General features: G+C 59.8%; 1 protein-coding gene across 1 annotated transcript; it reads left to right on the forward strand.

Moving 5' to 3' along the window:
- The first annotated feature begins 618 nt into the window (after positions 1-618).
- Positions 619-97,602, forward strand: ADGRB1 (adhesion G protein-coupled receptor B1). Its single transcript, XM_033202934.1, is given in 32 exon segments — positions 619-781; positions 14,388-15,390; positions 25,205-25,366; positions 26,658-26,768; positions 27,176-27,340; positions 27,511-27,670; positions 28,285-28,463; positions 30,266-30,430; positions 30,646-30,747; positions 32,210-32,316; positions 32,473-32,667; positions 33,487-33,555; positions 34,165-34,273; positions 38,072-38,215; positions 38,741-38,816; positions 39,000-39,102; positions 40,888-40,931; positions 60,746-60,887; positions 69,668-69,771; positions 73,330-73,432; positions 74,468-74,618; positions 75,155-75,224; positions 77,082-77,148; positions 79,401-79,486; positions 85,891-86,062; positions 89,590-89,685; positions 91,994-92,033; positions 94,517-95,047; positions 95,050-95,222; positions 96,027-96,062; positions 96,215-96,322; positions 96,815-97,602. Coding segments are annotated over 31 exon segments (4,752 nt in total). The 5' UTR covers positions 619-781; positions 14,388-14,606; the 3' UTR covers positions 97,013-97,602.
- The last annotated feature ends 41,966 nt before the right edge of the window (positions 97,603-139,568 follow it).

The following is a 139,568-nucleotide window of genomic DNA, read 5'->3' on the forward strand; positions in this document are numbered from 1 at the left end:
GTGTGTGCATTTTATCCGCCCCCCCTTATCTCGCTCCCCTCCCCCCACGCCCCCGCCCCCCGCTCGCGCTCCCCCTCTAATGTGTGATCTGGAAGCTCTATAAAGCCTGATGTAATCCGTAATGCAGTCTCTGGCTCCCGATTCGGGATCCAGTTTCAGAGAGGAGAGATTGGGGAGCGCCGGCAGCCGGGTGGGGGGAAGCAGCTCTCGCCTCTCTCCTCCTCCTTCTCCTCGTCCTCGGCCTCCTCCTCCTCCTCCCCGCGCCGCCCCGCCCCCGGCTCGGCTCGGCTCGCCCCCCCCCCCCTCCCCAGGAAGGGAAAAAAGGCGAGAAGAGCCGGGCAGGCGAGAGGAGCCGAGCGGCGGCGGCGGCCGGAGGGAGCGGCGGGCGCAGGCGGCGGCGGCGGGCGCGGCGTTGGCGGCGGCCCCGGCGGAGCGAGCGCGGAGCCGGCGAGCCGGGAGCACAGGCGGCCGCGCCGCGTCCTGGCCCGGCCCGGGCCCGCGCGCCCAGCATCGTCCGCAGCGCGGGCATCCGGACCCTCCGGGCGCCCGGGGGGCTCCAGCAGGCGCGGGGGAAGGGGAGGGGGCCTGCGTGCGCCGGCGGGTGCGCTCCAGGGGGCGTCTCGGTGAGGCCCGGAGCGGGCCGGGGGCGGCGGCGGCTGGAGGAGCCCCCCCCACCTCCGGTCGGGCGCCCGGCTCGGCCGCCGGCGACGCGAGGCACTCGCGGGGATTTGCAACTCGCCGGATCGAGTCCTTGCCGGCGGGGCCGCTGCTGCTGGGGAAGGTAAGGAAGGCTCCGGCGGGGGCTGGGGGCGCGGCGGGTGGGGGCGCAGCGAGGGTGGGAGGGGGCCGGGGAAGGTGCGGGCGCCCAGACTTCCTAACTTCGCCGTTTGGGGCTTCGCAGCTCCGAGGTTTTGCGCTCAGAGCTCGGGAGTTTGGACCCCCACCCCCTACCCCCTCAGCCCCTTGCCTCCTCCAGCGGTGGCGATGGAATGTGGCAGCTCCCCGCGAGCCCGCATTGGGCAGGCTGAGGAGGGGGCGACCCTGGACCCAGGAGAGGCTCCTCGGCTCTGCTCGCCTCCTCCCCATCCACACACCACAGCCTGGCACCCCTCCTCATCACATGCACAGGGCAGGCCGGGGAGGGCGTTCCCGCGGTACCCCCAGCACACACAGACGCTGGCGGGGGCCTAAGGGTGCCCCCACGGCCCCCAACAGCCACACACAGACGCAGCAGGCTCCGGAGAGCCCCTGAGCGTGTCCCCCTCCTGCTAATCACGTCCAGAGCCCCTACAGACATTGTAGGGGCCCGAGACGTCCTCCCCCCACGCACAGAGCCTGGGGCAGGCAGGAGAAAACCCCAGACTCCTTCTCGAAGCCCTTGCCGGTAGAAGCCTCCCCTGTAACCTGGCATTGGCGGTGGAGACTCCCTGGAGGTTCTCTCCCCCACTTCGGGTGGAGGGCTATTTTTGCGCCCCCCACCCCCACGCGAACGCCCTCGCTCTTCCCTCCTTGTCTACCTTTGCACTGGGTCGGACAGGCCGCGCAGATAAGCCACTCTCAACTTTGGGCCGGCCCTGTGCCCTCTCCGCTCCAAGCGCCGAGCACTCCCGGGTCCGCGTTCCCGGTGAGCAGAGGCCGCCGGCCCTCCGCCGTCGCCGCGCTAGCTAGGAGCCGCGCAGAGCTGCCTCGAGGAACGAGCACGGCCCCCGCCCCCTCCTGGGGAGGTTGGGGGCTCTGGACCCGGCCAGGAGCCCTCTCCCCAGGTTCCCGCGACCCCCTGGGCAAGGTAGAGAGCGCTTCCGGCCTCGGGAGGGGGCGGCGGAGCTGAGAATCACCGCGAAGCGAGGTGACCGGGAGGGCTTGACGGAGGCTGCGGCTCCGAGCCCGGGTCCCTCCTCCTGGCCGCGGCGGCTCCTGCTTGGCCACTCCCCGGCAGCCTGAAGAGAACGCCTAACCTGGCACCCCAGCCCCAGGCCGCTGGGCACCTTACCCCTTTCCACTTTTATTTTGGGCTTCTAAGTTTCTTGGAGCGCAGGCGCCCAGGCTGGGACCCGAAGAGCCCTAAGCCAGCCCTCCTTCAGCATCCGTTCCCGCCGCGACCTCCCCATTCTTCCTCCGGGTCTGGGGCGCAGATTCCTGGGCTGCAACTCCGGAGTAGTTGAAAGGCAGGAAGGCGTGTGGGCGGGTAGGGGGCCTGCACTCCTGCCCCAGAGAAGCTGCTTGGCGTTTGTGTTGGGGAGGGGGCTGGAAGGTCAGTTCTCCCGCTCCACCCTGGGAACCCAAACAGACCTTTAGTGCTCTCCCCCACAGACACAAACACACGCCCCTTGGAGCGAGAGCCGCCGCGGGGGAACAGCAAAGGCCGCGCGGGCGGAGGCGGGGAAAGGGGAGCTGGGTCCCTTTTCGTATCTGGGAGGGAGGTGGTATACGGTGTGTGGGGTCTGGGGAGGCGACTATCACGTCTCCTAGAACCCTCATGTCTTCCAGTCCTCTGCGACCCCGGCTGCCCAGGAGGCAACGAGGGAGGTCGAGCCGCTCCCTCCCGTGGGCGGCAGCGAAACTCTGCGCCCGCACGCCGGGGTGCCGCCGGGTCCGGCTTTGAGTACCCAGCAAGGTCAAGCAGGCGAAGGAGGGGGCGGGGGTTCCTGGGCGCGCCCGCGTCCGCGCACAGTCGGGGCCTTGGAAGGGGGTGTGGGCAGCCGGCCCAGCCAGTCCCGCGCGCCCGTCGCCCGCGCCGGGTCCCCGGAGGCGGACGTTGCGCGCGTTCGGGGATCCCGGAGCGCCCGGCGCCCCACGCCCTCCCTCTCGGCTCGCTAGCTGCTCTTTGGCGCTGCTTTCAGACTTGTTGCGCCTCGATCTGGGGGGCAGAAAGCTGGCCCGGGAGCCCCGGCGGCTGAGGACCGAGCCGCGAAGTCCAGGGATGCGCCAGAGAGGCGCGCAGCTCCGCCGGCGGGCGCTGCGCTAGGGGCTCGAGCCAGGAGTTTGCCGCCTCTGATCCCAGGGAAGGGCGCTTGTTCCTGCCGGGGTCCCGCGCGGGGGCGGAGAGGGGGCGATCCGTCGCCTCGGCCTCAGGCAGCACTCCTCCTGATCCTGGGCTAGGGAGGGGGCGCAGCCAAGTTATGGAGCCCTCCGAGGCCCTTCCCTTGCCCGCAGGCTCCGGCCCCTCTCGGACCTCGGTGACCGCGTCCATGAAATGGGGGCGCGGGCTCTGCTCTCGGATCCCTTCTAGCCCCCGACCCTCCGCGCTCGTCCCGAGATCCAACGTGCCAGGTCCGCAGCGTGCTGGGTCTGCGGCGTCCGGGCGGCCCGGGTCCCAAGACCATCTGCGCTTGCGGACACAGCCGCGGGGCCGAGCATGAAGGGCCCCGGGCAGGGCTAAGCAAGCGCCCGAGGTCCAGGCAGCCTCCCGCGGCGCCCTCTGCCCCTGACCAGCCCGACCCCGCCTCCGTGAGTGGGTCGTGGGGCGCGGAGCCCGTCCTCCGGGGACGCCGCGAGGCTCCGGGCCCAGGCGGCCAGCACGGGGCCGCAGTGGCGGAGGGCGGAGGGCCGGCGCGCTGCCGCTGACTGCCGGGAGAGGGCGCCCGCACTGCGCCCGCGCGGCCCTGCCCGCCCTTCCGTCTCCTCCGCGCCCGGCCCGCGGCTCTGGCCCCATCTTGGGCAGCCTCGGCCGCCCCCGCCCTCCCGCCAGCCCGCGCGCCATCCGCTCCCGCCGCTGGGTCCCATGACGCGCCTCGCGTCTCGGCCCGAGCCCCCCTCTCCGGCCCGGCCCGGTCCCCGTGTGCGGTGCGCTGGCGTGAGCGCGCATTTGCGTGCTTGTGTCCATGTGTGCCGCGCATGCATGTGCGTGCCCGTCCGGGAGGCAGGGGGCACATGTGTGCAGGCATGCAGACTTGCACATGTGTGTGCGTGGCGGGGGCGGGTCTCACGCCAGTGTGGCCCCGGATGGCAGGATTTAGTCAAACCCCGTTTTACCGTCGGCTCTGGCTCTGGGCTGCCCCCCGGTCTGCTGTGTGTACACGGGATGGACTCTGGGAGGAAAGCCCCAACACCCGACCCTCAGCAAAGACCCGGAACCGGCAGGGTGTTGTCAACCCCTCCTGGCCCGCAAGCCCACGCCCTCCCTTTGTCCTCTGGAAGCCTCCGGCCTCCCTGGCTGCAGCTGCGCCATCGGCAGAGCTGTGACTTCTGGGTAAACACGCACAGGCCCGGGATCCCCCTGTAGACAGCCCGCGTGCACACAGAGGAAGTGGCACTCACTAGACGCGTGGGTGCCCACGTGTACACCCTCGCACTGGGAGCAGGGTAGGGGGCAAGGGGGAGGGCGTGGTCCTGTGCAATGCCCCCCCAAGCGCTGAGGCTGCGGGAATATGCAGGAAAGAGCCCCTGAGCAGCTCTGCCAAGGAGGCTCTGGGGAGTGCAAGAAAGCAGCCTACAGAGACCTAGAAGTGAGGCTCAGCCAGGAGGCATCCCACGGAAGGGCAGGTGGGTGGGTGATGAAGGGGTCAGAGGTCCGGGCAGAAGGAAGATCCGGCTGTGCAAAGGCCCTGGGGCAGGGCATAGGGTGGGTGTGAGAAATAGACCAGAGCTGGAGAGGAAGGTGGGAGGCAGGACAGGGGGCTGCAGAGGGGTCAGGGCCAGACCTGAGCCCTGAAGGTCTTGGCCCATGTCCTGGGAGCTGCTGTCAGGAGCCACAGGAGGGTCTTGAACAGGGTAGGTGGCTTGGCCTGATGGGGATGCCGAAGAGATGGGGTGCCCCATGGGCCTCAGGTCATAGGGCCCGTCCGGAGGCTGAGTGCACAGCCTATTGAGTGCCGCTGCCACACCCATAGCTGCACTGCACAAAATGCACGCCACATTCATCACAGTGGGCCGCAGCCAGCCCCAGCACCACCCAGCAGACCCAACACCAACACACACTCCGGTGTGAGGCGCAGGCAGACACCCAGAGCAGGCATACGTGTCCCCACAAAGGCAAGAAACACGGAACGTCAGGGTGCCACCACCCCAAAAACCTGCGCCCTGTTGTGAGCTCACGAGAACACGCATCAGCACGAGCACACGGGTGCACACGGCACCCCCGCCCCGCGATGTATGCCTGTCTGTACACCCAGAGGGGAAGAAGGGGAGGTTCAGACCTACAGACCACACCATCCAGAGGACACAGCCTGGATGTTGATGTCCGGGGATGGGGCAGGGAGGCCCCCGCAGGCAGGGACTGGGAGTGGGACCCAGGGGGTGCTGGCCGTGCGTTCTGCTCTGTGACCTTCATCAGGCCCCGGTGCCTCCTTTCCTCATCTGTGCTCTGCTCCTCGGGGTTATGGTGAGGATCTCCCTTCCCCCACAGACAAAGCACAGCCGCTGAGGAGGGACTCCGGACGTCTCCACTCCTGCCCCACCCTCCCTCTCTCTTCTTTTTTCATACTAACTCGTTTCTGTTAATTGAGGAAGCAACAAAAAATAGGATCAGTACCAAAGGACTAGCCTCCTTCCTCTGCAGAGCCCTGGTCCCCTCGCCTCCTGCCACCCCTGTCACAGGCTCTGTTGTCCGGGGCTACCCTGCCTGGATGGACCTGTGGGAACCTCTGCCCCTCCTCCCTCCTTCCCTGCATGGGTTTCACAAACGCAAACATGTACACACCCACTCTCTGTCCTTTGTCCTGCTCCTCGACAGCCGTAGCACCCTCATTTTTGACAGCAGCACCCTCACTGCTCCCCTACCATCTCACCCCACCCCATCACCCCCACGACCATTGCCCCCAGGCCACCTCAGCCACACCCTGCTGCCAGCACCTCCTGCTTGTGGCGTTCTGTTCTCTAGGGTATCCCTCTCTGGGGCTTGGTCAGGGGAAGGGCACAGCAGAAGTCCTCTCTGCAGCTTCACTGTCGGGCCCCCAGCCACTTGCCTTCCTGGGAGAGAAGCATGCGGCAGGCTGTTCCCCTGCAGCCCACCAAGCAACTGAGCTGTTCTGGCCCAGCGCAGCTGAGGTCAGGAGGACCCAGGGATTACTGGGAGCTCAGAGACTGGGGTGGACCTTGAGATGAGACAGTCCCTATGTCCTGGTGCCTGTCCCCCACTCCTCACTCAGCTGTGGGCCAGTTTTGGGGGTGCTGACTCTTGACTGAGATGTGTGGTTGAGGGGTCCCTGAAATAAGAAACACAGAGGAGCGGCCAGGAGGCTGAGAAGATGGCACTGGCTGGGCATTGGCCTGGGTGTGAGGCGGGGAAGGAGCCTTGCAAAGCCCACACCCCACCCCCGACCACCATGCATCCCAGCAGATCCTCCCAGGCCCTGGGGGCACACGGTCAGTGGAATCGCACTCCTGTCTGCTGGCAGGCCGACTTTGGGCCAGCACCTCTCTGAGGCTAAGTTGGCATCTCTGTGACAGGAATGTGGGTGGCCCTACCTGCCTGTCCTGGAGAGTGCCAGAGAGTCCAGGACACCATCACCCTGTGAAGTGCCAGGGAGAGGTAGGGCTGTCCAGACAAGTCTTGGAGAGGCCCCAGTTCCAGCTCCTCTGGGGTAATGGCCACCCCAGAGGAATGCATTTAAATAGGATTTCAGAGCTCCAGGGGAAAGGAACGGGATTCTGGGAGGAGAAGGGCCCCTGCACTCTGCACCCGCTCCCTGTTCCCCAGTTCCAGAGAGCCCGTCCCTGTGCCGGGCCCGGATCTCACGGGCAGCTGCTCCAGAAACACTTCCTCTCCACCACAGCGCACCCAGACGCGCACACAGAACCGCCCTGCCCCGCGCACACCTGCAAGACGTGTGCAGACCCACATGCTGGCAACGCACTGTGTGCACACACTTGCTCACACACCTGCACACATGCACGTGCACAGCCCTTGAACAGTGCACACACTTGTAACTCACAAAAGGAGCGTGCACTCACCCTGCACGTGCACACGCTTCGTCACCCCCCGGTAGCACACACACATGTGCACACTCAGGTGTGTAGCTCAGCTGGAACACGCACATTGTTCCCCACACTCGCTCACACACACCGCTCACACCTGCACAGCTTTCACTTGGACTCAGCACCCCATGCACACACGCACACAGTGCACACAGCCACACATGCATCCTCCAGCCCCGCCTTGTGCCAAGGCTGCTCACCTGCTGGACACACCTACTCTCTCCCTCGGTCTCGATCCTCCCAGATGCTGGACGCTGGCTGCAGCTGTTCCTCCCCATCGCCACATAACTGCCTGCCCGCCGTGGTGGGGTGGAGGCCTGGGTTGGGGCCTGCTCCCAGGGTACAGCCTCCTCTTAGGGGTCCTCAAGTCAGGAGACCAGCCACTGTGGAGTCCAGGCTGAATGCAGCCTCTTCCTCAGGCCCCCATACTGCTGCTAGGGGCTCACCGCCTGGCCGGGCAGCCCTGCCCTAAAGGGCAATTCCTAGGCAAGGTAACCCTCCTCACTCTGGCCTCGGACCGGCTGCGGAGTGTGCCTGGGACCTCAGTGCAGCAGGGCGGGGACAGAGGCCCAGGAGCTTCAGCACAGGGAGCATCTTTAGGGCCTGCAGGTGGCGTGGGGTGATGAGCCCTAGACTAGGGGAGGTGCAGTGAGGACCGGAGCCTGAGGGCCATTGGAAAGCTGGTGTCTGACGCCGGGCCAAGGTGGTCTGGGACAGTTGGGTGGGATGAGGGGTAACATAGCTCCTATTTTCCCTGGAGTCACTGGGGGCCGGTTGGTCCCTCTGGGCCTGTATCCATGTCTGGGGAATTGCAGGCTGCGATCACCTTGCCCTCTGCGGGTGGGGGGTCGGATGAAGGTCTGTGTGCCAGGGCAGAGCATGGGGCCAGCCAGAGCAGAGCTTGGCACAGCACAGGGCCCCTTCTGCCTCAGCTCCAGCAGTGGTCTCTGTAGGAAGGGCCTTTCTCTCCCCGCCAGCAGCTCTGGCCAGATTCTTTGGGCACCCCTGTGCCCAGGCAGCTGGGTGGGGCTGGACCTGGCAGGCCCTGTGAACATGGTGGACTACCACGCCCTTGGGGGACCACCCCCAGGGGGTCCGACCCTGCTGGCAGCCCTGCCCACCCCGGCCTGCCTCTGCTGTGGGTGGCACGTGACCTGGGCTCCCTATGGGCGGGCTTAGCTACCCTGCAGGTTGGCCAGTGGGGGTGTAGTTGGCACAAGCTGGGGTAGGGCAGGTGGCATCTGGGGGTCACCCTGTGTGGGGGAGGCTATCTTGGCACCCCCTCCTTGGCTTGGCTAGTCCCTGACTCTCTGGCCCACTTCTCATGGCTCTGAACCCCTGAGACACAAATAAGTTGTCCTGGGCCCACGTCAGGGGCCTTGCCAGGACCTCACAGGCGGGGGACGGTGCTGCCTCTGCTTCCGGTGACCAGGCCGCTTGAATGGGGGCCGTAGGCACCCTGAACGAGGAAGGCCAGCCGTCTGCCTCCCAGCCCCCTGGGCAGTCGGTGCCGAGGGTGCCCACCCCGCCCCTCCCCCCGTGCAGCCTTTTCTCGGGACACACAGGCGGGCACTGTTCAGAGGGCCGGCAGGACAACAGAGTGCCTTTTGTGGCTGGTGTCTGGGGATGCCATTGGTGGCCTGGGGTGGGCGGGGAGGGGATGCAGGAGGCCTGGGCCCAGGGTCGGGTCTGTCCGGTGTGGACTGGACCCAGAGGGGGCATGGGGTGCTGAGCCTCACGGAGGAGCCCCAGTGCCCCTGAGAGAAGGGCCTTGGACAGCATCCACCGCCCCGGGTGGGATGGTAGAGAAACCGAGGTGCAGGGCGTGATTGGAACCCAGGCCTGGTGGCAGGGTGGGGTGTGTGTGTGTGCAGTTTGCACAGGCACAGGATGGCGGTGGGAGGTGGCTGCAGTGCCTCTCATCTGAGGGTGTCCGTGATGGGGGTCACTGCCTCTCCCACCTCATGCAGAAGCTATGAGATTGAAGGAGGGGTTCGTGTATAATCTCAGGCCCGTTGCTGGCCTGCGGTCAGTGCGTAGTGAATGCTGGTGCCCTCTTCCCCTCACCGTGGATCCCAACTCTGCTCCCTGGCCCCGCGTGGCTGGCTCCTGCTGTCCCACCTCTCTGGGTCCCCTGTCTGCCAGCCCAGGCCCTCTCCCTGTCACCTCTGCCCAGAGACCAGCAGCACTCCCCTCCCTGCCCTTAGGCCACCTCGCAGAAGCTGGCCAGCCTCCTCTGCAGCAGAAGAGATGGGGGCTAGACACCAGAAAGAGCTTCCTGACAACAAGGGCAGTTTGACCCTGGAGAAGGTGACGAGAAAGGCAGGAACCTGTGAGGGCTTTGCTGGTAATTGGTCACTGTCCTTGGGAAGCCAAGGGGCAGTAGGTAGCGGGAACTGCCGTTACCCAGGCCAAGATATGGAAACCAATGACCAGACAAGTGGCCTGTGATGGGGACGAAGACAGTTGCTCACTTCTCTGCAAGACAGTTGATGACGGTTTTGCCACTAAATTGTAACACTTAAAGACAGAAATGGCCAGCCCCACACTGGTCCCCCACACTGGTCCCCCAGCAATGGGGGCAGCCCATGAGCCTCTCCCACCCTGTCACCTGTGGCCCGGATGCCCGGAGCTTGCTGTCTTCATGGTGGAGGCCTGGCTTGGGGTGGACTCAGGGGTCAGCCAGGCCTCAACCTTCAGCGTCCCTGACTGCTGCGTAGAGCAGGCCTTTGGAGGATGAGGCTGGAAAGGCCTGCTGGGGAAATCAAAGCACCTGCTGGAGAAGTACAGAGCTTGGATTTTGAGGGGCCAGGGCCAACCCCTGGGGCCCCGGGGCATCCTCCCAACTGAGGGGACCTGGGAGCTCAGGTGTGGCTGAGGGGAGGAGGGTGAGCCAGCCCAGGGGAGCCGAGGCTGGAGGTGCGGCTGTGCAGATACCACAGCAGCTGCCCCAGGGTGGAGCCATTGCTGGCCTCAGACTTGGACCCCTTTCTCCAAGGCCGTGACTGTGGTTCTCGCTAAACATAGCCTGTGGGGCACGCCCTCCTCTCCCAGCCCCATCTCTGGCCCCGCATCCCAGCAAGTACAGCCCTAAGCCCAGGCTGTCCCACTGCCACGTGGCTTTGTATAAATGTGCCACATGTGTGTGTTCATGCTCACATATGCACACTCACAGGCACACAAGCACACGTGCACACACATATGCACTTGGGCACACACAGGCACACGTGTGCACACATGCACATGCACTCGTGCACACACACATTGACACACACACATCTGCTTCTCCCCGTCCACATCTCAGTAGGGGCCACCAGCCCCTCCTCCACTTGCACACTGGAAGTCTCCTGTGACCCTGTCCGCATTAACCTTCCTCCTGGCCCGGACACTACACAGGCCCACTCCTACCCCCCGCAGGCAGAGGGACCCACTCATCCTCAGGGCCCCACTCAGGTGCTGACCCCTCTGGGATGCCACCCTGGGTGCCAGGAAGGACCAGTAGCCTACCCTGCATGCCCCACCCCGTCTCAGCTAGACTGTCAGCCAACACTGCGGCCATGTGACCTGGGCTGCAGTGCCTGGCTCGGGCCTGGCATGGGGGGACAGGAGCCTCAGGAGGTGGTCCCTGGTTACCCCAGCCTTGGCCAGCTCTCTGCCTGCCTGGGCCTGTCTTGGAGTGGTCCCATTGGAGGGTTGCGGGCAGGTGGGGTGCAGGAGACCTCGGCTGGCTCAGGGATGGGTGGGTCTGCTGGAGGCAGGGCAGAGGGTGAATGTGGCAGGTTGGAGGGGGCCCGTGCCCACTGGCAGGCTCAGGGGCTATCAGCCAAGACAACGGCCTGAGCTCCTGCCCAGCGTTGCCCAGTGGCCCAACCAGAAAAGGCAGGGTTGGGCCGGTTCTGTGGGTCTCAAATTCATGTCAGCTGGGCCGGCCTTCTGGCCAATAGGGCTTCTCCCAAGGCCTGCGCGGGGAGCAGCTCAGTCAGAGATATCTTAGCGGACACTGGGGAGCTGGGAAGTAACCTGAGCCCTCCTTCCCCACACCCCCCCACCGACTTGCTGATGGCACTTGTGGTCCCGCCTGTGGAACCCCAGGGCTTCAAGGTTTAAGAATCCCAGGGATGGGCCCTCCCTGAGATAGTCCCCTGAGGTCCCAGGTCCCTGCCGGGGCACTGGGCGTTGCCCTGCCAGACCTTAGCCCCTCCTCCCTACAGGTACCTCCTACCTCCTCCCTCTCCAGGCCAGAAGCGGGCCATGCACAGCTTCCATGCCTGGCTGGTGCTGGGACCTCCTCCTTCCCCCTCCTGACCACTCTCCTTCCCCATGGCCACTCCTGGCCCTCACACCCCTCCCTCAGGTCATCACCCCCAGGGTGACCCCAGCACTGCGAGGATGGGCCTTCTAAGGGGCGGTTCTGATGGGAGCACCAGCTGCTTCTCATCCCCTTTGCCACCTCTTGCCTACAGGGTGAGACTCACACCCCCAAGAGGGCTCAAGGGGTGGAGTGAGCTGGTGACAATGAGGGGTGACCAGTGATGCTAAGGCCCTAGGGTGTGCCAGGAGGCCTCCACTCGGCTCGGCTCTCAAGGGCCCGGGGAAAGTGCCAGGGGTACGCCCTCGTCCACCTGCTCTGGGGCCATGCGGGGCCATGCTGTGCAGAGAGCATGGGTGGTGACCCGCAGGCCCAAGCTGAATTCCAGGCTCAGGTGTCCAGTACCAGCTGTGAGCCTCCACCAAGGCACGGCCCCTCTGTGCCCATCTGTAAACTGGATCTGTAACGGGGTGCCTCAGCCACAGAGTGCCTGGCACACATCCTGTCTCCCTGTGAACCTGGGATGGACTCTTCTGTGTTTTCTCACCTAGCTGGAGCCTGTCCTGGGACACCCCTCCCTAGCCTGCACAGTCCACATGGCGTTGCGGACACCAGCCGCATTGTGGCCACCTGGGCTTATGAGGCTATGCCCCCCTTCCAGGCTGCCAGGTTGTACCAGTTTCCAGATGGGATGACCGAGGCACTAAAGACTCCATGCCCGGCCAAAGGCCCACAGTGGCTGGTCCTTGTGCACCCCAGCTCCTGTGCCCACTCCTGGCACGGCAGGTCCCAGGAACCTGCCCCAGCCTAGGAAGGCTGTGGGGTGGAGCTGCCAGGGCCTGGGATGAGGAGGGGAGAGGTGGGCCCTGGCATCTTGAGCTGTGCGGGTCCCTCTGGGGGAAGGTGGTGCATCTGGGGGTGACACCAAGTCAGGGTCAGGGCTAACAGGATTGCCTGGGGCCTCCTTGGCACTTGGAGGGGCATGTGGGGCAGTGAGGCTGGCTGGCCTGTGGAGGGGTCAAGGTCATGCTGGGTCAGCACCAGTTGGGACTGGTGCTCTGCCAGGCTCTGCAAATACTCACCCAGGACTGGGCTTACCCTGGGACTGTAGCGCGAGGTGAGGCTGGGTGGGACTCACACAGGCAGGTGGGACCTGCCCACAGCCACTGTCTCTCCATGGGATGGTGGGGGGCGCCCAGGACAGCCCAGCTTTTCCATGCCTTGTCCAAGCCCACCCAGCCAAGCATGTCTGGGGGCAGGACTGGAGGAAGGCTTCCAGGAGGCAGAGGACATGGCAGCACCTTCCCAGGTCTGCCACCAAGGAGCCAGGATGGGAAGATTGTATTGGAAGTTTACCCCTTTAAAAGAAACTTTTCTCTTGGGAGCCCAGAATGTTTGCCAGGAACAAGACCATGGAGGGCAGGTTGGGCCATGTCTGTCCCCGGATCCAGAAGCCCCAGTCAGCTTCCTTCCCCTGCTGGGAGCACTTCCTGCACCCCCCTGGCTAAAATTCCCCCACCCAGCTCTTAACCTCTTGCTGAGAGCAGTGGGGCACCCATCCCACTTTACAGATGAGGAAACTGAGGCTCTGTGGTGAGAGACTTGTCCGGGGCCACTCTGCAGTCCCAGGCACAGCCTGAGTCCAGCCTTCGGCCTCCTGGCTCCCATGGGCTCAGAGCCTCTGCTCAGGCCGGGACCAGGCTTCGAGGCTGCCTGGGCCCAGCTCCCTACTCTGCCTACAAGGCTATGCAGGAAGGACGCCAGGAGGGGACTGCAGAGCCGTGACTGACCTTGTGTTGCCGGCCAGCTGGGCCTGGGCAACAGGAAGCGGCAAGTCCCGTGGGCGGGCAACCAGCATTTGCGTGGTCAGCAGAGCGGAGGCATCCCCACCAGGAGGCCGGGTGGCCTGGGGGAGGGAGACTGGCTGCAGCTCCCCTCCCTCCCGCACTGGCTCGGCTGCTGGGTGGGATGGACGGCCTGGCCAGAGGCCTTGGAGGTGATGAGGAGACTGAGGTCTGTAGGCAGAAGGAGCTTGCCAAGCTCCACAGCAAGGTGGATGCCCACTGGGCCCAGGGCAGCCCCCGATCCAGGGCCTTCACTGTGCCTCTGCTCACCTGTGCCAGTGTGAGTGGGCAGTCACTCAACCTGGGCCCTCTCCTGGAGCTGGGAGGTGTCTCCTGGTGGCACAAATTTGGGGTCAGCCTGGGGCTCATGTACAGGTTCTCCCACCCACTCACTGTGACAGGGGTAAATGATGCATTCTCTCTGTGTCTCAGTTTTCCCATCATGAATGATGGGAAGTAATGCTAGCCTTGCAGAGGAGGGGTGGAGGTGAGGTGGCTCCTGGTGGCTCCATCCCCCTCTCCATCCCGTCCCAGGCCCTGTGCCTGCAGCTTTAGGGCGTGAGGGGGCACGTGGGAGGGCCGAAAGAGAGCTTCCTGGCAGGAGCACCAGCTGGGTACAGGATGCTGGAGGCTGCAGAGGGCAGTCCTGGGGGCACCAAATCTGAACCCCTCTCACCCCAAAGATCCAGTCAACTGTTGTTGAGGCTCTGCACCCCCTTCCTGCTCCCCAAGCCTTAGAAGGGGCTCGGGGGCCAGACCGGAGGCTGGGGAATGGCCCGAGTAACCTTTCTCCTGTGCTCCGGGCCCACTTCCCTTCCCCCGGGTTTGCAGAATCTTCCCGGGAAGGAGGAAGGTTAGAGAGGAGGGACCAAGGTCAGCAGGAGAGAGAGAGCCTGAGAGAGCTGCACCCTTCACTCACAGAGGGGCAGCCACGCAGAGTGAGGGGAGCGGGCAGGCAGGCAGGCCAGGGCCCCCGGGAGCCACGCCAGGCTGCCTGAGCAAAAGCGTACCGCCAAAAGCCCCAGGTGGAGTGCCAGCCCTCCCTGCTCAGGCTTGGGTAGAGGCGGAGGTACTTTGGTCCCCAAGCTGGGCCGCTGCCCCTGCAGGTGGTCATGCTGGTGGGTGGCAGACAGACAGGTGGACGGAGCAGGTGCCTGGGAAGGTGCCAGGGCCTGTGTCTGCGGCCCAAAGTCCTCCTGCCCTCGTTGGGAGCCGGCTGAGCTGCCTCCTCTGAGACAGCTCCCGCCCCCCCCCCCCCCCCACCCAGAGCCCACGACTCCCCAGGGGCTCACTCTGACCCTCTGCTCTTTCTCTTCCAGATGCTGCTGGTGGCCACAGGCTGGCACCAGGGCCCTGGACTTTAGAAGCCGTTGCTGCCCTCTCTGTCACCTGAAGCGGGGCCCTCTCCCATCCCACCCTTGCCCCGCCTCCCTGCCCCCGCCGGGCCGGCCCTGCCCGCCGCCGGACCCTGGCATGTCAAGGCCTGGCCCGTGCCTGCCTGCCCAGCCCGCGGAACCCCGGCGGCCCCGCGAGCTAGGATGAGGGGCCAGGCCGCCGCCCCGGGCCCCGTCTGGATCCTCGCCCCGCTGCTGCTGCTGCTGCTGCTGCTGGGGCGCCGCGCGCGGGCTGCCGCCGGAGCAGACACGGGGTCCGGGCACGAGCCGTGCGCCACGCTGGTGCAGGGAAAGTTCTTCGGCTACTTCTCAGCGGCCGCTGTGTTCCCGGCCAACGCCTCGCGCTGTTCCTGGACGCTGCGCAACCCGGATCCGCGGCGCTACACTCTCTACATGAAGGTGGCCAAGGCGCCCGTGCCCTGCAGCGGCCCCGGCCGCGTCCGCACCTACCAGTTCGACTCTTTCCTCGAGTCCACGCGCACCTACCTGGGCGTGGAGAGCTTCGACGAGGTGCTGCGGCTCTGCGATCCCTCCGCACCCCTGGCCTTCCTGCAGGCCAGCAAGCAGTTTCTGCAGATGCGGCGCCAGCAGCCGCCCCAGGACGACGAACTCGGGCCCCGGGTTGGGCCGCCGGGCCCCAGCGACGACTTCTCCGTGGAGTACCTAGTGGTGGGGAACCGCAACCCCAGCCGTGCCGCCTGTCAGATGCTGTGCCGCTGGCTGGACGCGTGTCTGGCCGGTAGCCGCAGCTCGCACCCCTGCGGGATCATGCAGACCCCCTGTGCCTGCCTGGGCGGCGAGGCGGGCGGTCCTGCCGCTGGCCCCCTGGCCCCCCGCGGGGATGTCTGCTTGAGAGATGCGGTGGCTGGTGGCCCTGAAAACTGCCTCACCAGCCTGACCCAGGACCGGGGCGGGCACGGCGCCACAGGTGAGGGACTGGCGGGGAAACCTTCGGACAGGGGAGGTGGGCAGATAGGGGGAGGTGAGCAGACAGGGGAGGCGGGTGGATGGAGGAAGTGGGCGGACAGGCGGAGGTGAGTGGGCAGGGGAGGTGGGTGAGGGTCTTCTTCCGCAGGGCTGCCCTGGTTAGCACCACTGTCTGGGGAGTAGGCACCCTGGCACCCTCCCAGGCGCCTGCTCCATCCACCTGTGCACAGAGTAAGAGTGAAGGTCACTGCAAGTGTGCAGGGCCAGCCCAGGCACTCGGTGGGTGCTTGTTGAGCGTTGAAGCCACCCTTTCTCTCCCGCAGGACAACTTTAATGAGTCAGAGGCTGCAGGGACTGGGGGCTGGGGGCTGCAGGAGCCTGTGGGGCTGGATGATGCTCCTGGGGACTCGGGCTGCGTGGAAAGATGGGCAGGTGGGCTCTGTGGAGATGTGGTCAGGAGATGAGGTTTTGGGTTGAGTATGGTCTGGGTGGATGAACCACATCTGCCATGCGCTCTAGGTGCTGGGGCTGGGGCTGCAGCAGTGAAAACCCTCGAGATCCCTGTTCTCAGGAAGCTGCGTAAGGGAGGAAGGAAAGCCCTAAGCAAGAAGACGCGAGCAGCCAGGCGTCGGGCAGCGATGAGAACCTTGCACAAGAACCAGGCAGGGCCAGCCCCTCACGGCAGGGTTGCCATTGTACCTGGAGGTCAGGGAGGCTATGAGGACCAGGAACCTTGTTCAAAGCTCTGGGAGAGGTGGGAGAACCTCATGCCAGAAGAGAGAACGGCAAGTGCAGAGGCCTGGGTGGCTTTGTGCCCAGAGAGCACAGAGGGGCAGGGGCCAGTCCTGTGGGGCTGCCAGCCTCTGGGACACTGACTTTTCCTGCTAATGAGACAGGAACCTGCACAGGAGCAGGGTCCTCGGGGTAGAACCTTGTGGGGGCTCAGTGGGCCTCAGTGCAGGGGATGGGTCCTGTACACACCTAAGGCATGGAGACCCCTTGCTGACGGGTGACGTGCAAGAAAGGAAAGGAAGCCCAGGGTTTTGGTCGGAGCATCTGGGAGGACTGGGGGATTGGAGGGGTTTGAGTTTGCAATGCCAGGCAGGGGCCGACTGCGTACATCGGGTGTTTGGGGGTGAGGCCAGGCTGTGTACTCCAGGCTGGAGGGCCATCTTGGGGCCGTGGGACTCTTAGGGGTATCCAGGGGCCTTGACTTCTCTGGGGCCAGTGAGGCCTGTGGACTCCTCCTCAGAATTTTGTGTTTAAAGGCACAAAACAGGCTACACAGGACTACAAAGGAAGCCAGTTATGCTGGAGCATGGTTCTACCCAAGACGCGGGGCCATGGATCCCAGATGAGAAGCCTCTGTGAGGCTGTGAGTGGGGCTAGAGAGGGGCCAGGGGAAGGAGGGACAGGAATGAGGCCCGAGGAGGAGGGAGGCAGTGCCCCTGGGCAGTGGGGGGCCAGGAAGCCAAGTGGTCATCCTGTGTCAGGACAGGTGGGCACATCAGCTGTGTCAGGTGCTGCCAGCGGCTGGGTGGGAGGGGCTGAGGACCAAGCCCCCACTGGGCAGACTGGAGCCCACTATAGCCTTGGCGAGGGCAGCTTCCATGGTGTGGCAGGGATGAGCACCTGAGGGGGACTGGGGAGAGAACAAAGCAGAGTATGGAGGGCTCTTTCAGGGAGCAGAGATGGGGCGGTAGATGGTTTGGGAGGTGGGAGGCTGTAGGAAGACTGGGCCCAGCGGTCACAGGCACACCTGCCACTCCTGGTCACTTAACCCCTCGGAGCCTTGGTTCCTTCCTTGGCAGAATACCAACTCCTTTGCAGGGTGTTTCCCTCTGATTGGTGGGTCTCAGGGGCCCGGCCCAAGATTTCACCCCCTACTGGGGAGCTGGTTGTTAGCAGCTTTAGGGGGCAGCAGCTCTGCCATTCCTGAGAGTGCTCGGAGCAGCATGGAGCTTGTTGGAAAGCTCTGGCGGGACAGACGCATGTGATGCATGGAGAGGCTGGGGCACCGTGTGACGTGGGTGTCAGAGGGAGCGCCGAGCTTCACCCCTCACTGGCCACCGACTGAGTGCAGGGACCCTGGGGTGTAAGGCGGTCGGGCCTCCCGTGGCAGATCCCACGTTATCTTGGGAACCCAAGGGCCTTAGCAGGGCTTTGGGCAGAAGAGCCAGATGGTTGGGCTGTGAGTGCAGAACAGACGCCAGCCCCAAGGGGAAGCCTGAGACAGGCTGGCAGCCGGTGCAGGCATTCAGGAGGGGACTGCCACTGGCCTGGTCAGGACGTAGCAGCAGCAGCGGGAGGGAAGAGGAGGTCCTTGGGGGTGCAGCTGATGATCGACTTACTGATGAAAGGATGTGGACATGGGCATGGAGCTCCTCCCAGGTGTCCCACCAGAAAGGAGGATGTCGGCTGAGTTGAGGAAGTGGGGCTGGGGGTGGCAGGGAGAAGAAGATCTGGAGGTCAGAGTGGGACTTGAGTGTGAGCTGCCTGTGAGGCAGCCAGCTGGCAGTGTCATGTGAACAGGCAGCTCTGACACCTGGAGCACCAGGGCAGGGCGAGGGAGGGGCAATGGATGCTTGAAAATAGCTTCTGAGCCACATATGCAAAGCCCCAGGGCCTGGGTTCAAATCCCAGCCTGACCCGGCTTGCTGTGTGTCCCTGGGCCAATTCCATCAGCTATCTCATCCCCTCAGGCCCCTCATCTTTAAAACAGAAAGAGTGAAAATATCTTGTTTCCTAGATTGCCCTGAGGAATGAGAACAGGGGTGAAGTGTTTCTGAGCAGAAGCGATGTTGACAATGAAATATCAATATCCTCCCGTATTCTTAGGCAGGGAGACTCTAGAGGGCTCAGGGAGCAGAGATAGACTAGAGGCAGGGATATTCGAGCAGCTCGGGGTGTGCACGGAGATTCTGAGAAAGGGAATGTTTGGAAGTGGTGCTCAGAAGGAGGTGGGAGGATGTGTGTTCACACATGTATTCATGCAAGTATGCTGTGCGTGCATGTGTGTTCACGCATGTATGTGTGCAAGTGTGGCATGTGCCCATGTTTGTATGCATGGTATACATGTGTGTGCATATGTGCTCATGCATCTATGTAGTGTGTGTGCACCCATGTAAGTGTGGGTGCAAGTGTGTGTGTGCATGTGTGCATACCATACACACGTGCTTGTGTGCGCCACATGCAGGCATGGTGTGAATGTGTGTATCGAGGCTGGGCTCTGTGCAGCAATTTTGACAGAACACAGGTAAAGGCTGTGGGGCAGGGGCCATTGGCCTTATGGAAAGATGGCTGGAGGGTACATTGACTCGGCTGCTGGCAACATGAAGCAGGGAGCTTGTCATCTTGTGCAGGAGGGAGTGGCATGTGGTCACCCGGGCCCAGAGACTGTTCAGACCCTAGTGCCCATGCCCTGTGCCCAGAAGGCCCTGATGCTTCCAGGACCACAGGAGCAAAAGTGATCTCAGTAGTAGTAGTCATTTATTGAGTGTTTACTTTGTGCCGGAGGCACCGGCATTTGAACAGCCCTTGAGATAAGCTCTGGTGGAGGCACCCTCTGCCTCAGGGCCTTCGCATGGCTGTTCCCTCTGCCAGGAACAGTCTTTCCCAGAGACCCGCGGGGCTCCTGCCTTCCAGTCCTCAGGCAGATGTGACCTTTCAGTGCAGGCCACCCTGACCGTCCTGTTTAAAATGGCAGCAGCTCTGGCCCCAGTCTGCGGCCCTTTATCCTGCCTCTGTCTCTGCATGCATGTGTCACCTCTCAACACACCGCATTATTTCCCTTAGTTGTTGTGTCCACTTCTGATTGTCCAGGCCAGGATGTAAGCAACACAAAGCTGGCCTTGCCGGTTTCCTGACGTGCCCCCCAGAGTGTAGAACAGTACGTGGGAGCAGCAGGCACTCAGTCAGTCCATGCTGGAGAAAACCAGACACAGACATGTTAAGGCAGCGGCCAGGGCCACACAGCTTGTAAGTGGTAGGCTGATGGCAGAGCTACTTGATGCTGCCACCGGGTGGTGACATTAGGGCTTCTGCAGTGAGCTCTGCTCAGAGCTGTGCGTGTGTGTGAATGTGTGTGCGTGTGTGCATGTGTGTGAATGTGTGTGTGTGCATGTGAGTGACTGTGTGAGTGCGTGTGCGTGCATGTGTGCATGTATGTGAATGTGAGTGCGTGCATGTACGTGTGAATGTGTGAATGTGTGTGCGTGCGCATATGTATGAGTGTGAATGTGTGAGTGATGTGTGAATGTATGTACGTGCGTATGTGTCCGTGTGTGCGCGTGCGTGTGTGTGGGGGGGGGATGGGGTGTCATGAGGACCAGAGAGGCAGGTGACCTTTCAGCAGACGCATAGCTGAGCGGAGGCAGGGTCGACCCCAGATCCTGCCAGCTGAGACCTGTGCCCAGAGAGCTTTGTGCCCTGGCTGTGGGCCCGGGGACACTGGGACGGGCTTGTCCATCCGTCGCTGTCCCTAGCAGGCAACACACAGCCAAGTGCAGGAGCAAGCAGGCAGCCCAGGCCAGCCCGTGGCCCATTTTCAGCCCTGCCCCTGACACGGCCTGTCCAAATGCCACATGGCCACGTCGTGCGTCAGACTCTGCAAACACTCCTCAGGCCAAGCAACTGTTCCGCTCCACCTTGCACTGCCCCACGCCCCACCGCCCCCTGGGCTGCCAGGCCCCTCCTGCCGGCTCTCTCTGGCCCTCATCTCGCCACTGCCTCCCCTTGCATTTTTCCGCCTTGGGTGAGATGGGGCCGTTTCTCTCAAGGGCTGTTTTAAATATTCATGTTTTAATTAAAGAATTTTATTACAGAAGCGACATGGAAGATAATGAAAAAGCAGCATCCTGGGGCCTGGGAGAAAGTGTGTGTGTCCCTGTGTGTCCCTGTGTGTGTCCCTGTGTGTGTGTGTGTCCCTCTGTGGTGTGTGTCCCTGCGTCCCTATGTGTGGTCTGTGTCCTCGTGTGCGTCCTCCGTGTACCCACAGGGAGTGGGTATGGGAGGCTGGGCTGGAACTGGGTGTGGAGTGTGAACCCACACTTCTGTTGGGCTCCTGGATCCCACAGGGGAGTGGGAGGCTGTGCTGCTGGCCAAGGGGCTGTGACCGGCCACGGAGCTAGGGTGACCTCCCCGTCCCTGCCTTGCCTCCAGGGTGAGTCAGGCTCAGCCCAGGCCCACCTGTCCAGTGACACCTCGCTCACTCCTGAGGCTGTTGGAGACAGAGTCAGGCTCAGCCTCAACCCCGGGAGCCCGGGAAGTCCTGGGAAGAGGCATCTGGAGGCCTCTCTGGGGTGTGCAGGGGCAGAGGGAGCGGCAAAGGCTGGACTGGAATTTGGAGGGGAGTCAGGACTGGAGTGGAGTTTGGGACTCCAGGTAGTCTCACGGTGACAGGGAGCACTGAGGGACTTGGGAAGGTGCCAAGGCCTCCACTGTCAGGGGTTTCTGGCTTGGACAGGGGAGCCACTCTTTTTGCACAAGGGCCAATTTAGAAAACTCTAGAAAACAAGAAGGCTTCAGTCCCCATCACAGACAACACCCATTTCAGATGGGGATGGCAGGATGGGGCCCCCTGGGAATGATATGCATGGGCCCTCCATGCCCTCAGCCCTTCACCTCCTCCGCTCAGAGCCAGAATGCACCCCACGCCCGCCCGGCTACAAGAGAGGCTGAGTCAGGGCCCTGTGTTTGGGTTCCACTTCCCAGAAAGATGGGGAGAAAGGATGTGCAGCTGGCAGCAGACAGCCGGGGTCGGGTCCCGGGAGGTGCGCAGAGCCTTGTCCAAGGTCTCCGGGATGGGCCCTGAGCTTTCAGGCTTGTAAACAGGGCACCATTCTCAGGCCAGGGAGCACCTGCCTGATCAAGAAAAGGAAGCAACAAGACTCGGCCAGCTCAGGGAGCCTCAGTTTCCCTCCTGAGAGTTGGAGACGGGACACTACCTGCTTGCAGGGCCTATGTGAGGGTTTCAGGAGATGGAGCCTTGACAGGTTTAGGGGAACCCCGCTGCCCTACAAGGCTCATCGCTCTTCTTGTCTCACCTGGGAAGTGGCCTGCGGGATGGTGGGCTCGGCTTCTCAGCCCCATCCCGAGATCCACTGGTGTCCACCTCTGTGGCGGGAGGAAGGAGGGCCAGCCACTTGGGCCCCGCCTGTAGGAGCTGCTGGCAGCAGGTGGGCTAAGTCAGGCCACAGGGAGCCCCATCGGCCCTCTGGGGCCCTCTTTTCCACGTCCGTGCAGAGAGCCCTGGTCCAGGTCTCAGAGGAGGAGTCTGGGTGCCCCAGGACAGACCCTAACTCAGAGCCTGGGCTGGGGGTGGGGTCATCCCTGGGACACACTGTGGTGCCTGGGACCTGGTGGCAGAGCAGGGCGGGAATGGCAGAACTGACCCTCCAGCCCCGGTGCTGCCCGACCTGCTGGACTCGGGAGACCTCTGCTGGCTACAGACAGAAGTGCACCGCTCCCCTCCAGAGGACAGCCCGGAAGCTGGGGAGGCCCAGCTGGAGGGAGGGACGCCCCCTGCGCCCCCCTGCACCCCCATCCCAGCCAACTCGGGGTGCGGGCTGTGGGGAGCTCACAGCCTCCAGTCTAGGGCGCCAGGGTGGGAAGGACACCAGGAGGCCTCTCACCAAGCACCCTCTCCCCTGGGTGGCCAGGCTGCCTAGGGCCGTTAATTGGCTCTATTCATTCCCTTAATGAGATGGAAATGAGGCTTCCAGACAGAGCTGGCATTGAGTGGGGGAAGAAAGACGGCTTCTTTCCGGGCCTGGAGGGGCAGCCCACCCCCCAGCCTGCTTGCTGCTCCTCTGCTGCCCCTCACTGCCCACCCAGCTTAGACACACTGTGGCCACCCAGCAAAGGGTGGCTTGAACACCTCTGTGCCCTGCACTACAGACCCCAGGGGCTCCATCCTGGCTTTGATGTATTCACTGGACAAACACTTATTGAGTGTTAGCTATGTGAGGGGACACACATAAAAAACAAAACAAGAATAAAAATAGCAGCTACCGTTTTCTCAGTGTTCATTAGTAGCAGGAGTGTGACCAAGATGAAGGATCAGTCTGTGACTGGGATCAGGGCTCAGTATGTGACAGGATCAGGAATTCTTTGTCCAGGACCAGAGGTCAGTCTGTGATGAGGATCAAGGCTCAATATGTGACCAGGGACAGGAATCAGTGTGACTAGAATCCAGACTCAGTATGCGTCCAGGGTCAGCTTGTGACCTGGATCAGGGCTCAGCACGGGTCCAAAGTCAGGGCTCAGTATGTGACCAGGGTCAGGGCTTGGTTTGTGGGGGCAGGGTGATCCATCCTCTGGGCCAGTGTCCCCCCTGCACAGCCTCCCCTGATGTGCCCCCGCCCCTTCTCCCCCTACCACATCCTTACCACCTGGGTCACCAAGGTAACCAGCCCTGAAATGAGTGGGTGTTTTGGCAGCTGAGGCCTAACCTGGGTCTATCCTGAAAGGCTGCGCGCTGCAGCAGTTGCCATGGGAACCGAGTGGCATCCTCCGATGAGCCTGGCTTGGACACCCTCTCTCTCCCACCCACTGCCAGTTTCCACGTCACTCAGGCTTCCGCGTGGGGGTTGGGCTGGGATGGTGAGGGGGGTGCTGCAGTACGTGCCACCCTGACCCATTGCCAGGCCCGCTTCTCAGGACCCTGTCTGTGCCTTTGCCTCATAATCGGGGGATGGGATGCCTTCAGCAGGGGAGACCACTGAGGCCTGGAGCGCCTGGGCCCCGGTCAGTCCTGGCAGGAGGCCTTAGTCTGGGGGATGGGGAGGCATTTGGAATCTGACCACCAGTTCAAGTCCAGGTTCCTCTCCTTGTCCTGAGTTAGGGCATGTGACAGGGCAGCCATGAAGGGCCTGTCACCTGTTCCTGTGCTGTGGGCACGTGCCATCCTGTCCTGCCCTTGTGCCCTGGAGGCTGTGCTGGGTCCCCTACCTCCCCTGGCATGGCATGGGCCAAGCACGCTGTGGAGGAGGCAGCCAGGTGCTCTCCTCTCTGGGACCTATGGGAGTGTGGCTCTGTGAGGGAAGGGAGAGGGTTCTGCAGCAGGCGTGGGGGCCTGGAAGACTCCCCCCACCCGATGGTCCCCAGCAGGGAGAATGAGGCACCCACTCCTCACACAGCTGTGGCGGGTCAAGTCCCTCTCTTGCATCTCATCCCCATGCCCCTGGCACCCCCTGCTGGCCATTCCTGGCATAGGTGTGGGGAAGTGGGGCGGGGTGGGGGGCGCTCTGGTTGGACACTGAGTTTGCTGAAAATCAAAGTGGGGCCCCAGGAGTCAACTCTGACCCAAATGACAATGCCCACACACCATCCTCTCCACATGCTTTTTTGCTGTTTGCCTTCCCACTGCTCAGTCCTGGGAGATCAGCCACTACCCTCATGTTGTAAATGATGGGAGTGAGGCCAGTGGGTGGTGGAGCCACTGGGGGAACCTGGCGGCTGGAGCTCCCCTGGGGTCTCCTGCAGTCCACACTCCCACTGAGAGAGGCAGGGCCCCTTCCCTGAGGCTCCGAGAGGCCCTGGGGCCCTTCTGGTGGGTCAGGGTGGCCTGCGCTTGGCCTGATTGCTGCCCCTGGGGCCTCCCCTGCTGTACCTGGGATCAAGAGGCCAGATCCCCAGCGCTCCCCAGCGGCAGCATGGGGCAGTGGCCCCAACTTCATGGTGGGTCCCCTCGTGGTGGCTGCCAGCTGTCTCCTCGCCACCTTGGCCAGGAGCAGGCACTTGGCAAGGGCTGAATGCCCTTTCCAAGTCGCCCTGACCCTACTGCATTGGGTGTGCATTAGCCCAGAGTGCTGGGCAGGAGGCCCAAGCAGGGTGTCTGGACGTGGCAGCCCCTTCCCGGCCCCCTGGTGCCGCTGCCCCTCTCTGGCCCACAGATGGCAGTGGCCCTCTCCTGCTTTGTGCTCCTCCATGGCCACCCAGTGCTCCAGGACCATGGGCACTCCAAGTGGCCCAAAGTGTTCTTGGCAGCACGAGGACCCCCGGGGAGCAGAGACTCCTGGGGCATGAGGTCTGGTTTGCTGGGGGAACACAGGTCCATAAAGGCCGTGGGGACTGTTGGGGCCAGGATGGAGGAAGACCCACCAGAGAAGCTGAACAGAGTGGCTGGGGTCAGGGCAGGGGCGTGGTGGGGAGGGGCCTGCAGGCATTTGTCCCAGGCTCCCTCATGTGGCCAGCTGGCCAGGTCCAGGGCAGGCTCAGTCAGGCTGTGCCCTGGGTTCAAGGCCCTGGTTGGATACCAGGTGTGAGGCGTTGGTCACCACTGGTATCCCTGCGTGGGGTGAGGAAGTGACTCCAGGTCACAGCTGGAGTGTGAAATGTGGAGCCCTGGTGATGAGGATGGTGACCCTTAGCTGAGCCCATGAGGAAACTGAGGCTGTGATGAGCAGGGCCTGGCCAGAAACTGGATGGAGCCTGGGGGCTTCCAGGCGTGCCAGGAAGGAGAGCTTTGGCGGCCAGGCCCCTCTACCCTCTGCTCACCATCAGGACGCTGAGTTGTGAGGCAGCCCTCGAGTGGGTGAAGGTCGTCATCCTTTCATCATCCTGGCAGCAAACCTGTCCAGCGGCGGCTGGCACACGGGGACCCTTCCGGCTCAGGCATGACCTGAGCTCTCCAGAGTGGACCCGGGAGCTGGGTAGACACCGGACCCCCAGGTCCTCCCAGGCCAGGCCTTCCCCGGCACTGCGGCCCCTCCCGACCCGGGCCGGCCTGGCGGGCTTAGCACCCCCATGACTTACCCCGTCCAGGCCACGAGCCCCTGCCCTACCCTGATCCCCGCCCTCTGGTCTCCCCCCAGGCGGCTGGAAGCTGTGGTCCCTGTGGGGCGAATGCACGCGGGACTGCGGGGGAGGCCTCCAGACGCGGACGCGCACCTGCCTCCCCGCGCCGGGAGTGGAGGGCGGCGGCTGCGAGGGGGTGCTGGAGGAGGGTCGCCAGTGCAACCGCGAGGCCTGCGGCCGTGAGTGCGGGCGGGGCGGGGCGGAACCAGAGCCCTGGAGAGGCGGGGCTTCTGAAGGAGGGGGCGGGGCCCTGGAGAGGAGGGGCCCGTGGGGGCGGGGCGGGGCCTCGAGCTCAAGGGGCTGGTGGGGGCAGGGAGGGGTAGGGCCCAGAGCAACAGGGCCGGTGGAGGGAGGGGCTTAGGGCGGGACCAGGTAGGGGCGGGGCCGGGGCCTGGCAGACGCTGGGCGGGGCCTGCAGGAAGAGTGAATAGGGTGAGTCTGGGCTCTGAGAAGCAGGACCTCAACTCGGGGCTGGCCCATGGGAGTGGGGCCTAGCCGGGGGAGCAGAGGTGAGGGCCCCGAAGAGTGTGGTGCTTGGGGCTGGGTGGGACTAGATGGGGCTTTCTTTTTTTTGTTTTTTGGTGTTTTTTTTTGAGAGGGAGTCTTGCTGTGTCACCCAGGCCGGAGTGCAGTGGTACCATCTCTCGGCTCACTGCGAACTCCGCCTCCCGGGTTCACGCCATTCTCCTGCCTCAGCCTCCCAAGTAGCTGGGACTACAGGCGCCGCCACCACGCTCGGCTAATTTTTTGTATTTTTAGTAGATGGTATCCATCTCCTGACCTCATGATCCGCCCGTCTTGTACTCCCAAAGTGCTGGGATTACAGGCATGAGCCACCGCGCCTGGCCTAGATGGGGCTTTCTTCCCGTTTGTGGATTGGGGGTTTTGGAGGGTGTGCGGAAGGCTGGCTGTGGGAGCTCTGGCCAAGCCAGCCCTCCTGCCCCAGCCGAATGCCGCCTCCAGAATGTATTGCTCTAATAAGGCTCTCTAATGACCCCATGCATTTTTTAGCTGCTTCCATGAAGTTAAATCACGTTGTAATGAGACTGTCTTTGGGCTGTTTTTTGTTTGATGAACTTTCCTGGGGAGAGGAGCTCCTCTCAGGAGCCTGGGGAGGGCCCTGGGGCGTCAGCTGGGCTGCGGGACGGAGGCAGGGGCACTGTTGGGGTGCCAGGCAGGGGAGAGCAGCCACCATTTAGTGCAGGCTGCCATCCTGCAGGTGAACGCTGGCCTGTGGGCAATGAAGGCAGTGAGGGAGTGGGCGCAGGGTACGGGAGACGGGACCCACAGGCAGGGTCCCCTGTTGACCAGATGAGGGCTGGTGCCAGGCTGGGTGCTCTGGTCCCTGGCTTCCCAGCTGCCTAGTGGAGCCAGGTGGCCCAGTGCTGGCGGGCTCAGAGCACTGTGGCCACAGAGACAGAGGACGGGGGCAAAGCACTGCTCCCGTGCTGACCTGAGCCCGTCCTGCAGCCGCTGGGCGCACCAGCTCCCGGAGCCAGTCCCTGCGGTCCACAGATGCCCGGCGGCGTGAGGAGCTGGGGGACGAGCTGCAGCAGTTTGGGTTCCCAGCCCCCCAGACCGGTGAGCTGGCGGGAGGGGGTGGGCAGGACTAGGGCTTTGGGAAAATACTGTAAGTTAACAATCGCCACTAGTTATGGGTAGTAACTTGAATAACTAGACTAACCCATCAGGTGCTGGGCTCTTGTCTCCTGACTGACTGGCATTAGGGGAACTGGTGTGAGGCGAGGAGACCTGTCCCTGGCCAGACCCTAGAGGCCCAGGGATGGCACAGGCCGGCTCTCAGGGCTTCCAGCCTTGTAGAGGAAATGACCAGTTCTTGAGATCAGCCTGGTTCGAAGGCCCGGGGGTGCGGCCCCAGCCCTGCTGCCTGCTCCCCAGCAGGGCGGCCCTCCTCCTGCGGGATCCGGCCCCGGTCTGACTGCAGCCCCATGGGCGGCAGGCCTGTGACGCTGTAGTGGGGCCTGCAGGTGACCCAGCAGCCGAGGAGTGGTCCCCGTGGAGCGTGTGCTCCAGCACCTGCGGCGAGGGCTGGCAGACCCGCACGCGCTTCTGCGTGTCCTCCTCCTACAGCACACAGTGCAGCGGACCCCTGCGGGAGCAGCGTCTGTGCAACAACTCCGCCGTGTGCCCAGGTGGGTGGGACCTTGGGCTTGGGCAGCGGGCGGCTGGGGCAGTGGGCAACTGGGGCAGTGGGGGGCTGGGGCAGCAGGAGGCCAGGGCAGCAGGGGGCTGGGGCAGTGGGCGGCCAGGGCTTCAGGGGCCGTGGCAACAGAGGGCAGCAGCACCTTCCGTCCCTCTGCAGTGCATGGTGCCTGGGACGAGTGGTCACCCTGGAGCCTCTGCTCCAGCACCTGTGGCCGTGGCTTTCGGGATCGCACGCGCACCTGCAGGCCCCCCCAGTTTGGAGGCAACCCCTGTGAGGGCCCTGAGAAGCAAACCAAGTTTTGCAACATCGCCCTGTGCCCTGGTAGGTGAGAGGGAGGGCGTGGGGGCAGGGAGGAAGGGAAGAAAGGAGAGGTCACAGTAGGCCACTGGCCAGGCCTGGGAACCTAGCTTTGCCCACTCCAGACCCACCTCAGGGTGCCTCAGAGGTTAGAACCTCAGACTGGGTTCAGGAAGCAGGCTGAGGTGTGACCTTGGGGCATTTCCCACCCATGTCCCAGGCTGGGTGTGGGGTGGTGGCCCCCAGGGTGTTCACACCCATGTCCCAGGCTGGGTGAGGGCTGCTGGCCCCCAGGGTGTTCTCACCCATGTCACAGTCTGGGTGTGGGCTGCTGGCCCCCAAGGTGTTTACACCCATGTCACAGGCTGGGTATGGGGTGGTGGCCCCCAGGGTTTACCCTCTCGTGTCCCAGCCTGGATGTTCTCACCCATGTCACAGGCTGGATGTGGGGTGGTGGCCTCCAGGGTGTTCTCACCAATGTCACAGGCTGGGTGTGGGTAGTGGCCCCCAGGGTGTTCTCACCTATGTCCTAGGCTGAGTGTGAAGCAGTAGCCCCCAGGGTACTAACACCCACATCCCAAGCCAGGCATTGGGGTGCCGGGTGTTCACGCCCACTTCGTGTCCCCTTCCTCCCCCGGGCCGGGCAGTGGATGGAAACTGGAACGAGTGGTCGAGCTGGAGCGCCTGCTCCGCCAGCTGCTCCCAGGGCCGACAGCAGCGCACGCGTGAATGCAACGGGCCTTCCTATGGGGGCGCCGAGTGCCAGGGCCACTGGGTTGAGACCCGAGACTGCTTCCTGCAGCAGTGCCCAGGTCAGGGGTGTGCCGGGCTGGGGTTGGGGGCACCTAACAAGCAGGAACCTCTAGGGAGAGTACAAGCCCCACGGCGGGCGGGGGTAACCATGGGCCCTGGCATGTGACTGAGGAGGGAGCGGGGTGCACAGTGGGGTCTGCGGTGGTCGTGGGGGAAACGGGGTGTGGAGTGGCTGCAGGGTGAGTGAAGTGCACTGTGGGGTGGGGGGGCCATGAGGAGAGTGGGGCATGGGGTGGCCATGGGGAGAGGAGTGGGGTGCACAGTGAGACTTGGGGTGTCTGTGGGGGAAGTAGAGTGTGGCCGTGGGGTAGTGGGGTACACAGTGGGATTTGGGGTATCTATGGGGAGGTGGAGTGTGGAGTGACTGTGGGGTAGCGAGGTTTACAGTGAGACTTGGGGTGTCTGTGGGGGAAGTGGAGTATGGGGTGACTGTGGGGTAGTGAGGTACACAGTAGGATTTGGGGTGGCCATGGGGAAGTGGAGTGTGGAGTGACCATGGAGTAGCAGGGTGCACAGTGGGACTTGGGGTGTCTGTGAGGGAAGTGGAGTGTGGGGTGGCCGTGAGGTAGCAGGGTGCACAGTGGGACTTGGGGTGTCTGTGGGGGAAGTGGAGTGTGGGGTGGCTGTGAGGTAGCGGGGTGCACAGTGGGACTTGGGGTGTCTGTGGGGGAAGTGGACTGTGGAGTGACCATGGAGTAGCAGGGTGCACAGTGGGACTTGGGGTGTCTGTGGGGGAAGTGGAGTGTGGGATGGCCGTGAGGTAGCGGGGTGCACAGTGGGACTTGGGGTGTCTGTGGGGGAAGTGGAGTGTGGGGTGACCGTGAGGTAGCGGGGTGCACAGTGGGACTTGGGGTGTCTGTGGGGGGAGTGGAGTGTGGGGTGGCTGTGAGGTAGCGGGGTGCACAGTGGGACTCGGGGTGTCTGTGGGGGGAGTGGAGTGTGGGGTGGCTGTGAGGTTAGCGGGGTGCACAGTGGGACTTGGGGTGTCTGTGGGGGAAGTGGAGTGTGGGGTGACCGTGAGGTAGCGGGGTGCACAGTGGGACTTGAGGTATCTGTGGGGGAAGTGGAGTGTGGGGAGGCCGTGAGGTAGCGGGGTGCACAGTGGGACTTGGGGTGTCCATGACGAAGAGGAGTGTGGGGAGGCCGTGGGGTAGCGGGGTGGACAGTGGGACTTGGGGTATCCATGACGACGAGGAGTGTGGGGAGGCCGTGGGGTAGCGGGGTGCACAGTGGGACTTGAGGTATCTGTGGGGGAAGTGGAGTGTGGGGTGACCGTGGGGTAGCAGGGTGCACAGTGGGACTTGGGGTGTCTGTGGGGGAAGTGGAATGTGGGGTGACCGTGAGGTAGCGGGGTGCACAGTGGGACTTGAGGTATCTGTGGGGGAAGTGGAGTGTGGGGAGGCCGTGAGGTAGCGGGGTGCACAGTGGGACTTGGGGTGTCCATGACGAAGAGGAGTGTGGGGAGGCCGTGGGGTAGTGGGGTGCACAGTGGGACTTGGGGTGTCCATGACGAAGAGGAGTGTGGGGAGGCCGTGGGGTAGCGGGGTGCACAGTGAGGCGTGGAGGGTGGTGGGGTTGGCTGCATGTGGGAGTTTGCTTTATTTTGTATCAGGCTGATGACTGGTTTCTCCTCTCCTGGTCTGAATTTCCCTTCTCCTGACCTCCTGCCCCACATCCCTGGGTCCCTGTGCTTCACTGCCGCACGGCTCTGTGTGCGTCCCTGTCTGTGTCCTTGTGTCACTGTGGCTCCTGGACCCCGCCCTCCTTGTCACCTGTGCCCTGTGTCTGGCTGTGCCTGCAGTGGACGGCAAGTGGCAGGCCTGGGCGTCATGGGGCAGTTGCAGCGTCACGTGTGGGGCTGGCAGCCAGCGACGGGAGCGTGTCTGCTCCGGGCCCTTCTTCGGGGGAGCCGTCTGCCAGGGCCCCCAGGATGAGTACCGGCAGTGCGGCACCCAGCGGTGTCCTGGTGAGGCCCCTCCCACCTGGGCTGGGCTGTGGGGAGGGCTGGTGGCAATCCGGCAGGCTCGGGCTCAGCTGTCACCCACGTGGTGTGTTGGGGGCTCCCGTCCTGTCCTCATAGTGATGCCCGCTCCAGGCGCCTTGCAAAGGTCTGGGCCTTCCAGAGCCAGCTGCCGGTTCTCAGTACCCCTTCCTGAACCCTTGTCCTGGGCTCCTTGGCAGAGCCCCATGAGATCTGTGATGAGGACAACTTTGGTGCTGTGATCTGGAAGGAGACCCCAGCGGGAGAGGTGGCTGCCGTCAGGTGTCCTCGCAACGCCACAGGTGAGCGCTGGAGAGCACGTGGTGTATGGAGGCTCCTGTCCTGCCCTCATGGTGACGCCCACGCTGAGGTGCTGTCAGCACTGGGACACGGCCCAGGCACGGAGCCCAGACAGCCTGCGTGCGCTGGTGCGGGGTGGTGGAGCCGCGAGCCCAGGGCACCGTGTGAGAACTCTGTGGCAGTCGCTATTCCGAGCACTCGCTAGGGGCTGGCACCCATGCTCTGCCCTAATACAAGACATCCGTGGAGTCTCAGCAACCCAAGAAGCCGCCACCATTTACAGCTGGGAAACTGAGGCACAGGGAATGAATGCACTTGCCCTGGGCTTGCAGGGACAGGAAGGGAAGGTCTCTGTTGAATGCCAGCCTCGAGGAGAAAGCGGGGCTCCGTGGGGAAGGGCTCGCTGCACTGGGGGCGGGCCTCCTTCGCCCCTCCTTTTTGACGGAATGCAAGTGCTTTATGTCCCTGACAGGCAGCAGGCAGGGAGGATGGGAGCCCAGGTTCAAACTCTGGTTCTGCCCTTGTTTGCTGTGTGACATTCAGAAACTGACTTAACCTCCCTGAGCCTCAGTGTTCTCCTCTGTAGGATGAGAGCAGCCCGGGTTCCTCTGCTCGGAGCTGCTGTGGGGAGGTGTGGGGGACGGCGGCGGGGGCCCTGTATTGCCAGCTGCAGCTGCTGCTCCTCCCTCGCTCTTCTGATTACAGAACAGAGCATGTTCTTGGTAGCAGATTGCAAATGCTGAGAAGCAAAATGAAGCATGTGAAGGCCGCACGGTGGTGTGCCTCCCCTGGCCTTTGGTCCACGTGCATGGCTGGGTCTCCCGGTGCCCCTCATTTTTGGCCCCATCTAAACCAGGTTCTGCATCCAGTCCCGCGGCTCTTGTCAGGTGTTGAACTTGTCTTGTGACAGTTCTCTGTGGCTGCTGCCACCCTATAAACACTCAGCTGTCACTGTTTCTCTGATGATGTCCTGGAAGTGAGCTCTGTATCACAGGGTGTGCCATGTTTAAGGCTGTTTTCCCCTTAATGCCCAGCAGCACCCCAAGGTTGCCCCCCCGTGTCTCCGGGCCAGGCTGAGGCCCCTGTAGCCCTGTGGATGCAGCCAGGCAGGGGCCCAGGGTGCTGGCTCCCTCCAGGGCTCTGGGTTAGTTAGAAGGGGCTCTGAATGAGCTCATGGCTGGACTCTGAAGCCCCTGCTCGGCCGAGAGCTCCGCCTCCATGCAGTGGGGTTCCTGAAGGCTTAGCTCTTGCTGGGTCCTGAGTCCCTGGGGCTGGTAGCAGCTCGAAATGTGTTGAAGGGAATGAGGTCCCTGTGTGGACTCAGCTCTCCGTGTGAGGCCATGGGCAAGTCCCTGTTTCTGGGGCCCACAGGGTCCCATCCAGAGGGTCTGCTGCCAGGGGCCGAGGGTGGGATTCCTGGGCCAGGCAATGGGTGTCCGCCTGAGAAGGAGGAGGTCTCCCCAGGACTCATCCTGAGACGGTGTGAGCTGGACGAGGAAGGCATCGCCTACTGGGAGCCCCCCACCTACATCCGCTGTGTTTCCATTGACTACAGAAACATCCAGATGATGGTGAGGGCCAGTTCCCGGGGGTACCCAACCCCTCCCCAACCACCCCGGCCACACATGTTGGGACCCTGCAGAGGGTCCTAGGCGTGGGAGGTCCTGGGTGGCTGCCTGGACGTGTCCCACAGAGGTGAAGGCACCTGCCCTCTCCGTCTTCCACAGACCCGGGAGCACCTGGCCAAGGCTCAGCGAGGGCTGCCAGGGGAGGGGGTCTCAGAGGTCATCCAGACACTGGTGGAGATCTCTCAGGACGGGACCAGCTACAGCGGGGACCTGCTGTCCACCATTGATGTCCTGAGGAACATGACAGAGATTTTCCGAAGGGCGTACTACAGCCCCACCCCTGGGGACGTACAGGTGGGCTCCCTGAGGGGGATTTTGGAAGAGGGTGTCAGGAAGGTGTCTGGGGAGCCTTCCTGGACCTTAGAGATGGATCCTCAACCCTGACCACAGCCCAGGCCCTAACCCATGTCATAGATCGAACTCTGACCTTTGTCACTCATCTAATCTTGGTTACACATTGAGCCCTGACCCTGGTCATACACTGAACCCTGATCATAGGCTGAGCCCTGACCCTGGTCACATGCTGAGCTCTGGTCATAAGCTGAGCCCTGATCCTGGTCACATGCTGAGCCCTGGTCACATGCTGAGCCCTGACCCTGGTCACACACCATGTCCTGACTCTGGTCATACTCTGAGTTCTGAACCTTGTCACAAAACTGAGCTCCGATCCTGGTCATACACTGAGTCCTGATCCTGGTCACACTGAGCCCTGATCCTGGTCACACACTGAGCCCAGACACTGGTCACATGCTGAACCCTGACCCTGGTCACATGCTGAGCCCTGATCCTGGTCACACTGAGCCCTGACACTGGTCACACACTGATCCCTGACCCTGGTCACACTGAGCCCTGATCCTGGTCACACACTGAGCCTGGACACTGGTCACATGCTGAACCCTGACCCTGGTCACATGCTGAGTCCTGACCCTGGTCACACACTGAGCCTCAATCCTGGTTATACACTGAACCCTGGCCCTGGTCACAGTGAGCTCCAACCCTGGTCACATGCTGAGCCCTGATCCTGGTGACATATTGAACCTTGACCCTGGTCACAGTGAACAGTGATTTTGTGCCCTGTTCTCTGTCACTGGCCCTTCTTCCTCTTCTTTCCAGAACTTTGTCCAGATCCTTAGCAACCTGCTGGCAGAGGAGAATCGGGACAAGTGGGAGGAGGCCCAACTGGTAGGGCCTGGGGCCCCCACAGTCAGCAGCCTCAGGAGGGGTGCAGGCACAGCTGGTGCCTCCCTGGTCTCCAGCTGGCCTGGGGTGGGGTCCCACTGGGTGCTCTGGGTTGGGATCCCAGGATGGCCTCTTGTTGGTGCTGGTGGCACTGAGGAAGCTCAGCGTTCCCAGCCTGTTTCCTCATTTGTCTGAGGACAGTCATTTATTTCATGGGGCTCAGTGAGGAGGTTCGGGAGAACACTGAGCACATGGGAACGCCGAGGCGGCTGGGACATAGAGCCCTCCTCACGTGGGGGCGGTGGCAGTGCTCACTCCCCCAAGCTGACCTCCAGCAGCCGCCACTCCTGGCCCTGGGTGGCACCCGGCATGGGGGCTGGGGGTATCCAGAGACTCTCCCCTAGCCTGGGCTTCCCATGGGTGGGGCACAGCAGCCCCTCTGGGCATCTGCGTTCTCATCCCTAAAGTGGAGTACTCAGAGGTCACCAGCCCCACTTCCTCAAAATGTTAGGAAATGGCCAATAAGAAAAGGAGGGACAGGGAAGGGAAGGAGGCAGGGGCTGAGGTATGGCAGGGTCTCCTCCCTGGGCTGCTCACCCCCCTGCCCCCCAGGCGGGCCCCAACGCCAAGGAGCTGTTCCGGCTGGTGGAGGACTTTGTGGACGTCATCGGCTTCCGTATGAAGGACCTGAGGGATGCCTACCAGGTGACAGACAACCTGGGTAAGCCTGCCCGCCTGTTGCCACCCCCATGCCTTGCTCTGCAGCCCTGGGCCTCAGCGTCCTCATCTGTATGAAGAGGCCGTGACCAGGCAGCCTCTGACCAGGCAGCCTCTGTGGCTCTCCCAGCGGATTTCTCAGATGGGTCCTGTTTTCAGTCTCCTGAGGGTTGATGATGTGACCTGGGAGGGATCAGACACAGCCCAGGAGCTGCAGACCTGGGAGCTCCATTCCCCAGCCAGCACCTCGCATGTACCCACCAGGAGCTGGGGCTCATTCTGCCTGTCACCCTGGGTGTCCTCCCTGTGGAGCTTTAGAGGCAGGGTCTGTGCAGCCCACACCTTCCTGCTTGTCAGTCCCAGCAGTGCCTTGCCAGAGGGGCTGGGACTCCACCCAGCTCCGTGGTTTCCTCGTTTCTAAAATGCGATGATAACAGTGCCCACCTCACGGGGAGGTAGAGACTGATGAGGCAAGTGAGTGCCTGAACCCCAGGGTAAAAGGTGACTGTCACTACAAACACTCACAGCAATTCTGTTTAATGACTGTCATAGTGCCCTCAAATACCTCTCAAAAGCCACATTTCCCAAACTTTCCCTGCCTTGGTCAGAGAGTCTCTCGAAGCAAAGGACCTAGGAGTGGATGCTGGCCCCAGCTATGATCCACAGAGCCCCAAGGAGGGACAGTGTCACCTCCCCTGTGGGGATGCTTAACCTCTAGTGATATGACCAGGATCAGCTGCACTTTGTCAGCACACACAACCTGGAGCATTGCCCAGTGCCTACACTGGTGCCCAGGACATAACTGGTGGTCAGCTCCCAGGGTGCTCGGCACGGCCCATGGTCCCTGGAATGGCCAGCACACACTTCGAACCCTGAGCGCTGTGATTACCCCATGTGCTTCATAACCGTGTCTCAGTCTGTTTCCTGTTGCTGTCACTGAAGGGGTAATCTATAAAGATGAGAGGTTCTGGAGGCCGGAAAGTCCAAGATCACAGCTCCAGCTGTGAGTGAGTGCCCTCCTGCTGCAGCACGGCATGGCAGAGGCAGCCCATGAGAGACAGAGCAAGAATGCCCGCTGAGGTCTCCCTTCTCATAATGCCACTAAAGCCATCATGGGAGCCACCCTCATGACCTCCCAAAGGCCCCACCCCCAAGTACCATTAGCAGATGAAATTGGGGATTCAGGCCAGGCGCGGTGGCTCAAGCCTGTAATCCCAGCACTTTGGGAGGTCGAGAAGGGCGGATCACGAGGTCAGGAGATCGAGACCATCCTGGCTAACATGGTGAAACCCCGTCTGTACTAAAAAATATAAAAAACTAGCCAGGCGAGGTGGCGGGCACCTGTAGTCCCAGCTACTCGCGAGGCTGAGGCAGGAGAATGGCGTGAACCCGGGAGGCGGAGCTTGCAGTGAGCTGAGATCCGGCCACTGCACTCCAGCCTGGGCGACAGAGCAAGACTCCGTCTCAAAGAAAAAAAAAAAAAGAAATTGGGGATTCAGTTTCCAACATGTAAGCGTTTACAGGACACATTCAAGCTGCAGCACACCACAGACGCCCTGTGCATCCCATACGCTCCACTCACCCGTGCTCAGCCTCACTCACTCCCAGGACCTTGCTTCTCTGCCCAGGCCCCCACCCCTACATCCCTCCCTCACTCAGCTGCCAAGAACTGGACGCCAGCAAGAGCGGCTTCCCATGGCGTCTCTTTATGCATACCAGGTGAAAGGAATAATCCCTCCCGACCGTCAGAGCTGTAGGCCACAGTGACACAGAAGCTGCATGTAGACAGACTACGAAGGCTTGAACTCTGATCCTTGCAGCCAGCCTTAAACCCAGAGACGTGCCATGACCGGGTTGATGACCCAGTGGTTTCACCACTAGAAATGTTCATTTCAATATTCATCTCGTCAGAAGGTGCTTGGCACTCCTGAGGTGTCCCATCCCCAGGCCTAAAACAGTCCGAGGATGTTTAAATTAAGCAACTCTAACTTCCATGCGACCAGGCCTGTACTGCAGGCAGCACTCAGACGTGTCTGGTGGAATCCATAGCTTCATGCCTATTGTACTTGAACAAGTCCCACTAAAACATGTCCAAGACGGATCGACATTCTTATTATAACGTCTTTGGGAGGCTAACTAGCGTTAACCTTTTAAATTAAAGACTGAGGTTAGGCACAGTGGCTCATGCCTGTAATCCCAGCTATTTAGGAGGCCAAGGCAAGAGGATCGCTTGAGCTCAGGAGTTTGAGACCAGCCTGGGCAGCACAGTGAAACCCTGTCTCTACAAATTTTTTTGAGAAATCAGCCAGGCATGGTGGTGTACCTGTAGTCCCTGCTACTAGGGAGGCTGAGGTGGGAGGATGGCTTGAACCCAGGAGGTCGAGGCTGCAATGAGTTGTGATCACACTACTGCACTTCAGCCTGAGCAATAGGCTGTCTCATTAAGAAACAAACAAAGACAAAGTTCTGATTTTTCCATAGTGAAATGCTTCAACTAGAAACATCAGCATGACTGACTGCTACTATTTCAGTAATTCTGCCACTTTTCATCCTGTTCCAATGAAAGATTTCAAAGCTTGCCCCTTACCCGGGCACACCTGCCACAGCCCACCGTGGTGCCCACGCCAGCCCTCCACCACCCCTCGATGACCCTGTGTCCAGCCTCCCACCCCTTCACCTGCTCCAGGGCGCTGCTCCAGCATCCATCTGCCCCCATTCCCCACTACAGCTTCCCAGCAGCTCCTCGTGCAGGTCACTTGTCCTTTGCATGTTTCCTCTTGTCCTCAACCCCGGTTCTCTGCTGGTCCCTCCTGCTCCTCCTCTCACTGGGTGCCCACCCATTCCGAATTCCCTCTGCCCTCCACTCAGGCTGCCAGTGACATCCATGGTGCAAAACCCTGTTCTTGGGCCTCCATGCCCCCAACTGCATTTGGCGCCACTGATGCTCATGCCCTCTCCTTCTCTCCCTGCCCCATCTTGGGCTGCATTCTTGAGGCTCCACTGGGGCCTGCTAGGGCTGAGGCCACAGCCCCAGGGCCAGGTTCCCCTAGAGCGGTGGGTCCCTGTCAGCACCTGCTTCCACCCCAGCGGCACTTCCCCAAACTCTCTTCCCGTTCAGTTGCCCCAAACCTGGTGCCTCGTCCCCATGCCCCTCCACCTTGAGCTCAGGGCCTTTCTGCATCCCCAACGCCTTCCTTTGCAGAATGGGAGGGAACACTGGATCCCCTCTTTCACCACGGCCCATGCTGCCCTTTGCTGCCTGAGCCCTGAGGCAGGGAAGCCCTCATCCCCCTTCTACAGAGGGAGGGGAGGCAGGATCAGCTCACAGAGCTGGAGGGAAACTGGGCTCCCCTGTCCCAGGAGGGAGTGGGGGTCGCTGAGGGGATGCCTGGTCCCTGCGGATCCCTCCATGGCCACAGGACAGACCCCAGAATCTGCCTTTGACCACCTTCTGGGCCATGGAGGGTGGGAGGGGCAGGCCCCCTGCCCCTCACCAAGGCTCCAACTCAGCAGGACCAGACCTGGCCCAGCCTCTGCCTGGTGCTCCTTGCTGTCCCTGCTCCTGGACCTCACCGAGGGAGTGTGGAGCCTGCACAGGGCCCAGGGTACAGGAAGTTGGGGTCTGTACCCTGGGGGCTGGGGCTGGGGCAGATGGCCCCCACACCCCTGCCTCTGAGCCATGGGCTCCCCGCGGCATCACCCTGCACTGCCAGTCCTGCGCCTCAACTCCTGCAGCTGAGGCCCCACTGCATCTGTGACTTTCCCTTCTCTCTATCTCTTGCCCCTCTGACCCTGCTCCCAGTCCTCAGCATCCATAAGCTCCCAGCCAGTGGAGCCACTGACATCAGCTTCCCCATGAAGGGCTGGCGGGCCACGGGTGACTGGGCCAAGGTGCCGGAGGACAGGGTCACTGTGTCCAAGAGTGTCTTCTCCACGGGCCTGGCAGGTGAGGGGCTCAGGGAGCGGGGGGACCTTCATGGGGAATGTGGGCCCCAGAGTCAGGTGGTCACCACCCCTCTGGAGTCTAGCTGCTGCCTCAGAGTTGGGCAGTTCTCAAGGGGCTCCCCGTTTCCAGGAAGCCCTCCTTGCCCTCTCTGGGGCCAGGGCTTGTGGATCAACCCTGAGGCCCAGGCAGAGGGGTCAAGATGAACCACCTCACTTCAGGGAGGGACAGGGAGTCACATGTCAAGGACCCTGTTACTGGGAAGAGAGCCACGTCCTGCCTGCCCACAGCTCTCAGGATGCCCCAGGGAATGGCCCGGTCTCCCTCTTCCCACTTGGCTGTTGCCCCAGCTCCCCGGCTGCAGCACTGTGTCCGTGGGTGGGTGGGCCTCACCATCCACCAGGGCCCCGGACATGACCTTGAAGATGGGCGGCAGAGGCCAGCAACAGTGGGGTCCAGGTCAGGCTGCCAAGTCCTGCCCTGGCTGTGGGGACTGGGGGCTGGGGTTCACAGTGCACTTTCTTCCAGAGGCCGACGAAGCGTCTGTGTTTGTGGTGGGCACCGTGCTCTACCGGAACCTGGGCAGCTTCCTGGCCCTGCAGAGGTGGGCAGCGCAGGGCAGGTGGGGTGGGCAGGACCCTAGCCACAGGAGGTAAAGGGGGAGGCCAGGGGGCCTGGAGGTGTGGATGATGGGCTGGGGGTGGAGGGTGGCGAGGGGTGCAGGGGCCCTCGGGGGGAGCCTGGGCTGGGAGGGCTCCCCCAACACCTGTGCCTCTGTCTCTTGCAGGAACACGACCGTCCTGAATTCCAAGGTGATCTCCGTGACTGTGAAGCCCCCGCCTCGCTCCCTGCACACACCCTTGGAGATTGAGTTTGCCCACATGTATAATGTGAGTGCCACCCGCGCGCACACTCTGACGCCTGCGGAAACGCACGTGCGTGAATTCTGTCCCACTCCTCCACATGTGTAATGTGAGTGCCACCCGCGCGCACACTCTGACGCCTGCGGAAACGCACGTGCGTGAATTCTGTCCCACTCCTCCACATGTGTAATGTGAGTGCCACCCGCGCGCACACTCTGACGCCTGCGGAAACGCACGTGCGTGAATTCTGTCCCACTCCTCCACATGTGTAATGTGAGTGCCACCCGCGCGCACACTCTGACGCCTGCGGAAACGCACGTGCGTGAATTCTGTCCCACTCCTCCACATGTGTAATGTGAGTGCCACCCGCGCGCACACTCTGACGCCTGCGGAAACGCACGTGCGTGAATTCTGTCCCACTCCTCCACATGTGTAATGTGAGTGCCACCCGCGCGCACACTCTGACGCCTGCGGAAACGCACGTGCGTGAATTCTGTCCCACTCCTCCACATGTATAATGTGAGTGCCGTCTGCGCGCACACTCTGATGCCTGCAGAAACGCACATGCATGAATTCTGTCCCACTCCTCAGCCAGTAAGCCTTTGAGGCCTCTCACAACAGCTCTAACCTGCGAGAGCTGCTTTTATCCCTGGATTATAGGTGGGGAAACAGGCTCAGAGAGGTGCGGTGACTTGCCCAGGGTCACACAGCAGGTGAGGTGCTGAAACTCCATCTGTGCCTGACTCCCCACCTGGGCTCCAACCGCTCTGCCCTCCAGCCACCATCGGCCTGGTTGTTCCCCTTCTGAGAAGTGGAGCCTGTCCCATGACTCCTGGCCCCCAGTTGCCCGGCCACGGAGAAGCTGGGGGTGTAAGTACACCTCTGCTGGCACCGCCAGGGCTGACGCCAGGTCTCGCCTACAGGGGCCCTGGGATTTCAGCACAGGAGCATCCTCCCAGCACTCCCCAGCGGGAAGCCCAGGCCTCCAAGCCACAGCTGCTATGTGACCCCAGCCAGGTCCCAACCCTGCTCCTTGGAGCTCTACAGAGCTCTTCATCGGGCCTCAGAAGAGTAGGGGCCGAGATGCCTTTCTGATGGGCTGAGAACCAGGGCCCCCAGGGAACACGTTGCCTGGGTTACCGTACCAGGACTGAGCAGTGCCAGGCCTCCAGCCCAGGCCAGGGCTGTAGGAAGCCACAGGAGAACCCAGCCCTGTCCTTTCTAGCTGTGTGAGCTTGGGAGAGTTGTTCAACCTCTCTGTGCCATGGTTCCCTCCCTTATCAAGTGGGAACAATAGGGCTGGGTGAGGACTGAGTCTCACAGCTGCTCAGAGCAGGCCGCACCCTAGATCCAGCCTCAGGAACGCTGGCCCTCCCTGCTGTCACAGCCCCATTTTGGCAGTGCTAGTGTGTGGCAGGCCTGGCAAGGCTATGTCCCAGGAACGCTAGCAGGACGTCAGAGCAGTGCAGGGCGCTTACAGAGGCCACTGTGTGCCCTGTGACTCCTGCTCACTAGGCCCCGGAAAAAGGGTCTTCCCATCACCCTACTTCATACCAGAGACGGATTTCAGCCATTGCTGCCCAGCCCGGCCACTGGACCTGGGCTCTGGGAGACTTGTGCCAAGCCCAGGTGACCTTGGGCCACTGCTGTCTCCACCTTGGACTCAGTTCTCTCCTCACAAAACGCAGTCTCTTAAGGACCCACACAGGCAGCATGCCTGGCAGCACAACTGTAGGTGGTTCCCATGGTGACCCGAGGGTGGGGGCTGGTCCTGGCGGCCAGGGGCCCTGACTCCTCTCTCCTCTCTCCCAGGGCACCACCAACCAGACCTGTATCCTGTGGGATGAGACGGATGTGTAAGTTCACTTGGATTTCATGGCCTTGAGGGTATGGGGTGGGGTTCGTGGGAGGTTGACCCAGTAGGGGAGGGGTACAGGTTTTAGGTCTCGGCCGCTGGCCCCCCAGCTGTCTGTGTACCCGCATGGGCCTCCCTGTCACCGCCTGTCACTCACTGTCTGGCTCTGGAGCCCACCAGGCTGCCTCCCACCCCCTCCCAGGGACGTCCACAGTTCAGGGAGGAGCGGACATGGAGGGCCAACCCCAGGCCAGGTGATGGGCAGGTGTCCTGGCCTGCCCCCCAGCCCCACTGCCAGCCCCATGGCCAGAGCAGGTGGAATCCTGCCATTCAGGTCTGCATGTGGGTGCCAGGCGCTGAGGGGCTGCAGACCAGGGCATCAGGAAGTGGAACTGGAACTTCAGGCTCATCAGATGGGGGCGTGAGCCCCTGGGGTCTTCAGTGGCCATGTGTCCTGTGCAGTTGCACGCCAAGCACTTGTTGGGCGCCGGCTGGCCCAGGCACTGCGGCACAGCTGGAGCAAGTTCCATGCCCTATATGGGGTTCCGCGAGGAGCAGTCAGGCTGTGGGGTGCCATCTCGAGGCCCTGGTGGGTGTGCCAGAGGGGGGCCATCCTCCCAGACAGCAAGGCGAGGGCAGTGAAGAGAACCTCGCCCAGTCAGAGGAAGAGTCTGTGTAAAGGCCCGAAGTGCCAGCGCCCAGGGCTGAGCTAGGCCAGGACATGGGGAGATGGATAGAGCGATGGCGGCCAGGTCCCAACTTGCGGCTCCAGCCTGAGGGGTCTGTAGTGTGTGGTCAGGGACCTGGGTGTGTGCGCCCTGCCACCCGCCTCCTGGGGTATTCCTCTGGCTCCCTCAGCCCCAATCCCTCCTGGCTGCTCTGACATCACCAGCCTCAAGCCTCCCTGCACCCCTTTCCCAGGCTGAGTGTGTGGTCCGCGTGGCCGCCTGGGCGCCAGTGGCACATGTGATGGTCCCTTGCGTGGTGTGTAGTGCAGTGACAAGTATGTGTCCTGAGAGGCAAGGGAAGGCTTCGTGAGTGGCAAGCGCTGGAGGACAAGGCTGCCTGGCAGGGAGAGGGAGGCAGGTGGCTCAGGAGGAGACAGCTGGAGCAAGGGCAGGGAGGCTGAGGGCATGAGGAGCAGGGATCCGGCCAGGAGGAGCATGCAGAGGCAGGCAGGGGCTCAGGGGAGGCCGCAGCAGGGTGAGGACAGTTAGTGGGGGCCGGGTGTCATGATTCTCCACCTACCCACCAACCATCCACCCTCTCCTCCGTCCACCTGTTCTTTAATCTATACCCACTGCCACCACCCTCCACCCACCAACTATCCACTCACTCCTCCGTCTATCTGTTCTTTAATCTATACCCACTGCCACCACCCTCTACCCACCACCCATCCACCCATCCACCCGTTCCTCCATCTGCCTGTTCTTTAATCCATCCGCCCATCACCCATTGCCCACCACCCTTCCTCCGGCAGTCACTGCCCTCTGACAGGCACTATTCTGGCAGGTCCCAGCCCTCAGTCTCCTCTCGCCAGTGAGGAGGGATGGGGAACAGGGACAGACGGAGCAATGTGGTCATGCCCGGCTGTGCACGGGCCAGGAAGGGAAGCTAGCAGGGGCTGGATGCAGGTGGGGAGTGGCCTTTGCAAGCAGGGTCATGCACGCCTCCGAGGGGAGGGGAGGTTTCAACAGAGGCCTGGCAAGCATGGCACTGCACGTGAATGGGGATGAGCGTCGCAGGGGAAGGAGCAGCCAGGGCAAAGGCCTCAAGGTGGGATTGGCAGGTCACGCCCGGCTCCTGCCTTCTCTGCACCCCACACGGTTGACTCTGCTGTCTTTCCTGCCCTGGGTCTGGGGTTGGCAGCCGGGCTGGGGAGAGCTGGGTGCCTTGCAGCCCTGGGGAGCCAGCTCTCTAGCTCTTGTAAGGGTGGAAAAATAAAATGCAAGAAAAAAGCTCCCCTGCTTGCATTATCCGGGCCAACCCCAGGGCTTTGCATTTTCAAGGGGTGGCAGTGCGGGGGCTGCAGGTGGGTCTCTCATCCCTGCAGCCACTTCCACCAGTACAGGCCCCTTCCCACCGTGCAGAAACCCTCCCTCCGGGCTGTTCGCTGGCTGCTGCAGCTCTCGGGGGGCAGCACCCTGGTTCACTCACTCAACCAGCCCCTGCTGGTGGCCTTCAGCAGCCTTCCCTCTCTACCAACATAAATGCCAGCGTGACCAGTGTCCTTGCGAGGACACCTCCACCCGCACTTCTGATTGCTCCCTGGCGATCAGTCCCCAGGCAGTCTTACCAGATGGAGGTTGTGGGCCCCTGGGAGGCCTGCATAGTAAATTGCTTTTTAGAAAGGAAAGCATCCCCTTTGTCCTCCAGGGCAGCAGGCTGTGAGGGGCCTGTCCAGTGAGCCGGGACAAGGACCCGGCCCAAGGACCCAGACTGTGGCAGAAGAGGACGTGCTATGTGGCCTTGGGCAGAGCCTGCACCCTGGAAGCCTTGGCTTCCTGACCCTGTGGCCAGAGTCTGCCTGCTTTTAGGCAGGGGCGGGGACAGCAGGACTGCGGTCCAAGCCTCAGGGTGTTTGGCATCCGCGTGGCCTCAGTCGACCCTAAAAGTCACAGGTGTGGGGAAGGCCCAGGACCCGCCAGTCATACCAGGCGCTCCCCCGACCCCATCACTGGCTGGATGCGCTGAGTGCTAAGGTCTTGGTGCCTGGGTCCAGGGCTTCAGGACAGGAGGACAGGAGGCAGGTGCCAGTGTGGCCCAAGCAGTGCCTGGCAGCATTGTGCCCAAGTTGCCTCTTGGGTCCTTGACCCTGCCCGGGAGCCACGCCATGCTGCACACCTGCTGTCTGTGAGGAGTGGAGGCCCTGAGACTCCTGCAGTCCTGCTGAAAGCACTGGAACTGGGCAGCCTGGAGCCCTAGAGGGCGGGCCAAGGCTGGCGAGGAGGGACTGGGGCTGATCTCCGTCCCCTTCCTTCTGCCCCTCGCCTCCCCTCTGCTCTGAGTTGGATGGCACCTCCCTTGACTGCTGCAGGGGCCACTCTTCACCCTGTGAACTATCTCGGGGGAGCTGAGTTTCCCAATTGACCTGAAGTGGAGACCATGGGCAGGGGCCCAGGAGGACTGGGTCCAAGCTGGTGTGGGCCTGTGTTGGTTGTGCACTTGGATGGGAAAGAGTCTCATGCATCTGGGGAGGGGTTCCGTGTGTGGGGAGTGCAGTGGTTTGTAGCGGCAGGGGAGTGAGACCCATCAGTCACCATCAGCTGAGAAGTAGTGAACTCTTAGAGCCATAATGATTATTCATAACTGAACTAGTCACAGATAGAGCCCAGATCCCAAACTCAGACTGAGTTTTTACCCTGTTCACACACTGAGTTATGATCCTGGTCGCAGGCTGAGCCCTAATTCTAGTCACATACTAAGCACTGATCCTGATCATAGGTGGAGCCCTGATCCTAGTCTCATACTAAGCCCTGATCCTGGTCACAGACTGAGCCCTGGTCCAGTTCATATACTGAGCCCAGATCTTAGCCACACATAGTCCTGACCTTGGTCATACACTGGGCCCTGATCCTGGTCACAGGCTGAGTCCTGCTCTGGTGTCTTAGCTGGAATGACTTGTGTGTGTCACGTGCTTGTAGGGCCACCTCCTCTTCCAGCCACATACAGCAGCTGACCATGTGACCCGCGCAGCCTAGAAAGACTTACAGGCTTCCACTGCAGTGCAGATGACCTGCCTGCCTTACCCCAGTTGTGCAGACACACTTGCACCCATGGGTTCAACACTCAAGCCCATGATGTCTGCTCATGCTCTAAACCCTGAGCCCTAAGAGTACCTGGTGTCCCTGCACCCCAGCATCCAGATATGTAACCAAACCCCACCCTCCCAGGCCCTAACATCCTGGATCATCTGGTCCCAAACACTGGCCTGGCAGCCTGGCTCAAGTGCTCCTGTTCCCTCACACTCCTGCACCAGCCTGGCTTGTGGTGGTGAGGGCCTGGGGACTTGGGGTGCTACGGAGGAAAATGGGGAGCAGAGCAGGTGGGGGCTTGCAGAGTTCCCAAATGTTCCAAGCCATAGACATTGCCTCCACTGTAGCCCATCCCTGTATAGTTCCTTGACCACATGTGTCTCTACTGGAGTGGGATGGGGGGGACCGTGACAATTATGTCATAGTCATGTCTGTATCCCTAGAATTGAGCGCTGACCCAGTGAGAATCAACGGTGGTTTATGAGCAAGGCAGTGATTACGTGGCTGAGTGCAGAAATGGATGTGCGAGGGGGTTCTTGGTAGGCAGTGTGGACAAGCGGGGGTGTGGATAATCTGTGGGAGCCGGCTGTTTGCCAGAGAGATGCACCCAGGGTGCAGCTGTGGGTTGCTGGGGGATGGGGAGGCAGCGGAAGAACAGTCGCATGGCTGGGTGAGTGACCAGTGATGGATGGCATGTGAAAGGGTGGGTGGGCGGACTGTGGATGACAGCATGCATGGAAGACTAGAGATAGGGGTGGATGGATGGGACTGAGAGAAGGAAAGAAGATGGAAGGTGGCTGGAGGGATAGAGAATCAGTTTCCTAGGGCTGCCCTAACAAACTGCCAAAATTACCACAAACTGGGTGGTTTAAAACAGATATCTATTATCTCCCAGTTCTGATGGCCAGAATTTTGAAATCAAAGTGTTAGTAGGGCCATGCTCCTTCCAAAGGCTCTAGGAAAGATTCCTTCCTTGCCTCTTCCAGCTTCTGGTGGCTCGAGGAAATCCTTGGTATTCCTTGGCTTGAGGTGGTGTCACTCCAGTCTCTGCTGCTATCTTTTCCTGGCCTTCTGCCTTGTGTATCTCTGTACTTTCTTCTTCTTGTAAGGACCCCAGTCATGGATCTATGCCCCCCAAACCCAGTGTGGTATCAGTCAAGATCCCTAACTCGATTACATCTACAAAAGCCATGTTTTCAAATAAAATCATATTTGTAGGTTCTGGGGGTTAAACTTGGACATATATTGGGGAGAAGCGGGTGATGGATGGATGGATGGATCAGTAGATGGATGGGTAGAATAATGCCTGAGTGAGTGGGTGGGTGGTTGGATGGATGTGTAAATGGTAGATGGGTGGATGAATGAATAGGTGAATGGGTGGATGGGTGGGTGTGTGAATGACTGGATGTGTGGATGGAGGTATGGATGGATGGACAGATGGTGGATAGGTAGATGGGTGAATAGGTGTGTGAGTGGGTGGGTGGATGGACACATGAATGACTGGATGTGTGGGTGGAGGTATAGATGGATGGATGGATGAGTGGCTGGCTGGATGTATAGATGGTAGATGGGTGGATGGGTGAATAGATGGGTGGGTGGATAGGTGTGTGGGTGACTGGATTTGTGGATGGAGGTATGGATGGGTGGGTGGCTGGCTGGATGTGTAGATGGGTAGATGGGTGAATAGGTGTGTGGATAGGTGTGTGGGTGACTGGATGTGTGGATGGAGGTATGGATGGATGGGTGGCTGGCTGGATACACGAGTGGATGAGTGAATGATGGGTGGAGAAAAGGATGGGCTGGTGGGTGACAGGAAGTTGATGGAGGCCAGTAGCACACACTGGGAGTTAGGTTCTGTGGTTCTGAAAGGACAGCTCCCTGGGTGTTTCACACGTGAGAGTTGGCAAATATCTTTCAGTCTTTTAAAACTCCTCTGAAAAATGTAAATAACCCAGAGTTTTACAGAGTGTAAAAGTCAGAGTTAGCAAGATCCTGAGAGATCATGCACTCTGTCTTTACTCAAAACACGGTTCAGTGGAGTCCCAGCGCAGGGATGTTAGTGGAAGCCGGGCCACCAGCGTGAAGCCCTTGTCATGCTACCCTAGCGTTTATGGGTTGTTCTGCTGGCAGCCAGCCCATCCTCATGGCTCTAGGAAGGGCAGCGTTCTGTGTGCTCCCAGGTCCGTATTGACCGTAATGACCCTGAGAAGTCCTGTAGGAAACTCCTGTCCAACTAGGTTGGGAGTTTCCCTACTTTGCAGGCTGTCAGCACCCTTGTTCTGCCGGACATGGTCCCCTCCTGGCAGGCGTGTGTGGAAGGAGGACGTGTGAGAGGGACATTTGCTGAGCTCCTTTCCTGAAGCTCAGCCCCAGGCCAGGCACCATAAGAGCTGCCTCACTCAGTGCACACAGGCTTTCTCGGCTCACACATCTTTACTAACCGATTTGACAGTTGAGGAGACTGAGGCCCAGAGTGCTCACTGACAGATCCAGGGCCACCTCATGGGTTGTTCCCATCTGGTCTGTGCGGGCCTCCAGCCCTGCCTCGTGTGGGGCCCCCGCCAGGTTTGGCTGTCCTGGCTCGGCACCCAGACCCTGGTTCCTCCCTGGGACCCCTGCCCAAGGGAGCATCCTGGTCCCTTTAAGAGCCTCTCCCTCGCCCACCCCTTTCCTGGTTTCCTTGGAGAGGGCAGTGAGGGGGCAGGCCAAGGGGGGGGAAGCGGAAGGAAGACTTGGCAGGGTCCCCGGGTCGCTGTCAGCAGCCGGTTCCCAGCTCAGTCTCTCCCACGCCGGCCGGTTCCTGATGGGGGCAGAGGAGGCTGGGGGAGGGGTGCAGGGGGAGGGGACGCGCCCAACACAGAGGCCTCTTTGGTGGCCTGGGAAGAGCCTCGGTATCTGCACCGTGATCGAGGAGGGAGGAGGAGGATGAGCTTCTCCCAGCTTGGGTGGGGCCTGGGGAACGGAGAAGGGGTGGAGTGCTGCTCTCAAAGATGAGCCCACCCTGGCCTAGCTTCTGCCCCTGCAGCAGCTTGGGCCTGGCACCAGCTCCTTCCTGGGTACCCCTTTCTCTGAATGTCCTCTTGCTTGGTCCTTGGGTAGGGGCAGCAGGGGCTGGCAGAGGCCTGTGTGGGCCTGTTCTTTCTGGGTGCAGGGTCCTCTCCCATTCAGGGGCTCCTGGCAGCTTTCAGAGCTGGAGGGAGTGGACCAGGTCCTAAGATCACGGTTGCAGGCAAGTCCCTGTGGCCTGAACTTGGAGTGGGCCAGCCTCCTCCCAGTCCAGGACGGACCCTTGGGCACGCCCAAGGTCTCTGCAGCTGGGAATGGACCCAGCTCTTCTGCCCAGCCCGGGGCCTCTCAGCTGCCCTTCCCCAGGCCCTCTTATTCCCCCACAGGGCCTGCTCAGGAACTCTGGGACCCCATCTGTCCCTCCCCAGTGCCCTCTTCTCCACCTGCTCCAGGTCGCTCCGCCCACTGCCCTGTCCCCCCAACCCCTGTCTCTTTCTTCCTGGCAGTGGCCCAGATCACAGCGAATCCTTGGATCTGTGTTTGTGTTCTGTCTGCCCTACCCCAGCAGAGCAGGGGCCCCGGAGGGCAGGGTTTCTGCCGTGGCTCCAGGCACACAGCAGCCCTCAGGAGTGTTTGTTCAGGGAGTCCGAGTGTGCCCCATCTTAACAGGGTCACTCCCTCGCTGAGGCTGGGGGCTTCCACATTCATTGGCTCATGCGCTCATTCCCTGAACACATCTGACCATGGCAGCAAGGGCTCACTGTCAAGGTGCCACACCGTGTACCTAACAGGACATCCTCCAGAGATGCCTGGCCCTGGAAAGTCCACCTGCTCCCCACTCCATGAGAGGTGGGGAGGGGGCCCTCTGAGGAGCGAGGTTCAGAGCCCAGGCTGCCCAAGACACAGCTGTGAGTTGTTCCGGGTGCCTGCTTGGGCCCTGTGTCCTGAGGGCTGGGGGCATGCAAGTCTTACAGGTGGGGTTGGCAGCCAGGGCAGCCCCTCCCTCAAGCACAGAATTCGTGGATCTGACCACACTGGCTCTGCACACCCAGGCCTCAGTTTCCTCAACTGTGCGATGGGACAGGAGGTGAGGGACCACTACAGTGAGAGTCTCTGCCCTCCTCCCCATCCAGGGAGCTTCCTGGGCAACTGGAGACCACCAGCCACCAGCAAAGGCCCAGGGTTGCAGCACCTCCCCTGTCTACCACTCCCCGGACACCTCCCCCTGCCCACACTACCCCTCCTGCCTCCATTCTTTTTCTTCTAGAGAAAGTCTGCCAGATGCATGGCCTGTGGCAGCCCCCATGAGACGTGGCTGGGAGGGGCTTCTGCAGCGGAGGAGGGGACTGGTGGGCATAACAGACCCTCTAGGCTACCTGCCAGACCCCTGTGCCACTGCCTCCCCGGGGCCCCAGCCTCCCTCTCCCTCTCTTGGGAGCTTGACTGTGGCTCCCAGGCCTGCCCCAGCCACAGGCCGCTAGACCTTTGCTCACCCCGTTCCTGCTGGGCGGTGTTATCCATCCCCCACCCGCCCCAGCTGTGCCAAGTGGGGGAGCCTGTGGGCTGGGAATGCCCACTCCAGGCAGGCCCCTCACTGGCACACACACGCACAGGGTAGCTTGGCAGTTGGGAGGGGCAGGGATCCAGCCCCGGCCCTTTTCCTCACTGGCGGGGTGGCCGTGGGTGACTTTCTCCAGCCCTGGCCCTCTTCCTCACTGGCAGGGTGGCCATGGGTGACTTCCCCTCCTCTAGTCTTGGCTTCCATGTCTGTAAAGCCAGGCTGCTGTGATGGTTAAGGAACAGGAACGGGGCCACTCAGCAGGTGGGCACCGTCCTACCCTCCAAGTCCAGGACGGCTTCTGAGAGGACAGCAGGCAGCCGCTCAACAGAGCGCCACCCTTGGGGCTGGAGACTTGGGGTGCGGCCACCCGTGTGCTGGGATTTGGGGCCAGTTCTGGGAGTGGGCTTCCTAGAGGAAGGGAGCATGCACCGGCTATGAAGAGGGAGCTGGAGTCCACTCCAGACCCCAGGTGCCTCAAAGGCCCAGAGGCCAAGAGCCACGGTGGGAGGGCTGCCTGCAAGGTGTCTGCAAGACGTGGGGTTGGAAGCATCTGGGGTGGGTGGGTCTGCTCAGGCCCTGGGCCTCCAGGGGCCCCTTGCCTGCATCCCCATGCCACCTTTTAGAAGCAGACAGGGTGAGCTCTCTGCCCCTGAAGGTGAGCAGAGGTGGAATAGCTGGGGGTGGCGGGGGCATGCAAGGAGAGGGCTGCCACTTCCTGGGTGCCTGCTCTGTACCAGGCCTTCTGCCGGGAGCTTGGAAGAGCCAGACAGTCCCAGACCTGGACCAGAAGCCGGTGCTTAGAATGGGGTCACAGTAAGCTTATGGGTTTGGGCCCAGATGGAGCAACTCCTCAATGTCCACCTGGCTCCTTTGCACCCAGATGGCCCCCGGCAGCCATCTCAGCCGGCCCTAGGCCTGGTGCCCTGCCTGTGGGGCTGGCTCCTGGGCCATGTCTGAGCTTCCTTCAGCACCAACAGGCCTGCGACTGGGCCCCACCGGGCTTCTCATGTTCCTCACAATGCAAGACGCCAGTCCCATGGCTCCCGTCTGGCGCTGCCTGGGATCGGGGCAGGCAGGCTGGACATTTGTGTTCCACCTCCACCCTGTGCTGCTCCTCCACTGCGCCCCCGTGCCCTCCTCCACCGTGGGAGCTCCTCTCAGCCATGCCTCGTTGGGGCAAGGGCAGGTGGAGGGGCTGCAGGAGTCCGAGCCATGGGGATGGGCCTGGAAGGCTGTGAGCTTCTTCCGCCCAGCACCTGTGTCCCTCTACCCAGGAGCACAATGGCTCATTTAGGGCAGCAGAAAAGGCTTCATCAAAGCCCCATCTTACCAGGCCCCTCAGTGTTACCCTGAGGTCAGAGAGGGAGGGTGGTGACTGACTGTTCTGAAGGATGTGGGAAGGCAGGATATGAGGTAGACAAAAGGAAGGACTTCCACGTGAGCAGGGAGGGCAGAGTGGTTGTGAGTGTCCATTCTCTGACCTTGTCTTGGTGCAGAGGTGCCTGGAAGCAAGGAGATGGTGGAACAATCTGGAGGTTACCAGAGAGGACTGCACCTTTGGGAGTGGGGTCAGCCTGGAGATTCCTGGAGGGCGGGGGTGTCGGGTGTAACAGGCAGTAGTGATGGCGTGGATGCCCTGTTGCTGGTGATGGTGGTGGCCGTCCCTCCTGCCAGCCTGGTTCTGCTTGCACTGTGCCTTGGACATGGTGAGCACGGTATAAATGCTTGTTGTCATTACCAGGCTAGTGTCAGTCCCAGGAACAGTGATGGAGCTGGTTCTGATGAGACACTGGCAGTGCTGGAGACGAGAGTGATAATGTGCTGGAGCTGGTTCTGATGAGACACTGGCAGTGTTGGAGACAAGAATGATAATGTGCTCATAGTGGAGGTGATGTTGGTGACCATGGGTGACTGGTGGTCATGGTGATGACTGCAAAGGGACGGTAATGGTGACGGTTGTGGTGACAGTGATGGTAATGACTGTGCTGTTAATGGCGGCGGTGGTGATGGTAGTGATGATGGAGGTGATGGTAGTAATGCAGTCATCACTTGTGGTTTTGATGATGACAGTGGTGGTGGTGGTGATGGTGGTAGTGGTGATGGCTGTGTGGTTTTGATGATGGAGGTGGGGTGGTGGTGGTGATGATGGGATGGTGGTAGTGATGCTTGTGTGATTTTGATGATGACAGTGGTGGTGGTGATGGTGATGGTGGTCGTGGTGGTGGTGATGATGAGGTGGTGGTAGTAATGGTTGCTTGGTTTTGATGATGACTGGTGGTGGTGGTGGTGATGGGGTGGTGGTAATGATTGTGTGGTTTTGATGAAGGCAGTGGTGCTGGTGATGGTGGGATGGTGGCAGTGATGGCTGTGTGGTTTTGATGGTGGAGGTGGGCTGGGGGTGGTGATTCTGGGTGGTGGTGGTGATGATGGAGTGGTAGTAATGGTTGTGTGATTTTGATGACAGTGGTGGTAGTGATGGTGACAGTGGTGGTAGTGATGGTGGTGGTGGTGGTAGTGATGGTGGTGGTGGTGATGGTGGTGGTAGTGATGGTGGTGGTGGTGGTAGTGATGGTGGTGGTGGTGATGGTGGTGGTAGTGATGGTGTTGGTGGTGGTAGTGATGGTGGTGGTGGTGATGGTGGTGGTGGTGGTGGTGATGGTGGTGGTGGTGATGGTGGTGGTGGTGGTGGTGGTGGTGGTGGTAGTGATGGTGGTGGTGGTGGTGGGTGGTGGTGGTGGTGGTGGTGGTGGTGGTGGTGATGGTGGTGATGGTGGTGGTGGTGGTGGTGATGATGGGGTGGTGGTAATGATTGTGTGGTTTTGATGATGACAGTGGTAATGGTGATGGTGGCATAGTGATGGTGGTGGGATGGGGTGGTGGTAGTAATGGTTGTGTGATTTTGATGACAGTGGTGGTAGTGATGGTGATGGTGGTGGTAGTGATGGTGATGGTGGTGGTAGTGATGGTGATGGTGGTGGTGGTGGTGATGATGGGGTGGTGGTAATGATTGTGTGGTTTTGATGATGACAGTGGTGATGATGATGGTGGGGTGGTATCAGTGATGGTTGTGTGGTTTTGAGAATGGAGGCAGAGGTGGTGGTGGTGATGACAGGGTGGTGGTACTGATGATTGTGTGGTTTTGATGATGGGGTGGTGGTTGTAGTGAAGATGGGGTGGTGGTGGTGATGCTGGGGCTGGTGGTTGTGAGGATGGCATTGTTGGTAGTGTGTGGTTTTGGTGCTGATGATGGGGTTGGTAGTGGTGGTGGTTGTGATGTGGTGGAAGAAAGAGTGGTATTTATGATGTTGATGGTGTCATCGATGGTGGTGAAGGTGTGGTAGCAATGGTTGTGTTATTGATGATGATGGAGTGGGTGGTGGTAGTGACAGTATTGTTGATGGCATGATGCTGATGATCGTGTCTTGAGGTAATGACTGTGGTCTGATGACGGCTGATGGTATTGTTGGTAGTGGGGGTGGGACCTGGTGGTAATGATGGTGTTGATAACACATGGGGGATGGTGGTGGCGATGGTGACAACATGGGGGGGTGGTGGCAATGGTGACAGTGGTGGTCCTGGTTTTATTGTTGATGGTGTTTTGTGATTGGCCTCAGCAGTAGCTATGAGGGTGGAGGCTGTGGTGACAAGTGGTGGTGGTGGTAGGCCCAGCTCTTAGGTGAATTTGCAGCCCAAGCCCCCAAAGGGAAGTGAGACCCGCCCATGACACAGTTAAGGAGCCAAAGCCCAGCAGCCATGCAGATAGCAGGCCAGGTGGGTGAGGAAATGGGCAGGAGAGCCAAGGGAACACTTCCGAGGTCATGGCGGTCTGGGAGGAGATGAGGCTGGGTTGACTCTAATGGGGGAAGGTTTGGGATCTGCTAGAGCCAGGGCAGATCTCATAGGGGTGCCCAGTGCCCAGTACAGGGCCTTGCACAGGCCAGGCCAGGGAGGCACTTGCTGAGTGAGGGACTGTGCTGGCCCTTTAACCTTCCCACTGGGTACCAATGGCTGGAGCGTAAAAGGGTGTGAGGTCTGGGCAGTGGCCTCCCGCCAGCAGGGGTAGGTGACAGGCCAGGCAGAGCAGGGCTGCAGGTGCAGCAAGTGTGGGTCTGCATGAGGGGAGAGGGCTCGGGGCAGGCTTCTGAGTGCCAGCCTCCTGCTGGGGAGGGGCAGCAGGCTGAGCAGCCCTGCAGGACCCCAGCCCTCCTGTGCCAGGTCACTTCTCTGCCATACTGGGCAGCCAGCACCCTGCCCTCTTCAGGAGCCCCATTCTGCCTGGCAGACAGCCTGGGGCCTCTGTGCCTCTGCCCAGGTGGGTAAGTAGGTCAGGAGAAGAGCTGCTGGACCCTGGGGAGGGCTGGGTTTCCAGCCCAGGGGTAGCCCGTGGCCAGGAGCCCTGACTCAGTGTGGCGGCGCCGGGTGGGAGCCAGGAGATTGGCGTCTTGCATTGTGAGGAACACGAGAAGCCCTGGAGGCCCCTGGTTGTGGACCTGTCGGTGCTGAGGGAGGCTCAGACATGGGCAGCTCTGGGAGAAGCCCAGGAGCCAGCCCCATAGGCAGGGCGCCTGGCCTGAGCAGGCTCCAGCGTCATCTGGCAAGCTGGACTCAGTAACACCCAGGTCAGGCAGGTGTTCAAATGCCAGAGTCGATGGGTCACAGCGACCAGTATCCCCTCAGGACCCCAGGCAATTGCCCCTAGGCCCTGAGCTGGGAGGGGCTAGAGCTGACCCGGGCCTGCCCTGGAGATCCTCACAGACCGGCAGCCAGACAGGGGCTGGGCAATGGGTAGTGAGTCAAGGAGGCTTCTTACGGGAGGCAGTGGCTCAGGGAGCCTGGAGGGAGAGGCTGAATCACAGAGGACCCGGGGCCTGTGGCCAGGGGACCAGCCAGGACCAAGGCCTGGAGGCAGCAGAGGGCATGTGCTTGCTGGGCTAATTGCTGGGCTGGCCTGTGCAGGCAAGGCCACCGGGTCAAGGGAGGGCCCACTGGGATGGTCACGGGGGGCTGTGGCTACTGGGTGAGGTAGAACACAGGAGGGGAGCCCAGCACAGCAGTAGGGAAGGGTCTGGCTGAGGGTCAGGAGCAACGCCCAGGAGCTCATGGAAGGGAAGGGGGGAAGTCTGGTTATCCAGGTAGACTTCCTGGAGGAGGACACAATGCCAGTCTTGATCTATGGCCGAGAAGTCAATGGGCAGAGGTGGGAGGCAGGCACTCCTGACCGATGAAGCATGACTAAGGGGCTTGTACCCAGGTGTAACCAAGCCACGTGTTGGTTTAAGGGGCACTGAGGAGGCCAGCCCATTAAGGCTCCTGAGGCCAGGCCTAGAAGCCGAAGACCCTGCCTGCAGAGACACCATTTCCACTCCCTGCCTAGCGCCTGAACTCCCCCACTGCAGTGTGCTGTGCCCACTCCTGGCTTCTTTCTGTTGTGTGGGAGGACACGCTGTGAGTCATTCACACTCGAGTGTGAATTAGTCCATCAAATCCAAGGGGACCCCGACAGCGCACAGTCCCATAATAGCACCTGCTTCGTGGGCCGGCAGGAGGCATCGTGAATGCAGTGAAGGCTCTGGCTTGGTGGGTGGGTGGGTAGGTGGGCTCACTGTCCCCTGGTGTCCCGTGAGTGAGTAGGCCCTGTGCGGGCACTGTGCCTCTGCCATCCAATGGACAGGTGTGGGGTGAGGATCTGGGCACACTTCACAGGAAAGGCAGCTGAGCTCCGAGGGTGAGAACAGACCTGGCTGCTGGACCCCCTGCCGGGCTAGACCAGCATCATCTAGGCACTTGCCGGGGGTGCAGGGCAGGGGCCCCAAGAGCGCAGGAGCCACGGTGGGCTCTCCCAAGGTCTCCTACCTGTCCCGGGCTCGGGGGAGGTGCCCGTGGGGGCGGCCCGAGCAGGGCTGGGCCCAGGCCCTTCCCCACTCGCTAGCTGGGGAGGCCTTCTCTGAGCTACCCTCCCCTAGGACATGGGGACAAGGTTGTGGCCCTGCACTCGGGCTGAGGACGACGAAAGGTGGGGATCCACACTGGATTGGGGGCTGCCTGGGAGCTGCAGCCATTACTGGGTTTGGAGGGGTCTGCTGGGACCCGAGGTTACTGACGGGACTGTGGTGGAGGGGAGAGTGGGGAGGTTGGGTGAGGGAGGTTGGGGCCAGTCCCTGTGAGCCCCGCAAGCACTGTGGCCTTTGCTCTGGGTAAAGAGGGAGCCGCTGGAGGGCTCTAAGCTGAGGGCCATGTGGCCTGACATATTTCAAATGACTGGCACCCTGGGAAGCCAGGCGAAGAAGGGCAAGGGGCAGCAGCCACAGTAGCCAGAGGCACGGGTGGTGGCCGTGGAGGGTGGGCACTGTGGGGCTCTGCATGCATTTTCAGACAAAGGCTGGTGGGATTTGCTGGTGGGCAGCTGCAGGGAGATGGGTGAGGTGAAGGGGAACCCAAGGCTCCAGGGGAGCGATGGTGGGCTGGCCATGCCTTCCCCATTCATTCACGCACAGGCCTCCTGGCTGTGCGCCCTGCCTTAGTGTGCAGCTGTGTGCACCTGTGGGACTGTCATGTACCAGAATGTGCCCCTGGGGCCACATGTGCGAGCACAGTGCTGATGAGCACCTGGGCGACCCCGAGGTGGAGTAAACGGAACCGGAACTTGTCCCTTGGGTTTCTTGGCATGGAGGTCCTTGGCGACCTTGGCAGGAGCCAAGTGGGAGGAGTCCTGATGGTGGCGGTCACTGGTGGTCTGCAGAGGGGTGGGCAGTGGCTGGACCTGTCGTGGGGCCCTATCTAGGGGGAAAGGCACAGCCCTGCTCTGGGATTCCCGTTTGAGGGTCCCAGGTCCCTCTAGGTCCCCACTCCTCTTGCGCAGGAAGGGGGCCTGCTATAGTCAGGCCCCTGCTCAGCTGGTCCTGGGTGGTGTCACTGCCCCAGCTCCTGCTCTCACCCTGGACCCGCGGAGGTGGGGAGCAGGTGTAACTGACCCAGATTCCTCAGGCCTGGGCTCAGGAGGGGACCTCGCTCTGTGACCCAGATATTCCAAGTTTCTGTAGCTTAGACGAGAGATGGCAAATGGTCTCCCACGTGCGGGAGCAGTGGCTGTGTGTGAGAAGGGAATGACTTGCCTGTTTGCAGAGATGGGAACAGGTGCCCCATGCAGCAGGAAGGATTTCAGTCAGACTTTCAGGGGAACTTCCAGATGTTGTAAGTCAGGATCTTGTACAAGAGGATATATCCTAGAGATTTTGTTGAAAGAGGGAGGTCTGAGGCTTTGCCACCTTTCCAAAGTCGACATGTATCTAAGATGCACACAAGGGTCTCAGGTCAGGGCCCACCCTTCCATCTGTCCTGCTAAAGGCCAGTCCTTGGCTGAGGTCTAGTGCAGCAAGGGAGGCTTGGGTAACTCCCAGGAAACCTGCATTGGCTGAGTTTATTTCCCGGCTTCGGATGGGTCTCAGGTTGCCTCTGAGAGTCCCTTGCAGACCTGCGGTTCAGTCAAGGTTGAGATGTTGTAGGCCCTGGGTGGGAGGGGGCATGCAGCCAGACACACAAAAACTGGATTCCAGGCCCACTGCTGCCTTGCTGTGTGACCTTGAACAATCGCTGCCTCTCTGAGCCTTGGTTTCTTTATCTACAAAGCTGACCTAAGGGTTCCTGCAGAAATCAAATGATAAACTGCCAGAAAGCCCTTAGCACCGAGTGGAAGCCATTATCGTGGAGGTGCAGGGAAGGGCGAGAAGAAGGTCCCTGTCCCTGGGCTGCGTGTTGGGAAGCTGTTCCCCTGACACACATTGCCAAGGCCTGTGGAGCCAGGAGGACGGAGGAGGTAGAGAGGCTGAGAGGGGGGCACCTGCATTGCAGGCCTGCAGGGTCCCAGTGAACCCCCCACCCCAGGATCCAGGCCCTTACAGAATGGCCAGGAGCTGCCTGCTTCCAGAGCTGCCAGCCTGACCAGTCGGCTCCCTGGGCCAGGGGCAAGTGCCTTCTTGGCCCCTCCATGGCCTGACCCTCAGCAGAGTAGGCAGCAGCCCATCTCTCTCCCTGGCCCAGAGGCTGATAAGCAAATCAGCACCCACGGCAGGAGCCCTGGGGGCCGGGCGCTGGCTCCCAGGCTGGTCTTCTCCCAGGCAGTGGCGGGTAGCTGTCAGCCTGGCGCCCTGCAGACTGGCCAGTGCAGCTGGGAACCAGCCAGGCTGCTGGCCCCAGCCAGCCCGGCTCCCTGCACCCTCGAAGTGCTCCCAGCAACCCTCAGGCAGGTGGGCAGCTGGGTTCCGGGGCCCACTGCTCAGAGCAGAGGGCTGAGGTTGTGCTGTGCCTGGCCTGGGTTGTGCTGTGCCTGGCCCGTGAGAAGCAGAGCTGTGACTGGAACCCAGTATCAGCTGCACAGAGAAAAGCGGTCTGCAGGACTCTTCCTGGGGTGCCCTCTGGCCTGTACTGTGCTGGCCGTCTTGGTGTCTGGTCAAAGGCCGGCAGGGATAGACCATAACCACACACCCTTCCCTGGGCACAGGGATGGGCCCTCTCGGTGGGAGATGGAGGCTCAGGGAGGCAGTGATTATCCAACATCACACAGCAAGGCAACAGTGGGTCTGGATTCGTTTTTATGTGTCTGGCTACATGCCCCCTCCCACTCAGGGCCTACATCTGAATCTTGACTTGAACTGCAGGTCTGCAAGGGACCGTCAGGTACAACCTGAGACCCATCCCAAGCCAGGAAATAAACTCAGTCAATGCAGGCTTCCTGGGAGTTACCCAAGCCTCCCTTGCTGCACAGCCACCAGCCAGAGCTCAGTGGCTCTGTGTCCAGCGTGGGTCTCAGGCCCCTGCCCCACCTGCTCGTCTGCAGCGTGGCGACAGTGGCTTCTGCCCTGGAGGGTGTGGGGGATGGACACAGGTAGTGAGTGAGATGTTCCTTGTGCACCTGAATGAGACCTTGGAAAACCCTCTGGTCAGGATGTAGGATCTGGGGTGTCACTTGGAGCACCAGGACTTTCCAGGGACCCCACACTCCCTTTCCTGTTCCCTCCATAGCCCCAAAGCCTACCTGGGGCCTGGATTCTATTCTGTGGTTATCAGGATATGCACTCTGCTCAAGGAGAGGGTGAAGGGGTCTGTGCCCCAGGTCTGTGATTTTTGGGCCATCCTGTGTTAGGGATGCAGAGCAGCCTGGGTCCCTGGCCACCATTGCTGTGGCTGGTAAGTGTGGTGGGTGGCTGCCCTTTGGAGCCTGTGAAGGTCACATGGGCTGAGGCCCCCCAGCGCAGACAGAAGCATCCTCTGAGCCTCTGCACTCTGGAAGGTGCTGCAGGGCCCTTCCAGGCTCCCACGTGCCTCTGTGGCTTCCTTTTACAGAGGGTCCTGGAGATGGGTGAGCCTCGTGCTTCTAAACCCTGGCCCGGTGAAACAAGAACCTGGCCTCACACTGCACTTGAGAGGGGAGGGGTCTTCCTGGGGCCACACAGCCCAGAGCCAGCCCTGCAGAGCCTGAGGCCGGCTCCCAGGCCTCTTCTCAGCTTTGCCTTGTCTGTGATCTCTGCCACAGTTTTCCTTCTCTGTAAAACAGGAGCAGGTCCTTCCCCCAGAAGGCGGAGAAGATGCAAGAAATAAAAGCACATGCTGAGAGCATTCTCAGGGGTCTCCCCGGCCGGCCAGCTCACAGCATTTCCCTTCTCCCCTGGGCCTGAATCTCAGGAAGTGCTGCTGCTGAAGGAGATTGAGCCACAGCCCCAATTCAATAGAGGCTGCTCTGGGCTATGGGACAGGGGCACTGGTTACCGCCCCCATGCATGCTCTGAGCCCGGCCCTGTGCCGCTCAGCGCTGTCCAGAGTGGACTGGGTGCTTCCCTCTGGACACCCCCACCCCCATTTTAAAGAGGAGGAGACTGAAGCAAGAGGTGATATAGGTAACTCCCCAAGGTCACGTAGCTAGGACACAGCCGAGGCACAGTTCAAAGCCAAGTGTCTGATCAGAGGCGGCTCGCCCAGGCTTTTCGTGTGTGCGGGGTCAGGGCTGCGTGTGTGGGCGGCTCTGCAGGCTCCTCGGGATAGCAGGCTGGAGAGAGCGCCAGTCCACAGGGCACGGGGGCAGGTCCCTTCTGGCTCCTAGCCTCAGTCCCCCGTTGGTACAGTGGGGGCGGGATGGAAAAGGTGAGCTGAAGACTCTGCAAGGCACCTTGCCGCACTCATTCCTGGGCGGGGAATGGGGTAAAACGGCAGCATGAAGGCTCTAGGGCAGACCATAGGAAGACCCTCGACTTGGGCTTTTCTCCTGAAGTCCGGGGGCAGGGGCTGGGTCCCAGCTACTTAGGGAGGGGTGAGGCCTTTTCAGCCGTGGGTTTGGAAGGAGACCAGCAGCTGGGGCTCCTGCAGCTGCAGAGCTGCACCCACAAGCTGTTGGGGCTCATCTCTTCAGGAGGCCTGGAATCCCTCCTCCACCAGGCAGGCAGGACCCTGGGTGGGGCTGGGGACTCAGCCTCAGAGAGGGCCCCCTGGGCACTTTCTGCAAGCCAAGACCCAGCAGGTAGGAAGGCAGGCCCGGCCCCAGGGCCAGGTCTGTGAAGGAGAGACAGGGTGGCTTCCGGACAGGAGGGCTGCCTTGAAGGCGGGGGGCGGGGGGGGAATTCGGCTCCAAAGCAGGAGGAGGAGGAAGAGGAGGCGGAGGAGGAAGAGGAGGAGGTGGAGGAGGAAGAAGAGGAGGAGGAGGTTGGGGGTGGAGAGGAGGAGGAGGGGTTTGCAGACCAGGTCAGTCCCTGGTGCACCAAGTAACAAGTCCTGTGCTTAAATGCGTGCTTAGATGAAAACCGGGGCAGTCGCGGCCCGTAGACAGCGGGCGGCTGGGTCAGACCGCAGAGGGAAGTTTCCAGCGGCAAACCTCCCCGCGGGGAAGACTGTGTCTGTCCCAGGAGATGAGCCGCAGGCACCAGGGGTGATGAGGCCCGGGGGAGGTGGCTGTGGGGGATGGAGCGGTCCCAAGGTCGTCAGCTCCAGTCGGCTCCCTGGGCCGCGGGGCCGGAGAGCTCCGGAGCTGCCCCTCGCCGTGCTCCGAACCCGCCCCGCGCCCCCAGGCCACACCCGGCTTGCACCCTCCCCGCTCCACGTGCGCCCACGCGCCCCTCCGGGCCTGCCCCTCCCTCCCGCGCGGGCCCTGGAGGAGCTGGGGGCGGCGGGGGCGCGGGGCGGGCGGCTGCCGGGCCCCGGGCCAGCTCTCGCCCCCAGCCCCGCCCCGCCCCCGCTCGCTTGGCTCCCCCGCCCGGCGCTCCCTCGGGCTGCGCTCCGCGGCTCTCGGCGGCGGCGGCGGCGGCGGCGGGCGCAGAGCGCGGCATGGGCGCCCGGGCCGCGGGGCCTGGCGGCGGCGGCGGGCGGGCGCGCGGCTGCGGGCGCAGGTGCGGGGCGGCGGACCCGGGCCGGGGCCGGGGCGCGGAGCCGCCGCTCGGGGGCCCGGGCGCCCGCGTCCCCGCCGCCGCTGACGCTCCGCCTGTCTTCCTCCCGTGTCCCGCCCGCCCCCAGACCCTCCTCCTCCGCCCCCCCGCAGCTCGGGCCCTGGTCGTGGCGCGGCTGCCGCACGGTGCCCCTCGACGCCCTCCGGACGCGCTGCCTCTGTGACCGGCTCTCCACCTTCGCCATCTTAGCCCAGCTCAGCGCCGACGCGGTGAGACCCCGGCCGGGCCGGCGGGAGGGGCGCCGGGCAGGGGCGCGGGAAGGGGCGCGGGCGGGGGCTGCCGGCGGGCCTGCGGGTGGGTAGGGCCCGCACCCGTCCTGTCCCGGAGGGGTCGCTGTGCCCCGCAGCCGCCGTGGCCTGGCCCGGGCGGCGGGGTCCATGCGCCTCTGGAGAGGGTGGGTGGGCGCCGAACGGGTGACAGTGTGGAGTTGGGGACGGGTCTGGGAGGAGCCGGACCCCTGGAAAGTGACTGATGGGTGGGTCCCATCTCTCCTGGCCTGGAGGCCCGGGATCTCCGAGGGAGCCTAGGCCTGGGGAGAGGCTGGGTTCTGAGCCGGGGGGGCTGGGAGGCGTCGCCTGTGGAGGGGCTACCCCTTCCCTTGGTCCTCCCTGCCTGCCAGGGAGAGGGAGGAGGAGGAGCTGCCGCCTTGGCAGAGCCCTTCGACCCACCCCAAGTAGAGCCTGGTCCTTGGAGGTGGCCGTGGCCCCAGGCAGGGGCCCTGGCCCGGATCCACCGCCCCCCAGGCCTCAGCACCTCGGGGCCTCCTTTTTGTTCCTGTGATTCTTGTGGGTGTTGCCGGTTTCTATGGAGACGGCATCTGGGGCCAGCCGCTGGCAGGGGCCCTGGGTGCTGGGCGCAGCTCGCTGGGTCAGGTGGGCTCTCTTACTTCAGGCCCACCAAGTTGCACCCCCTGGCCTGAGGTGGGCCGCAGCCCTTTGCTGGGGCGCAGGCCCAGGCCAGGCCCATGACAGCTCACAGAGCAGGAAAGGGCCTTGGGCATATGCTCACCAGGTACCTCCGCCCAGACCTCGTGTGGAAGCTTCGGGCAGTAGGGGTGGAGGATGCACTTGGAGGGAGCCTGTCCTTCCTGGGTGTTGGAGGTGGCATTGCTGACCCTTGGGGAACCCTGGGTTCGATGTAGAAGGTAGCGCCCAGCCTCTTGGAGGACACTTCGGCCTCTCAGCTGTGTTCTCTGGAAAGTGGAGGGCAGGTAATGTTGGCAGCTGGGGTCTCCCACAGTGCCAGAGCCAGACGGGACCCTCGAGGCCATTGCCAGTAAAATCCTCCGTTGACAGGCAGGGAAACTGAGGCCCAGAGAGAGGGCCTTGCTCAAGGTCTTGGGTAAGTCTGGGCTGGACAGGGGTCTGTGTCCCTGACCCTAGTGCACCCCTGCTCGGGCCGTCCCCTCAAGCGAGACTGTTGATGCTGCTGGTTCTGCAGACAGAGCCCCGCAGGCAGCAGTCCGAAGGGCCATCCCAGAGGCGCCCTGGAAGAGGTGGTCTTCTGTGTAGAAGGCCATAGACATTATGGCTTTCACTGGGTGGCCTGTTTGGGCCCCTGCGAGGCTGGACCAGGCAAGACACGGCCCAGCCTCTGGTCTCCGGGTGTTGCTCTTCCTGTGGGTGTACGAGGAGGACCTGGGCAGGAGAGACGCTGGTGTGCTGTGTGCCCCATCTGCCCCTTCTCCCAGCCCAGTGTCAGGCCTGCAGCAGGTCAGTGTTGGAGTCTGGAAACACAGGCTTGTCTCTGACACATTGTGACCCTGGGCTGGCTCTGCCTTAAGTCCCTCTGAGCCTCAGTTTCCTCACCTGTAGAAGGGAGGGGACCTGGACTGCCCAGGACTGGCTGTGAGGAGGGACACAGATGACTCGGAGAGAGTCCTAGGAATGGGGCAGTCCCCAGGCGGTGGCCTCCCAGTCGGTCACCAGGCTGAGCTCCTGAGTGGGCCTGGCTTTTAGGGAACTTGTTCAGAGAGGGGCGGGTACATGGGCTGAAGGGGGTGCTCCTGAGATTTCAGCAGTGGGGGGCTCGATGCCGAGGGGCCTTTCCAGAAGGAGCCCCACTATGTACCCCAGTGTATGAGGAGGAGGAAGTGGCCTCTCTGTGGGATGGCAGCGGGGGGTGGGGGTGGAGGCAGCCAGATGCACAGTCCTGGGCCTTGTTTAGCAGGGGATTTGCGGCTGCTGTCGGGGGAAGCTTCTAGTGTTAGCCCAGCCCTCCCACGCTGGTGTTCACAGGGCAGGGTGCCAGCAGGCATGTTGGGTGCCCTGTCCCCCATCCCAGACAGGACACTTGAGGCCAGGGCACAGGGGCTGATAGTGTCCACAGAGCCACGGGACGGAGGGCAGGCTGCCTGGACCCTGGGAGCCTCAGTGTCCTCATCTGTGAGGTGGGAGGGTGGTTGGCTCTGCCACAAGGGGCAGACTATGTGTGGCTCAGTTTGGGCTCTGGGCACCAGCAAGGGTGTGAGCTGACAGCCGGAGTGCCAGGAAGAAGCCAGGGTGGCTGCAACCTCCAGCAGGTACTCCCTGGCACCAGAGCCCCTTGGAGTCTTCCTCTCCTTTCCATACCACAGCTCTGGCAAGGGCTGGCCCCTTCCATGCTGGGCAGGGAGAGGCCGAGAGTGAAGGGGAGACTGCTCTCTGGGTGCAGCCTGCCCCTGGCGTGTTCCTTTGTCCACCGTGCTCACCCCTCTGAGGGCTGTGGGCTGGGGTGGATATGGGGTGGGTCGATATGGGAAGCAGGTGTGTGCACACAGAGGTCTGCAGCCGCCCAGGGAGAAAGGAAGAAGGCTGTGGGTGGGCTCTGGGTGCATGGCCACAGCCTCCTCCCCTCCTGAGTGTAGTGGGGGAGAAGTGCACCGGGCTGAGGCTTGGAGTGGGATCCTGAGGGATGTGCAGGAGTTTGCCAGCCGAGCATTGTAGGGTGAGTAGCAGCCATTGCAGGATGAGTAAGGCATGAAGCTGCGGGGAAGTGGGTACAGGCGTGGGATCAGCAGGCAGGAGAGGCAGAGAGACCGGTGGCCAGCAAGGCCTGCGGGGCTGGGGGAAGCGTGAGCATCCTCCAGGAGCCAGGTACAGAATGGACTGATGGGAGGCTGGGAAGTAAGAGAACAGTGAGGCTTGGCTACCCAGGGGTCCCAGCAGGAGTGAGGAATGTGAGCCCAGCTGGCAGCTGGGGAGGTGGCCAGAAGTGAGCCTGGCTGGGCAGGGAGAGAGAGGGGTGCTGCCCAGCTTGGCCTTGCTGGAGTTGGATGGACACATTGGGCATGGGGACTCTGGTCTGAGTGGGCAGAGGCTGTGGCATCGGGGGTTCAGAGTGGCCTGCAGGGGCTGCTGACCAGGACAGGGGCCTGAGATGGTGGTAGAGGCGAGTACGTGGGCACCCTGGGAGCCAGGGTGGGTTGAGATCCGGCCAGGGTGGTAGATCAAGGGTAGATGAAACCCAGGAGTCCTCCTCTAGAGCTGGCCTGGAGCCAGGGTGTCAGTGCAGATGCGGGCTTTGCCGCTGCAGGCCTGCGACGGCCGGAAGGTTGAGTAACCGCTCTGAGTCACACCTGTGAGGCGGATGATGCCACCTGTCTCAGAGTGGTGGGGACTGAACTAGGTGATATATTTATGGCACTTGACATAGTCTGGCATGTAGTAAACAGTCTGAAAAGGACAATTGTTGTTGGTATTACTTCTGTGATGTGCTTCAGACGGTATTGGAAGGTTGTGACCAGGGCCACAGTTCATATGCAACCAGGTTCGGGCTCAGTGTATGACCAGGGTCAGGGTTCAGGGTGTGATCATGGTCAGGGTTCAGCACGTGACCAGAATCAGGGCTCAGTGTGTGCCCAAGATCAAGACTCACAGCCTGACTGGGATCAAGGCTCAGGGTGTGACTGGGCTCAGGGCTCAGGATGTGACCAGGATGAAGGCTTAGAGTATGACTGAGATCAGGGCTCAGAATATACTTGGGTCAGGGTTTAGTGTGAGGCTGGATTCAGGGCCCAGGGTGTGATGAGAATTGGGGCTCGGGGTATGATCTGGGCCGGGGTCAGTGTATGATGGGGTTCAGGGTTTAGTCTATGACTAGAGATGGGAATTAGTTTTGTGGGCATTTGGGAGCCATAGATGGTGTTGGGGCAGTGGCAGGACGAAGGTGGTACTGTGGGTAGAAATGAGTCCTTAGGGGGCATAGGGTGGATATAGGGTTCAGGAGAAGATTGGGAGTGGGAGTTCGTGTGGTGGAAACTGGCAGACACTCCATCACCCCAGGAAAATCCACTGGTAAGAGGGGCCGGCTAGTTCAGACCTAGTGTGCAGGGAGGGCCTCTGTGAACTGGTGACTTCTCTGCTGAGAGGAGAGCCAGGCGCCTGAAGTTCAGGGAAGGCTTGCAGGACAGGGGACCTGGCATGTGCGACGGCCTGGGCTGACCTGTGCCTGGCTTGGGCCAGTCTCCGGCAGGGGCCCAGCCTGGCTCTGCATCCCCTTGGCGTGAGTTGAGGCCGGTCTTGGTCTACCCCTCCTAGCAAGGCCTCGGACCCGCCCATCCCTTCTCCATCGCCTGGAACCTGCTGAGCAAGGGCCGTCAGGAGTGACTGATGAGCCAGGCAGGGAGGAGAGGAATCAGGTGGACCAGTGGGAGAGCTGGCGGGCTTGCGGCTGCCAGGCCTAACGAGGGCAGGCGGAAGCAGATGGCCACAGAGGCCTGGGCCCGAGCCAGCCTCAGAGCAGGCGCAAGACACTTCCTCAGCCGCCTGTGACCTTCGTGGCTGGCTGGCCTCAGGCCAGCCCAGTGTCTTGGAAACATTTTCTGGGGTCACCCTGTCTCCCCCCTGCCCCTATCCAGCTGGTCTCCTAGCCCTGGGCCTCTGCTCTGCACTGGTAAAGTTACTGGTGACTGATGGGCCAGGCTGGGAGGGATCAGGCGGGCCGCAGGGAGAGCTGGCAGGTGAGTTTTGATGGGAGAATTACTGGGTGATCGGGTGATGGGACTTTAATCCCAGAGGGCCACCGGTTTGAGGCCTGAGCTCCAGGCTGTGGCATGCAGGAGTGGTGCTGAGCAGAGTTCCCTGCCGGGCACGGCATCACCGTCCCTATCTTGCCCTCCCAGAGCGTAGTTTAGACAACCAAGGTGAGCAGTGCTACCTGGGGTGGTTCAAGGGGCCTGTCTGGAAGCAGTGGCTTTTGAAAGCCTAGTGGGTTGGAAGTACTTCTGCACACCAAGAGAAGGCGACTCTCATTCCGGGGAGGCACAGCTGGAGCTGTGGCACCTGGCATGCTTGGGCAGCACAGCTTGGTCCTGGAGGCAAGTGCCAGGTGTGGGAGGTATCAGTCATGTGTCTGTGCAGGCCCCAGGTGCGTGCATGTGTACGGGCCCCAGGTGTGTGTGTGCGGGCCCCAGGTGTGTGTGTGCGGGCCCCAGGTGTGTGTGTGCAGGCCCCAGGTGCGTGCATGTGTGCGGGCCCCAGGTGTGTGTGTGCGGGCCCCAGGTGTGTGTGTGCAGGCCCCAGGTGCGTGCATGTGTACGGGCCCCAGGTGTGTGTGTGCGGGCCCCAGGTGTGTGTGTGCAGGCCCCAGGTGCGTGCATGTGTACGGGCCCCAGGTGTGTGTGTGCGGGCCCCAGGTGCGTGCATGTGTACGGGCCCCAGGTGTGTGTGTGCGGGCCCCAGGTGCGTGCATGTGTACGGGCCCCAGGTGTGTGTGTGCGGGCCCCAGGTGCGTGTATGTGTACGGGCCCCAGGTGTGTGTGTGCGGGCCCCAGGTGCGTGCATGTGTACGGGCCCCAGGTGCGTGTGTGCGGGCCCCAGGTGCGTGTGTGCGGGCCCCAGGTGTGTGTGTGCGGGCCCCAGTGTGTGTGTGCAGGCCCCAGGTGCGTGCATGTGTACGGGCCCCAGGTGTGTGTGTGCGGGCCCCAGGTGCGTGCATGTGTACGGGCCCCAGGTGTGTGTGTGCGGGCCCCAGGTGCGTGCATGTGTACGGGCCCCAGGTGTGTGTGTGCGGGCCCCAGGTGCGTGTATGTGTACGGGCCCCAGGTGTGTGTGTGCGGGCCCCAGGTGCGTGCATGTGTACGGGCCCCAGGTGCGTGTGTGCGGGCCCCAGGTGCGTGTGTGCGGGCCCCAGGTGTGTGTGTGCGGGCCCCAGGTGCATGTGTCTGTGCACATCAGGGGTGTGGCCTGTACCATCCCAAGGACAAGAGCCTCAAGTGAGTGAACTTAGGCCTCATTTTGGCCTGGAGTGGCGTCCGGAGGAGCTAGGGCTGGGAGGAGCAAGGGGGTGTGGGGGATAGGGAGTCCTCGAAGGGCAAGGCCCTCACCAGACAGGAGCTTTGAATGGCACTCCCCAGGGCTCCACCATCACACTGTGATTCAGGTAAGGCTGCTGCAGCCCTCGGCCTCGCAGACCAGCAGGTGGCTGGCTTCATGGAGGCAGAAGTGCAGACTGCTGGGAGCTGGGGCAGGCATGCCCAGGAGGGCAGGAGGACGGGGTTGGCCCAGGGAGGTGGCAGCAAGGCAGCCCGCAGAGAACAAGGCTGGGGCAGGTGGGACCCTGAGGTTACCCAGCCAGGGCAGAGGCGAGCTAGGCTGAGCCAGGAGTCCTGGCAAAGATGCTGAGCCCCCGATCCCTGGGGCCCTGCTCTGAGTCTGGAAACCAAGGTTTGTGTTTGAGCTGGACCCTCTGCAGTGCCACCTGGTGATCTTGGACAAGTTCCCCCGTTTTTCAGGATTCTGCCTTCCCCATCTTCCTTCATCTGGCTGGTGATGTCGACTGAGCATCTCTGCTGGGCGGGGCCCTCGGGGGCTCGGGGACATGGAGGACACTCGGCTGTGGGGATAGTAGCCACATCTAGCTTTGGACTGGATCAGGGGGATGCCAGCAGGGCCTGGGAGGCAGGGAAGGCTGCCTGGAGGAGGCAACGCAGAGAAGGGCAGTACAGGCTGCAGGAACAGTATGTTCATGATGGAGAGCACAGAGCGGTATGGGGACTGAGGGGAAAGGGGGAGCCCAGGCTGGGGTGAGTGGGGTCGCTGAGTGGGGTCGCAGGGCAGCTGGGCTGCCTCGGGGGATATTGAGCACCTTGAGGGGCAAGAAGGTCTGCGCAGGGCTTTAGGAGACAGTGCAACATGCCAGGGTCAGCAGACTTGGGGCGGGGGCCAGGAAGGCATCAGCTTTAGGGTGAGGGATGCCCCAATCGGCCCCTTCTCCCCAGGCCTTGCCTTCCTGCCCAGTTGACCACCTCTGCCTCCTTCCGAGGGCCTGGAGATGGACTGCACCCCCTTTCTCCTGAATTCTCCAGTCGTCTGGAAGCTCTGTGTGCAGGGAGCCTTTGTTCATGCCCCCAAGGCGTACACCCACCTGCCGTGTGCCAGCAAGCCCCAGGCATGGCGGGTCAGCCTGGCTTATGATCCGGGTCATGGGTTGAGCAGTTGCTCAGGGTGAATTCATCCACACAGAAGCGATGCCAGCCTGAGTCCCCTCCCCACCTGTGCGTGCCCTTCAGCCACCTGACTTCCCCGTCTGTCCTCAGGCCTGGCGTGCTGGGGCTGTGCAGGGCCATGGGGTCGGGAATGGCGGGATCTGTCACCAGCCCAGGCCCTTTTTATTTTTTTTTTTGAGACAGAGTCTCGCTCTGTCGCCCGGGCTGGAGTGCAGTGGCGTGATCTCGGCTCACTGCAAGCTCTGCCTCCCGGGTTCCCGCCATTCTCCTGCCTCAGCCTCCCGAGTAGCTGGGACTACAGGCGCCGCCACCTCGCCCAGCTAGTTTTTTTTGTGTGGGTGTGTTTTTTAGTAGAGACAGGGTTTCACCATGTTAGCCAGGATGGTCTCAATCTCCTGACCTAGTGATCCGCCCGTCTCAGCCTCCCAAAGTGCTGGGATTATAGGCTTGAGCCACCACGCCCGGCCCCCAGGCCCTTTTGAGGAGGGGATGAGCTGAGTGCAGTGGCCAGAGGCACAGTCATGTGAAGTGGGGAAGGGTCTACTGGGGGCACTGCTGGGGAAGAGCCCTGAGGGGAACCAGGGGGCCTCGGGGGCTAGGGTCATTCTCTTCAGGAAAGGGAGGCTGGCCAGGGGCAGGGCCAGGGCCAGTCCAGTGGCCTTTGCAGAGTCGGGTGGGGCATTTGGACAATGCCCAGGGCAGAAGAGTCAGTGAGGAATGGGGGCCCTCCCTAGGGAGGGCCAGTCACCTAAACTACCCCCAGGTGGTGAGGAGGAAGGGCCCACTTTATTCGGGTGACTCCAGCACCCGGATGACACCCCAGCTCCCATACTCTCCTGCCTCTGAGCAGGGCAGAGGTGCCCTCCAGTGCGCTGATAACCTCCCCAACCCTGCCGTGGCTGGAGAAGAGCTCACAGGGCAGGGCTAGAGGTGGGGAAGACTGGGGCCAGGGCTGGCGGCTGGGCCTAGAGGCTGCAGGGGACTGAGGGGCTGTGGAGGTGACACAGAGTCACCTGTGGAGCAGAGAGGGAGGGGTAGGGGGAGGGCTTCGGTGCAAGGAAGCTGGTGGGGTTGTGTAGGGGCTGTGGAGGGAAGGGTGGGTGTAGGGGGTCAGGGCCTGGCTAGGTGGCATCTCGGATGGGGTGGGCCAGAGCCAAAGCGGCTCTCCCCCTGGGTTTCTCAAAGCCTGGGCCTGAGAGGACTGTGTGTGTGGGTGGGCCTGGACCTGGCACCTCCCTGGCCCGTCTGCAGTGTGGGGCTGGCGCCTGCCATGATGGCGACAAAAGCTTATCTGCCATCGGGCTTGGCATATGACTGTGGGGCATGGGCAAAGGGTCCATCCTCACGGAGCACAGGCCTGAAAGGGAGTTCTGGAGGGCCTGGGCTGGAGAGGAAACCCCTCCTCTGCAGGGGGCGGGCGGGGAGGTGGAGGAGGGGTTTCCACCTGGGTTGGACGCTGGGGGTGTGACCCAGAGCTTCGGGCTCTCAGGCCTCAGTCTTCGGGTCTGCCGAGTAGGCATGGGGGCTGCCTCACTCCCCGCTGTCTCTTCCCGTACCCCGCAGAACATGGAGAAGGCGACTCTGCCGTCCGTGACACTCATCGTGGGCTGTGGCGTGTCCTCTCTCACCCTGCTCATGCTGGTCATCATCTACGTGTCCGTGTGGAGGTGGGTGCCACGCAGGTGCTGGGCACGGGCGACTGTGGCTCCTGCATCCCACGCCTCTTCCCCTCGAGGTCACGGATGGGGTTGCGGGAGCCCCTCCCTCCCTTTGTCCTCACCTTCCCAGTCACCTCCGCCTTTGCCACGGACCCAGCCCTGCTGTGGCCCCTCCAAGGCTGCCACAGGTTCCTGAGGCCACCCTTACACACTCACGCAGTGTCCATGCTGCACAAACACAAGGGGTGGGGCCCGGTTCCTGCCATCCCTCCCCTGAACGTGTTCCCTGGCAGTGCCAGCCTGAGTTCCCTCCCCAGCTGTGTGTGCCCCCTCTGCCTGCGCTTCCTGGCTTCCTTGTCTACCCTCAGGCCTGCAGGCCAGGCCACAGCCTTCCCCAGACCCCCCCATCAGGCCTTAAGGCCCCAAATCCCTGCTTACTCTGCACCCCAAATTCCCTTTCCCCAAGGCCACAGGGCTCCCAGCCTGCTGTCCATTCCGATTGTGGCTAGTGGGTTTTTGAGGCCACCCGGGCAGGTGTGGAGAGATGTGGAGGAGAGCTCATGTTTGAGCAGTAACATGCCTGTTGAGTGTGTGGACGCGCCTCCAGGCACTCCCCGCTATCTGCTCCTGTCCCATTGAGTAGAAGTGTGGAACAGGGAGCAAGGACTCAAGGTCACTCACTGCCCATGGGGCCGAGTGGGGACTCCCAGCGTGTCCAGAGGACACGCGGCTCCAGCTCTGCAGGCAGCGCGGTGTCAGCCAATAATCGGAACTGACTGCCTGGCTGCTGCCCAAGGTCGGGCACGGGGAGGTCGATGTGGCTGGCGGGGGAAGGGTGGCTGAGCTTTCCTGGAGACAGTGACTAGGTTGTGAGTAGTGGCAGGGGCCCTCCACTGTCCTGCCTGAGGGGACAGCATCCACTGGGCTCTAGGGGGACATGGTGTTTCCTCTTCCTGGGACCTACCTTCCCCTAGGGCCTTGATTTCACAAAACATCTGGGGAATGGGGTTCAGGGGCTCTGAACTCAGCTCTGATGTCCTGAGTTCTGAGGAGGTTTTCTGCCGACAGTTTTCAAAGCATCTCCCTTGGTGAGCTCTCTTGGCTATCCCTGTGCCCTGTGAGCTGCCGGCAGGGATTGTTCTGTGGTCCCCATGAGGAAGTGGGGACTCAGAGAGAGAACATGACCTGCCCAAGGTCATGCAGCACATCAGGGTCATGTCAGAGCCTCTGAGGCTCAGCCCTGTGCCCTCTGCTGTCCACCTGGGTGGACCTCAGTCCCCAAGGGCTGCTGGTGGTGGTGGTGATGGTGGTCCTGGTGGTGGTGGTTGTGGTGATGATGGTGGTAATGGTGCTGGTGATGGTGGTAATAGTGATGATGGTGGTGGTGGTGATTGTGGTGGTGGTGATGGTAGTGATGGTGGTGCTGGTGGTGGTGGTGATGATAGTGGTGATGGTGATAGTGATGGTTGTCATGGTGGTGGTGGTGCTGGTGATTGTGGTTGTGGTGGTGGTGATGGTGGTAGTGGTGGTTGTGGTGGTGGTGATGGTGATGGTAGTGATGGTGGTGGTGATGATGGTGATGGTAACTACTGGTTGTGATGGTGGTGATGGTGTGGTGGTGGTGGTTGTAGTGATGGTGATGGTGATGGTTGTGATGGTGATGGTGGTGGTGGTTGTGATGGTGTTGGTGGTGCTGGTGCTGGTGATTATGATGATGGTGTGGTGGTGGTGGTGGTGGTGATGTGATGGTGATGGTGGTAGTGGTGGTTGTGATGGTGTTGGTGCTGGTGATTATGGTGGTGGTGACAGTGATGGTAGTGATGGTGATGGTGATGGCAGTGGTAGTTGTGATGGTGATGGTGGTGATGGTGTGGTGGTGGTGGTAGTGATTGTGGTGGTGGTGGTGATGGTGATGGTGATTATGATGATGGTGTGGTGATGGTGGTGGTGGTGATGTGATGGTGATGGTGGTAGTGATTGTGATGGTGATAGTGGTGCTGATGGTGGTGGTTGTGTTGGTAATGGTGATAGTGGTAATGATTGTGATGGTGATGGTGATGGTGGTGATGCTTGTTGATAATGGTGATAGTGGTAATGATTGTGTGATAATGGTGGTGTGATGGTGATGGCAGTGGTGGTGGTGGTGATGTGGTGGTGGTAATGGTGGTAGTGATTGTGTGATGGTGATGATGGGGATGGTGGTGATAGTGTAGTGGTGGTGGTAGTGATTATGTGATGATGGCGATGGTGGTGATGGTGGTGATGGTGGTGATGGTGCGATGGTGGTGATGGTGCGATGGTGGTGATGGTGGTGATGGTGATGGTGTGATGGTGGCGATGGTGGCGATGGTGGCGATGGTGGCGATGGTGGCGATGGTGCGATGGTGGCGATGGTGGCGATGGTGGCGATGGTGGCGATGGTGCGATGGTGGCGATGGTGGCGATGGTGGCGATGGTGCGATGGTGCGATGGTGGCGATGGTGGCGATGGTGGCGATGGTGGCGATGGTGCGATGTGGCGATGGTGCGATGTGGCGATGGTGGCGATGGTGGCGATGGTGCGATGGTGGCGATGGGGCGATGGTGGCGATGGTGCGATGGTGGCGATGGTGGCGATGGTGGCGATGGTGCGATGGTGGCGATGGTGCGATGGTGGCGATGGTGCGATGGTGGCGATGGTGGCGATGGTGCGATGGTGGCGATGGTGGCGATGGTGCGATGGTGGCGATGGTGGCGATGGTGCGATGGTGGCGATGGTGGCGATGGCGATGGTGCGATGGTGCGATGGTGGTGATGGTGCGATGGTGGTGATGGTGCGATGGTGGTGATGGTGCGATGGTGGTGATGGTGCGATGGTGGTGATGGTGCGATGGTGCGATGGTGGCGATGGTGCGATGGTGCGATGGTGGCGATGGTGGCGATGGTGCGATGGTGGCGATGGTGGCGATGGTGGCGATGGTGCGATGGTGGCGATGGTGCGATGGTGGCGATGGTGGCGATGGTGGCGATGGTGGCGATGGTGCGATGGTGGCGATGGTGCGATGGTGGCGATGGTGGCGATGGTGGCGATGGTGGCGATGGTGCGATGGTGGCGATGGTGGCGATGTGGCGATGGTGGCGATGGTGGCGATGGTGCGATGGTGGCGATGGTGCGATGGTGGCGATGGTGGCGATGGTGGCGATGGTGGCGATGGTGCGATGGTGGCGATGGTGGCGATGGTGGTGATGGTGCGATGGTGGTGATGGTGGGGATGGTGGTGATGGTGCGATGGTGGTGATGGTGGTGATGGTGTGATGGTGGTGATGGTGTGATGGTGGTGATGGTGGTACTGATTGTGATGGTGGTGATAGTGGTGATGATGGTGATGGTTGTGTTGGTGATGATGGTAATTTTGTGGTGATGGTGGGATGGTGTAATGGTGATGATGATGGTGATGGTGGTGGTGCTGTTGGTGACAATGCCTGCAGGAAATGGGGTGGGGCCCTGGTCTTGGTGCCACAGGACCACAGCTCCTGTGCAGATGGGGTTCTGTTGGGTGCTGACCTTGGGCCCCCACACTCTCCACAGGTACATCCGCTCGGAACGTTCTGTCATCCTCATCAACTTCTGCCTGTCCATCATCTCCTCCAATGCCCTCATCCTCATCGGGCAGACCCAGACCCGCAACAAGGTAGGTAGCCTTGCCTCCTGTCATGCACCTCCCAGCATCCTCAGGCGGTGAGGATCAACCCCAGGAGGGGCCTGGGCCGTGGGATTCCTGGGAAACTCAGGCAGGTGGGTGTGGGAGCAGGAGGAGGCCGCCCCAGCTACAGGGAGTTCCACGCCCTCCGCTGTGGCTGCAGGAGCCTGTCGGGGGCTGGTCAGCCGGCTGGAAGGGCAGCTTGTGTCCCGGCCTCTCTGCTGGACTTGCCCTTCAGGATGAGCCTGCTTCAGCCCTGCCCAGCCTGCTGTGGGCAGTGGACTCGGCCTCAGCTCAAGCTGCCTCAGGGCTGGGGAGTGGCACCCAAGAAGAGTGGTACTGCGGTGACAGAGGCTCCCATGGTCCACCCTCTCACCCCCACCCTCGCCAGCCTTGAAGCTGGCAGCTCATGGTGGGCCCCTGCCTGCCCTCCCCAGACCTGCCATCCCTGGTTCCTACCCTGTGGTCTCCACACCCCATCCCACTAAATGTGGCAGGCACAGCCTTTGGCTGGGGGCCTCTGCTTCCTCAAGGGGCCACACTGACAATGTAGGAGAGAAAAGAAAGCCAGAGGCCCACAGGGAGACGGAGAAGGCCTGGGCCCAGGGCCTGCCGTGTGCTGTGGCAGAAGCTCAGGGCCGCGGCGTGGGTGAGGTTGCCTGCCACTTGCTCTGTGTCCTCGGGGTGTGACATGCCCTCCCTGGGCCTTGGGCTTATTACCTCCTGAATGCATGGGCAGGCACCTGGACTTTAAAAGGCGCCTGCTTAGCATTTAGTGTGGCTATGAATGGTGCTGAGGAAGACGGAGAGGGAGGGTCTGTTTGTCCCAAGGGGGCTTAGATGGTCAACAACCCATCTCAGGGCAGGGACCAGGTGATCTCTGGATTGCCTTCTGCCTGGGGACCTGGTCGGGTCCCAGCGATGGTGCTGGCTGCTGGGCCTCCAGCTGCAGACAGGCACTCAGTGGGGGCAGGTGTGGGGCCGGGGAGCACCTGCCCAGCCTGCCCCGCCCTTGGCCCCACGCAGGTGGTGTGCACGCTGGTGGCTGCCTTCCTGCACTTCTTCTTCCTGTCCTCCTTCTGCTGGGTGCTCACCGAGGCCTGGCAGTCCTACATGGCCGTGACGGGCCACCTCCGGAACCGCCTCATCCGCAAGCGCTTCCTCTGCCTGGGCTGGGGTGAGCCGCAGCTTCCCCGACCCTCCTGGGCAGATGTTCTTCCTCCTGGCCCCGACTGCTTGTTCTGCCCTGGTAGCCCCTCCTCTCCCCATGCCCTGTGGACCCCTGGGGCCTCCGTTGCTGCTTGGGTGGGCTTCTGCCTCTTCTCCCTCTGGGCCCTCGTTCCTCCATGGAGTCGCCAGGTAAAGCACAGGACACCCAGTTCCCTTTCATGTCTAGATAACGGAAACATTTCTAGCACGATTGTGTCCGGTGCACTGTTTGGGATTTACATATACAAAAAGATGATTCCTGATTTCTCTGCGAGTCAGCTGTGCCGGGCATCCTGTGCGTTCTCTGCTCATTGGACCGCCCCGTGCCCAGCTCCACAGGCCCTTGCCTTGTTCATCTCCTGCCCCATCTCTTGCTCAGCCCCATCCTCTGTTGGGGGCTTCAAAAGCACCTGCCTGGCCCCCGCCCTCCAAGGCAGGGCTGGGAGGAGGTGGAGGCTGGCTGGGGACTTAGGTGGGGCCAACGCCCTTTCTCTGCTCCTTCAGGGCTCCCTGCACTGGTTGTGGCCATTTCCGTGGGATTCACCAAGGCCAAAGGGTACAGCACCATGAACTAGTGAGTTGGGGCATTGGGGGTGTGGTGGATGGCCGCATGGCCCCCAGAGTTTTCCGCCGCCCTGGAGGGTGAGGGCTGGCCATGCCCTCCCCCTGTGTGACCCTGACCATCTCACAGAGGCTCAGGGAGGGTGGGGCCCCAGGGGCTGGAGGCTGAGCCCCCTGGGCAGACCCTCCCTGTTGGTCAGCCAGCTTCTCCCTGGCAGCAAGCAGTGGGCAGTGGTATTGAAAGAAAGCAGGCTAGGCCGGGCGCAGTGGCTCAAGCCTGTAATCCCAGCACTTTGGAAGGCCTAGACGGGCGGATCACGAGGTCAGGAGATCGAGACCATCCTGGCTAACACGGTGAAACCCCGTCTCTACTAAAAAAAAATACAAAAAACTAGCCGGGCGTGGTGGTGGGCGCCTGTAGTCCCAGCTACTCGGGAGGCTGAGGCAGGAGAATGGCGTGAACCCGGGAGGCGGAGCTTGCAGTGAGCTGAGATCCGGCCACTGCACTCCAGCCTGGGCGGCAGAGCGAGACTTCGTCTCAAAAAAAAAAGAAAAAGAAAGCAGGCTCGCAGGGCCCGCCTCGGTCAGTTGGTCCGTTAGCCACTCTGAGCCTCAGTTTCCCCATCTGCTCGGTGGGGAGGCCACCTCTGCATGGTGCTGATGAGAGGGAGGGCTATTTGAGACACAAGCACTCTGGGCACAGTGGGCACACCCCTACAGCAGGCCTGTGGCAGGCAGGGCAGGGGTCAGAGGCTTATTTCACAGATGACATCACTGAGACCCTGAAGGGTCAGCTCGACCAGGTCCTTGGGGCCTTAAATGGCAGGCCAGGAAGCTTGCTGTCATCCTAGAGGCAGTGTGGTTCCCAAGGTGGGGAGAGAGGGTCTGGGGCTCAGGATGGGCAGAAGAACTGGGGTGGGGAAGGGGATCCGAGGCTTGGAGGGAGGGCCTGGCTGCAGGGAGGGGAGCAGTGGGAAGCGAGAGGCCGGAGGAAGTGACCAATGCTGGCTGAGTGGGAGGACTGGAGCAGGCCTGGCTCACTCTGGAGCCCCTGGGAACAGGATGTGGCACCCCCTAGAGCACTGCCCTGAGTGGCCATAGGGAGTGGACATAGCTGAGGGCCCAGGGGGTGAGTGCTGAGAGGGAAATCCAAACACTGTTTCCAGAGATGAGACAAGCAAACACCTGGCCTGCCGGAGCTAGGGATGGATCAGGAGGGGATGGGGACATTGAAGTGGGGTTCTGAAGGATGAAGAGGAGTTTGTTTGACAGACGACATGGGGTAGGCTGCTCAGGGCAGAGGGAACAGTCCTTATTGGGTTTCAGATTTCCATGGGCACCACGGGTGGTGTCCAGAGATCTGGGGAGTGTGGGGCTACTGACTGGGTGGGTGGTGGGGAGGATGCAGACCAGATGTGTGAGCATAGGACCAGGTGTTGAGGCCACGGGGCCTGAGCCTTGTGGGCCAGGGACCCAGCCCCGGCATTCGAGCATCACGTCAGGAAGGAGGGTCTGCCAGAGACCCCAAGAGAAGAGCCGGGAAGGGTCCAGGCCTGGGGAAGGAGGGACCGTCAGGTGACCTTTGCCCTGCCAGCCTGGTGCCCCTGCTGTGTGGCTCTAAGCAGATGGGTCCCCCACTCTGGTACCATCCCCATCTGTAAAATGGGAGTGACGATGACTGCCTGGGGGTCCTGAGGATTCTAAGTCTAAAGAGTGGGTGTGACCTGCCCTGCACGCAGAAGGCGCTTAATAAGTGCTAGTTTTCTTCTGCCACTTCCCAGCTCACCTCCCCTACTCCTGAGAGGCCGGCAGCGCCCCTCTGCACACCCCTCTGCACGTGGGCGGTGCTGATGGCCTGTCTCCTCCCCAGCTGCTGGCTCTCCCTGGAGGGAGGACTGCTCTATGCCTTCGTGGGACCGGCTGCTGCCGTTGTGCTGGTACTGACCCGCCTGGACCCCACTGCCTGCAACCCTGCCCGGGCCCCCCACCTGCCTCCTGGGCCTCGGTGCTCTCTCCTGCCCCAGGCTGTGAACCTGCTGTCCCTTCAGGACGGCCCTCATCACCAGGGGGTGGGGGTGCCCACAGCCCCACTCTGACCTGCCCTCAGCGTGCGGTGTAGGGGCTGGGCCAGGGTAGTGACCCTTCACACCTGTGAGTCTCAGCTTGCCTGATTATTGGGTGCCAGCTGTGTACCTGCCAGGAGATCCCCGCGGGTGTGGTGAGTGGCGTGGGAGGAAGCCGGGGACAGACAGATGATGCGAGCAGCGGGGAGCTGCAGGCTAGACCTGAGTTGTGGGTGTCTGGCCCCAAGCGCCAGATGTGAGGCTGGTGACCAGGGCTGCTTGCCCCTTTGGGGGCCCCAGTGAGGACCTTCTCTGTGTGGTTCCTTGGACTTTCCTTCCCACTCTCCTCCCACCTTTGTGTGGAGGAAGGCAAGACTGTAGCAGGTGGCATGCAGGGTCACTGTCCTGGGGTCACAGATGAGCTGCAGCAGACTGGGGGACCTGCTTGGGGTCACTGGCCTCTACTGGGTCCAGCTCTGAGCCTGCTTAGCCAGTCCCTGTCCCTCTACTCTGGCGGAGCACCAGGGTTCACACCCAACATCACCTCCCCTCCCCCTCCCCCCAGGAGAGGCCATCCATGTCCAGTAATTCCTGCCATCATGAACGTGTCTCTGCAGGGCCACACCCCCTTCTAGTGGAGACTCAGGCACAGGCTGGGCCCAGCAGAGAAACGTGCATGGGGGATGAGCGGGTGCTAGCCCTGTAGGGGCAGTTGGGGAGCCTGGTGGGGGTTGGAGGGGCAGTGGGGCGCCATCCCTGGGCAGCCCCAGACCCCTCCTCACAGTCCTGGCTGTGGAATCCCACCTTCTTTATTCCTTCCTCCAGGTGGGAGGCAGGAGAGGAGTGGGGTACCTGTCAGCACCTCTAGAGCTGGCCTCAGTGCCAGCTGGGCAGTGCCCCAGGCACCTGGGGATGGAGGTTGTGGGAAAGGGGTCAGAGACAGGAGCCCTACCCCTGTACACCCCTCCTCAGGATGTGTCAGGAAGGCAGTCTAACTCAGGGGGTGTGGGACCTGAGCCCCAGCAGCCCCTCCTGTCCTTGGGACCACGTGGTGCAGGCCGGGCAGAGCCTGCTGCAGGCAGTGGCCCGTCACTGGTGTCTGTCCTCTCTTCTCTGCTCCGGCCACATCAGAAAACTAGGCTGCCCAGGAAAGAGGCCACCGCCCATCAGGCTGGCCAAGGCTGTGATGTGGGTGTCTGGGAACTGTATCCTTTGTGGAAAGCAGGCCGGGTGTGTGGTGGTGAGCCCTGAGCTGGAGGGCTGCACAGTCTACCACCCTGGTCTTCTGGACGTGAAATGCCTAGTCCAGGGGTCCATGGAGTCCTGGGGTCTCCCAGCCTCCAGCTTCTGGAACCTGGGCCTGAGGAAGTCAGGCCTTGCCCCTCGGGGTCCTGGCAGCATCTTTCTGCAGAGTGGGGATGCAGGAGGAGGGCCTCGGGGAGCCTCTGGCAGTTGGGGAGCAGAGAATATGGCCCTGACTCCTCCTTCCCCTTAGCAGAGGGGGCCAGGAGACAGGGGGAGACCCCCAGATGCTCAGGGCCAGTGGCCTCCCCGGGGTGCTCTAGGAACAGCTCTTGTCTTGAGTGGTAGCCTGGACAGTGGGAGGCATGGGAGACTTACATTAGAGCCCAAGAAGAGCCTCCCTGGGTGCAGGCGCCCAACCAGGGCCCTTACGGGGTGGGCAGTTAATTTGACGGGAATAGGAGAGGGAGATCAGGAAGGAAGTCTAGAGAGAGGAGGTGGCCTGCCCAGAGCAGAGAGGCAGGAAGCGTGTGGCCCCAGGGAGAGCCAGGATTGGTGTCCCTTAGGCAGGTTTCAGCTGCAGGCTGGCAAGGGCCTCTGGACCCTGTGGGTGCGGAACTCCCTGGTGGAAGGGATGCAAGGAGCACAGCAGAGGTGCTGACGGTGCGGGTGACACACAGAGAGGGTCCTGCATGGTTGGCAGCTGGGCTGGAGGTCACCTGGCGTCACATCAGGCACTGGGGTTCCTGTGATGGAGGCACGGGAGGTGACCCTGCGTGTGGTAGGGGATCATGGTCAGCATAGCCAGCGTCAGTCCAACCAATGTTGGCCCTGAGCCTACGGCGGCCCCCACGCCCACACTCCCACCCCTCTCTGCCTGGCAGGTGAACATGGTCATTGGGATCCTGGTGTTCAACAAGCTCGTGTCCAAAGACGGCATCACGGACAAGAAGCTGAAGGAGCGGGCAGGGTAGGACCAGGGCCACGCGGCTCCTTGCCTGCGCGGAGTGCAAGATCCAGGGCCCACCCAGCCCCGGGCTCCCGGGGGATGGAGGATGCTCCATGCCCAGTCCGAGACTGCAGGTCCAGGGACCCCAGAGCGGGTGGGGAAACGGAGGCACTGACTACAGAGGCCCCTTAGGCTCAGCCAGCCCCTCTCACTGTGCCACGGTTTCTCCATCTGACCTGGGCAGGGTGGACCCCATAAAGTCCTCAGAAGCGGTGAAACTGATTGTGCAGGGATATCCCACCTCTGGCCGGCTCACAGGGTGGCACCCCCGATGCTGGGTGCTGGGGGTCCCTGGCCTCCCACTCCCCCACCACAAGGCTTGCTCCATGGCCAGGGGGAGGATGTCGCCTGTCCATGCAGGGACTCCCTGTCCTTGTGGGACCTGCATCATGAGGAGGACGGTGCAGGGGACAGGTGGAGCTAATGCTCCTCCCTCCGGGGAACCCAAGCCCAGGGAGTGCTCTCAGCACAGTAGCTGACAGGGCCTGGGAGCAGGGTGGAGGTGCTTGGGATGTGTGGCTGCGCCCACCTTTCAGGGACAAGGTCCTGGGCACAGAGGGGAAGCTGTGGGGTGTGGGGAGCCGACTAGGGCGGACGAGCCCCTCTTTGTCCTCCCGGCCCCCCGCCCCTCACCTCTGCCTGCTTCTCTGTGTCATCCAACCCTGGCTGGTGTCTGCGTGGGCCCCTCCCCTCCGTGCCAGTCTTGCTTGGATGCTCGGTCTCTCTCTGTCTCTCTCTCTGTTCCTGTCTCTGTCTCTTCTTGGCTCCTCCTGCTGTCCCCAGTGAACAGAAGCTTCAGGAAGCCTTCCTTCCCCTTGGGTGCCTGTGGGTTCTGGTCCTGGTTAGGAACCAGCCGAGCTGGCCTCCGATGCTGAGTGTGTGGAGTGGCCCTGGGGTCCGTCACTCTGGGTGGGAGTCCCGGTGCTTTGTCTCCTGGCCTGGGAAATGGAGGCTGGAACAGGTTTCTCTAAGGCTTTGCCCCACCTGCCCCCGTAACACCCTGTCCCACACTGCTCCCGAGACAGCAGTCACACTCAGAAGAGGTCCCCAGGGCTACACATCCAGGGTCTGAGCATGGCAGACTGCCTGCCGTTACCTGATCGTAAAAGCAGCAGTGATCTCGGGTGCTCATCCAGCGTGGATGTTTTGTTTGCTTCTTAGGATAACCATGGTGGCAGATTCTGTGGTTATATTCCCATCTTACAGCTGAGTAAATGGAGGTTTAGGGAGGGTGAGTGACTGGTGGAGCTGAGCTTCCAGCCCAGGTGGGCACACACTAGAGCCAAGCCCAGGCGGCCTGCACTCTGCCCACCTCGCCCTGTGTGTGCAACAGGGGCCAGCTGCGTTAGGTGCACACATCCCGGGAGCACACCCAGACTCGCCTGCGTGGCCGTGTCGGATTCGCTGCCCACGTAGGCAGGGATGGAGGTTAGGGTAGAGGGGTGCCCAGTACACTGGTCTATGTGTGCATGCACGTCCACATGCATGGGTGCACACACGTGGGCATACACATGCCAGGAGGACCTGCACGAGGTCCCTGCCCAGGTCAGCTCCCTCGCAGACACACGGGAAGGGGAGAGGAAGGTGCAGTGGCCTCCTTTTGGGAATTTTGCCACTTTGTGCAGACGGAGTCAGGGTCCACCCTCAGCTGAGCACAGGAGCGCCGTGCTGCCTCCCCCAACGCCCGCCACGTGCAGCCCACAGCCCTGCCCACCACAGCGCCCACGCCCAAGGCCTGAGTTTGTGAAGTAGCCGAGAGCCCCCAGGACCGTCCCTGTCGGAGCCCAGGCTGGACTCCTGAGTGGCTGGTTTTGCACTTTGGCCCCGCCCCTCCCGCCTGGGTTCTGAGAGCAGAGTGCTTGCTTTTGTTTCAGCCTTTTAATTTCACTTGCAGTCAGCCGCCCCCGCACCCCCTCGGGTGCACCCTCAAGTGTGCCGAGTGTGGAGTCCTCTCTGCCGCCGATGCCACCTCCGACGTCACCAGTAACGCCATGTTAGTGCCTCTGCTGCCACCTCTCTCCTAGGCCCACCCTTGGGGCTCTGCGCGCTCTGAGTCACCTTTTGTTTGTTTTATGTTTATCTTTCGTTTCTTCCTTTTCTGCCGTCCACTCTGGGTTTCTAGGCCACTCCTGTCCCCCGACCCACTGCCCCCAGCTCCTCCTTCCGTCCTCCCCATAGGCCTGCTCTAGGCCTGGCAGCACAAAGCACCGCAGGTGCAGGGCGTGGGGCCCGGCCTGGGCACGGGTGGAGTGCAGCTGTGGGCCGGGCTGCGGTTGGGAAGGAGCGGTCAGTCCTGTCCCTCCAGGGCCCGCGTGTGTGCCAGGCTGCAAGCTGTGGTTTGTTGGTTCTGGAGTTGAACCCCCACCCCCACCCCTGGTGCTGCTGGCATGGAGCCCAGGATGGCTGATGCTTGGGCAGGGGTCTGCGCCCGACAGCCCCGCAGCTCTGTGGTGGGGCGAGGAGACTGACCCTGGCTGGCCTAATGGGAAGCCTCCCTCCCTGTGAGTGCACGTGAGCACGCATGTGAGAGCATGGCCAGGTGTGTGTGCACGCGTGAGTGTGCATGCATGCCAGTGGGTGTGTGTGCGCCTATGCAAGAGTGTCACCAGGTGTGTGCGTGTGTATGAGTGCATATATGAGTGTACATGAGTGTGCGTTCGTGTGGGAGAGCATGACCAGGTGTGTGTGTGCGTGTCCATGTGAGAGCACCTGCTTTCGTTCCAGGCTTTTAATTTCGCTTGTAGCCTACTGCCCCAGTACCCCCTATGGGCGCGCCTCAGGTGTACTGAGTGTGGAGTTCTCTGCTGCTGATGCTACCTCTGGGGCCACAAGTGTGCAAGTGTGTGTGTACAGGTGTGAGAATGTGCCTGGATATGTGCAAGCGTCATCTATGTGTGTGAGTGCAACCCGGTGTGTGTACATGTGAGCATGCGTCTGTGTGTGCGTACGTGTGAGTGTGCATCTGTGTGTGCACCTGTGAGCATGCATCTATGTGTGTGAGTGCAGCCCAGTGTATGTGTGAGCGTGCATCTGTGTGAGCGCAACAGGTGTGTGCACGTGTGAGCAAGCATCTGTGTGTGCGTAAGCGTGAGCATGCATCTGTGTACCTGTGAGCGTGCGTTTGTGTGTGAGTGCAACCCAGTGTGTGTACGTGTGAGTGTGCATGGTGTGTGAGTGCAACCTGGTATTTTGTGTGTGTGTATATGTGTGTGTATATAATTGGGCATGTGCCTGTGTGTGTAAGTGTGTGCATGTGGGTCTGCATGTGAGTATTGTGTATGTGGGGGTGTGTTTATAGGTGAGTGTGTGAATGCGTATGTGTGTGTGCACGCGCATGTGTGCCTGAGAGCAAGAAGCAACCAGGGCCAAGGGAACAGGGAAGGAAGTGCTCAGAGTCAGTGGCTGCTCTGCTGACTTGGGCAGCCTTGGGGCTGTGTGTAGGGCAGGGTGGTATGGGCTCAGGTGGGTGGGGCCGGCTGGCCTAGAGTGTCTGGGCTTTCCAGCCTGAGGGGTCATCTTGTCCCCTCAACCCAAGGTGAGCCTTCATGGCTGTACCCCTGTACCCTCCTGCTTTGCTCCCTGAGCCAGGCACTAGGGGCCCAGGGTTTTAGGAGCGATGGGAGAAAGAGCTCTGGGCCCTGGTGCTGTGCAGATGCGAGTCGGGATGAGGCTAGCCTGGGTGGGAGGAGTAAGCTTGGAGTTGGGGCGGCATCCACACTGGCCTGCCAGGCCCTGGGAAGTTCCGGTTCTTTGGGGCTAGTTTGCCCTTTCTTTGTCTCAACACCACGGATGGGGCGGAGGCTGTGAGATCCGCCCATCTCATTCCATCAGAGAGAAGTAGAGGCCGTACGATGTTCCCTTTACAGTCACTCAAAGCCTCTCCCCACACCCTGGGCCCTTGCCTCTCCAGACGGGAGCAGGTGCGGTGCAGCTGGGCACTCCTGGCCTCCCCTTCAGCGGCTCCCGGGCGTTTCTGCTTCCTTCCCACCGCTCTCTGCAGAAATGTTTCCAAGCTACAGAGGCCCAGCTGCGGTGTGGGAGTAATTTACGGGGCCCCAGGCCCCAGGCCACCTGCCAACGGCAGCAGATCAGGCTGTAAATGTCAGGCCTGGAGACCCAGCCCCCTGTTGGGCAGCAGCAGGGGTGACTGACAGCAGGCAAAGAAGTCTCCATGGGGAGTGAGGCCCTGCACCTCCTCTCAGAACCTGGGTGAGGAGAGGAGTCCAGGGTCCTGGCTCAAAGAATACCAGCTTTGCAAGGGAGAAGAGAGATTCTCCAGCTTATAGCCATGGGAAAACCAAGGCCCCAGCCGAGGGGTCCTCCTCTGTATCAGTGAGTCATTCCTTGGCTCTGTGAATATTGATGGAGGGCCTCCTCGTCACAGGCTCTGTGCCAGGTGCAGGGACACAGCAGTGAGTGACAGCGGGGGCCCTGTCTGCTGCTGCAGCCTGGAGGGAGCGGCACCGTCATGGGCAAGGGAGGCCTCTCCGGCTGCCTAAGTTCCCAGGCAAGGAGTGCGGGGGGAGCAGGGGCAGGCTCTCCAGGGCCAGGGGAAGGGCGAAGGAGGTTGGGGGCCTCTAGCAGACTCCAAAGCTGTGCAGGGAAGAGGGAGTCCCATGAGGCTGTTAGAGCCCATCCTATGCCCAAGAGCAGGAGGGGCAGGTGCGTGGCCAGGGCCACTGTACCCTGAGACCTGGGAGGCACTGGCTGTGCAAGACCAAGCCCTCTGTCCTGGTGCTGCTCCGGGCTCTGGGCCTGCACGTGTCCTAGCCATGGGTTTGTGGTAACACCTGAGGCTGGGGCCAGACAGATCACCACCAGACAGCATCATTGAAGAAAAGCAGGCCAGGCCTGGGGTAGAGGGCTGGGCGGAGGAGGGGAGGAAGAGAGTCCAGGAGGCGACATGGGGGGCTGGGCCTGCTGGGAGGTCCCAAGAGATGGGGACACATATCCCTTGGGGGCTGGGCCCTGCACAGACATCCCGCACTAGGGGTGGGAGCAGCACTGGTGGCCAAGCCACGCTGGAGAGGGCTGAGGGGCAGAGCATGCGGTTTTGGGGGCCCTTGTCTTGGCAGACTCCATGTCATTCCAGCATCTCTCCTGCCAACCCTCATGTGCCAGCTCCTGCCTGGCATTCTGACCCAGAATGGGTCCCCTACTCCCTATTCAGTCCTCCTGTCCCAGCTCCCCCTGCCTGCAGGGCAATCCTGTGCAGGAGGAGGGGAGGAGGGAAGCTGGCGCCAGCACCCGTTCCTGGTGGTGATGACAGTCCTGCAGGCTATGGGGCCCCCTGTGGGCAGGCACGGGGCCACCTCCTGAGCACTCGCCGCGGCCGGGGTCCTGCTGGCCTCTGTCGGTGTCCCACAGCCCTGGGAAGCAGCTTGGTGTCCCCACTGTGAGGAGGAGAGCACAGGCTCAGAGGCCACCACAGAACCCAGTGGGTGGATGTGGGGAGGGGCCCAGGTCTTCACTGCTCCCAGCGAGGCTGGTGGGCAGGGGCGAGGGCTGGTGTGGGGCTCCTGGAGGACTCCCTGGGAGAGGGGGTGGCACTGAGGGGCAGAGGCAGCAGGATAGGTCTACAGGCAGGTGGCCGCTGGGGCTCAGGAGGCATGGGCGGAGCTGGCCCGCGAAGAGGAGGAGGCGCCTGTCCGTCTGTCTGTTGTCGCCTGTCTCTGTCTCTCCTCTGCTCCTCCCCTGCTGGCTTTGTCCGTCCGTCTGTCCTCTATCTCATTCCCTCCAAGCTTCTCTCTCCCTCCAGGTCTCTGAGTTCTGGGCTCCACCCTCCCTCCCCACCATGGCCATCTTGCTCTGCCCTTCAGGGCCTGGACCCCTCACCTGGGGCCTGTGGGCTGTCTGAGGGTCCTCGACCAGGGGATCCTACTTGGCCTACCCCACACCAGACAGCCCATCCCCCTCCAGCCTGTCTCCCCTCCCCTGTCACCTCCTAGACTGTCAGGAACCTGGATCTTCCCCAAAGAGCCCTTCCCCCTTGCCCAGCTTCCCAGGACCTCCCTCCTGAGTGCCTGGGTCCCGTCAGAGACCTCGGGCTTGGGGAGGGGGTGCTGGGACCTCAGTGTTGACGGTGGGCTCCTCCCCAGCCTGGGGGATGGGCTCGAGAGGGAAGGGGCAGAGCGTGGGACAGGATTGGGGGAGCCCTGGGGAGGAGAGGTGCAGACGCAGCCTGGGCGGTGGAGGACCCCTAGGGAGACTCACCCCAGAGAAGATGTGCTGCTTGACCCAGGCCCCCAGAGAGAGACGGGGCCTTAGGGCTGGGTCCCCACCAAGGCCTGGAGATGCAGGGTTCAGGGCAGGGTGTCCCTGGGGGCAGGGACTGGGGCGGCAGCGCTGACGCCCTCCATCCCCAGGGCCTCCCTGTGGAGCTCCTGCGTGGTGCTGCCGCTGCTGGCGCTGACCTGGATGTCGGCCGTGCTCGCCGTCACCGACCGCCGCTCCGCCCTCTTCCAGATCCTCTTCGCCGTCTTCGACTCGCTGGAGGGCTTCGTCATCGTCATGGTGCACTGTATCCTCCGTAGAGAGGTGGGTGCGACAGCCTCTGTCGGGTCGGGTTCCTGTAGGGTCCTGGGGCTGCTGGGTGGTCTCCTCCTTCCTCGAGGACTTTGGCAGGGAGATTGTGGGTAGGCGCAGCGTCCGTGACCCTGACGCATCTGCAGGCCTCGGGGGTCCACAGAGCGGGGCCTGCAGGTAAGTGTGTCCCCCTGACTCCCTGGGAGCGGCCCAGGCAGTGCAGCACCTTCCCAAAGATGCCCTGCACCTGGCTTAGGGGCGTGGGGGACATGGGGCCCCATCCTCAAGGGGCCCCATCCTCAAGGGGCCTACAGGAGCAAGGAAGCCAGCAGCAGAAGTAGACAGCTTCCAGGGCAATAGAGACTCCTGCTTCTGGCATTTTCTGGATCTTTCCAGAAGGTGTCACTAGAAGGTTTTCACCAAACTGCATCCGAGCTACCACCTGGTGGCCACAACTGGGATGCTCTTGCGGAGGCTGGAATGTGGGAAAGCTGCATGTCAACCTTGGCGGATGAGGACACCTGCTTCCAGATCAGCACCAGGAGGGCGGAAGGCCCCGGAGCGGGCTGGCCACCTCCCTCTTCCTGGGTCCCCCTGGAGAGACGGCAGAGGGACTGTTGAAAAGTACGCAGGTTCCCAAGGATGAAGAACACAGGAGAAGCCGACAGTAGGGGAGCTGGCAGGTGGAGAAGCAGGATGAGAAATGCAGCCCCAGCTGACTGGAGACAGCTCAGGCCTCGGCCAGCTGTAGGGAGCCAGACAGAGGGTGGCAGGAGTGGGGCCCGCCCCCTCCCCAGGATCTCTGGCTGCCACAGGAACGTCAGGCGTGGGTGCCCTGGTTTTCCAGGCCTTAGGTGGCGATTTCCATCCCAGCCTGGAAGGGCAGGGCTGCCCTGCTTGGCCTGCACGGCCTGGGCCTCACTCTCTGGGCAGAGTGAATGGAGGGGCTCTGGCCTGGCGCAGCCGGCACAGCTGAAGATGGGGGTGCCACCTGGAAACAAGTGGGGAAGTGGACACGCTGAGCCTGGGTCACGTGTCAGCTCTGGCCTCCCAGACCCAGACCTCTGCGGGGAGGTGTGAACACCCCCTCTCGAGGCAATCTGATTTCGTGGAAAGACAGGAGGAAGAGCCGGAGTTCTGATGTGCAGCAGTGAAACGGCTCCCATAGCAGCCAGCCACCAGCTGGGCAGTGCTCCACATTTACATCCCAGCAGCTCCTGATGAGGACAGCAGAGCTCCTGTTAGAGCTGCAACCCACCCAGACAAGCAGGAAAACAGCGTGGGAACAGAGGCAGCCCAGGAAGGAGAAACCTCACTGACCCCTCCTTATCCTCACCTGGGAGAAGTCGCTCGCCCTGGTGAGCAACACATGGGCCGGGCCCTGGCCCCAGCAGTGAACTCATGTTAGTGAATCTCACGACAGCTCCTAAAGCAGGTGCCATCTGCTCCGTTCCACAGACAGGACAGCTCCAGAGAGCTCATCACGGGAGCTTGTCACCGTGGCTGGGATTTGAGGCCAGGCAGTTCTCTAAGGCCACACTCCTGGCCCTCAGTGCCTGGCTTCTGTGAAACAAGAACAGTAGCCTATGAAAAAGGAACAAAAAGAGCCTTGTGGAAATTAAAAACAGAGAGCAGCTCAAACTCAGTAGGAGGAAAATGGAGGCAAAATGTTTCACAAAATAGAAAAGATGGAAATTGGAGAGATTTCTCAAGCAACTAGGCGAATCCCCAAGGACCAACTGACCGGTGATGGGAGCTGCAAAGGAGACAGTGGAGAGGAGGAGCTCCAGGCAGGCAGAGCCCAGGGCCACCTGGAGCAGAGAGCTGGCGCTAGGGGTCTCAGATGTGCAAGAAGCCTCATGGTTGTCACATGGGGTCAGAGAAGGAGGGGACCCGGCATGCGCCCATGGTGGGTGGGGACGGAGGACACCAGGGCCAGACCCTGAAGCCCCCAGTGAGCTCCCAGCCCCTGCGTGTGGGCTCCATGCTGCAGGGCCTTCAAGGTCCTGCTCAGAGAGGGCTTCCGCCTGGGCCTGGTAGCAAGGGGCCTCAAGCCCTACCCAGGTCCTCAGCCTCAGGGGTGGTGGCCAGGGCTGCAGGGCGCGCTGAGGAGGCTGGGGCAGGTGGAGGCCATGCCAGGCAGCCCAGCCGGCCCTGTGGCCTGGGACACTCCTGCAGATGGGCAAGTCAGTCCCTCGTCTACCAATGAAGCCGGGGCCTCCTGGGCTAAGGCTGGTTCGGGCGTTCCCAGAGAGGGTACCAGAGGGACTTCGGGAGCCCCAGCTCCTCTGCTCACCCACAAAGAACACTTCCCTACCTGCCTGTGGGACCGGGCACACGGTAGGTGCCCAGTAGGCATTTGCAGGGCAGGTCCGTGAGGGAGAGGATGGCAGGAAGGCATACCTGCTGTGGCGGCCTGGAGTCCTTAGCTGGTGTCCAGGGATCAGAGGCCAGCGAAACCCTGGCTTCCAGGCCTGGCCCTGCCTCTGACCAGCTGTGAGGCCGTGGACAATTCTCTCCCCCGCTCTGGGCCTCGGTCCCCATCTGCCTGATGAGAGGGGTGGGCTGGGTGTCCTCAGCCCCCCAGCAGCATGAAGCAGATTACTGGGTGAGGGAACGGGGCCACAGGTCCGTGGTTGAGTGGGTGGGTAGGTGGGTGCCTGGAAGCCAGGAGTCCCAGCTTGCCCTCTTTCTGCTTCTGCCAACTTCTGTTTGGATGCCTCCTCCAGGAAGCCCTCTGTGCTTTCATGCCTCCCCCCCAGGATTCCCTTTATACACTGTTACCACCGGATGGAGTGTCAGTGTGCTGCCCAGAGCAGCCAGCAGGAGGTGGCTGCTGGCCCCAGGGGAGGGACAGTTGACATTCCTAGATGATGTCTTTACCTCCTTGGGAGCTCCCTGTCCATAAGCTCTGTGCTGGCCGCTGGGTAGGTCTTCCTCTGTAGCCCCTCCTACAGAGCCTGCTGCCGTCATCACCACTGTCCGCCCGGAGAGTGGGTGGCCGTGAAGGGTGAAATGCCCCTTGACAGTGTGCCGTTCCCAGTGGGGTGGCTGTGGGGAAGGGCCAGGCTCACGGTCCCTGGCACAGCACCCCACGCCCCCAGCGGACACTCGTAGGGCACTGAGGGCCAGGCTTTCCACTGGCTCAGAGAAGGCAACGACGTTGAGGCTGCTGGAGATGCAGGCCGGGCCCAGGGACACCTTCGGCCCACTACAGGTCATCACAGGTTCTCTCAGGCGGACTCTGGCCCGAGGGCCTGCAGCAGCTCTCGGTGCTGGGAGCTCGGTAGAGAGAATCTCAGACAGGAGAGGGGTAGGCTCTTCCCTCCTGGGGTCTCGTTTCCCCTTCTCCACCCAGTGGGTCATGACCCTGCAGACCAGAGGTGGCCCTGTGAGGAGGCCTCCCGCTGGGGGGCCCTGCCCTTCCCCGAGACGTCCGCCCCCCCCGCCCCCCACCCCAGAGATGCCGCTCACCTGATCTGGCGCTGGTGCAGGGTAGGGGCGTGGCTGCCACTGAGGTGCTCGGCTCTCCCTCCCAGGTCCAGGACGCTGTGAAATGCCGTGTGGTTGACCGGCAGGAGGAGGGCAACGGGGACTCGGGAGGCTCCTTCCAGAACGGCCACGCACAGCTCATGGTAGGACTCGGGGCCCGGGGACTCAGGCTGCCCCACCCACCGTGTACCCCCCCGGGTGCCTCCAGGCCCTCACCATGCCCCAAGCTCCCCTGGGCCCCAGCAGCTCTGCTGAGAGGAGCTCTGAACCCAGTGTGCAGTTGGGAAAACAGGCTCGCCAAGTGGAACCCCTGGTCCGGGGTTTCCAGCTGGGAAGGGCTGAGCTGATGAGTTTGGAGGTCTCCGCGGAGGCTGCATCCACCCCACCCTCACCCCGCTGCAGCAGTGCCTGTCTGGCTGGACACCACCCTCTGAGCATCCCAGCCCTCATCTCAAGGTCCCCATCCTCACGCCTCCCAGGCCCACCCTCATCGCCCTCCATCCCCACCCAGGAGTGTCCTGCTCAGCTGCCACCTAGGAGTCCAGCCTAGCCTGCCCATCCACTGCCCCTACCCCGCGTATTCCCACCTGCTGCCTCCCTGGTGCTCCCTGGGTGCTGCCCTGGCCTCAGCCCCTGCAGGGGTGGTGACCCTCCCTTGTGGCCCCTGGCCATCCTGCCTTCACCCTCTATGGGCTCTCTGCCCTCCCCCTGCCCATCCTGGTGTCCTCAGCCCTGTGTTCTGCACCCCCTGCCCCTGCCCGCGCCTGTGCCTGTGGCCTGCCCTCTTTACAGCACAGCGTTCCCAGGACACGCGTAGGCTCTGGGAGGGCGGCCCGAGTGGCAGCTCCTACATACGGGCCCCCAGCAGCCCCCCATGGAGCCTCAACTCTTCACACCTGGACCTCAGCATCTTCTTCCTGCAGCCCTGTGCCCCCGGGGCCCAGCCAGGACCATGGTGGGCTCTTAGTCACCAAGTCTGCTCCCACCCACACCTGTCACTAGACCTCCTGCCTCAGCACCCGGGGGCTGTCGCACGGGGTGGAGCCAGGCCCCCTTCTCCACCCTCCAGGCCTCAGAACAACATCCACACCCTGGCCTGGTCCTAAGCAGAACCTGCAGCTGTGCTGGTCTTGCTCCTGCCCCTGTGTCCTTCATACAAGCTTCCACCCCAGGGGTTGCCTACCCTGCACACTCCCATGAGTCCCCTCCTCCAGGGAGTCCTCCTTGACTCTTGCCCCGTCGGGCCACCTGTTTGGGCTTAGGCCACACCCCAGGTGAACTCTGCACGGCTGGCACGCGGGAGGTGCTCCCTGGGTCCCGGGGTGCCTGGCCACCTCACGGTGGTCGTGAAGCTCACAGGCAGGGCCTGTCCTGGACAGATGACATGTCCAGCCCCGGGTGAGGGTGAGGTCCCTCGGTGAGACGGCCACCTCGGCTCTCAGGTGACATCCAGGCAGGCCCCTCATGGCTCCATGCCACAGTGTCTCCGTCGGCCAGGGCGAAGGTGTCTGCCAGTGGCTAGCTTGTCACTTTGGGACACAGCTTCCCCTCCCCCAGTGTTCCTCCTGGCCTGACCTCTGATCCCAGGGGGAGTATTTCGTTGTCTCCAGCCAACCCAACCCCTGCGTTTGCAGGGAAGAAACCTCCAGGTTTTCAGTGAAGGGCAGGCCTGTCCCCTGGAGCCCCAGGGCCCCTGGAGAAGGACAGCCCCAGGCCTGGGCAGGTCCTGAGCTCCCTGAGGGTGGGCCTGGGCCGCCCACTGCTGCTTCCCCAGCTGACTGTCAGCCTGGTGTGGCTGCCTGAGGTGGTGGGTGCTGGCCTTGGTCCTGAATTGCATGTTTAACCCCCCTCCGCCGCCTCTGCCCAGCCCGTGGGTAGGGCCCCCTTGGAGGGATGTGGGGGACCAAGGGGGAGAGTTCTGGTGCCGCAGGCCCAGGGCCATTCGTGAGGCCTGGGGAAAGAGACGAGACCGGAGGAGGTAGGAGGTCCTCAGCTCCCCAGATGCCTTGCAGAGAGCACGCGGGTGCCATACAAACAGGCTCACACACACGTGCATGCACGCACACAACCTCAGAAACACACAGAGCCACATACAGAAATATACAAACACGTACATGCACCAAACACTCAGACGCATTCTCTCACGTTTACAAACACATGAATCCACCCATAAACACGGAGACACAAATTCACCACTTACACACAGACACATTCACAAGCACGCATGCGCACTCACACGCACACATGCATCCATCCAGAGACGCAAACGCCCGCCACAGGAGCAAGTGCATAGGGAGGCGCGGTTGCCCACGTGGGCACTGGGCTGTGGACGTGGATGGCGGTTCCTCCGGGCATCCAAAGCACCGTGGCCCTCCTGAGTGATCTGTGCACGCGTGCACACACCCCCGCTCCCAGAGGCGCTCACCCTGCCCTGCCGTTTCTGTCCTACAGACCGACTTCGAGAAGGACGTGGATCTGGCCTGTAGATCAGGTGAGCGCCCGACAGGTGAGAGGACAGTGCCAGCCCGACCCCCTGCACGGCCCCACTCCATGCCTCCACCTGTGCATCACCCACATCCCCCATCCCTGTCCACCCCTGCCGCCCCCACCCACACCCAGCCACACCATCAGGCCCACCCGGACCCAGGGGACCTGCCCTGGGGGCCCAGCCGAGGCAGCGACCTTGGCCACCTTGCCTCCCACCCCCACCCACGCCCCAAGGCCGAAGGAGGGTCCATGGGGCATGATCAGAAGCTTCCAGAACACTGCCCTGGCATTCCTGCTGAGTAGGTGCCCGTGCAGCCCCTGGCTGCCTCCCCTGCCCACCTGGCATCTCCTCTTCCTCTGTCGTGGCTCCAGCTTGGAGCACAGCCCCACCCTAGTGCCCCTCTGCCCACCCACCTCCTGTCTGCCCGCCTCTGGCACCTGTGTTCTGTGCCACCGTCATTTCCTCATTACCAGTCCCAGCAGGGGGAGAAGTGAGTGGGACTTTCAGGCTAGGGGGACAATGGGGAGCAAGAGGAAGGCAGGGAGAAGGACCCACCGTGGAGCCCTTGGCCGGTGCTGAGCTTCCTGGAACCAAGTGCAAAAAGGGAATGACTGCCCAATAAAGGAAGCTCTGCTGCCCATCCCCAAGCGTCAGACTGGGAGGGTCTGTTTCTGTCCCCACCACTGTTCTGTGAACCAGGTCCTGAGGCAGTGACAGGCGATGGCTTTCTGGGCTGTGGAGAGGCCAATGGACCATGCATCCTCTGGTCATTTAGATATTTGAGGAGCACATTCTCTAAAGACAGGCCTGGCAGAGGAGCTGGGACAGCCCCAGGTGGGGAGTGTGTGCTGGTACCAGTTGGGCCCCAGGAGGGCTTCCTGGAGGAGGTGACATCAGGACTGGGGTGAATGGGAGCTGGACAAAAAGTACCTTCTGCCCCCTTGGGTCTCCTGTGATCCAGTCCCACAGCCTCTCCGAGGGCGGCCCCAGGACTTGGAGCCTCAGGTGACTGGTGTGTGGGGGCCTCTCTGGGCCCCTGATTCCCTCTCATTTGTGTGCTGTCTGCGGTGCCTTCTGGATCGCATGCAGCTAGTGGATGTGCCATGAGCAACTGGTGCTGTGTCTGGAAGCTTCCTCAAAGGGGGAGGGTGGGCGGGGCACCAGCGAGGGGCCTGGGCCTGGGGGGAGCTTGGCTTTTATTCCGCCCTGAGCTGGACAGATGCGAGGGAGGCATCCAGATCCCTCACATGCCAGGCGCTCATTCTGCCTTGTGGGAAGCAAAGCGTGAGGTGTGGGGGAGGTCGGGAGCCCCAGTGTCTGTGCGGGGTGGGGCGGCCTTGGGGACGTGTGTCCCAAGAGTGCTGCGGCTGTCCGGGTGGGGCATGTGGGTCTGACGGGGAGGATGACGGGTCGCTCTTGGGTGGGGACGGTGGGGGCAGGGCTGAAGATGGGCACAGGGTGTTGCTATCCAGAGGGTAGAGGAGAGGACGGGGCCAGGAGCATGGCCTGCCCAGCTCTGAGGGGGAGAGGGAAGCCTATGTTTGGGAGAGTGAGTGACCCCTGGCTAGGCAGCTCAGGGGGCATCGGTGACCCTGGGGCCTGTGTGCCTAGCAAGGTGGCTGAAGGGAGCAGCTGGTGAGCACAGGCATCCAGGGCTGGCTTGGTGTGTGGGTAACCATCTGACAGCCTGCACAGGGCAGGACATGGGGCAGGCCAGGCTTCCCAGGAAGGGTCCCAGGGTCTGGATCTTTGGAGACTGGGGCTTGGAGAAAGGAAGGGTGTGGAGGGTGGGCACCCCTCTGGCAGGGGCAGGCGGCTGGGTGAGGGTCAGCTTGCGGCTCTCTGCCGACCAGGAGCGGCTGGATTCATTGGCAGGAGGTCGGGGGCAAACTGGAGCCCCACTCAGAGGTCAGGGCGGCTAGGGCCCTTGCAGCTGACCAGAGACAGAATCAAGAGGTGTCTGCGTATGGAGACTTTGCTCCAGGGACTGGGAGGCCCTCAGGGCAGAGTGGGGAGGCTTGCAGGCCCCAGGGGCAGTGATGCAGGAAGGGCTGTGACAGAGGGCCAGGGCCTCACGGCTGCACTTGGGAGCACTGGGGGGTCGGCTGGGCTCTGCCACAAGAACAGGCCATTCCGCCTGTGTCCCTGTGCTTCCGGGAGTTGAGGCCGCCCTCACCTGCTCTTCTCAGCGCTGGGGAGGGCAGTGTGTGGGTGACAGCCATTTGTCTTCTTGGGGCTGGCGGAGAGGGACACCCTGTGTGGCAGCCTCATCTGAGGACACAGGAACCCTAGGGGCTGTAGCACCAGGCTTGGGTAGGGTGGTACCTGCAGTCGGCCCTCAGATCGGGACCCAGCAGGACCTGGCCGGGGTCTCCCAGGAGGTGGCGGCCTCACAGGGCAGACTGGGCCCCTTTCCTGCTGGGGACCATCCTACGCTGTCCTCATCCCCACACCTGTCCCCGTTGTCTCCCCCGCGGCCCCTGCAGTGCTGAACAAGGACATCGCAGCCTGCCGTACAGCCACCATCACAGGCACACTGAAGCGGCCGTCTCTGCCCGAGGAGGAGAAGCTGAAGCTGGCCCATGCCAAGGGGCCGCCCACCAATTTCAACAGCCTGCCGGCCAACGTGTCCAAGCTGCACCTGCACGGCTCACCCCGCTATCCCGGCGGGCCGCTGCCCGACTTCCCCAACCACTCACTGACCCTCAAGAGGGACAAGGCACCCAAGTCCTCCTTCGTCGGTGACGGGGACATCTTCAAGAAGCTGGACTCGGAGCTGAGCAGGGCCCAGGAGAAGGCTCTGGACACGAGCTACGTGATCCTACCCACAGCCACGGCCACGCTGCGGCCCAAGCCCAAGGAAGAGCCCAAGTACAGCATCCACATTGACCAGATGCCGCAGACCCGCCTCATCCACCTCAGCACGGCACCCGAGGCCACCCTCCCTGCCCGCAGCCCGCCCTCCCGCCAGCCCCCCAGTGGCGGGCCCCCTGAGGCGCCCCCTGCCCAGCCCCCACCGCCCCGCCCCCACCTCCCCCACCTCCCCAGCAGCCCCTGCCCCCACCGCCCAGTCTGGAGCCGGCACCCCCCAGCCTGGGGGAGCCCGGGGAGCCTGCGGCCCATCCAGGACCCAGCTCGGGGCCCAGCACCAAGAACGAGAATGTCGCCACCTTGTCTGTGAGCTCCCTGGAGGTGAGGGGGGCAGGGGTGGGCTGCACCCCAGCCAGCGAAGGCAGGGCTGCAGCAGCTGGGTCACCCCTGCTGGGTGGGACCCCCATGCCGTCAGCGGGGCGGGCTGTGTTGGGACCCAGCTGTGCTGGCTCTGCCTCCCAGCTGCACCCCGCACCCCTGGCCCTGCTGGGTGTGCTGAGTACGTCTGCCATGTGGTCCCTACCCTAGGCTTGGCAGCGTGGTCTCACCCCGTTTCAGAGGGGCTCAGGGACCCACAGTCTGTACCCACGAAGCAGGACCTGCACCTTGCACAGTCACTAGTCCAGCCCGTGGGGCAGCCTGGCGGCACGTACCTGCCTAGGTCAGCCTGGAGCCTGCAGCTGACCTGGCCTCAGTCGGCCTGCAGGATGTGGTTTTTGGGGGAGCCCGTCCCCACCACCTGGCTCCTGGCCTCTGGTGATGCTGCCCTGTGTCCCTGAGTTCTCTGTCGGGGGACCCAGCCATGTGTCCCTGAGTTCTCTGTCGGGGGACCCAGCCATGTAGCCCCAAGTTCAGGTCTCCTTGATCCTGGGGAGTGAGTCGTGGGCAGGCGAGCTGAACACCCTAGCCCAGCCCTGGGGCTGCTCGCTGGCACCCAGCGCATAGCTGGATGAGCTGCCTCAGTGCATCCCCAGGCATGTCCCCTGGGTCTGGCCTGGTCCCTGAAGGCAGGGATGAGATGAGCAAGTCCCTGATGCCCTCAGTCTCAGGCAGGGAGAGGCGTGGACTTGTCAGGAGATTTTAGGGACCCTTGGCGAAATGTTCATGAACCCCTTCTCCCTGCAGCGGCGGAAGTCGCGGTATGCAGAACTGGACTTTGAGGTGAGTCCTGGTGTCCACCTCCCCCAGACACTTAGGGCCAGATGTGCTCTGAGCTCCCACACGGCCAGGCAGCTCCCTAGGAGCCAGGGGATGGGCAGGGCAGGCAGGGTGGGCTCCTGGGCCAGGACTCACTGCCCAGACCCCACCTGCAGAAGATCATGCACACCCGGAAGCGGCACCAAGACATGTTCCAGGACCTGAACCGGAAGCTGCAGCACGCGGCGGAGAAGGACAAGGAGGTGCTGGGCCCAGACAGCAAGGTCTGAAGGGCAGGGAGGGGCGGGGTGGGGAGAGCCCTTAGGTCAGGCCTCGTCTCCCTTCTTCCCTGGCTTTGCCCACTTCGTCCACTCATTCATTCATTCATTCATTCATTTGCCTGTCCCTGAGGGCCGGCCTGACCCTGCCATGCCAGACTCTGGAGGCCATGGCCATGCTGGGAGCTGAGCGGTCACCAGCCTGCTCCTGGGGCCAGGGGTCTGGATTAGGGTGGAGCCAATCCAGCACAGGGCCCCCATAGCCTGACCCGACTGTGGGGTTCGCAACCTCTGCCAAGGCTGGGGAGAGGATCTGCACCTGCTGCTGCCCAGCTCTGTTCTGGGCTCTTGTCCTGAAAGCCCCATCCTGTCCCTGTTCTTGTCCCCCACCTCCCGTCCCTTCCTCACTGATTCGTGTCTGCCTCCTCCCCCTGCTCCTTGGGCTCATGGCTCTCCCTCCGGGCCCCACCCCTCCTGCACTACCGGGCCACCCAGCAGCCAGAAAAGCAGCAGACGCCCAACAAGAGGCCCTGGGAGAGCCTCCGGAAAGCCCACGGGACGCCCACATGGGTGAAGAAGGAGCTGGAGCCGCTGCAGCCGTCACCGCTGGAGCTTCGCAGCGTGGAGTGGGAGAGGTCGGGCGCCACGATCCCGCTGGTGGGCCAGGACATCATCGACCTCCAGACCGAGGTCTGAGCGGGTGGGCGGCGGCCACGCACTGGGCCGTGGAGGAGGGATGCTGCTCCGCCCGCTCCTGCCGCAGACGGGCACAGACACGCTCGCGGGTGGCGGGCCAGGCCCGCGCCCCGGCCTCAGGGCGCTCAGACGGCGGCCAGGCACAGGGCCCGCAGTGCTGGGACCAGAGCCAGATGCAGGACAGGAGGCGGCCCGGCCAGCGGGCACAAGGCACCCGAGGCTGAAGGTGCCTCAGACTCTGCCCTCCTCGGGCCGAGGCCCGGCGGGCAGATGGGCAGACGGCTGTGGACCGTGGACAGGCCCAGTGCGGCCAGCGTCCTAGGGTGCCCACCTGAGCTCCTGCTGCGGAGGACCAGCCTGCTTGGCCCGGCCGGCCTGGCACCGTTTTTTAAACCCCCCCATCCCTTGGGAAGCAGCCAGCCCCCCACACCTTCCAGGGCCCTGGGCCCCTCCTAGACCCAGGTGGAGAGCACAGCCCTCCGACCCTCACGGCCCCCAGGGGCAGGACTGAGCCTCTCCAGGAAGAAGCAGGGGGGAATCTATTTTTTCTCTCCTTTTCTTTTCTTCAATAAAAAGAATTAAAAACCCATGTTCTCTCTGTGTGGTCTCCCTCTGCGTGGCCCGGTGCCCTGGCCCAGCTCTGGCTGCTGGGGTGAAGTCCTCTGCCTGGCCTTGGTGTCCCCTCATCCCTGGGCCAGGAGGACTGGGGAGGCCAGGTGGGCCCTGCAGCTCCTGCCTTGCCCTGCGCCTGGACGTCTGGGCCTTGGGCTCCCAGGCCAGCGGCCGTGTGGCTCCCAAGGCGTCCGCTCTCCCTGGGGCTCTGGGAACATTCAGGGAGCCCCAAGTGCTGGTGCCCTTGGCTCCCTCCTGACCCTTCTCAGCACATGAGCTTCACACCGCTCTGAGGCCCCTCAGTGGGGACACATGCGACTCCCCTTGTTCCTTGAGTCATTTTCAGGAGGGACAGCATGAACACACCGATTCTTTAAAATAGTCTGACACAGTGGAAATGCATGGGGTCAGGGACTCCAAGGGAGGGAGGAAGCCTCCCTCTCAGTGATGCCACCTCCTTCCCGCCCACCTGGGGCCCTGCCCTGCTCTGCCCTGGGGCAGGCACAGTTCTGGGTCCCCTCTTCATTGCTGGGGCACTTCCTATCCCCAGGCCTGGGTCCTGTCTGCCCAGGGGGGCATGGGGAGCACCTGTGAACACTCCTAGGCCCTCCCCCACCGGCCCAAATGGAGGCCCCTCCTTCCCTGCACCCTCCTCCCACCCCAGGAGCTTTGAGATGCACGTCCTGCCTTCCTCTGTGTCTCCGGCAGGGGGCAGCCTGAGCCTCCGAAGGGAGGCTGGTTGGGGGAAGCCACAAGGCTGGCAGGGACAGTAGCGGGGAAGGAGGGGACCCCTCAGACTGTGCACTCCACCCTGCAGGGCCCCAGGACCAGGAGAAAATTGCACAGAGGCTGGGCCATGAGAGCAATGCCGTGCCAAGCTGCAGAGGGGGCTATAGCCTGGCATCCCCCTTGCCCCCCTGCAGCCTCAACTGTGCCTTGTCCCTCCTCCTGACCCCAGAGTCCTCACCAGCAGAAAGGGCGGGACAGGGGAGGTGCTTGTGGGTGCAGTGACCGCAGTGACCGCAGTGACCGCAGTGGCCGCAGTGACCGCAGTGGCCGTGGGTGATTACAGATGGTCACATGTGGCCATGACTGACTGCACTGAGTGGGTGGACGTGGAGTGGATGTCTGGGAACGGGGCGGTGTGTCTGCAGTGACCCACAGGAGATGGTGCAAAGTCCCTGGATTCCAGCAGTTGAGAAGCACAGTCCCTGAGCCGCAGATCGGAGCACCCCAGAAAACCAGAATGTTTTGGCGAGATTGGACAACAAAACCCGATGAAAACCGAGTCACACTATACATCTAAAGCTCCTTTGAACCGCTGCATGCACACGCGTGTATGTTCTGCAGCAGGGATGCTAATGCATTTTATTATGCTCCTCCCGGGATACTAAGTGAAATGTCACACACATCACACCTTCTTTCTTAACCCGAACAGTTTCCACTTGGCACCGGGGTTTCAGATAAGAAGCTGTGGACTGTGGTCCCTTCCTCATCCTTAGTTACGGAAAGAAACTAAGGATGGCCCCTGGGAGCAGGTGGAGAAAGCGCTGAGCGCCCAGCTCCCCTCCTGCAGAAGGCAGCACAGAGCCTGGGGCAGGTTTTGGAGGTGGGGCTTCCACTCAGGTCACCCCATCCTTGTAGAGGGGCCAGAGCAGGTTCTTGGCCAGCTCCCTGACCTCCTGGCCCCATGTTCACACCCAGTGACAGGAGAAGCTGCAACAAAACAAAACAACGAATAACAGGAAGGGACCCAAGCCACACAGCCCTGCATGCAAAGGAAGCAACTCAGGACAGTGTGAGCCGCTGGCGTCAGACACACAGAGTGACCAGGAGCAGGAGCAACTCAGGACAGTGTGAGCCGCTGGGGTCAGACACACAGAGTGACCAGGAGCAGGAGCAACTCAGGACAGTGTGAGCCGCTGGGGTCAGACACACAGAGTGACCAGGAGCAGGAGCAACTCAGGACAGTGTGAGCCGCTGGCGTCAGACACACAGAGTGACCAGGAGCAGGGCTCAGTGTGTACCCCTCTCCTCTCCCATTCCCACACTGCTGCCCTGAGCGCAGCCACACCCACAGCAGAGGATGGGCAGATGTGGCCACGCTGTGAGCGTCATTGTGAAAGGTCATGAAGTGTGGAACAGCTGTGAACGCTGGGGCCAGGGCAGGACACAGGATAGAGCACCAGCCGTGAAAAGCCAGTCAAGGATACCCCATGTGGCAGAGGTTGCCGCACACTCACCATGGCCCATCACAGAATTGCTCTCTTCCCCTGTCTCTCAGAGCAAGAAGCTGGCCAGGGATCACCCCAGGAGATTCATCAAACCCTGAAGCCCTGCTTGGGTCTGCCCCAGGCACCTTCTTGTGGTGAGCCGTGTGCTGGGCAGTGCTTTGGGCCCGAGGCCAGCCCCAAGCTGGAACAGGCACCTCTTCCCAAACTTCTGCTGGTTTCCCTCTCTGCTTCATCCAGCTGCTCGGAGTGATGTGCTCTTGGCACTGAGCAAGGCAGGGACCACGATTCTGTCTGTAGGAGAGGACACCCAGACTCAAGCAGGCTGGCATCCCACGGTCATTGAGAACAAGGCTATACCCACAACGCAGTGTCCCCACCTCAAATTCCCTGACCCTCCCCACAACAGGTTGCTTTCCTGAGGGTACCAGTGGCATGTCCATCTGCCACTCCCTCCACCTGAAGCTACTTCTTTCCTGTGGAGTCCAGGGCTGACCAGTTTGCCAGAAAGATCTTCATGGAACTTGTGTTTACTCTATTGTCTTGGCCTCCTTGTACAAGTGCCACTCTCCTCAGCAACATGTCACTGGTGAAGTTGAGACCACCTCCTCTGACACCCTCCATCTGTCACCATCAGCAGCACCTGCCCTAGGGAGAACTGCTCGACTGAGAAAGTTGGAGGCCACTGTGATTGGCAGGAGCACTGTAGTGGCCAAAGGTGGGGGTGACAGTTTTGTGGACAGATCTGGGGTGGGAGATATTGGTGGTTGTGATGATGATGATGATGATAATGATGGTGACAGTAGTGCTGATGGCGATAATGGTGGTGATGGTTGTGGTGGTCATAGTGGTGATGATGGTGATGATGATGGTGATAATGATGATGATGGTGGTGATGGTGATGGTATTGGAGAGTGATTTTGGGTGCTGGTGATGCCCACAGCAGACACCACGATCTCTGTTGTAATGATGGTGCTTATAGGTTTAGAAATTACTATCTTGCCAGCTTACTCTGTTCCTCACTCCCATAAACTGGGAGTGTCTGGAAGATGGGTGGGTGGAAGGATGGGTGGGTGGACAGATGGAAGGATGGATGGGTGGAAAGGTGGAAGGGTGGATAGATGGATAGATGGATGGATGAAAGGATGGACGAATGGGGGATGGATGGATGGTGATGAACAGATGGATAGATGGACGTGTGGATGGATGAATGGGTAGATAAATGGATGGGTGGAGGAGTGGGTGGATGGATAGGTGGGTGGATGAGTGGGTGGATGGATGGATGGTGGATGGATGGATCGATGGATGGTGGATGGATGGGTAGATGGAAGAAAGGATACATAAGGACAATGACTAGAGTCTCTGAGTCACCTGGAGGTGGAGCAGACAGGAGTGGCAGCCACCCAGGCGCTGTGCGTCTCGTCAGCACCCACACTCCTGAGATGAGGAGGAAGCTCCTTCGCACCTAACTCCTATCTGCTCATTCCCCTTCCTGTCACCGACACAAACAATGCCAGAAGGGAAAGGAAGCCTAAGAAGGTTTCCCTACCCCCTGCACCAAGTGGCTTTGTCTCTAGGCAGGCCAGAGGCTCTTTCCGGCAAGGCCGTTCACAACCACCTCTTTCACCCCACTTCCCTGGCCCCAATCCAGCAGTAATAGAGCTTGCTGTCAGGAAGTCCTTCCTCAAGTCTAACCTGCATGCCTTGTGCTGCAACGTGAGGGCCCCTTTTCCCCTCAGTAGACTCTGCTCTTTGGTTCTCCCTCTTCCCCTTCTCCATCCTGACTGACCCCACCCCCTCACCACTGTCTGGGCTGTATCATGACCATTCAGTGGGGCCGTCCCCCAACCTCTATTGGTCTCATTCAAGATGAAGGCCAGACCCTCCTGCTGGGTCCACCTGGCTCCCCAGGCCCTGCTTCCCAGAAGGCTCAACTCCAGAGGAGCAATTGCATAGTGTGTGTCCTACTCCAGAATTTGTTCCAGAACCTTCCATTAGCCAGGAGTTCCCTTTTCAGCTCTGCTGCCCCCACCCCCAGCTCCCTATGATCTGTCCTGAAACAGGAAGCAGGGGAGGCATCTGCGTAGGAGTGCAGGGCCTGGAGAGGCCTGGGCCTGGAAGGGGAATGCAGGGCCTGGAGGGGGCTGGGCCTGGAGGGGGAGTGCAGGGCCTGGAGAGGCCGGGGCCTGATGGGGGCTGTGTCTGGAGTGCAGGGCCTGGAGGCCCCTGGTGAGGGTTCTGAAGTGCCCCTGAGGTGACAGAGCAGCTGGTGTCTCACCCAGGCACTGCCCACACCCTTCTAGCTCCTCACCACCCTGGGAGGTAAGCAGGGTCAGGAGGGACCAGGCAGCCTTTTCTGACCAGCGCCATCTCCCCAGCCCTGCTAGAGCCCCACAAGCTTCTTGGCTCTGAGGCATGGTCCTGGGGAGGGCTGAGCACCTCCCTGGAGACCCAGACCTAGGCGAGCATAAGTGGGAGGGGCCGGTGGGCCTTCACCACAGCCCTGCTCTGCAGTCTGCTCCCTGTGGCCCGGGGAGCTCTCAGACCCCTGCAGTGATGGTGCAGGCCCCTCCGAAGACCCTGAGCAGTACATAGGTATCCTATGTCTTTGGCCGGGTCAGCTCAGAGCAGCTCCTGAAGGGACCTGAACACAGGTGAGACTCCTCCCAGGATGCCTGGCCGCCCAGGCCCGCTCCTGGCCCTGCCTCAGACCCTCCCCGTCTGGGCCTCAGTTTCCCCATGGGTGCCAGCGGAGAGCCCTTCCGGGGCCAGCAGGCTGTGACTTGGCACTTCTTAAGGTGTCGGAAGCAGCGGGCTCTGGAGTATCTTGTCAGGTCCTAAAAATAATCAGGAGGGAGGAACATCTACGAATAACTGGTGAACGTGCGAGCCGCCCACCCCATGCACAGCGGAAACTCCTCCAAATAAGGCCTTGGCAGAGCCGGAAGCCTGAACCATCACCACTCATGTCAGCTGTGTTCCAGAACCTTCCCTCCCAGTGCCACAGGTTCTCCCCCAGAGGGCCCATCGGCCGGATCAGAGGCCTGGGCAGCCTGAACCATTCTAGGCACCCGGAGCCCATTGAGAGACGGCAGCCCTTCCCGTCAGAGGTCCTGAAATTTACAATTACAGAATCGAAGCATTTCCTAGCCTAGAAACTTGTATTTAAACGTACGCAACCTTAGAATAATCAAATTCAGACCCTTCCCCCAAATCGCAGAAGACATTGGCTCCAAAGCCCTGCCCAGCCCCCAGGAGAAGCAGGGACCCCACCTGGGGCTAGGGGCAGCGTGGTGGCCTCTCGGCCAGCCTCTAGGGGAATGGGGGATGGCTCCCAGCTCTCCCAGGAAGGCAGAGGCGGTGTCGCTGGGCTCAATATGGCTCTCTGGGAACACCATATGGACCTTGTCCAGGAAGGGGAGGTGGGGGGAGGCAGGAGGCAACACCCCCAGCAGCAACCTCCTCAGCCCCTCCCAGGAGTTCTGGGGTGAGGGTGGCCTACAAGCCCAGGTTCCAGGGCTGCTCAGGTGCTGGGGACCCCAGGAACCCATCCCCTCCTGTCTTGCAGTGTGCACAGGGGTGAGGTGCTCCTTCGCTGCCCGCCCCCGACCTCTCCTCCATGTCCTTCCTGATCTTTCCCTGCCCCTGCTGAAGCTGAGGGACCCCCACCCCTAGAGGGGAAGCTTCTGATGGACTCCCCCCGTTCCTCCACTGGGTAACGCTTAACTGCCCAGAAGGACAAGGGTGTGCCTTGGGCACCAGGGCAGGGAAGAGGAGGGAAGGACAGATCTGGAGGGGCTGCTTTATTGGAGGAGAGGGGTGGGCACAGTCTGGTGACAAGACCCTGAGGGTAGGCAGGGAGGGTGCAGGGCAGGGACCGGACCTCCCACTCTTGAAGGCTTCCTGGAGGCAGGGACCTGGCTGAGCCCGGAGGTAGCAGAGGCAGACGGTAGTCGGCACCCATGTAGGGCCAGCCTCGGAGGCTGCTGATGTCACCAGTGGCTGCAGAGCCAAGGCTGGCGGCATGGGCAGCATGGGCAGCATGGGCCAGGTCTGTACCCCTTGGAGGTTTAGGAGGTTCAGGAGGTTCAGGCTTGCCGCCAGAGCCCACTCCCTGCTGGTGTGGAGAGAGGGGCTCAGCACTCAGGCCCCACCCTGGGGCTGCTGCGGGGGATTTCTTTCTAGGCCCACCCCAGGTCACTAACAGGTCACTAGGAAGGGGTGTGGCCAGGGTCACACAGCTCAGGCCTGGACCACTGCTTGGCCAACCCCTTCCCCCACCTGACTGTTGCCATCCTCCAGGCAATCTGTGCCTGTGGCTGCCAGAAGCACTCCTGGCCCCATACCTCGGTGGTGCCTCCCTCTTCACTGTCCTGGCCTCACAACACCCCTGCCTCTGAGTCTCTCCAAAGCCATGTGCCTTATAGCAGGTTTGGCAGGGAGGCAGGCAGTTTCCTGCGGGACAGGGGTTCCCCTGAACCAGGCATGCACATGGGGTATGCTCAGAGGAGGCGCTTGTCAGCATCTGACTGCTAAGAAGTGTGAGAGGGGCCCTTGGGAAAGAGGCCACAGAGTGTTCTGGGAAGGGGCCACCTGCCCCTGTCTCCAGGTGCATACCTGCAATGCACCAGGAACAGGCAGCCGTTGGAGGAGAAGAGGGCAGATTGAGCCGAGCAGGCCTGGTGAGGAGGGGCAAGGTGGAGGCCAGGCCAGGGGTCCAGGCTGAGGAACAGCAGCCATGTGCGGAGGGCAGTGGCTGTTCACATCTTATGGGTCCCGTTGGTCTCCATGGCCTACAGGTCTTGATGCAGCACCTCCAGGGTATGCACCAGGCTCGCAGAGATTATGCTGGTGGCTCAGGGACTCCTAGTGGAAGCTCCCAGAAGAAGGGACCTCAGTGAAGACCAGAGAAGCACAGAATGACATGTGCCCTTACCCATGGCACTGATGAAGGGGATGAGGGACAGTGATGCAGGCCTTTGTAACAACCACCCAGCACAGAAGAGGAAACTGAAGCACAGAGAGAGTAGGTGACTTGCCCAGTCACAGACCTAAACCAGTGGTGGGATTCAAACCCAAGTATCCAGGCTGTCGTGGTGGTGTACTTAGGCATCATCATTCGAGGTTTACTTCGCCAGGTTTAAGGATTATGACCCATGACACAGCCTCAGGAGGGCCTGAGGACCTGTGCCCAAAGTCATTGGGGTACAGCTTGATTTTATACATTTTAGGGAGACTTAAGACATCAATCAATACATACGACGCATATATTGGTTCTAGAAAGGTGGGACACCCCAAAACAGAAGCTTCCAGGTCATAGGTGGATTTAAAGATTTTCCACTTCACAATTGGTTGGAAGAGTTATTATCTAAAGACCTGGAATGAATAGAAAAGGTGTTTAAGTTAAGATAAGAGGTTGTGGAGACCAAAGTTAGTTTGTAGATGAAGTCTCATAGGTGGCCACCTTTAGAGGCAGTAGATGGCAAATGTTTGCTATTCGACCTTTAAAAGATGTTAGGCTACACTCTCAGCTAATCTCTTCCAGGTCAGAAAAAGACCTGGAAATGGAACAGGATTCTCTACGGAATGTAAATTTCCCCCACAAGAGACAGCCTTGCAGGGCCACTTCAAAACATGTCAAGAAATACACTTTGGGGTAAAATCCTTTGATTTCTTTCAGAGCCTAGTGTCATGTGATGCTCTGCTGGGGTCAGGTTGGAATTTGGTATGTTTTTTCTACAAAGAGTCTGTTTGGTCTGTCTTAAGATTTCTGTTTAATGTTAATGCTGATCAATTTTGTGCCTGAATTCCCAAGAGAGGAGAGTATAATGAGGCATGTCTGATCCCTCCTTCTCATCATAACCTGAACTGGTTTTTTTTTTTTTTTTTTTTTTTTAGGTTTCTTTGGAATCCCCTTGGCCAAGAGGGCAGTCCATTCAGTCGGTTGGGGACTTAGAATTTTATTTTTGGTCTGCACTGAGCACCTGTGCATGACGTATTTGTAACGATGGAGTATTATCAGGGAAAAAATAGAGCAATTTCCATTTCCAAAAACAAAGCAAGAAGTAAGACCCCATGTTGATGTATTATCTGGGCCTGGACTATTCGAAGTGCTGGTCAAATAAATTTTAAGTGCAGGTCGGGCTCTGACACAGATTTCAGGTGGGAGGTACCTACAGCGTCTTCAAAGCTGCACTGGCTCCACGTGCCCCACCTCTCTCATTCTCTCGGAGCTCTCAGTGGAGAAGTTGTGCTCTCTGCTTTGCTGGGTCCAGCACCTCCAGCCCCAGCCTACCTTCCTCCCCATCAGTGCCTCGTAGGGTCTTTTACACGAGGCCTTTCCCTCTCTCCACACTCTCCAGCCTTTCTCCTTAAGAGTCCTTCTCATCAGCAACTAACTATGGAGCTATTCAGGCTTTTTATTTCTTCTTGAGTCACTTCTAGTGCATTGTGCTTTTCTGAAATCCAACTACTTCCACTAAGTTTTCAAATGTATTGGACTCACATTGGTCCTAACATTCTCTTATTTCTGATGTGTCCGTAGTCAGGTCCCCTTGGTCACCCCTAACACTGTTTGAATTGTGCCTTTTCTCTTTATGTTATTCAGCTTGTTTATTTTATCATTCACTTCAAAGAACAAACTTTTGCCTTTGTGGTTCCCCTGTGTTATGCCCCCCACTTCACTCATTCCTACTCCTATCTTTATAACCTCCTTCCTTCTTCTTTGGTTTTATTAGGAATGAAGATAGCTTTTTATGCTGAATGCTGAACACATTCATTTTTAGCCCTTGCTATTGTCTAATATAAGCATTTTAGGCTACAAATTTCCCTCAAAGCGTTACTTTAGCTCCACCCTGAAGGTTTCTGTATGTATTATTTTCTTTTTTTTTTTTCTTTTTTTTTTTGAGACGGAGTCTCGCTCTGTCGCCCGGGCTGGAGTGCAGTGGCCGGATCTCAGCTCACTGCAAGCTCCGCCTCCTGAGTTTATGCCATTCTCCTGCCTCAGCCTCCCGAGTAGCTGGGACTACAGGTGCCCGCCACCTCGCCCAGCTAGTTTTTTTGTATTTCTAGTAGAGACGGGGTTTCACCGTGTTAGCCAGGATGGTCTCGATCTCCTGACCTCGTGATCCGCCCGTCTCGGCCTCCCAAAGTGCTGGGATTACAGGCTTGAGCCACACGCCCGGCCATATGTATTATTTTCATTACCTTTCAGTTGTACTGGTTTTTAAATTTCCATTATGATTGCTTTCTTGGATATATGTTGTTTTGTATGTGTTTTTAAAGTTCCAAACCATGGGATTTAAGAAACCTATCTTTTTGTGATTTCTAATTATGTTGTCATAAAATGTAATCTGTATGTGAATTGCTTTGTTGCATAGTATGTGACCAATTTTTATAAATATTTCACACATCTTTTACAATTGCTGAGTGCGTGGTTATTTATGTTAGTTAAACCAAGCTGGTCGATTCTATTGCTCAACTCCTCTGTACCCTTGCGGATACAGGGCAGGTGACCCCCAAAAGCGGGGCTTAGCCTGGGAGAGTTCTTGGCTTTGTTCAGCAAATAATTTGAAGGCAAGCCGGTGGTGTTAGAAGCACCTTTGATTGAAGTGGCCATGTACAGCAACAGCAGAGGGACTGCTCCTTGCAGAGCAGGGCTACCACGTAGGCAGTGAGCCCAGAGAAGCAGCTCAGAGGCACTCCCGCAGTCATAGTTATACCCACTTTTAATTGTATGCAAATTAAGGGGCAGATTACACAGAAATTTCAAGAAAAAGAGTGGTAAATTCCAGGTCAGTGGGTCACTGCCGTGGAAAGGGGCACTAACTTCTGGTGTTGCCATGGCAATAGTAAACCGATAGGCACCCTGGTGGGGTGGGCATGTGTTCTGGAAAGGTCTTTCTACCCTGTCCCTATTTTAGCTAGTCCTCAACTTGGTCCTGTGCCTGAGCCCCACCTCCAGAGATGAGTCCCACTTCCTACCTCATTGTGATATTGTGAAATATACATTTAATCTTCATCTCCATTTCCTGACATACAGCTCCTGAAACTTGGAATCTTCAGAGTGACAAGCATTTCTTATGTATGTTAATGAGATGACTGGTGGCCCTGAAATAGCTTCAAGATGGAGCTGGTCACCGGAAAGACCAAGGCAGCAGTAGGGGGTTGGGACTTTCAGCCCCACTCCCCACCTCCGGGCAGGGGAGAGAGGCTGAAGGTTGATCACCAGTGGCCAATGATGTAATCAATCATGCATTTCTAATAAAGCTTCCATAAAACCCCAAAAGGACAGAGTTCAGGGAGTCCTCAGATAGCTGAACACATGCAGGTGCCTGGGGGTGCTGCTGGGAGGGCCTAAGAGCTCCGCGCCCCTCCCTGTGTCTGCCCCCCGCGTCTCCTCCACCTGCTGTACATCCGCACCTTCATCACAGCCTGTGCCATAAACGGGTAAACGCAGGTCAGTGTGTCCCTGAGTCCTGTGAGCTGCTCCAGCAAATCATCAAACCCGAGGAGGGGTCATGGGAACCCTGATGTGTGGCAGGTCGGTCAGAAGCACTAGCATTGGAAGCGGGGCCATCGCGTGGGACTGAGCCCTCTACTTGCGGGATTAGGTGGATGGCGTCAGAATTGAATTGAGGACACCCAGCCGGTGTCCTCTGCAGTGTCACTCAGTGTGTGTGGAAGCGACCCCGCAGCTGGTCACAGAAGTGCCCTGTGCCGTACTGAGTATGTGAGAGGGAGGAAGAGAAGCACTTCAGTTCGGATTTCGCATCTCTTATGATCTTCAATTATTTTGACTCTGCTTGACCTGTCAAGAATTGGAAAGAAGTATTGAAATCTCCCACTATGATAGTAGATTGTCTCTTTTTTCTTCGTAATTCTACCCGATTTTGCTTTGTATATTTTGAGGGACATGAGTTTAGAATTATTATATGTTCCTGGAGATTTGAATTTTTGTCATTTTGAAGTAACCATTTCTCCACACAATAATGTTTTTTTCTTTTGACTTAAAGGCTATCTCATTTGATATTAATATAAATACCCTCATCATCCTTTATTAAGTAACATTGTTGTGGGTTTATTCTCAAATTTTAGGTATGTCTCATGTAAGGGCATAGAACTGGACTTTTATAATCCAATCAGAGAATCTGGCTTTTAACCTTTTTATTCCCATTTTTGGGTGATGGCTGCTATATTTGGATCTGGTACTCTGTCTTAGTGCCCCATCAACGTCTTGTTTTTACTTAAAAAAATTCTCCTTTCTCAGCTGGGCATGTTGGCTCAGACCTGTAATCTCAGCACTTTGGGAGCCTGAGGTGGGAAGGTTGCTTGAGGCCAGGAGTGTGAGACCAGATAGAGCAACATAGTGAGATCCTGTCTCTCCCCTCCCAAAAAAAAGAGAACCACAAAACTCCTGTTTTGATTTTTCGAAGTGACTGCATTTTTAAAGTATTTCTTTCTTTATTTATTTTAGAGGCAAGAGGTCACTCTGTCACCCAGGCTGAGTGCAGTGGCACTGTCATAATTCACTGCAGCCTCAAACTCTTGGGCTCAAGTGATCCTCCTGCCCCTGCCTCCTGAGTAGCTGGGACCACAGGTGTGCACCACCACACCTGGATAATTTATTTGTTTGTTTATTTGTTTGTTAGCAAAGATGGGGTCTCACTATGTTGCCCAGGCTGGTCTTGAACTCCTGGGCTCAAGTGATCCTCCTGCTCCTGCCTCCTGAGTAGCTGGGACTACAGGTGTGCACCAGCACACCTGGATAATTTGTTTGTTTGTTTATTTGTTTGTTAGCAGAGATGGGGGTCTCATTATGTTGCCCAGGCTGGTCTTGAACTCCTGGGTTCAAGTGATCCTCCTGCCTTGGCCTCCCAACGTGCTGGGATTACAGGCGTGAGCCACCGTGCCTGACCTAAAGTATTTATTTTTAATGCAGCTTTACCTTTTATTCACATGGAAATCTTACACATTCTTTCTATTCCTTTTCAGCTTACCTTTGAAATTTTACCCATTATTTAATCGGATCTAAAATGCATCAATCTATGAACTCCCTTTCAAACAGCACAAGGACCTCGGAAGACTTTACTCATTATCTTTGGGCTTCTCTGGTAACTTTGTCTGTGGTTTGAGCTGTATATGTACAACCCTATGCATGAGACAGGATTATCCTCATCAGTAGACAGCCCTGGTTATATGTACTTATGTGTTTAGCCATTCCTTTGTCACCATTCCTTCTAAGATGTCATGCTTTCCTTCTTCCCGAAGCACAGCCTTTCCAAGTCCTGCTGGCAAACACCTGCTGACTGTAACCCTTTCGTCCACATGGAGAAGGCCGAGTTAATCCCACTCATGGCCTGGCATCATGCTGGCCCATGGGAAGCCCCGTTCTTGCTTATTTATTCTCTTGAATCTCCATAATCCACCCCCCAACTGATAAGCAGCTACTCTAATTTAGTTAATGTGTCTTTTTTTTTTTTTTGCAAGTGTTCTTTTTATTTGATAATAATTTCAGGCAACAGAAAGTTGCAAAGATTTTATAGAAAGCATTGCTCTACCCCCACAAGCTTCCCCCATCATTAACATCTTATATAACCATGGCACAATTATCAAAGTGTCTATTTATTTAAACTATATCGTTATAGATCTCAATCTGTTTTTTACTTTTTTCCATAAGCACTTTTTTTTAAAAAAAGATCCATCTGGGTTGCTATGTGTGCATCTCGTCTGTTCTTTTTCATTTATTTCTTGATGTGTTTTATTTTAATATAAAATACAGCCAAACGTATACCACAGATGAGACGAAGCCGTATGGAATGACATTCTCTGCGTATGGTGACTAATATTGGTGTGCGCACTTGAATTTTGCATTTTTGGCTTCACTTGGAGGTACAACTTAAATATACTAAGATGCGTCCATTTTAAGTGTTGGATGGGTTTGGCCATATGTATACACTCAGCCACTGCCACCATCAGACGGTGCACAGCTCTGTCAGACCCATGCAACTGTCACCATGAGTGGGACAGTGCCACCAGCCCCCAACATCCCCTCAGCAGGTCCCTTTCTAGTGAAATCCTTTCCCCAAGCTCCCCCCGGGGCAGCCACTGCTCTATGCTTCGTCCCTGTACAATCGTGTGTCACTTCACGACAAGGATGCATTCTGAGAAATGTGTTCTTACATGAGTTCTTCCTTGCATGAACATCACAGAGTCTACTCACACAGGTCTAGCTGGCAGAGCTGATGCGCTGAGCCTGTATGGTACAGCCTGTTGCCCCTAGGCTACAAATCTGCTCAGCCTATGACTGTACTGAATACTGTGGGCAACTATAACACAATGGTAGGAAACTGTGTATCCAAACCGGGTACAGTGGCTGCACTTATAGTCTCAGCTACTTGGGAGGATCATTGGCTTAGGAGTTCAAGACCAGCTTGGGCAACATAGTAAGACCCAATCTCAAACAAACAAACAAACAAACAAAAACGCACAGAATTTGTATAGTTAAACATGGAAAAGGTACAGTAAAAATACAGTATTTTTAGAATAAATAAAAGATTAGAAACGGCCCATCTGCATAGGGCACTTGGCATGCGTGGAGCTGGCAGGACGGGCAGTTACTCTGTGTGAGCCAGTGTCTGAGTGGCGAGTGAATGGGATGCCCTCAGATGTCCCTGTGCGCTACTGGAGACTTTATAAACACTGTACATGTAAGCTTCACCAAATTTGTTTAAAAATATTTTCATTCCTCAATATTCTACTGTAACGTTTTTACTTTATAAACTTTTTAATTTTTATAACTTTCTGACTTTCTTGTGATAACATTTACCTTAAAACACAAACATGTACAGCTATACAAAAATATTTTCCTTTATTATATCCTTATCCTATAAGCTTTATTCTATTTTAAAATTTATTTATTTATTTTTTTACTTTTTAAACTTTCTTCTTAAAAACTAACATACACACACAGTAGCCTAGGCCTGCACAGGGTCAGAATCACCCGCCTCACTGTCTTCTGCCTTCAAGCCTTGTGCCATTAGAAGGTCCTCAGGGGCGGTGGCATGCATGGAGCTGTCCCCTCCCAGGGCAGCAATACCTTCTTCCGGACCCCTCCTGAAGGCCCTGCCTGGGGCTGTTTTGTAGTTCACCTTTTTCTATATAAGTAGAAGGAGTACACTCTAAAATAACAAAAGTATTGTACACATAAGCCAGTAACAGAGTCATTTATTATTAAGTATTATGTAATGTACATAACTGTATGAACTTGACTTTTATAGACTGGCAGCACAGTAGGGTTGCTTACACCAGCGTCACCACACGTGGGAGAAATGGCCACTAGCATGTCACTAGGTGACAGACACTTTCAACTCCATTACAATCTTATGAGACCACCCTTGTACATGGTCCATCACTGGCTAACAGGCGGGGACGCAGCACATGGTCCATCACTAACAGGAGGGGAGGTAGCACATGGTCCATCACTGGCTAACAGGAGGGGATGCAGGACATGGTCCATCACTGGCTAACAGACGGGGATGCAGGACATGGTCCATCACTAACAGGCAGGGAGGCAGCACATGGTCCATCACTGGCTAATAGGCAGGGAGGCAGCACATGATCCATCACTAACAGGCGGGGATGCAGCACATGGTACATCACTGGCTAACAGGCGGGGAGGCAGCACATGGTCCATCACTGGCTAACAGGAGGGGATGCAGCACATGATGCATCACTAACAGGAGGGGATGCAGCACAGGGTCCATCACTGGCTAACAGGAGGGGATGCAGCACATGATCCATCACTAACAGGAGGGGATGCAGCACATGGTCCACCACTGGCTAACAGGAGGGGAGGCAGCACATGGTCCACCACTGGCTAACAGGAGGGGATGCAGCAGATGACTGCACTGCACTTTTCCCGTTTCCAGAGTGCCATGTCCATGGAATCACGCAGGGTTGCAGCCCCTTGAGATGACCTCCTTCCCTCAGCATTCACGCTGCTCAGATCCATCCCGGTGCTGTGCACCAACCTTCCTTTTTTTTGAGACAGGGTGTCACTCTGTTGCCCAGGCTGGAGTGCAGTGGCACAATCACAGATCACTACAGCCTCTATTTCCCAGGCTCAAGTGATCCTCCCACTTCAGCCTCCCTAGTATCTGAGACTATAGACACACACCACCCTGCCCAACTAATTTTTTTAATGTTTTTGTAGAGACAAGCTCTCATTCTATTGCCCAGGCTGATCTCAAACTCCTGGGCCCAAGCAATCCTCCCACCTCAGCCTCCTGAAGTGCTGGGATCATAGGGATGAGCCGCTGTGCCTGACCTGTTTTGTTTTGAGATGGGGTCTTGCTATGTTGCCCAGGCTGGTCTCAAACCCCTGGGCTCAAGCGGTTCTCCTGCCTTGGCCTCCCAAAGAGCGGGGATTCCAGGCGTGAGCCACCATGGCCAGCCCATTTCTTTCTTATTCTTGAGTAGAATTCCGTTGTATGGGCGTACTGTAGTTTATCTATTCACCCAGGGAAGGACATTTGAGTTATATCCGGTTTTTGACAACTACGAAAAAAGCTGACATAAGCATTCACGCTTGAGTTTGTGTAGAAATATCTCCACGTCTCTAGGGCAAATGCCTAGAAGTGGAACTGCTAGGGCATATGGTGAGTGTATCTTTAACTTTGTAAGAAAATGACAAACGATTTTCCAGAGCATCTGTCCTATTTTGCATTCTCACCAACAATGGTACAAGAATTCCTTGCTAGCTATTGTCATAGCTGTTCTTCTAATTCTTTCAAGAATGTATTTGCAGAACAAAGTTATTTTCCCATTGATTGCGCTTTTGGTGTCATACGTAAGATCTCTTTGCCAGGTCACAAGGATTTTTCTCTGATTCTAAAAGTGTGATAGGTTTGCATTTTATGTTTACATCCAGTCTGAGCTAGCTTTTATATAAGGTATAAGAATTACATCCAAGTCCTCCTTCATCAGAGGATGCCTTTATTCCAGCTAAATTTCCAAAGAATGTTTTCACTAGATATATAATTCATATTGACCATTCCTTTTTCTTTGGCATTTAAAAAATGTTGCTCCATTGCTCCCTGACTTCCATGGTTTCTGGTGAGAAATCCATTGTCTTTCAAATCCTTGCTCTTCATTATGTCTATGGCATTGTTTTGTGGCAGGCCTCAAGATGTTTTTGTCTTTCAGCAGCTTGATTAGGATGTTTCTTGACATGGATTTCTCTTCGTTTATCCTATTTTGTGTTCATATCTGAATCTGTAAGTTTCTGTCTTTGCTAAGATTCAAGCAATTTGAGCTCCTATTTATTGAATTTTCCCACACCATTCACTGTCTCCTCTTCTTCTGGAAGTCTGATATGAATGCTAGTGCTGTGGGCCCTAAGGTTCCATTCATTTTTGGTCCATCACTTTTCTCTCTGTTGTTTAGACCTGATAATTTCTATTGATTTTCAAGGTCACTCTTCTCCTCTTATCTCCATTGTATGCTATTGAGATGATCCAGTGAATTTTTCTTATTTTAGTTTTTGTACTTTTCAGTTCTAAAATTTCCATATGGTCCTTTTTACATTTTTACTTTTCATTTTTTAAATTCTATTTTTATCATGTTTCATACACACACCTTCACCCTACCCCCAGGGTCTCCTCTATTATTAACATCTTGCATTAGTCCCCAGTGTCATCCAAGGACCCCTGCACTAGGACCTGGGCTGCTGCCCCCAAGTTCTTCAATGAAGGGGCAGACACTGACTACCCCAAGGGAAGATGTGTGTGGCAGCGGTGGGGGCAGTATGAATGGAACTTCAGAAGCTGGCCTCAAGCTGGCCTCTCACTGCCACCTCTAGCAGTCTGCCCATCTCCCAGGCTTTTGACCCAGGAGACAGGATCAGACACAGTTGTGAAATCTCGTTCCACCCTCTTCTGGCTTCCATGGTTGTTCTTGATTCTGCTGCTGGTTTGTCATCCCTGGGTGGGGGCGGGGGGGAGGGGGAATCTCTTCCTCTTGCCTATTTTTAAGATTTTTCTTTTGTGTTCTACACAATATGTCTGCATGTGGAATCTCTTTATCTTGTTAGATACAGGTTGTGCTTGAATCTATGTGTTTTATCAATTTTGGAGAATTCCTAATAATTTGATATCTAGCCTTCAGCTAATTAATTCTCTCTTCAGCTGTGTCTAATATGCCATCTCATTTAGCCATTAAAATTTACCACTTGCATTTTTCCTATCTAGAAGTCCTGTTTGATGCTTTTTTCAAATCTGCTTGGTCACTTCTGATATTTCCTTATCTTGCTCATTGTTTGGGTCTGTCTTTTGCTTCTTTGAATAGCTCATACATGGCTATTTTGTGTGCTGTATTTGTGAATGCCAGTAGCTGAAGTTCCTGGAGCCCTATTGCTGCCCTAGGAGGGGACAGCGCCATGCATGCCACCGCCCCTGAAAGTGATTGTGACTTCTTTGCTGACTCTCAGTTGTGGGGCTCCTCTGCTCACGTCTGCCAGCTTTTCCTGGGCGCTCACCTGTGGTTTAACCCAGCCTGTCTGCTGTAGAGGCCTGGGTGGGAGTGCCTCCTCCAGAGCCACTTGGCACTTGCTTCTGCTTGGAATGAGTGGGTGCTACTGCCCTGCAGGCCCCTTCCAGAGTCCTGGCCTGTTGCAGCCTTGGGTCCAGCTGTTCCCGTCCCTCCTCTTGGGAAACTAAGGCCTGTCTTCCAACCCAGCCCCAATTTCAGCTCCTGCTCCCAACAGTGACCCCGAGATTTTCATTGTTTTTCACTCACTATTCTAGTGTCAGTTGTTTTGGGCTCTTCCATTTGTCTTTCATTTTTAAGCCTTTAGAGATTTCCCTTGCTTTTTCTGAGAGCTGGGGATACATTAAAAGCTGCATTTCTTGTCATTTATGTAAGACCTAGTTGTATTTTGGTGGGAGGGATCTTTGGGGCCTCTGTCCACCCGCCCACTCCCACAGTACTCTGAGGATAGATGTGGGTCCCTTCCCACCTTCCTCATCAGGGCCTCTGGGGAGCACCCCACCTAGTCCACCGCCCCTTCATTCTCACAGCTGAGCCCTCTTTGCTCCTGTGAGTCTACACCGCCCCAGTGCCCCCCTTCTCAGCAGCTGCTGCTTCTAAGCGTCCCTTGCTGGGACTTTCCCCTCCATCCAACTATGAAACGCCAGAATTCCTCAAAGTGCAGTCCTTGGCCCCCTCATCCCCCGTGCGGTTGTCAGGGTGGGCCCTGGTCCAGCAGGACTTGTGTGCTTACAAGAAGAGGAGCTTGGGACACAGATACGCGGAGGGAGGACGCCAGGCGGAGATGGGAGCGGCGCCGCCCCAGGCCAAGGACCTACGAAAGCAAGAAGAGAGGCGGGCATATGCCACCCCAGCGCCACCCGAGGGCAGGGTTCTGCTGGTGCCTTCGTCTGGACTCCTGGCCTCCAGAACCGTGAGAGGGTGCGTCTTCGTGATGTGAGCCACCAGGCATGTGGTTCTGGGTGACAGAGGTCTGGCCAGCACATGCAGGCCCTGACCTCGAGATCACTCCAAAGAGCAGGGTTCATGGGAAGTAAACAGGAAGGAGAAGACCACAGAGAAGGGAGACTACACACATTAATTTCTACTGGTGTTCAAAAGGAGGGAAGCATTTTTGTTCATTTGTTTGTGTTTGTTTAATTGCAAAACTACCTATTGGGTACTAACAGAAGAGTTTAAATGCATGCCTTGTGTTTCTTCTACTCGTGGTATGACATCAACTCGCTCCCATCAGTGGAGTCAAGAAAGAATAAAGGCAGGGCTGAGGATAAACCACCCTGCCTCCGGGGCTGGGGGCTAGGGCGGGGGCCTCGGGGTGCTGTGCGGACTTGAGGGAGTGGTCGGCCATGGCCGAGGCTGAGCCCGTGTTCCCAAGCAGCCTGCAGGGACCCCATGTGCAGCATGAGACAGCAGCCTGGCGTTAGATAGCGACGAGCCGCCTATTTTAAAATACTGGTCATGAACACATAACCTGCTGTCAGTAACACCTGCAGGTCAGGGGCCACCTGACCACCATGAAAGGAATGGAATTCCATCCGGAAAGGGATGCCGGCTGGCCGAAACTTAAACAAGGCGAGATGTCAGGGAAAGACGCTGACTTCTGAGAAGTAGAACTGACGTGATAGGGCAGGTGAACGGTCAGGTGGACAGGGCCCCTGTGGCCGGGGACACCTAGTGGCACGCTCACCCAGGGGCACTGGTGGACAACCAGCTCCCAACACCCACGATGGCCCAAGGGGCAGCTGGTTTCTGTTGGGTCTGATCTTTAAAGCTATGGAAATTCTAGGGAGGTGTGAAAATGGGTACATCCCTGAAAACCCAGGAAGGCCTGTGCAGGGAAGAAAGAACAATAATAAGGAAGGAGGACGCAAATATCCAGCAAGGAGAGCGCACACCTGAATGACCCACACAGTCCCGACGCCCCCATGCGGCTCCTCATCCACAGTGCCTGAAACGCGGGAGGATGTGATGTTTAAACCTAGGATTGTAGTTAAGCTTTTAGAGTTGTGTCAATAAGTTTGCAAGCAATATGTAAATCTTGAAAAGTTTGTTAATTCTGTAAGTTTTCATGGATCAATTGTCTTAGTACGGGTCATTGTAATGCTAGCAGTGCTGACTGTTCAATGCTTTAGAAGGTGGACTGTTTCATAAATTAATAAGATTAATAAACTGGGTTTATCTTATTTTATTTTATTTTTTGAGATGGAGTCTTGCTCCAAGCCCAGGCTGGAGTGCAGTGGCACTATCTCGGCTCACTGCAAGCTCCACCTCCCAGGTTCACGCCATTCTCCTGCCTCAGCCTCCCAAGTAGCTGGGACTACAGGCGCCTGCCACCACGTCCAGCTGATTTTTTGTATCTTTTTTAGTAGAGATGGGGTTTCACCGTGTTAGCCAGAATGGTCTCAATCTCCTGACCTCCTAATAGAGACGAGGTTTCACCATATTGGTCAGGCTGGTCTCGAACTCCTGACATCAGGTGATCAGCCCACCTCGGCCTCCTAAAGCACTGGGATTACAGGCATGAGCCACCATGCCCAGCCTATAAACTGGGTTTAAATAAAATACAAATGGTGGTGCATATACCTCTCCACGCACAAAAATACCTCCAAAATAAAAGAATCTGTTAACAACAAATTTCTCATAAAATCTTCAACAGAAACCGCTAAAATAAAAGGGCGGAGCTGGACAGAGATACAGAGCCAGGGCCCCAGGTGCGCACTGAGCTCCAGCTGCCCCAGGCACCAGGCAATCTCCCAGGCTGAGGCCAAGCGTCAAGGCCACCACCCAGGTGCCCCGGGGAAGGACCAGCCTCGAGGCCCAGGAGTCGGGAGGAAGAGGGACCCAGGCCTAAAACAGGCACCTTAAGAACTGGACCGGAAAGACTCTGCGGGCAGGCAGAGAAAACCAAAGAAGGTTTGTGTCTGTCTCGGCCTGAGGAAAAAGATGTTTTCTTCAGGGTTGATAACCATGGTCAAGCCCCACAGGAGGATTTAGGGTCTCAGTTTCCACTGCCGGCATTCAGTGGGGACCCCAGAGCTGGGGAGTTAATGCAGAAACTCATCCCATATCAGCAGCAAACACAAAGACCCTGGCATGCACAGCCTTGAGCCCAATGCCAGGGCTTCACGGAGAAGCCCAGGATACGCAGAAGCAACGTGAACAGGGGAGAAGCCACCATGAGCAAGAGACAGAAAGCACAGGCAACGGCAAGGCCAGACCCTGAGAATGTCCCAGAAGCGAGCCATGCAGAAGAGATGATAAGGTGTTTTTTAAATGATTACATTTGTGAGAAACAGGAACGCCTAAGAAAAAGGCAAGACACTACAGAGAAAGAACAGGTGCACCTGGAACACAGCGCAGGAGACGAAGCGAAGACCACCACTGTTGATGTGATGAAGGTGGCGGATGTTTTAAGAGTGAATCAGGGATAGAGAAGAATGAACTTGAAGATAAATCCGGGGGAAAATAACCCAAAATGCACCATCGAGAGAGAAAAGAGATGGAAAGTGTGAAACCGGGCTTAAGACACACGGACTGGAACAGGGTGAGAAGGTCACTCACAGCAAACGTGTGAGATCTTTGTGCCCCTCATGTGGTTTTTGTTTTTTTGGTTCTTTCGCCTCTTCAAATTCACCTGTTTTGCCTGGTGTGTGAAGATGGATGTGAGCCCCCTGAGTATCTCCCTCTGCTGGTGGGTCCTGGGGTGTGGTCAGAAGACAGCAGGGAGAGGCACCCCAGGAGGCAGCCCCTCTGCTCTGTGGGCTGCAGGATCTCCAGGGCCAGTCTCCTGCACTGCGACCACTGCCCCAGCACTCAGCTCCTGCAGAGCACGGGGCCAGCCATGGGAAGGGGCAGCTGTGCCCGAACCCCCTGGGGCAGTCTGGCAAGGGAGTATCACCCATGCGACATCTCCCTGTGAGCAGCTTCTCCTGCAGCTCAGAGGGCTCATGTACAGCAGTCTCTGCACCCACTGGCTTCTCTGCTACAGGAGCCAGTTGCCCAGGAGAGGAGGTCTGATTTGGGCACTTGCCTCAGCCCAGGGAGGGGCTCTTCCGCCTTATGTGACAGGACACACGCTAATGTTTGACAGACGCGTCATTCCTGCCACTGCTGCATTCTTCAGAGCGCTCGTTACTTCTTACCAGCCAGCCCCTTCGAACTCTCATTCCCCGTGGCACTGAGTCATTCTTCACACTGCACTTGCCTGCTCACACTGCTGGGTGGTGCCCATCTCAGGAACGGGCTCCGAGCCATACAGAATACTCAAGTCCCAGTTATGCTCTAGCGGTTAAGGGCAGCAGACCTTGAGCTCCCAAGGTCAATGTTTCCGCTGTCACTGTCATCAGCCAGGGGTGACAGCGTGAGGACAGACAGCACCACGGCACACAGTGGGCAGCATCCCATTCCCACGGCAGCGAGCTCGGCGCCACCACACTCACATCCTAAGGCATAGCCCCTCCCAGCCCCGAGCCTGTCACTGCTGATCTATCTCCTGGACCCCTCCCAGTACCAGCACAATTCCACAGAGCAAGGAGGAAGTTCTCAATAAGATCCCGGCTGGGCGCGGTGGCTCAAGCCTCTAATCCCAGCACTTTCCGAGGCCAAGGCAGGAGGGTCACTTGAGTTCAGGAGTTCGAGACCAGCCTGGCCAACATTGCAAAACCCTGTCTCCATAAAAAGTACGAAAATTATCTGGGTGTGGTGGCGGGCCCCTGGGGTCCCAGCTACTCAGGAGGCTGAGGTGAGAGGATTGCTTGAGCCCAGGAGTTTGAGGGTGCAGTGAGCTAGGATTGTGCCTGTGGATAGCTACTGCACTCCAGCCTGGGCAGAGAGACAGACCCTGTCTCAAAAAGAATAAAAAAGACCCCAAAGCACGAAGCACAGAAAAGGAATACATTTGGCTCCATTAAAACCAAAAACTTCTGTCCCACCAGTAACACCATAAGCAAGGTCACAGGACAGGTCACTCACTGTGCAAACATATTTGCAACGCCAATAGTTGGCTAAGGATGCAGGCACAGCATGGAAAGAATTCCCACACTTTTCCAAGTGAAACATGGACAACCTCATATAGGACGCGGAGAGGATCTGCACAGGCAGCTCGCAGCAGAGGAGCCTGGCCCGGCCAGCTCTGGCTCGCCAGCTTTCAGGGTTCCCCGCAGAAGCCAAATGTATCTCTTCCTGGGAATCTTTGCTCCATCAGATTCCCGCCCTTCCCTGCCTTCGGGAATTACATCCCCACCCTCTCAGGAAATGTTTGTTCCTTTCCCCACATCCAGCGCCAGCCTCTGCTTCCTCCAGGAAGCCCTCCCTGATTGCTCCTGTCCACAGAAACATGGCCTTCTTTGACCTCTAACTGCTCACCTCTGCCACTGCGGCTGCGGCAGCCTCAGGAGCTTCCCCCTGGGATTTCCCCTCCCTCTGCATTCAAGCTGGTAGTGGCTCTTCCCTTCATCCCCTTGCAGGAAGGAGGTGACAGGGTCAAGAATGCAGACAACAGCAAACCTTTCAGCTTTCGGGCTCCTCCCCAGCCCTTTGGGAGCCTGGTGGGGCTTTCAGGCAGAGGAATTCTCCCAGCAGCTGGAGTGAGGCAGGGCCCGCAGCCAGCGCTGGGCACGGCACCCAGTACCCAAACAAAGGGACCCCGTGTGGGCCGAGATCAGTGCAGGTGGAGATCAGGCCTGCTGGGCCCACCAGTGACCTTGGCCCTGCTAAAGAGCCTGGCGCTGCCTCCCTGGCAGCCTGGCCAAGGCTGGAGGTCCGTTTTCCCCACTTATAGGACAGAATGAGAGACTGCAGTCAGAGATGAAATTGGCAGCTGGAAAATAGAGAAGGGGTGTTCCTCGCTCGTCCCTGCCCCCTTCATCCTCCTCTTGCAAGGACGTGCTCCTGGCCAGAGAACTGGGCTCAGCAGGGTCTGTGGGGTGGGCTTCTGTGAGCTGAGGGCCCTCCTCAGGTCAGCCCTGGGACTTGAGGACCGCAAGGCTCCCCTCACCATGTCCGCTGCCGCCCGGACCCTCCAGCAGCTGCTCCATCCTCACATAGACACCCCTCAGGGTGCTGGGCTCCTGCACACAGCCCTCCCCTCCTCCCCGGCCCTGCTGGTCCTCCTCCGAGAGGGCGCCCACATCTTACCATGAAGATAAAAATGTGGTTCTCGGCGCCCAGCCTGTGGCCCCACGCCAACATGCTAAACAGCTCCTTCCGCAACTTCCGCTTCAGCAAGATGGCGCAGCGTAGGAAGGTGAGCTTGGTCTTCTGTGGGTGCACAGCAGAAATATAGGACCAGGAGGTCCGGGCTCCCCTCCCCATCACCATGCCCCTCCCTTGAAGAACCCAGGGGCCTCCACAGCCCTGCTGTCCCCGGCTGCACAGTCTGCCAGTGCCCTGGAGGGGCTGGCCTGCCAGAGGAAGAGGAGGCCCCGCAGCACTGTGTCCACCCCAGTCCCATGGGTGTCCTGAGGTAATTCACACCGAGCTCCCAGGGAGGCCAGTGGTCACCCTTCTGCCCAGGCCTCCTTCTGGACCTGAGGGCCTCACTCGAGGGCCAGAGGGATGAGGGACAAGGGTGCAAGGGAGGGCCAGAGGCCACCAGCACACACAGCTGCCAGCCCAGGCTCAGGTCTCCCTTAGAAGAGCCCCTGCTGTGGGCTGAACTGTGGCCACCAGATCCATGTGCTGAGTCTCTGAACCCTGGTACTGTACTGAGCTATCAGGGGCAACTATGACTGGGGACAGGGTCTTTAAAGAGGTGATTAAGGGCCAGGTGCAGTGACTCACGCCTGTAATCCCATCACTTTGGGAGGCTGAGGTGGGCAGATTACTCAAGGTCAGGAGTTTGAGACCAGCCTGGCCAACACGGTGAAAACCTGTCTCTACTAAAAACACAAAAAAGTTAGCCGGGGGTGGTGGCATGTGCAAGTAGTCCTGGCTACTCGGGAGACTGAAGCAGGAGAATCACTTGAACCCAGGAGGCGGAGGTTGCAGTGAGCTGAGATTGCACCACTGCACTCCAGCCTGGGTGACAGAGGGAGACTCTTTCTGAAAAACAAAAACAAACAAACAAACAAAACAAAAAGAGGTAAAATGAGGTCATTAAAGTGGGCTGCAATCCAGGATTCCTGGTGTCCTCCTAAGAGGAGGAGAGTAGGATACAGGCACACAGAGGGACAGCCTCGTGAGGACACGGGGAGAGGGCACCCATCCGCAAGCCAGGGAGAGAGACCCCAGGAGGAGCCAGCCCTTCGATGCCTTATCTCCGAGCTTCCGAACTCAGACACAATACATGTCTGCTGTTTTGCCCCCCTCCACCCACAGGTGGCCCTGGCCATCCTCACAGTCCCCATCCCAGGCCTGGCTTCCCCTCCCCTTGCTGAGCTGGGAGGACTTGGCCCATCTGGTTTTCGTTCTCCAAAACCCTCAGCCTCCTCCCGAGTCCACTCTACCAGGGCCCCTGCCTGGTGCTCTGGGGCTCACACATCTGTCCCCATAGCACTGTGCTCCTCATGGGGAGGGGCTGCCTCCTCTCCACACCCACGAGGAGGCCCCACTCACAACAGGTGCTTGACAAATCCATGGATATCAACAGAGCAAGGGGGATTTTCTGCTCCCCCGCCAGGCCTCAGCCTCGCCTTCCTGCCTTTGCCCATCTGCTCAGAGAATGCAGTGGACCTCGGCCTCCACGTAACTTTTTAACTGCAGCTTCTGAGATCTGGATAGGGGTCAGCCTCCCCCAACAGGGTACCCTGGTGACCTCAGCCACCTCTTCCTTCTGAACATATGGCTGCATCCCTCAGTTTCCCATTTGGTTATATCCTCGTCAGTCTGTATCCGACACCCCCAGACAACTCTGCAAAAGGCAGCAGCTTGACTTCCCCACATGGGATCCAGCTGTGGAAGGCAGCAACCATCTCCCACCTGCGGACCCCACCTGGGGCCGTTCCTGGCTCTCAGAACTGACCTGGGGCCACTCCCGGCTCTCAGACCCCACCTGGGGCTGCTCCCGGATCTCCGCCTCCCCAGGGTCCAGTCAGTCCCTGGCAGCTGTGGGCTCACGACCCCCTTATGTGGCTGCCCGACCCTGGCTCAGCCCTCTGCCCTTCACTCCATACCTCCCCTAAGTGATTCAAAGCCCCCATCCATTCTCACCTGATCGACCCAAGGGTCTTTCTGAACCCCAGCCCAGTCGCCCTCCCAGTTGGAGGACCCACCCCTTGGCCCCCAGCGTTCCTCTAGAGTGGGCGTGCATGAGCCCCGCCGGCGGCAGACACCCCCTTCCTTCCCATGGTCCCCGCCTAGCAGCTCCACCAGCACATGGGCAGCTCTGGCCTCTTCCAGGGGTCAGCTTGGGTGAGGCCATGTAAGCACCCTGCTGGCAGGGAGTCCCCCTCAGCCGGGACAGCCAGGGGTCAGAGGGCCTGAGGTCCCCTGGGGCCCACCCGCCACCCCTGCCTAGGGCAGGCCTGCTCACATCCTTGAACAAGGGCAGCAGGTGCTGGGCCATCGTGACGCTGGCAGCACCAACGCCCTGGGTGCCCAGACAGTGCAGAATGTCACCCAGGATCTCCGTCAGGCCTGTGAGGTCCTCAGACTCAGGCTTCAGGAAGATGTCTGGCAGCCCCATCAGCTGGGCCTGGAGCAGGACCACCTACGGGAGACCCGGCCCTGCACGTGGGGCCCCTGCTCAGCTGCTCTGTGCAGGAACCCTTCCCAGGCTTCCCTAGTGGGACGGCTGCCTGCCTGCCGGCCACAGGGCTCTCCTGATTCCCAGCGGGCTGTGAGCTTCCTGAGCGGGGACTGTATCTGCTCTGCCCCAAGCCCAGCCCACAGTGCACTGCCTCAGAGGTGGCTGAGTGGGCAGAGGGCGGACGATTGAGCCCCTGGCAGAGATTGGCTACAGGCCACTCCCTGTCTCCTTTCACACCGCTTATCAGAGGGAAGAAAAGCCTGGGAACCTCAGGCCCAGCAGGAGGCTGCTGAGGGGGGTTCCTTCCCACCCACAAAGGAGGCCAGAGGCACTGACCTTAGGGCTCCCCTCAGCTCAGAGATTCTGGGCTCCCCAGCCCTGTGCAGTGCTATAGGAGCTGCCTTCCCTACCCGTTTCTTCCAATGCGATGCCTGCAGTGGAGACTGTTCCCGGCATCACCTCCTTCCCGCTTCCTGGGATAGAAGTGCGTGTCCTCCTGGAGCACCCCGTCTCCTCTCACCTTCTTAGGGTGCACTGAGGCACCGCTGAGGCCCCTCAGGCTCCTGAGCTGCACCAGCTGGCTGGGATGATTCAGGCCCATGCTCAGGAAGTTGTCACAGTTCTCCGAGATGCACACTGGGAGACCTCCGGGCTGTTGAGAAACTGAGGAGAGTCAGCACAGTTAGCCCACTAGTCAATGACGGCAGCCAGGGCGAGTCAGCCGGTACGCCACGGGAGACAGAGGGCGAGACACAGGAGGCCCTCGAGACAGCCATCAAGTGTTGCGCGTGGAAGGCAGAAGTTAGGGTGCCTTTGTAAAAAAGTGTTTTTTCAGACAGGGTCTCACTCTCCCAAGGGTGGAGTGCAGGACTACAATCACAGCTCACTGCAGCCTTGACCTCCTGGGCTCAAGACATCCTTCTACCTCAGCCTTCCAAACACCTGGGACTATAGGCGTGCACCACCACACTGTTATATATGTACGTATGTATATATGTATGTATGTATGCACCTGGCCTCCACCTCCCCTCCCTGCCCCTTACCTGCAGGAGGAAGGAAACCTCATCCATGCTCTCTTTTTCTCAGAGACGAAGCTCTGAAGCAGCAGGTCCAGGGTGCACGTGGCCTTCTCGTACAGCACCTAACAGAGGAAGATGGCCACAGCGTGTTGCACAGTCGAGGGTCAGCCTGCCAGCTCCACTGCCCTCGCAGAAAGATGTGCTTATCCATCCCTCACAAGGCACCTGCAAAACTGGGAGGAGGGCCAGACCACTCCTCACTGCAAGGCCTCGGGCCGGTCACCTTGTCTACCGTGGGCCAGCCGTCGTGTGTGAGGACAGACAGTGCCCGCAGCAGCTGCTCTCTGCAGGTGATAACCACTGGGAGTGGTGAGAGCTGCCTGCATGCCACAGGGGAGTGTGGGGGCCACCGAGCAATGAGCGGAAACCAGCCCGGGGGAGCACAGGGGCGCGCACGGCCCTGCCCTCGGCTCTCAGACGGCGCACCTCACTTTCCTCCCACTTCCCGCCCCCCCACCTCTGGGGCTGCCCTTTGTCCTCTGCTGTCCCTTTGACGCTGCTCTCCCTTGGGGTGGCCTGTGCTCTTTTCTTTTCACCCTCTTTATTCTCCCTGGGAACATTTTTTGGCTGATGTCCTCAGATATTCAGAAGTCAATGGGTCCAAAGCCCCCGCAGACCCCTCAGGCTTGTGCCCAGGGCTTGCCAGCCTGGTGGGTGAGAATCCAGTGTGTTGCTCAGCAGTGGGGGGTGCTTGGAGATTGTGGGATGAATAAACAGAGAGTTAATGTCATTTGGTGCTGTGAAAATCCTTGCAAAATATAGGAAAGACCACGGCATTCCCTCAAATCCTGACCAAAAGAATGAACCACAGCTGCTCACGTGTGTCACAGCACCACAGTCTATCCCCTTGGCCACCTAAGACCGAAGCATCCTGAAGTTCAGCGGAGACAGCACATGCTGTTGATGCGCCAGAGCGAGGAGGACAATGGCCTCTGTCAGTGACAGTCCACTAGCCACGAATCGCTCTCTCCCTGGATGGATATTTCCTAGCACATACTGTACTCCTCACCTGCAAGGCTGGTGTGTGGTAGGAACCAGACCTGGGTCCTGATCATAAGAATATTCTAGTCTAGTTGGAGAGGCAAAAACAAGTAATGAACACCCAAGAACAAAAGGAAGCATCTAAACAAGTTCGAGACTGTGCGTTGGCCATGTATTCAAGTGACATGGGAAAGGAGAGTCATCAAAGAGATGGTGGAGAGTCACTTTCCCCAGATCCAAGGGTGACCCAGGGCTCCACCCAGGCACTCAGACCCTGCCCTCTCCTCTGTTGCCCTCCCATTGGGCAGAGGCTGTGTTAGTCAGTTCTCACATTGCTTTAAAGAAATATCTGAGACTGGGAATTTATTAAGATAAGGGAGTTGATAGGCTCATGACTCTGCAGGCTGTACAGGAAGCATGGCAGCTTCTGCTTCTGGGGAAGCCTCAGGAAACTTACAATCATGGCAGAAGGCAAAGGGGGACCAGGCACATCTTACAGGTCCACAGCAGGAGGAAGAGGTGGGGGAGGTGCTACACAACCAGATCTGGTGAGAACTCACTCACTAGAACAGCACTAGGGGGATGGTGCTAAGCCATTAGAAGCTGCCCCCATGATCCCATCACCTCCCACCAGGCTGCACCTCCAGCAGTGTGGATTACATTTCAATGGGAGATTTGGGTGGGGACACAGATCCACTTCCAGCAATGCAGATTACATTTCCACATGAGATTTGGGTGGGGACAGAGATCTACCTCCAGCAATGCGGATTACATTTCAACAGGAGATTTAGGGGGAGACACAGATCCAAACCATACCAGAGGCCCGCACAGCTGGCTTGTCCCCACCAAAACTCATGTTGATGCTTAGTCCCCAGTGTCACAGTGTTGAGAAGTAGTAGGACCTGTAAGAGGCATTTGGGTTGTGAGGGACCCGCCTTCATGAAGGGGTTCATGCCATCTCCCGGGAAGGTGTGACTTCTCACTCTCACCGGGCTGGATTAGCTACTAGTGGGACAGGCTACTACAGAGCACGGTAGCCCCTTGTGCTTTCTCTGCTTTTCACACAGCCCTTTGCCAGGCTCACACCCGTTCCCACTGTGGGATGTCCTCAGCCATGTTATGATACGTGCCAGGCCTCTGCCAGATGAAGCTGTCCCATCTTGGACTTCCAGCCTCCAGAGCCATGAGCTGCATAGACCCTTTTTCTTTATCAATCACCCAGTCTCAGATATTTTGTTATAGCAACAGAAAATGGACTGAGACACTATGGTCCTCAAGACAGTGTGATATTGGCATAAAGATAGACAAGTAGACCAGTGGGACAGAATAAAGAGATTCAGAATAGAACTATGGATACATGCCCAGGTGGATTTTGACAAAAGCACAGAGGTAGTTGAGCCTAGAAAAGATGACCTTTCCATCAAGTGGTTCTGGAACAACTGAGTATCTGTATGTAGTACTCCATATAATACACCATATAAAATGAATTCAGAATAGACCATGGGCTGTCATAGACTGAATATTTCTGTCCACCCCCAAGATCCCATGCTGAAGTCCTACCTGCAGTGTGATGGTGTCAGGAAGCGAGGTCTGGGAGGTGGTGAGACCATCAGGAAGTGGGGTCTGGGAGGTGGTGAGGCCATGAAGGTGGAGCCCTCATTGGTGGGGTTAGTGCCCTAATGAAAGGGGCCCCAAAGAGCTCTATGGCCCTTTTCCGTCCTTGGGGGCTACAAGAAGTTGGCAACCTGCAGCCTGAGAAGGATCCTCACCAAAACCTGATCACGCTGGTTCCCTGATCTCAGACTTTCAGCCTCCTGTGAGAAATACATGTCTGTTGTTTATAAGCCACCCAGTCTGTGGGACTTTATTATAGTGGCCTAAATTGACTAAGACATGGACCTAGGTATAAAACTGAAAACTGTGAAACTCTAGAAGAAAATTTGGGAGAAAATCTTCGTGACCCTGGGTAAAACAAAGATTTCCTGCATAAAATACTAAAAATACAACCCATACGAGAAAGACAGATGAGTTTCCTTAAAATAAAGAACTTCTGCTCTTTGGAAGACATTGTTAAGAGAATAAAAAGACATGCTGCAACCCAGAAGGAAGTATTTTCAAATCATAGAGCCGACAAAGGGCTCCCATCCACAATATAAAATCAACTCTGAAATCTACATAATAATCAAACAAATAACTCAATTTTAAAATTAGGCACGAGGTTTGAGCAGACGCCTCACCAGAGAGGTTCTGGGGTTGACAAACAGGTGCTGGGACAACGCCCAGCACGATTAGCCAGGAGGAAAATGGAAACTGACGCCAATGAGCTGGCGCAATGCACATGTTCGACAGCCAACGTTTGAAAGACTGACCAGACCAAGCCTTCGCGAGGACATGGAGCAGCCAGAACTTCCACGTGCTGCTGGTAGGGACATCAAATAGAACAGCCTCTTTGGAAACGGTTTGATGATTTGTTAACACACACCTGCCATAGGACCCAGCTATCCCATTCTTAGGTATGGCCCCCTGCAATTTAAAACACATGTCTAAAGAAAGACCTGTACACAGAGGTTCACAACAACTTTATTTATAAAAGCCCAAAGCTGGAAACAGCCCAAATGCCATCATCGAATGAGCTATGAACAAATGGTGGAATGTCCACAAATGAAATTCCACTCAGCGATAAAAGGACGCTGCAAGCTACAACACGCATGATCCCAAAGTCATCATGGTGAGGCAGCAGAATCCAGACAAAGATAAGTGTGTCCCATTTGATCCCATCCACACGAAGCCCTGAACCACACAGACCAGCCCACAGCTGTAGACGCCCAAGGTCAGCGTTCACCATTCAATTCCATCCACCCAGAGCTCCGAAACATACAGACCAGCCCACAGCCGCAGAAACCCAACAGTGTTTTCAGTGAAGACAAGTGAGGAGGAACCCCACAGGTGATCGGTGGGGGTGAGGAGGAGGGATCCTGCAGGGGTGAGGAGTAGGGATCCTGCAGGGGTGAGGGGTGAGGAGCAGATATCCTGTAAGGGTGAGAGGCTAAGAAGGAGGGATCCTGTAGGGGAGAAGGGTGAAGAGGAGGGATCCTGTAGGAGAGAAGGGTGAGGAGGAGGGATCCTGTAGAGGAGGGATGAGGAGCAGAGATCCTGTAGGGGTGAGAGGTTAAGGAGGAGGGATCCTGCAGGGGTAAGGGGTGAAGAGGAGGGAGCCACCAGGGCACTGGGAAGCTTTGGGGGTGATAGATTTGACTTCATGATGGTTTCATGCTCGCGCTTTAAAACATACCGAAGGGTGCATGTTGAACACGGGCAGTGTTTTATATCTTGGCTATACTTCAGTAAATCTGTTGAAACCAAGGGACCCCTGCTCAGGGTCATGCCCTTGTGGTCCATCTCTGATGCCCTTGGGATGTCTGCCTCTGGCTCCCAGGGCTCAGGTGATAGTGGGTGCAGTGCCCCACTGGGTCCTCTTCAGGCCTGGCACCAGCCCTCCAGCAGCTGCCAGCTCTCGGAGGGGTCAAGAGGGGGTGTGCAACTGCCAGGGACCAGCCAGTACAGCTGCCGGATGGTCCCAGTTGACGCGCCCATCGCCAGAGCCCTTCGTCTGCCCCTTCACCTGCCACAGGAGGCAATGCCTTGACAAATGGGCCAAGCCCCGGACCCCACCACCTGGAGATGACAGGAGGACAGCCACAGGAACAGGGACCACCGTGAGGTCCTGGTCCGGCTCCTGCAGCAGGGGGCGGTTCCTCAGCACCTCCATCGGGGATGCACGTACAAGCCCCTCAGGCAGGTCTGCAGGATCCTGGACTTGACCGTGGGTGTGAGATGGGGCTGCAGGTTGCTAGAAGAAACAGAAGGTTCTGAACTTCTTTGAACACACTGTGGTCCTGGGCATGAACGGCCTCGCCAAAATGGGCTCCCAACGGGCACAGGCACAGGTGGATGTGACTTCAAGTGCTGGATGTGGGTCTGGACTGCACACAGGGTGAGACTCTGGCTTGTGGGTAAGAGGTGGCACTGTTGGGGACAATGGAGCTTATATGAACTGGAGAGGCCCACAGGGGACAGGGTCTGAACCATTGTGACACATTCAGTCAGTTCTCTTAGCTTCATTGACAGGTTTGTGAGAAAACGCAGGGACTATTCTGGGGTCAGGGTTAGGGCTGTGAATGGTATTAGGGGTTAGCTGGTGATGGAGGCCAGGGTCAGGGCTCAAGGGGGCCAAGCCGAGAGCTTCAGGCATGGCAGTCAGGGCTCAGCCTAGGACCAGGCTCAGGGGTCCGTGTGTGACTAGGTCAGGGCTCCGTGTGTGACCAGGTCAGGACTCCGTGTGTGACTGTCGCCAGGGCTCAGCCAGTGCCAACGCTAACAACTTATCTTGGATGTAAACCAAAGCAAATCTCACCAGATGGAATGTGGCCCCTGGCCAGAGCCCACCCAGAGCTCAGTTTCAGCCCCTGCCACCAGTCCCTCACCTCTCCCCACCTCCCACGCGACCCCACCCCCTGTGCGGAAGCTTGGACTGCGTTCCTTCCTGGGCCTGAGGGGGAGATACCTGAGTCCCACAATGACTAGTATGATCTGCTGCCACAAGAGAGTGGCTGGGACGTTGGAATCCTTCTGAAGGATGTGCTGGGATGGCAGAGAAGGAGCCAGCGTGGCAGGGCTGTCAGCCAGACCCCACCCTCCCACAACCCTGGTGGCCGTGCGGGCCCCTGCTGGGCAGGACCCCGGGGGATACTCCCCAGGAGGCACTGGATGAGCTCTGGGATCTGAGTGAACTTGTAGCTCTGTGCACCCTGACCCGGCTGAGAGCCTCTGACAGCATCATGACCACCAAAAGGAAGCTGGTTTTGAGAACATTGTCCTGCCAGGCACAGGTGGATGTCAGGGCCAAGTCGGGGTGTCGGCAGAGAGTTCCCCAATATCCTGCAGCAGAACTGCACATCCATGTACCCTGAGTGCAAGTAATACACACACAAACACACACAGCACAACATACACGGAGCACACTCACACATGCAGAACATACACACAGCATGCACGGAGCACTCACACACACAACATACACAGAGGACACATGTATAACATACACAGAGCACACGTGTATACTCATAACACGCAACATAGAGCACACATGCATGCCTACAACACACACAACAAACACAGCACATACAACACACAATATAACATACACAGTGTGCACACACAACATACATAGCACACACATCCACATAAGATACACAGAGCACAAACATGCACATCACATACATGCAACACAGGACACACATGCACATCACACATCCCCTCCTACACAGGGCCCTACCACCCACGCCTCACGCTGCGCATGTCGCAGCCCTCCCCAGGCGCCCAGGCAGGTGCAGGCGACTATGCTCTTGGTGTTTCCTATGCAGTGTTTGGATGTGGGAGCACTTGATTTGATGCCTTTTAAAGCAAAGGCCATGCCCACCTCCCTAGGCCCAGGGCTGTGCGGGGAGGGGGCCCCACCACCCTCCGCCTTCTGCCCTGGCCTGGTTGGACCTCACCCCAGCACCCACAGCCAAGGCGGCCGGACCCAGGGCAGCAGGTGATGCTGGGGTGACCTGGCACTCAGGGAGCAGCACCCGGGGTGGGCTCCACCTGGTCACATCCCCCACCCAAGCCCTGCATCCCCTTGTAAGCGCTGCCTCGGGAGTCAGTGCTGGATTGGGTGAGGTGACGGCAAGGGGTCTGTCTCCTAAGCTGCTCCCTGAGTGTGCGGCCCCTGGTCCCCACTGCCCTTCTCTGCTTTTCGGTCTCTGCTGTGTGGGGGACTCATGTGGGGGCTGCATGACAAGTAGTACACCATCCTGGAGGCGACGTTGTCCACCCAGGGCAGGACCTTCTTGGCACGCAGGGCCATCTGTCCCTAGTGCAGCAGGGTGGAGCTGCTGGCCCATCTCCAGTGCAGATGGAGGCCTGGCTGGTGTGGTATGGGCAGTGGGAGCTGGGCCTTCGGGGGACTCTGCTTTCGGCTCACCCCTGGCACCAACCCAGCTCTTACCCCCTCCTGCAGGGAAGAAAGCGTCAAGCCCTGTGCTCAGGGTCAGGACAAATGCCAGCCATGTCCATACCCTGCATGGGACCATGTTCCTGGGACTCGTGGCAGCCCCCTCCTCCAGGAAGCCCCTCTGTTGGTATGCCCTCCAGGAACCTCATGCATGCCCAGGCAGCACCTCCTCCTTCCAGTGTCTCTGATTCTCTCCCAGCGAGGCCCCAGGGCAGGGACAGCCAGGACAATGAAGTCGTTCTACGTGTCCTCCCGGCTCAGGTGCACAGGTGAGGACACTGAGGCCCAGCCACACATACCACCTGGGGTCAGGGCAGGTCCCATAGCCCTGATCCTCAGCCCAAGTGCAGTGCCAGACCCCACTTTGGGGTCCCAGGACTCACCTCTGTGGCCAAGGGAAGTACAGAGACGCTTTTGCTACGGTCCAGCCTGGGTCCCCCACACCAGACCCTCAGGGAGGGCGGTGGGGCCGGAAACCCATTGTGTCATCAGTGAGCAGACCGAGGCTCAGAAACACAGGTGATGTTCCCCAGGCCCAGGAACCAAGGCCTGGGCCCTCCCTGCCACGTCGCCCTGTTTGGCATCAGCGCCATGCTCAGGGCCTCTCTACCTGGCTGTCTGAGGACGTGAGGGCCAACCTCAGGAACCCGGTGTGGCCCAGGTGCTCCAGCAGGGCCCACACCTCCTCCAGATGCAAGGTGGACGTCCAGCCCACGGCAATCGCAATGCCCTGTGGACCGGGGACCCGGGGACCCTTTGAAACAGTCCTCAAGAGACAGTGAAGACACTCCAGCCCTCCCCGGGGGCCGCAGCTGGCACTGGGCGGGGGATCGCATTCCTCCTAGCAGGGACCCCTCTGCCAGGGTGGGTCCGGGACACACGCAGCCTGGCAGGCCTCAGTGGCTCCTGCCAATCGGTGCCTGACAGGACGCTCCAGGACCTCGAGGATCACACAGGATCGTGAAGTAAGGGACAGGGGCCTGGGATCAGTAGGGACCCATCGGAGGCAGGGCCAGGGCTGTGCTGACCAGAGGGTCCCCAGGGTGCTAACCCACCTCCCTTTGGTCGGAGGACTGGTGGGGCATCTCCAGGAGGCAGCCCACATGCTTCCGCACCAGCTCCACGCCAGCACACTCTCGAAGGACCAGCCTGTACAGGTGGAAGAGGAAGGTCTGGGCGGGACACCAAGGGAAAGGGCACACTGCTGCCTGGGGTCCGCCTCTCTGAGCGGCACTCACAGGTCCGTCTGCGGGGCCACCCCAGGCTGGAGGGACGCAGGTGCTGGGCCTCTGCCCCCGCCACATGGCTGCCTGTTGCTCCCTGGCTGCTCTGTGGGGCTGCTCCAGGGACTTCAAGCCTGTGACTCCTGCAGGCAGTGTCCACACCGGCGCCTGAGTCTGGGGCTGGGGGAGCTGCCTTAGAACACGGAGCCCAGGACTGGGCCGGCCTTGCTCCTTGTGGGTCCCACGCACACATCCCAGCCCACTCTGAGTGCTGCCGTCACCCTGCCTGCTGCTTGGGCCATGCTGTGCACAGAGCCCTGGCCATGCTGGACTCCCAGCCTGGGGACCTCAGACGCCCTGGGCAGAGCTTCCGCTGCGGGGACACTGCCTGCTCCCCACCCTGCACCCCCAGAGCCTGCACCGGTGCAGGAACCACACAGTGGCAGGTCTCGTGTCCATCCACCACCTTCCAGGTACACAGGGCTTGGGGTTCCCGCAGTCACTTTGGGAGGGGAGGGGACTGACAGCCCCTCCACACCTGGGCACCGACCTTCTCTGAAGCCAACCAGGGGTCCAGGCTCAAGAGTTGCAGAAGCTCCTGGATGCCACTGTCCTCGGTGTCTGATGCCTGCTCCTTCCTGGTCAGCTGTGGCAGAACAAGGTGCCCAGGGCATGGACTTCCTGTCCCTGGCCCTCCCGCCAGGGACAGGACAGGGCCTTGAGTGGACAGAACAGAGATGGTCCTACCAGGACCCGTGGGCAGGTGGAGAATACAGCCGACTCTCAAAGGCTGGAAGGAAAGGGTTGGGTTGAAGCCCCACCAGCAGCTGGGGACTCAGGCTCAAGTGTGATTCTGGCCACACCCTCCTCTGCTTAACACCCCACCACACCAAAGACCTTACCCTTAGGACAGAGGGTAAACCCTTAACAGGGCAGCCGGCAAGCCTGGACGCCCCGGCCCTGCCCCCATCTCCTCAGAGTGCCTCCACTCTTCTGTGATGCTTCGTGCTGGCCCCAGGGCCTTTGCACAGCCTGTCCCCACCACCTGGGCAGCTTTCTCTCTCACCTCCTGTGCCTTGGTCAGCGGTCAGCCCCAATGCCCCACTGTGTGTCCCCCTTTGTAAGCACTCGGGCCCTTCTGGGGTGGCTCCACCTGCCTGTTTACAGGGCCTTGGCCCCCAAAGAATCTGTCCCTCAGAGTGGAGGAGGCCGACAGCAGCCCTGAGAGGTGAGGGGCATGTGGAGGCTGCACGTGAATCAGGTCACAACAGGAATGCAGAGGCAAGGGGCCAGGACAGCCCTTGCCTGCCTGGGGCCCTCAACAACCTCTGGCAGGAGTCCAGGCTCTTAGCAGGTCTAGAGGACAGCCCCGCAAAGAGGGCTGGGGCACACAGAACAAGGGGGTCCTGCTGCCCCCACTCCCAGGCCTGGTATGAGAACAAGCCCAGGAAGCTGAGCTGGGTGCCCTGAGGACACCTCAGTGCCCTCTCCATCCCGCAGGTCAGGAGCAGACAGACCAGGGCTGGGCCCAGAGGTGGCTGCAACCTGGGCTGCCCCCTTCCCGTTTCCTCGCAGGGAGCGGCAGTGTTGGTCCTGACTTCCTCACCACTTCTGCCACTTCCAGCAGGAAAATCAGGGGCTCTAGGGATGGCCAGGGCCTGTAGGAGCTGGGGTGACAACAGAATGATGGCAGCTGGGCTTGGGAGGCATGGGCTCCGGGCTTGACAAGGCCACCAGCTGCCCAGTGAGCCCTGCAGAGCCCCCCCAGAGCCCCAAGGCTCTGTACATGTCAGGGCCACAGAAGGTGCGGAGCGGGACTAGGGATCCTACCTGGCTGTGTTCCACCAGCTGGTTTAGGATGGTCTCCAGCACCTGGCTCTGCTCCACGACCTCCATGGCCCTGATCCTGCTGGCCAGCTCTTCCTCCCTGGGGAGGCACTCACCGAGGACACTCCAACGAGCCCTGTGTCTGGGTGATCTGCAGGGACCAGGAGGCAGAGAGGCACCCCTTGCCCTGCTTGCCAGCCTGTGGCCTCCTGCCCCCTCCAAACCTGGGACCCCTGTGGGTGCTGGGAGCTCACAGGAAAGTCTGGGCTGCCCTGGAGGCTGCAGACAGCCCATAACTGCTGTCTTTAAAACGCACATGAAGGAAAAGGGTGTGAAAGTAGCTGAGAAGCTGGAAGCACCGAATGCAGAGGCCCGATTGCCCCTTCGGGGCCGGGACATACCGCAGAGGCCCAGCGGCGGCTCAGGGCCTGGACCAGGTGCAGACCCACACCCAGAGCCTGAAACCAACGCCAGAAGCGTGGGCCAACGGACAGCGCCAAAGCAACCGCCGAGCATCTGAAACCAACTTCACCTGCCTCCTGCCCTATTCCCACCAGACTACATTCCAAACGAAAACTGAACACAGAGGAGATGTGAGTTTCATCACCCCAGTCTCAGGCTAGACAGGGAGGTCTAAACATGAAACGGAGGCAGTCCTGAGGGAAGCACCTTCCCAGTTAGCAATGTAGACCACAGTTCACCCAGAAAGCCCCTCACAGACAGCCTGAGGAGACCATCTTACGCCTGGAACGAGAGGTGAGTGCTGGGGGCACAGGCCTTGCACCACAACCAGCACCAGGCTATGGCCATGGACAGTGGCTTCCAGAAGAAGGCCGACTGGTCAAGAATTAAATCAAAAGAGGGTCCACCCCACCAGTAATGAAAGAAATGCAGGTTAAGGCAACAAGGAGATGTGATTTCTCCACTGTCAGCAAGACAAAGACAAGGAGTGTGAGGAAGCCATCCTCACGCCCGAGGACCAGCTGCTCCTCCTCTTTGCAAAATCAATCAGTGACCAACAGGTCTCCGTGTGGAGATTAAAGAGCCTGCTCAACGCTGCACAGATGATTGATAGGATTCCTGTTTCGTGAACAGAACGAGGCCGGAAGCTTGGCTGTGAAGGCAAGTGCGAATTTCAATCTGACAAACCCTTTTGCAAAGATGACCAATGCTTCTGCAATCAGAAAAGAAATGGTAAAGCTGCCCACCAGGGTCCTGCTGGAAATAGGGATGACGTCAGAGAGAGCCTCGGACAGCCAGCGTTGGCCACCGCCTTGCACGGCGCCCACGCTTGGAGCCCCAAGCCCCAGGCCAGGCCCTGCCTGCCCGCTCAGCCCTGCCCACCATGCTCCGGCCTGGGTGGCCGGCAGGGAGCCCACAGAGGCGCAGAGGGAGGCCATTGCCAGGCGCTGCCGCCATGAGAAGTCCCGAGTCCTGGGGAGAAAGGTCCTGCACAGAGAACAGAGGAATGTGTCACTCATGTCTGCCGGGCCCGGAGCTCAACTCTGAGAGACCCTCAGTCACCCCAGTCCTTACCTGGTCCCCTCACGGCAGAAGGTTGCCCCCACCCATACCAGGGCCCTCAATACTGCTGGTCGCTGCAGCACGGGAGGGCTCTCTGTGGGACCTGGGAAGGAGGGAAGAGGAGGCTGCCACACTGGGCCTAGCATTTGAGCCCCAGTCACTGGGACTCCTCAGAGGCCCCTGGGTATCCCCTGGGTCCCATGCCTGTCACCCCAGCCTCCCACTCAGCTCAGGGTCTCAGTCCACACAGCAGGGGCGGTGGTGCATTGGTGGGTAGTCCTGTCTCCTCCCCAGTACTGGGAGCTCAGCTGCAGCTCAGGCAGCCTTGGGGAAGCACAGCCAGGCCAGAGCCTCCCAGACTGAGTGGACGGCCGCACGTCTGAGAAGCCAGCCAGGCTGCACCTGCCTCTGAGGGCCTCTCTATCACCTCCCAATCTGCCCTCTCCCTTGAGGGTCTACAGGGCTTGGCACCTTCCTCTCCTCAACCCTGAGCCCCTCCCTGGACTGCCACCCTTAGACCCAGCTTGGAAACGTTAGGGGGACATCTGGGGATCTTGTTAAAATGCACCTTGGGGTTCAGCATATCTGATCTGGGCCAGAACCTGTGTTTCATACAAGCTTCCAGGTGGCCCCTGAACCCAGATGGAGGAGGCCTGGTGCTCACCCTGGCCCCCTAGCCCCAAGCTGATGAGCCGAGGAGCTCCACCCCAGAGGGTCCTCTACCCGCGACCCTCCAAGACCCCCTTTCCTTGCTGCCCAGCCACACAGTGGCCCAGAGACTCAGCCCCAGCGCCTACCCTGCCCCACCGCTGTCAAGGGAAAGGTCCCCCAGACCCTATAGCCCTGTTCACTGCCGACTCCCCTTGCCCCATGGCCAGCCCAGCCCACTCCCACCCCGGCCAGGCCATGAGGCCATCTTTTCAGTTCTTTAAAAGAAGGCATCTGCCCTGCCCTCCTGACACGAAGGCTCACCGCACCTGCCAAGAAAGGTCTGTTAGCTACATGGAAGGTTTAAGGGTTAGGACGGATTGCAGCCAGCTCCCAGGCGCAAGTGCAGGACACGTCACACCTGCCCAGGGAGGACTCCCACAGGTGGCCAGGCACCCTCAGGACCCCCTGACCACGGCACGTAGGGTTTGGCTGTAAATCCCACCTCCAGAGAGTGAGTCTATAGGAAAAACTAGAAATGCCTAAAAAAATTCACTACTTAAGGCTTCTTTCCAGGTTTAAAATAGCCACACGTGTTCAAAAATAGAGCAAGAATGGGCACGTTTCTGAAGACTATTTAATGACTGGGACCGCTCAGGATCCAAGTGGAATGAAAAAGTCTCATGGTTCTCATTTAAAATTGAGTTATCTCTGGGTGCTGGGATTCCGGGTGATTTTTTTTTTTTTTTTGAATCCTTTTCAAAATTATCCAACGAGTCTGCAATGAGCATGGATTTACCCTTATCAGAGAAGAAAATGCTTATTTAAAGCCAAAACTGATGTGTTTCTTAAGGCAAGAAAAAGACAAACCAGCACACACTCCCTTTGGGTTGGGGAGGGCCAGCCCGAGAGGAAGCCGAGGGGCAGCCGGCACAGGCTCTGCCCTGCCCTGGGGTGCGAAGTCCAAGAGCCTGGTGGCCTCGGAGCCTGAGGAGAAGATGGGAAGAGTCAGGTCTTCCAGGAGAGGGTGGGAGAGGGTGGGGGTGCTGCCCGGCCAGGGAGGGGCCTCACAAGTGTGTGGGGAGGCGGCTGCGGGGGGCAGGACACCAGGCCCTTTCCCCTCTCAGCCTGGGGCAAACTTGCTGAGTTTTCTAGGAGGAAGTTCCCGAGTGTGGCTGTCCTGACCGAGGGGAATTTAAACCAGGCTGGGCCCAGCCACGGGATGGAGCTGGAGATGCCAAGAGGCTGTCCCCTGAGCTCACACTCAGCCTGGGGCCCCCGCTTGTCCCAGGAGAAGCTTTACTGGGGAGACTGATCAGCTACGGCCGTGAATGGCTGCCCCGTCTGCCCGTCCACCCCCAAACAGCAGTTGCTTGCTGGGCTCCTAGATGTCATCCGACTAAGGAGAAGGGACCAGGCGGCAGGCAAGGGAGAGCCCCGTCCACGTCACTCTCCCTTGAGAGCTGCGGAAAGGGAAGCATTCTCAGGAGGCGTGTGTACCGCTGGGTCCCCAGAGGCCTCTTCTGCACAGCGGCTGCTGCGGAGGTGTTGCGAAGGGATTCCTGAGGTGAGGTTTGGTTCTCAGCTGCAGGGGACAGACTTCGAGGCGCCCTGAGGGATCTTAGAAATGGACCAGGTTGCCCAGGACCCCCCACAGGTGGGCCCAGCAACTGCCACCGTGCAGGGCTAGGGGTGATACCTTCCCACAGGTATCCACCCCGGACCCAGCGAGCCACTGTCTGCAGGGTCAGCGAGGATTGCTTCCCGAGAAAGCCTGTCCAGCAGCCAAGAGTTTGCGAGGGACCAGTTCTCAACAGTCTGGAGGTAGGGGGGAACTTCGCCCAAAGGATTCTGGCCTCAACTGACTCCGCAGGCAGCTGAGGGAATTCCTGAGCACACGTAGCCCTGAGGCTGAGACGGAGGCAGCTCTGGAGACTGAGGGAGCCGCTGCACACTGACCCAGGCAGGGGCTCTGAGATAGTGGAGCCCCCAGTCTGTCGGAGGAAGGGTCCTCCAGGAGGGGCCACTGACCAGGGCTCTGTGGAGGGGCTTCCCTTCCTAGAAATCCTTGCCCGCCCCTAACCATCCCTGAGAAGAGGCCGGAGGGTGCCCAGAACACCACGGATGGGGCGGCCGTCTTA

This window comes from Trachypithecus francoisi, unplaced genomic scaffold (genome assembly GCF_009764315.1).
Source record: "Trachypithecus francoisi isolate TF-2019V2 unplaced genomic scaffold, Tfra_2.0 Lachesis_group7, whole genome shotgun sequence".
Classification (NCBI taxonomy): Eukaryota; Metazoa; Chordata; class Mammalia; order Primates; family Cercopithecidae; genus Trachypithecus; species Trachypithecus francoisi.